Here is a 135660-nt window from a genome sequence, read left to right on the forward strand (position 1 = left end):
CCACCCGGCCCAGGGCCCCCGAAGATGCCCCCCTGCTCCGCCCCACCCCCGCGGGGCCGCACCCCCGTCCCGCGAGGGCAGAGCCGGTGCTGCCGCGCCGGGACGGCGGCCCCCGCTGCGCCTCACCCAGGGGGGCCTCGGACCCCCGTCCCTGGGTGAGGGAGGTGGCGTGGGCGAGCCGGAGGCACAGCCCCTCTCCGTGATGCGCAGGATCTTGGAGGACGGGGGGAAAAAAAAAAAAAGAGTAAAAAATAATAACTGGGGGAAAAGCTTCCCTGCAGCGGCCGGGAGGGCTCCGTCTCCCCCAGGCAGCCCTTCTCCCGGCCCCCTCCCGGCCCCCTCCCTCCGTGCCAGGCTGGCACCGGTTGCGGTGCCGCGCCGGCCGCCGGCACGCTAGAAGCTGGCGGGTCGTATTAGCATGCGGGTGCCCTTCAGGGAGTAGCTGGGCCCCTGGAAGTGGTGCCAGCGGATGCCGTTGAGCTTGCGGATGTTGTGCCGGGCCGGGTAGTAGACGCCGTTCAGGTTGGAGAGGCCGCAGGCGTCGAACCACCAGCCTGCGAGGAGGGAGCAGGGCGGGAGGGTGGCACCCCCCGTGCGCACCCATGGGCGCTGTGCGGGTGTCCCCACCCCGGGTCGCTCACCTCCCGACAGCATCTGGGCGCACTTGCAGAGGCAGTTGTCGTTGTCGGCGTCGCGGGTGCTGAAGCGGGTGCCCTGCAGCGCCATGCCGCTCTGCTGCCCGGCCGTGCCGCTGTAGTCCTGCAGCGAGAGCCTGCCGCCCGGCCCAGCACGGCGTGGCCGTGGCCACCATCAGTGCTGGCTGGCTGCTGCTGGGGGGTTCACAAAGCCCCTCAGCCCTGCCCGGGGCACGTCGAAGGCCGTGGGATACCGCAAGCTGACCAAAGGGCTGGCACGGAGGGACGCAGGCAGAGACCCTGCCGCTCCGGCTTGACCGGGGTGGACCAGCTTGGAGGGCCTGGGGGTCTCCAGGGGTGGAGGCTGTGCTACGCTGGGGCAGAGAGGACCCCCCCAAGGCTCCTCTGATCCTCTTTGCCGGGGCTCAGCTCAGTGCATGCACGGGATGCATGGCGCAGGGCATTTCCAGCGTCTGGTCCCCCCTCCAGCCCAGCACCAAAGCACCCAGCTGCCTGCCACCCCTCTTGCCCATGGCCAGGCTGATGTTCCTGGGAGCACGCACTGTCCTCGCGAGCCGGCGGCAGGAGCGCAGCATCCCTCCCTGGACACGGGCGGAGCGGCCCGGGGATGCCCAGCACCCCCAGGAATGCCTGGTGGCCACGGCCGTGTCACCCCACCTTGCCCACGCCGCGAGCCGCAGCGCGAGTGCCCCGGCTGCCGGCTGGGATGGGCACTCCATCCCATGGGATGCTGCCTTGATGCACTCTCATGCATTAAAAATCTACTTCTCGGGATCCCAGGGGGAGAAGAAGGAGCGGGTGGCACGGCGGTGTCCCCCGGCATCTGGGGAGGAGTTCTGCTGAGCTGTCACCCCACCAGGAAATCCCCGTGAAGCCTCCTGTGGTCCTGCACCCCCCTGGGGACCACAGCCAGCCCTTGCCCCTGGCCACCGCTGCCCGCAGGGCTCGGGGACAGCCGGAGACGGGGCGGGCTGGGCGGCCGCCCCCGTGGTGCCTCTCTCCTACCTGTAAAGCTGCCGCTCGCTCCCCAGCTGGAATTTCCCGTAGTGGGCATAGACCTGGCCGCCCTCCCAGTCACGCAGCTCGACGCGCAGGGCGTAGGGCGCCTGGCTCGTCAGGAGGTGCACGGCCTCGTTACCCAGCCAGTACTCGCCCGCCGCGTCCCCGAAGCCCTGGGGGAACCGCGAGGCGGGTGAGCGCAGGGCGCCCGGGGTTCCCCCAGGGTGTCCCCCTCCCCGGCGGGCGCAGACCTGCTTGTACTCCCTCCAGCTCCGCTGGAAGCTGAGGCTGCCGTTGGTGCGGAGCTGGATGACCGTCCAGCCCCCTCGGTCCGTCTCCATGTCGCAGTATGCCTGCAGCGGGGAGAGCCGGGACGGGCTGCCGCGCGGGCGACGAGGGCTGGCTCGGGGTGGGTGGCCGGGTGCCCCCGCTCCGGTCTGGGCAGCTCCGCGTGGGTGCTGCATGGGCGCTAGGGCTTGCTGAGGGGCTGGCGAGCACGTGCCGTGCCCACTGCTGGCTGGGGCGTCTCTCCTCCCTGCGTGGCCGCGGTCGGAGGCTGCGGCACGGCGCTGGGCTGTGGGGGTGCCTTTAAAATCAATTTTATCCCCCCATCTGAAAGCCTGTGCAAGCCCTGGCTTCACCTGGCAGCTGCTGCCTCTCCCCCCTCAGCCAGATGGGGTGGGGGGCACTGCCCCGGCAGGAAGGGTTGGGATGCACCCACCCACTGTGGTATGGGGCTGGGCGGCACTGGGTGGCACTGGGGTCGGCAGCACCCCAAGGTGCTGCGGTGAGAGCCCTCTCGGCGTCACGCTCACCTTTTTGGGCTCGCTGAGGTTGGCGATGTGGAGGGTGTAGACGCCGCTGGCGTGGATGCCCGCCCGGCGCACCTCAGCGCAGTCCTGGAAGAGCTGCTCCTGCCGGGGCAGCGGGGCTGCGGCAGAGGGCACGGTGAGACGGCAGAAACCCCACCGGTCCCTCAGCCCGGCCTTGGTTTTCTTGCTCTTCCCCTCTCATTTGGATGCTTTTGTGCCCACGGATTATTTTTCTTTCTTCCACACCACGTCCCTGGGGCTGGGTGAGGCGGCTGCGGTGCACCGGGGCCGCTGCCAGCCTAAGCCTGGGGATTTGCCGTGGCTGGGGACGGGGTTGGGACACAGACCCTCCCCGGGGGCTCGGAGCTGCCCCTCGGACGCAACGCAGGACTCGTTTTCCGGGCAAAGTCACCCGCGCCTGAGCTGAGCACAGGGGCAGGCACAGCACCCTGGCACCCTCTCGGGCGGGCAAGGAGCTCTCCCGCTGCCCGCGCCCTGCCCGCGCGCCCCGGCTCACCTCTGCCCTGGGACACCAGGCGCACCAGGCTCTGCACCGACTCCAGGAGCTGGAGCTGCTGGCGCTGGAGCAAGCTGGTGTTGGCACTGGCGGCCAGCAGCGACTTCTCCAGCTCCTCGATGGTGCCGCTCTGCCGGCTCACCAGGCGCTGCAGCTTCTCCTTCTCCGAGCGGGCCCCCGCCAGCTCCGCCCGGTGCTTCGTCTCCATCTCCAGCACCCGCACCTCCAGGATGCTGAAACGGGGAGGCAGCGGTGACGGGGGGCTGCGCCGAGCAGCCGGGGGGGAGCGGGCGGCAGGGCGGACCCAGCCCTGGCTGCGGTGCCCCAGCACGTCTGCGGGGACGCAGAGCTGTCCCCGTCCCCTGCCGCACCCACCGAATCGCACCCCCCCGGCACCTCTGGGACGCGCTTAGCGAGGAGGAACCAAAGCCCGAGGGGCTGTGCTGGGGCTGCGCAACCCCCCAGGGACCCCAGCCCGCCTCTGGAGGGGTTCAAGCACCCCCAGTGTGCACCCGAGTTCCTGGGGCGGGGGCGACCAGCGTCCCCCCTGGGGCGGGGGGCTGCGGGGGTCCCCGAGCCGCCCCAGGCCCTACTTGTTCCTGTTCTGCAGCTTGTGGATCTCGTTCGTCTGCAGCAGCAGCTGCTTCTCCAGCTTGGAGGTGGACAGGGAGTTCTCCTGCAGCTGCGTCTCGATGCGCGACGTCTGGTTCAGCACCTGCCCCGGGAGCGGAGGGGAGCGTGAGCGGCCGTGGCCACACCACACCCCCGGCGGCGCCGGGCTCTCGCTCCCCGGCACGCGACCCCGGTACCTCTGCACACCGGTGCGTTAAACCGTGCGTCACCTCGGGAAATCACGCCAGCGGTAGCAGCAGAGAAACCATGCCGCCCGCCGCGGTCCCACGTGGGGACACGTGCGCCCCGGCCACCCCGAACCTGGGCCTCCACGTCGGTGAGCTTGCGGCTCTGCTCGGCGCTCTGGTTGAGGAGGGTGCTGCCAATCTCCAGCATGGCGGCGGTCTGGTTCTGCACCGCCGTCCGCCGCAGCTGCGCCATCTCCGGCTTCATGCTCGTCTGGATGTAGCTCTCCAGCTGTGGAGGGGAGCGGGGACGCGGCGGGTCATTTGGGGAGCTCGCCGGGGTCTCCCTCGGTGCCCCGGCTGGGCCTGGCGCCGCTCGGCGTAGCCCCCAGGCACACCCCTGCGGCGCGACCCATCTCGGGGCCCTCGGAAGCTTATCGGGAGCTGCCCGGGGGCTGCGCTGCTGCGGGGGAGCCCCCTCGGGCGCCGGCTGCCGAGACTGGGGGCCGCAGTGCCAGCTGGGACCCGGCACGGGCTTGCGTGCGCCTGGGGGTGCCGTCAAGCTGCGGCCGCTGCCCGGCCGGGGCGGCCTGTGCCGAGCGGCGGGCAGGGAGCGGCGGGCACCGGCGTCAGCTGCCAGCCCCCAGCCGTCGGCGCCCCAGCGCTGGGGACACGGGGCCGGGAGCCACCGCCGGTGGGCGTCGGGTGCCCAGTGCCGCCCTGCCACGGGGCAGCGCTCGGGGCTGGGAAGAAGCGGCTGCGGACACAGCGGAGATGGGGCTTCCGCTTTCCCAGCCCGTGGGGGAGCTGCCTTTCCCAAAGGCTTTTCTATTTCTGGCAGCCCCGCCACGAGGTTCCCATTCGGCCCCTCCCCGGGGCGACGGCCTCAGCGGGGGCACGGTCCCTCGGCGGGGGCCATGGGGAGCGGAAGGGGCCGCGCTGCCGCCCACGCTGGGAAAGCGGCCCCGCGCCCGGCAGCCCCCAGAGCGGGAGGGGACGGGGGCTGCCCAGCTCCCTCCACCACGCAGACCCCCCTGGCCCGGATCCCGCTCCCCGCCTGCCCTCGCAGCCAGTGCAGGCAGAGCCCCACGGCCCTGCGCGTTTCGCAGGGTTGTGGTCCAGGCGGGACCGGGCAGGGTGGGATGCTGCTCTCTGGGCACCGTGGCGGGCAGGCAGCGGTGCCGGGACGCTGAGCACCGTGGCGGGCAGGCAGCGGTGCCAGGACGCTGAGCACCGTGGCGGGCAGGCAGCGGTGCCGGGACGCTGAGCACCGTGGCGGGCAGGCAGCGGTGCCGGGACGCTGAGCACCGTGGCGGGCAGGCAGCGGTGCTGGGACGCTGAGCACGGGCGCGGGGCCGGCAGCGGTGCAGGGATGCTGAGCACGGGCGCGGGGCCGGCAGCGGTGCGGGGATGCTGAGCACGGGCGCGGGGCCGGCAGCGGTGCAGGGATGCTGAGCACGGGCGCGGGGCCGGCAGCGGGCAGCGGGCCAGGGCACCGGGCTCCACGCTGCACTTGTTTGCGCATGATGAAATCCGGCTGGCGGCAACGGGGCCCCGTTCCCTCCGCCCCAGACCCGGGCAGCAGCGAAACCATCACTCCGCAGCGAGCACCCACGGAGGGCAGGAGGGTCCCAGGGCCGGGCACCCGGCCGGCGCTGCCTGCACCCCACTTCCCCAGGGAATTTCCCTTGCGGGAAACATGCTCGTGGGGAGGAAGCGGGGAAAGGTCGGAGAGCCACGTCTGGAAAACATTTCCCCGAGCTGAGCGATTGCTGGAGAGTTTCCCTTTAACCACATCGTTAATCTTGTTGCTTCACAGGGCTCAGGGAGGCCTTTTCTCCCTCTCAATCTTGCCTTTTTTTTTTTTTTTTAAATAAACATATCTCCGAGCCCGAGGGCAGTCCATACCCGTGGAAAAGGTCAGGCTGGCACGGGGAGGGCTGAGCGCAGCCGGGGACGGAGCCCCGGCTCCCAGCCCCAGCACGTCCCTGGGAGCAGCTGGGGCTGGAGCGGGGCACAGCGTCCCCACCACGGGTGGCACAGGGGACCCAAGTGGGACAGGCTCTGTGGGGAGGACGGGGAACCCGGGGATCGTCCTCCCTTCACCCCACGGGTGCTGAGGTGAGCTGGGCTTGCCTGGGCTCAGGTGGGTCCCACCAGCCTCATTCCTCCCCGAGAAGGGCAGAGCAGCTGTGGAGGGGAGGGGGCTGCAGGTCACCCCAAAACGCTGCCCTGGAGCAGGAGGGACCCCAGCCACCCCGCTGTCCCGGTGCCAGGGACCCACTGCCCACATCTGGTGGTCCTGCGCCGCCGCCTCGCAGCCACATCCCTCCCCTGTCCCCATCCCCATCCCGCCCCGGCATTTCTAACCATCGCGCAGGCAGCGGCCAGGGGGGCCCAGGGCCAGACTGGGGGGGAAGCCCCCCACCCACTGCCTGCACCTCTGCACCCATGCCAAGGTGAGCGGCACCGGCCTCTGTGCCGCGGGCGCCCCAGAGCCGCCAACCTACCGCTGCCCCACTGGGGACCCCATCCCACCCCGAGCCCCCCAGACCCGGCGGCACCATCGGATGTTTCTGTTTGGACTAAAAGGAGACGGGAGCAGCCGACGGAACGGCGAGCAGAGGCCACGTGTCCTCGTGCGCTGGGTCCTCGCCATGTCCCTGTCCCTCCCGGCCGTGGGGGGCTGCACACGGGCAGGGCGGACCAGCACCCCCGTGCCACGACGGGGTTCCTGGGGGCGGCCGGGGGTGCCCGAGGGGGCCCGGGGAGCCCTGCCGGGTGCCTGCCAGTGCTGGGAGGCCCCGCAGCACCCGGCAGCGCTCCCTGGGCCAGGGCAGAGCCGACGGGGATGCGACGTTGTTTACAATCCGTCCCCGAACCCGATGCCTCCTTCGAGCCCCGGTTTGTTTGTTCAGGCCTGGAGTCCGACCAAAACAAGCCTCCCTGGGCAGCTCCGGTTAAATTAGGAAAGCCAAGGAACACCAGAAAAAAATAGCTGCAAGCTGCCTCTAAACGGAGAGGGCCGAGCTGCGGGACGGGATGGGGCACCGGCTGCCCAGTGCCCCCCCGCCTCGTGCTCCTCGGGGCTGCGCTGGGGGGCACTGCCGCCCACAGCTGCCCAGATGTGCCGCCCCACTTAGCCTGGGGCTGCCTGCTCTGGGGCAGGGCCACATGCACCTGCGGTGGGACCCCGGCCCCCCGCCTTGCTCCGCCGTGCCCGAAGGCTGCCCTCGCCCCGAGGGAAGCTCAGAGCTGGCCTGGGCACCCGGGGCGCAGGGACCCCGGGGTGCCGGGACCCCAGGTCTGTGCATGCACAGCAGACCCAGCAGGACCCACAGTGATGGACACTCGTTGCCACCAGGCGGGTGGTGGCCGGCTCTGCTGGTCCCTCTGTGGCACCCCGGGCTGCCTTTCAGCAAAGCCGTGGCTCAGCGTTTTCCCAGCTTTTGAGGAATTTGTCATCTGGGATGGCTGAGGGGACAGCCTCTGCCGCCTGCCCTGTCCCCCACGGCCAGGAGAGGCGCCCCGATCCGCGTGGCTGGCGCAGGCCACCCCCGGGACCCCCGCTCGGTGCGTTTGGCCTCAGCCCCGAGGCTGCGGGGGCTCGGCACGCACCATCTCGCGGCGCTGCTGGCCGCGCTCAGCCCGGGGCATCATCCAGGAAATTGGGGTGCGGGGGCACACGGGTCCTGCTGCGCCCTGGCGGGACACCGCCAGGACGTGGATGCGGCTGCGCTGGCGATGCCGCTTGGCTGGAGCATCAGCGACGGCCGGGGACAAGCCACTCACCCTCTTTTCAGCACAGACAGCCGGGGTCTCGGTGCTGCTGCCTCGCCGGGGTGCGGGGTTTCAGCCCCCCCAGGAGGTGTCCCCCGGGACAAGCCGGCCGGGAGCTATTCCTGGGTCTGACGCAGGCGGCCGCGCTCGGCAGATGGGGCTCCGTCGGCGCTCGCCAGCCCTCGGGAAGGAAACACCGCTTCCTGCCGTGGGCGGCCGGCATGGGGTGAGCCGGGGTGGGGGGCACCCGCGTGGTCACGTGGCCCTTCTGGTGTGGCACCCTCTGCCCCCACCCCGCACCCTCCCACTCGCCCACACGCCGCGGGGCTGCCCGGGAGCGGTGGGTCCCACTCAAAGCCTCTCCAAACGTCAGGAGCTTTGGAAAAGCCCGTAAGCGGGAAAACGATGAAGCCGGAGAGGCTTCGGTGGCCCCTGCCCTTAGGTCCCTCGCGCCGGCCGAAACCCTCCCAAGAGCTTTGCAGCAGGGCCGCATCCTGACCCAGAACGGGGAGCGCTGAGCCCCCAGGTGTGCCGGGCACAGCCAGCCCAGCTGGGACCACGAGGAGCCTTGGCAGGGGGGTACAGCCGCAGCGGCGAGCACCGGTGAGCTGCAGCACCCACGAGCTGCAGCACCCGTAGCGCCCATCCCCTCCGAGGAGACGGTGCCTGGTGCAAACGGCCCAGGATCAGGCCCAGGTTGCAAACCTGCAGGGGAGACGCTGACCCGGCCGCAGCGCTGCTGGGGGGGGGCACGCAGCCCCCGTGCACCCCGCTCCGGCGCAGGCAGGGAGCGGGAGCAGGCAGCCGGTACGGGGATGCTGCACACTCGGGTGCCGGAGGCAGAGCCCTGCCTGCGCCGCCCTACCTGCGCCGCCCCGCTGCCCGTGCCCCCCGCTGCCCGTGCCCCCCGCTGCCTGTGCCCCCCGCCGCCCCGCACCCTACCTTCAGCAGCCACTGGGTGCTGTTCTCCAGGATCCTCTCGAGGTGCCGCAGGCGCTGGGTGGCCCCGTGGCCGGCATGCGCGGGGCCGGCCGGCGAGTCCCGCTGCAGCAGCGCGTTGGCGGGGCCGGGGACAGCGGGGGCGGGCGGGCAGGGCGGCGGGTCGGCCTCGGGCAGCACGAAGGTGTAGCTGCAGTGGCCGTGCTGCACCCGGTGGTAACGCTGGCGGCCGCCCCCCTCCAGCGCCCGGCGCTGGGCTCTGGCCGCGCACAGCGCCGTCGTGGCGCAGGTCAGGGCCACGAGGCCGAGACTGAGCGCCCGCATGGCGTGAGGGTCCCCACGGCGCCGGGGGGGCGGCGAGAGCGGGGTGCCGTGGCCAGGGATGCGCCGGCACTTCCCGGGCGCCCGCGACTCCGCTCTTTGCCGGGACGGGTTAGTGGGTGCTCACCGCCGAGTCAAAATGCTGCAATTTCGGCATTTCCTCCCTCTGAGCCAGCTCTGGCTGCCCCGGCCTTTTATCGCCAGGCGGCCGCGGCCCTTGCAGGGGGAGAAAAAAAAAAAAAAAGAAAAACAAAGGAAAAAATCTGTTTAAAAACAATACTTCTATCTTTTTTCTCTCCTCCTAGCCCGCTGCGGGGAGATCAAGTTTCACACGTGATCTATAAATGTCTCTCGCGCACACACACACTCGCACACACTCGCACACGCAGCCCCCGTCCCTCCCCCGGCCGCACGCACCCGCTGGCCCCCTTCGCCGTTCTCTGCGCAGCTCATTGCATCTCCCGGGGCAGGCAGCGCCGCCAGCCAGCGGGTCCGAGCTGCTCGCACTGGCACCGAGCCCTCCCGCCCTTCGTCCCCGGCATCAGCCAGCCCCCCGCCCTGGCCAGCAGCTGCTGGGACCCGCTGCCCCCCGGACACCCCCATCCCGGGGAGCAGAGCTCCCTCCCCACGTCCCGGCTATTTATAACGCTGGAGGGAGCCAGGCCTGGATTTGGCCGCTCTGGCCACGGGACGAGCCTGTGGGGACCAGGACGGGGGCTGTGTCCCAGGCGGAGCGTGGCGGGACCCGGCCAGCCCCTGCGCAGGGCTCGGGGTGCCCAGATCCCGGGGCGGGGGGGGTCCGCCGGGGGCTGGGACGGCTGGCACCCACCAGAGCCGGGGGCACCGCGGCTGCCAGCCTACGTGCTGGGTCAGTTCTAGGCTGGTTTCCCGGGAGGGGACAGTCACAGCGGTGGGGCCAGGCTGGCATGGGGATGGGGATGCTCGCGCGTCTCAGGGGAGGGTGGTTTTATCCCCGCTCGGGGGGTACGCGTCCCCCCACGCCGGGCTGCTCGCACAGCCGTGGGGCCGGGGAAGGGACCCCGCTGCCGTTGCGGTCACCGCGGGACGGCCGGGGATGCCGTGCGGGCCGGTGCTGGAGCAGCGGGAGCACCATTGGCGGCACGCAGCCGCGCTGCCCGGTGAGCGGGGAGCTCCATCGTCGCCGGGGGAAGTGCCGGAGCCGCCATGGGGCCACTGTGCTGCGGTTGTGCCTTCGCAGGAGCTGGGTTACCCGGCTGGGCCCGGCCGTTGCTGTGAGGGGGACCCGCGAGACTTGGTGCTCTCGCTGCAATTAGCAGCCGGCCGGACGAGCCCCTCGGTGCTTCCCAGCGGCAGAGCCGAGCCCGGTGTACCCGCCAGCAGCAGTCCCCGTGATGCTGCTTGCCGCTCGCTCCGGCCACCGGCTCGGGCACCGAGCCGTGCTGGTGATGCTTTAAATAAAATCTTTAAAATAAAATCTTTCCCCACACCCCCGGTGACTGGGGGCCAGGGCAGGGTGCCCCCCGCCCCCGGAGCCACGCTGTGGGGCGCAGGCGGCCGCAGGTTGTGGGATGGAGGGGTCCGATGCTGGTGGCTGCCTTTGCCCTCCGCTCCAGCGTCTGGGTCTGGCCGTGTGCCGGAGGGGCTCAGGGGGGCACAGCCGCTCCCGCAGCCCTGGCAGTGCCGCAGTCCGGCACAGAGCTGGGCTGCCAAGCCCGCTGCCCGCTCCTGCTGCAGCGGGGTGGGGGGACGCAGGCGTAACGCCGCAGCCCGCTGCCCCGTCTGCGCCTCGCGGAAATGAGGAAAACAGGGAGGCGAGAGGGATACCGGAGGCTTTAATACATTTATTTGACATTAAGCAAACGGAGGAGCTGCCGTGGCGGCTTCGTGCCGGCTCCCAGGGCTGGCTCGATGCTGACACCCAGCGCTCTCGCCCTGAAGGGACCGTGCCCCCGCGGCTCCCGCGGCCCCGACACCCCACTGCCAGACCCGGCCTCCCCCTGCCCGCGCTTGGAGCAGGGGCGGGGGGCTCCGACCCCGGCAAACCCCCAAATCCAGAGATGCCTGTGGCTGGGGCAGCAATTTGAGCAAAACACATTAAATATGCTGACACAGCCCTCGGTGCCCCATGGACGTACACCGTTTATCTCTGCAGGCGACGCCAGCGCGGCAGCCGGCTCGGCAGGCTGGACTGGCACGGCCGGGCTCAGCGCCCCCGGGTCGCGCCCCAGCTGACATTTGGGAGGGGGCCGCAGCGGCTGCTCCCAGCGCGTCCCGGCCGGGGGATGCAGCAGGCAGCGGTTGCAGGGTGTCCACCCCCTGTCCTGGACCAAATCCAGCTAAAGCCACCCCAAATTCCTGCACCCGCATCCAGCCGGGGAGGGAAGCTCCTCCAGCCCTTCTGTGAGCCTGAGGACGGCAGGATTTGGCCCACGGTTGTGCCCCTGGGGATGCTGAGCACCAGGCTGGGCTGCCGTGAGCGATGGCATGGTCCCCAGCAGGGTCCCAACCCTGGGGGTCCCGCCACCTTCCGTGCCGGTGGCCGAGGATGGGGGACCCCATCCGGCACCCGGAGCGGCTCGGTAGTGCGCTGTGCACCCCCGCACCCCATGTGTAAATGGGAGCCGGCGGGGACGGTCCCCGGGCAGGCATCATCTTCATCAGTGGGGTCCAACTCCAGGACCAACCCTGTCCCACCCGGCTGGAGCAAAGGAAGGGACCGAGCAGGCTGGGGGAGAAGGAAAAACAGAAAAATAGAGGAGCCACCCCCTCCCCGAGCCCCAGGGCATTGCTTTGGACACTGCAAATTAGATTTTCTGAAAAGGAAATGTTTTACAGGCCATAAATCGTCTCAAAAGAAAATGGGAGGAGGGGGGAGAAAATTGTGCAATTTTTTTGTGGATGGAAAAACAAGGGGCGACGCGGCTGGGGCAGCGCGGCGGGAGCCGGTCGGGAGCCCTCCGTGCCGCCAACCGGCGGCACGGAGGGCTCCCGACCGGCTCCCGCCGCGCTGCCCCAGCTCCCGTGCCGGTGCTGCTAGGTACCCGTGTGCGGTTCTGTCTTCGGCTTCTTCTGTCGCTTTTTGCCTTTATTTTTGGGTTCGGTTTTCTCTGGAACAGAAAAAAAAGAGGAGAAAAGGAAAGCTCGCTCGCTGCCCGAGCCCCATCCGTGGGATGCAGATCCTCCCTCGGGTGCTAGCACAGCACCCTCTTCCCAATTTGGGGGATCCCAGCGCAAAGGCTCCGTGTCCAGCCGCCGCAACCCACACGGCGGCAGAGCCCGGCCGCATCCCGGTAAAGCCGACCCGCTGAGAGCCTGCCAGGGACCCGGCGCTGTGCGGTCAGCCGGTTGGGACCCAAATCTCTGCGTACCCCGAGGGGCCGCCCCGAGCTCCGCTGGCCGAGGGCTCAGTGCCGAGACACCAAAGGGGGATGCAGGACAAGCCCCGCCGTGCCGCGGGCTCCGACGGGAACGGGAGCCCACGCTGGGGAGCGGGACGGCTGCCCAAAAACCTGGCGGCTTCACCTCGGCTTCTACTCCTGTGCCCACCACACGCTCCCCTGACCCCAAGCCGGGCGACACAGGAGGGTCTGGTGCCGCTCTCCCCGTGCAGCCCCGACGCGAGGGGCACGGGGATCGTGACCGGCCGGTGCTGCGTGTGCCAGCGCTGCTGTGGCCGATCCTCTCCGAGGGCTCCAGCTCTTTTCCTGCCCGGCTCTGTTTTTCGGCTCTGATCTCCCAGACAGCTGCCACCCACAAAGGAGAGGGCACAGCACGAACACCAAGTGTCTGGAGAGCGTGGCAGACGCAGAAGGCAGATTTACAGCGGCGCGAGGGGTTTTGTGCCCTGGCCAAGCGCAGATGCTTCTCCCTTCCAGCTGCCCGGGGATGGCTCAGAAGTGGTGGCACAAATCTCTCATCACACGGCCGCGTCCCACTGCCGCCCCCGGCCCGGGCTGGGGGTGTCTCAGCTGCATCAAGTGAACTCGCCGTCCTCCTCCAGCATCTGGATCCCATAACCCAGCACTTGGCTGGGCAGGAGGGAGCCTGGGAGCGAGGGCAGACGCACGCTCTGCCGCGGCGGGGACGCCGAGCAGCCTGCCCGGGAGCTGGCGGCCAGGCCGGGCTGCCAGACGCGGAGGGGCTGCCCTCTCCTGCCTGCCCGGATGGGCAGCAGGCAGCGGGGGCTGCCCGCGGGGCACTGGAGGGATTTCCCTCTGCCTTCTCGGGGCCAGACTTGGCTCCAGAGCTGATCCCAGCCAGCAGCCTCAAGCGAGGAGCCCCGCCATTCCCTGTGGGTCCATCACCGTGGCCTCAGGGCTCCCAGCTTGCAGGAGCGGGCCTCTGGGCAAAGCCGGGAGGCTGAGCGTTTCACCGGGGTGCCGCTGCCTTCCCAGTCACCCCACGAGGTGGGGCACCCCCAAAGCGCCAGTGTCACGGTGCCGGCTGCCAGGACCCGCTGTGTGCCAGGCAGGGCTGGGCGCGGGCACGGCACCGCAGGGTCCCGCCCGGCACCGTGCCGTGGGACACCGTGCTCCGGAGCAGCCTGTCCTGCCACGCCAAACTTGCCGCTTCAAACTGTCACCAGCTCTCCGGGTCCGGAGCCGGCGCAGCCCAGCAGGGAGGGGAATGTCCCCAAAATCGATGCCACCTGGCGCCCCGAAGCTGCGAGTCGGGGCCTGGGCGGGGATGGGAATCGGCTCCTCCGTGCTGTCAGCGGGAAAATATTATTTACGACTGACGGTGCTGAGATGAAGCCGCGCTCCTGGCTCCACGGCCACAGCCCCCGCGCTCACGCTTTCTGGTATTGCCCTCTTTCCTCCATCCCTTTTCTGTTCCCTCCCTCGCAGTCCTTTCCTCCGCCGCCCTCGGCCCCTGCCGCGCTGGCGGTGCCGGCCGGCGCGTCCTGCGGCACGCAGCGAGCCCGCAGCTCCGAACCGCAAACCTCTGCACTGCCGGGGTCGGCGGCTCAGATCTCCTTCCAGGCCCTACAGATCGGTATCACGCAATCTCCCTTTCTGCCAGTTATTAAGTGGAGATTTATTAGAACAGCTTCGGTCCAGTCGGCTGCATCCAAAAATGACATCAGCCGCCTCCTGGTTCCCGTCGCTAGCCTCACGCCCGCGCCGGTGCCGCCCGGCCGGCCCCCACGCCAGATCCGGGTGCTGCGAGAGCTGGTGGGGAGCCCTGTGCCCCGGAGCCCCAGCCCGGGGGACGCGGTGCTGCCGCGGTGAGAGGACGTGCGGGAGCAGGGGCAAAAGTCTGGCTGGGCGAGCCGCGGACAGGAACCCTGCCCTGGGGCGTGCCCCGAAGCTTTGGCCGTCAGAAATCCCCCGGTGATGCCCTCCAGCTCCACGAGCGCTCCGGCTATTTCGGGGGCTCGGAGGTTTTTGCGGGAGCCTCCCCCGCGGGTCTCCACGCGCCTTTCCCCCTGCGAGCCTGGCAGGACGGGAGCCAGCGCTCGGCAGCCTCGTCCCGCCGCGGCGGCTCACGTCGGCGCCCGTCCCAGCCCGGTGGTGGAAGGGGACACCGGCCGGTCCCAGGCGGTCTCAGGGGCCATCGGCGGGGGAGCAGCCAGCCCGGCGCGCTGCCGCAGGGGTCCCCGCCAGCCCCGCGGCCAGCGCCAGGGCCGGGGCTGCGCAGCACATGTGCCTGAGACGGCGGCTTTCTCCAGAACTGCACGGTTACAGCCACCGGCCTCAAAATGCTTGGGAGATGACAGCCCGGCTCGCCAGCCACCGCCGGACCGCCGCCACCGCCCCCCTCCCACGGCGCGCCTCGGGGCTCGCTTCGGAGGGGCGCGAAGCCGCGCCCGGGGCCGGGGGCGGCCGGCGGTGCGGTCTCACCTCCCGGGCAGTGCTTCCTCATGCGGCACTTTCTCGTCTCCAGCAGCGCGGGGCAGGCGGCCCCCTCCTCCCGGGCGGCCCCCGGCACCTCCCGGACCCGCGTCTCCAGGCCCCACTTGCAGCCGCAGGTCCGGCCCTCGTGGGTGCAGGCGCTCCACTCGCTCCACGGCCCCGGCTCGCACGTCTCTGCGGGGAAGAGGGGCGCCGGGTGGGGACGGTGACCACGCGGCGCCAGGCACGTCCCCAGGAGCCACGGGCACGGGGTGCGGGCGCCGCTTACCTTGGCACTCGCGGGTGCCGGGCTGCGCCGCGGTGCTGGGGGGGCACTGCCGAAAGCACTGGCCCTTGTGCAAGTAAAACTTGTCTTTGCACTTCATGCAGAAGTCTCTGCTGAAGCAGCTCTCGCAGCTGGGCGACCTGCACTCTGCCGGGAAGGAGGGCTGGTCAGCCGGGCGAGCCCGAGGGCCGGCACGCGGCCGACCCGGAGCCGGCAGACCGGGTACGCACCGGGGACCCGAAGCCCCATGCAACCCGGCGGGGTCCAGGGTCCGGGCTGCAGCTCTGGGCAGGGGAAGAGGGGAGGAAGCCCCGCGGCCCGGCTGCCCTCTGCCCTCGCCGCTGCCGCCGGCGATGCTGCGGGAAGCGCGGCCGTCGGCCCTCCCGCGGCACTGGGACGCGCGGTGCGGCGAGGGGACGCGGGGGCACAGGGAGGGGCGGGGGGGCCCCGGCTGGCGCCGGACGTACTTGTGCATCTGTTGACCTCCAGTCCCCGCACGCCGAAGTAGCCGGGCGGGCAGGTGTGGACGCACATCCCGTACTGGCGGATGCCATCCCGCCAGATCAGCAGGAAGAGCCGGTGGTGGCAGGTGATGCAGCCGTTGTCCTCCGAGCACAGGACGCAGCCCGTGCAGTTCTCCAGCAGGCCGGCGCTCGCTGCGGGGTCGAACGGAGGAGAGGGGCTGCGGCACGGCTGTGGCACACGTGCACGGCACAGCCGAGGTGTTGGGGAGGGTCCCAGCCCCATGGCAGCCCCTCCCCAACCCGCAGGGGTGACAGCAGCGTCCCGTCTCCCTGCAAAAGCTTCCCCAAACCTCCCCCCCCGCCACGCTGGCAGCGCAGGGACGCGCAGAGCCGTCGCTCCCCGCTGCGCTCAGCTCGGGCATCGCCGCCTCCGTCACCCCCAGACCCAGGGCCGGGGGTTTGCCCCGTGCCCGGCTCTGCCCAAGGGCGCCAGCCCGAGCCCCGTCCCGACGGCAGCCGTGCCCGTCCCGCGGGAGCCACCCGAGCGGGAGCTAAGCAGCAAGCCGGTCAGCGGTAGAAAGCTGCTCCGACCTGGATTAATTAGTTGATGCCTGTTAAGCGTCAGTGGACAAAGAGTATTTTGGAAACGCTCAAGAGGAGCCAAGATAAGGATCTGTCTGGTTGCTCAAGAGCCTCCGCCGCCTCCCTGGCTGCCTTTGCTGCGCTCCCGACCTGCGCGAGGGTGGCCGGCCCCGAGGTGGGCTCTGCTCCCCGGGACAAGGACGGGGTGCCAGCCCCCCCAGCCGGCAGCCCCGCGGGGCCCGCCGAGACCTTGCTGATGGCCGCTCCTCCCCGCACCGGCGCCGGGTGCCCGGAGGGATGCAGCCCGCAGAGATGCTCCCAGCACCGGCGCGCTTCGGGAGCCTGGTAGCTGAGCCCTGAGCGCTGGGGGCTGCCCACGCCTGGTGCCTTTTTGCACCCCCAGACTCGCTGGGCATCCCCGTGACGGGCCACCAAGCTCCTACGCGCCAGCGGCTGATGCCTCTGCTGTGCCCGGCCACGTCGGGAAGCGTTAGCCCGGCTCTGGCACCGCCAGCTCCCCTGAGCCAAGGCTCACGTTGCGCAGCGGCGACAGCGGCGCCGGCGCCGCGTGCTCGGGCCGCAGGCTCCATCTGCCAGCGGACCTTGGAGCACGAAGAGGGTTTCCTGCGCGTAGCGCGGGCCTAAGGTGGTGGCCGCCCCGGACCGAGCGGGGCCAGCGCGTGCGGCCGGGACCGGCCGGGGCTGGTGCAGAGCCCTGGTCGGAGCCCTGGCAGGTGCCGGGAGGGATCAGCCCCGGCGCAGCTCCGGCCCCTGCCGAGCCCGTGCCGGGAGGGATCAGCCCCGGCGCAGCTCCGGCCCCTGCCGAGCCGAGCGGGCTCCCTGGCTCTGATCCTCTCTGACCCCCGGGAACCGGCAGCAGAAGGGCCTCCCGGCTGTGGTGGCCGGGGTCGGTGCTGGAGAAGCCGGGGGAGACGCTGGCAGACGGTGCCTCGCAGCCTTGCGCGCTGGTCCTTGGCACGACTTCCCCCAGAGCAAGCCCGTCCCCGGCGCAGCGGTGCCGGGCAGCCGTCCCCAGGCTGGCTCATCCCGGTGCCCTCGCCAGGGCGCGGGGGCTCAGACGGCAGCGCGGCACGGCGCTGCCGGGAGGCTTCGTTAGGGCTGCGTCTGCTGGGAGCGCGCTAACGAAGCACCTTGGATCCATTAAGTTGTTATGGTCTCCGTTACATATTTACCAAACGCTGACAACATTTGTGTTCCTGGCTGCAGCTGGAGCGGCTTCCCTGGAGACCCAGGGATTTACGAGCCGCTTTCCCTCCCCTAATTCTTTTTGATGATTTTTTTTTGTGCCGCTCTCCCTCCAACCCCCATCTGGGGCAGGGAAAGTGGGGAGCCCCGCGCAGGCTCTGGGCCCTCGTTCCTGGCACCGGCTTTAAAAACAGCCCCGTGGTGTGGAGCTGGGTCCCGCTCCTCCGCCCCACAAGCCTCGGGGCTGCCGGCCCCGGCGGTGCTGCCAGCATGGCACGTGCCTCTGCCGTCGGGAGCGCCGCCGGGGAGCTGCCGCGGAGCCGGTGGAGGGCTGTGCCGCACCGCGGGACGTGGCTCGCACCAAAACAGTGGGACCGGGGAAACTAGGGATACCTGGTGGGTTCGCCTCCCCCCTGCCCGGGGCGCGGGGCCGAGCTGAGACGGGCGCCGAGCTGGGGGCACCGGGGGGGCCTGGACAGGCGCTCCCCGCCCGCGCTGTGCCGGACGTCGCTGCGGCATCCCCCGTCGCTGCCCGCCCCGAGCCCAGCTCTGCCGCCGTGGGCTCTGCAGGCAGCGGGAGGCTCCAGGGCGCTGGGCTGCCCAGACCACCCGCAGCAGCAGCAGCAGCAGCAGCAGCAGCAGCAGCAGCAGCAGCAGCAGCAGCAGCAGCAGCAGGGCACGGCCGGAGGCAGCGCCCAGCACCGCGGGGGTGGCTGTGGGGTGCTGCGGCACCCCTCTCGGCTCCTGGCCCTCGAAGAGCGTGCGGGCCCTTCTGCACTGCTTATACCAGAAGATAGAACGCGCGTTCGAGGCAGGGAGCTGTGGCCAGAGCCCCGGCGCTGCCCGGACCGAGGCCCCCGTGCATCCCGTAGCACTGGGCCGCGGCGCAAGGAACGCCGGCGGCCGGAGCGCTGGGCACGTGGCACCCGGAGCCCCTCTCGCTGCCAGGCTGTTTCCGATTGGGGTGTTTCAGCAGCCGGCCTGGCCGCCCGCACGATCACGTGCGCCCACCGCGTGTCTTCAACACGCAAGGAAAGCTGCCCAGGCTCCAGCCCCCGGCGCCCGAGAGCCCCGGCCCTGCCACACGCCGCTTCCAGAACCGCGCCGCTCCCGGCACGGAGCCGAGCATCAGCCCTGGCCCCGCTCCCTGCAGCCGCCCGGCACTGCGCGGCACTGCCTGGCGAGGGGACGCGAGCCGGCGCCCGGCGGAGGGGTGCACGTGCCCCGGCACAGCCCCGGCACACCCTGCCCTCGCCCTGGCACCGAGCTGCGGCTCGGCTGGTGCCGCTGGCGAAGGAGGAGGTGGGGGGCCAGGCAGTGCCTGCAGCGGCTCTGAGCATCCTTCCAGGAGGTTTTACTCCCCAGGCACTTAAAGCATTAAGCAGAGAAGGGAAATACCGGGAAATCGGCCTGTTCTGCGCTCTCCCCGCTCTGCCCGGCTCCCCTGGGGTTTGCACCGCGGGTCCCCGTGCCGGCCAGCGTCCCCCCGTCCCCTGCCAGCCCCGAGGGCAGGGCTGGCATGGGGCAGGCAACGCCACGGGGCTGCGCTCTGCCTTCCCCACGCGCCTCGGAGCCAGCCCCGCGCCGCGCGCCGAGAGGGGAGCACAGCCGGTCTCCGACGGGGCCGGCTCGGGAGGACGCTGGTTCCCGGCTCCTGCCAGCCCCGGGCGTAGATCTGCGCCGTTTCACACCTCCTGCCCGCTCTGCACGGGCAGCGCCGGCGGCTCCGGCGCCGGCAGGGGTGGTGGGCGCCGGCAGCCCCGCGCCCCCGAGCCGCCCCACGGTGCCCGAGCGGGACGAGCCGACCGCGCACTTCATACCTTGCTTCTTCCATCGGTTCTGCGTGAGCATTTCCATGGAGCTGATGAATAACAGCAACATGAATATTATCCACTGCATCTGGGCAGGAGTGATTTCGGGCAGGGAAGAAATCAAATCATCCAAGCGGCTGGCGGGCTCGCCTCCTGCCAGAGCCAGCCGAGGGGCGGTGGGAGGGCTGAGAGCGGCTCTGGGCTCACACCATCCCACCCCGGTGCTGCCGCAGGCACGCAGCCGCGCTTTAAGGTGGCATGAGCCGGCGAGCCCCGGGGAGGCAGGGGCTGTCAGGCCAGGGGAGCACTCATGGTGGTGGGGAAGTGCCGGCTGCTCCGGGGAGCTCTGCCTTTATAGCCGGTGCCAACCCCCCCTCCACACCCCCCCTTCAAAATAATAATAATAAAAAAAATTCCCCCAGCAGCAACAAAGCGACTCGCAAACGAATCAGCTGGGCCCCCCCCCGCCGGAGCGCTCCAGCCGCCACCTTGGCTGGGAACCGTCCCGCCGTCCCGCCGCGGTCCGACTGTCCCGCTGCCATCCCAGCGCCGGGGTCACGGCGAAGCCCCCTGCGATTTGGGGGGGGTGGAGCCAGGCGGGTGACGCTGCCTCCGCCAGCCCCCCCCCCCCGGCTCAGCCCCCCACTCCCGGCCCTGGCAGGGCTGGGGGGGGCTGGAGGCACCCCCCGGGCAGGGCCGAGCCCCGGGGCAGGCCGGCCGGCTGGGAGCCGCGGTGGGGCTCCGGCAGCTCCGGCGGCGGCTGTGGATCTGCCCTCGCTGTCCCCAGGATTGCATCTGACTCTGATTTTCCAAGCGCCTCGTAACTCACCTCCCTCCGAGCTGCGGGAGCTGCGCCGAGCCGAGCCGCGCTGAGCCCAGCTGAGCTGTGCCGAGCTGTGCCGAGCTGAGCTGAGCTGTGCCGAGCCGTGCCGAGCCGTGCCGAGCTGAGCCGTGTCGCGCTAAGCTGAACCGCACAGAGCCAAGCCCAGCTGAGCCGAACTGAGCTGTTCCTGGCTCCCACGCGGCCGCCCACACCCCTCGCCCCACGCATTGCTCCCCAGGAGGCACCCTGGGGACCCCCGGTGTGCCGGGAGGGACAGGAGGGGGTGCAAGACAGGAGGGGAAGGGGCTCGGCTGCGAAGCCTCGCTCACCAGGTACCCGCAGGTGAGCCGCAACTGCCAGCGCTGCGCGTCCTGTCCTGGGAGCTCCACGCGCTCGCCCCATCGTGCCGGCACGTGCCGGCGCCGTGCCAGGAGCCGTGCCCTGGCGTAGCCTGGTGACCTCCCCGACCCGGGCTCCAGGGCCACCGGCCGGCAGCGACAGCCCCGACAGTGACCCTCGGCAGCGCACCCGCCCCCGGCATCAGCGAGCGCAAAGCAGGACGTTACGCCCCTCTCCGCGCCCCGGAGGGGGCTCAGAGGGGGCTTCTTGGGCACACAGGGCGCCCCGGCCCCCTGAGCACCCCCGGGACAGACGCCGACCCGCCTGCCCCATCCCACAGCTCAGCCGGCTGCGGGGCACAGGGAAATAAAAGGGCTAAGAACTGGCTCCCACCTTTGGGGGGAAAACCCAGCGTTTCTTGAGCTGTGGTCGGGTGCCGCTGCCAGCATGCTGCGTCCCCGCTCGCGCCACGGAGAGGTTTAGGTTTGGACCTCGGTCCTGGTGGCTTCCAGTCGGCCAGGGGAGGGTTCCCGTCCGCCTCGCTCTTGCGGCGTGCACCCGCTCCCCCGGGCTTTGCTCCCTCAGGCGCGGCTGAGGGCGGCCGGAGCGGGCGCATCCCCCCGGGGTGCTCTGGGTCTGCTCTACCGCGGGGGGGCATGAGTGGGTTGGGGGGCTGCTGAGCACCAGCAGACTCGCTGCAGTGGATGCGTCCGTCAGTGTCCCGGGGCATCCGACTGTGCCCAGGGAAAGCACATCGGGGTTACTTTCCCCCCAACCCCATGAATTTCTCCCTCCTGCTCCTCCTCTCGCCCCCGGCCGCCCTGAACGCCTCTCCCCGCTCCCACCCAGCACCACCGCCTTTCGTTCCCCCAGGGTTAATGATTCAGACAACAAAGGAGCCATTTCCGACCCCTTTGGCCTCACCGTAAGAAATCGGGAGTAATAATGGTTGGGATCGCTTTAGGTTTTTTTTTCTGATGTGAAATAAATTGAAAAATTACCCATAAAACGCAGGTTTTCAGCATCCGGCTCAGCCTTACTTCCCGCAAACAACGCAGCCCACAGCGCTGTGTCCCCATGGCGGATCTGCGCGGGCTGGGGGGCCCGTGGGAGCACGGGCATGGTGGCACCATCCCCGCATGGGAGCTGGGAGAAATATGGATGTGGGAATGGTGGTGGAGATGCTTGAGTACCTCCAAATCATGGCTGCAGGCGGCTGCACCGGTGCTTGTGGGGCTGCCGGTGATGGACGGCCGTGGCTGGGGGACCTGCTGGCACCCCGGCAGGGCTCGTGGCAGCTCCTCGCCCCGTGGCAGGGCCAGCCCGGCTCCCGAGGTGCTGATTCTGAATTTTCATTGTCCGGAGCTGGAAGGAAAATGCTGTGCAAGGGCCAGGGAAGCGCCTCGTCCCCGGTCACGCTCTCCCGCTGCTGGCGCGAGCGAGTGGATGCCGGAGCAAGCCCTGCCAGGGTGAGTCCCCTCGCAGGAGGAGCGTGCTAATTAGGTGGCTCTCATTAGCACTGGGTCCTCGGGGACGGCAGGCGGCAATTTGCTCAGCTCATCGCCAGGCTGTGCAATAGTGTGGGGGCTTTGCCAAGGACAGCAGAGCTACCGGTCCCGGTGGGCGCCGGGTGACCCTGAGGGAGCAGAGAAATCCTCTTATTTGCCTTAATTTGGCTATTTATGACTACTCCTCTGAAAATTGCAGTGGGAAGGGATGATGTGTTGTCCGCTGATTAATCAGGCACCCGTTACCCCTCTGTTGTGCCAGGAGGTATTTTGGGGGGCTGCAGGGGACGGGGAGCCCGGCTGGCGGCGCAGGGGCGGCAACCGCGGTGACTCACGGGTGATGCCGGGGAGAAGCAAGGCTGAGCCCACGGGTGCCGCTGGCAGCTCCCGGCTGCCTCACGCAGCCCTGCTCCACGCCAGCGCAGAGGGAATGAAATGTTCCTCCTCTGTCTTCCAAAGCACCAGGGAGAAAGTGTCCAGGAAGATAATTTGGAAAGTTTGTTTGACACTTGAGCACGCTTTCATCTTTGGAAAAATCTTGGTGATCCTCCAAGGCAGCACCGCCTGCTTCCCAGTATGACCAGCGCCCGTGGTACCACCCCAGGGGCTGCTTTTGGCATGCCCGGGGCTCCAGAGGGGACAGCGTGGTCCCGCCGGGGCCACAGGTCGGCCAGGGATGCTGGCACAGGGACGCTGGCACAGGGACATTGGCACAGGAACGCTGGCACAGGGAAGCTGGCACAGGGATTCTGGCACAGGGATTCTGGCACAGGGATGCTCCTGGCCAAAGCAGCAAAGTGAAAACGAAACGGCTGGAGCTGGCAGCAGGGGGAAGGAGACAGCCGCGGGCAGCGGGACGGAGGGAGCCCCCGGACTCCCGGGGGGTCCCGGCAGCGTTTTCTCCCCAGGTGCAAGGAGCTTCCCGCAGCCGCGAGGGCTGGCGTGGCCGCCGGGAGGGACATCTTCTCCAGAGCAGGGGCCCTCGTGCATCCCAGGCAGTGAATGTGGGTTTGATCAGGGGAGGCTTTGAGCGGATGGTAGTGGATAAGGAAGAAAAATATTTGGCATTCCTCTCCCATCATAACAAGCCCAGATGCTTGGACGGTGGCAGCCCACTTCCCACAGGAATGGAAAGTCACAGCCGCTCCCCGCGCCAGCTCGGCAGAGGCCCTTTCCCCTGCGCTTACGAAATGCTGGCTCCACCTAACGCCGCGCCGCGGCCCTCGCCGGGCATCCCCCGGCACGGCCGCCTCCATCACCCGGGTCCCCGGCAGTGGCACTGCCCACGAGCCCTGCTCCAGATGAGGCAGAGCTCGGCGCTCGGCGAGGAAATCCACTGGGAAAGGCCAAACTGCCGCTCCTCCCCGCGCCGGCATATTTGGAGCACCTGGGCCGGCTCAGCCCTGTGAGGGAGGAGAGCTCCGGCGAGGCCGGTGCCGCCGGGAGCCGTAATGGGAAGCGGCTCCCGCTCGGCCGGAGCTGGTGGGAGCAGCTGGGCTCTGCGCGGCGGGAGGCAGCTCCAGCCCGTCCGGCAGCCCCTCTCACCACCTCCCGCGCCGGCACACAGAGCCGGTGAGGCCCCTCGGTGCCGGGATGCCGACAGCTCTCCCCGACAGGCAGGACGGCGTGAAGGTGGCTGCCTTCAGCGCTGGCCTCAGCCAAGCGCACCGGGCAGCCTGCGGCACGCTCACGGCACACTTGCTCTCCTCCTCCTCCTGCCACGTTCCTGGGTCTGTGCCACCCATCGGTCCCGCTGCTCTCGGGGGGATGCAGCACCCCGCGAGGTTTCAGGTTTTCCTTAAATCAATCCCTTCATCCCAGAGAGAGCACTGGAGCTGCCGCTCCTCTCCCACCAGCACGGCTCCTCCGCCTCGGCTCCTGCCCCGGCCGCCGGTGTGGCTGCGCAGCCTCCGAGCGCTCCGGCTGCCAAAACAGAAGCAAATCCCAAAGACAGGATTGGTGTCAAGCAGCGCCGAAGGCCGAGGGGCAGCAGGAGGAAGAGAGGGAGCCGGGAAGAGGAAAGGGAAGGCGAGCGGCGAGGTGGGAGGGAAGGTTTGGTGTCGAAACCGAATTCCTCGTCCGCGCCAGCGGAGCAGATTTCCAGCGTTTATTTTATCTCTTTAGTTGAGCCCCTTTGAGGCAGAATATATTAAAAGGCTTGACTTTATATAATGGAAATAATTGAAACAATACTCCTGCTTCCCAGCCGCAATTCGTCGTGATTTCAGCCAAGAGTGGCCAGCCTCCTCTAGGTGGTGGGGACAGCCGCCGCCGTCGGCGCTTGTTCGCTGGTTATTGTTGACACATGTCAGCATCGCCTTCCAATTTCCGTACAGCTGTCAGAGCGGGAAAAACACCACGGTGGCTCACGTGGGACGGGCTCGGCGCCGGCCGGCACCAACGGGCTTGCCGGTGGGCTGCGGGAAGGGCATTGCCCCGGCGCTGGGGTTCATCTGCCGTAATGGGGCCGGTGGCTACGGCTGAGCTGGGATTTCTTGGGAGAGGTGGTGTCTGGGCTGCGCTGGCAGGTAGGCGGGAGATGAGGATGGTGGAACGGGGCGAGCGCTGGGAGGAGGAAGGACGCGCTCGCTCGCTGCGTCAACCGTCGCGCTTGGACCTCAGTATCCACCGGAGAAGCGAAAGGAGGAGACGGACGGGAAGGTCGGGGTTGTTGAATTACTCAATTCCTCCCCTGCAGCGGGTGGGCGTCGGGGCAGGGTCTCTGCCGAAAACGCCCCGGCCCCAGCGTCCCAGTGGGCGAGGGCTCGCACCGAGCGCTGCCCTCGCAGCCAACATCGACCTCCGTCCCGCCGTGTGCCGCGGACGCTCTGCTCCGCCGGGCGGGCGAAATTAGAGCAGCCAGAAGCCCCCCACGTTGAACCCGGCGTAAGCCGGCTCCGCAGCACCAGAGTCCCCGGGGAGAGCTGGCAGGAGTGAGACTAAAAGCACAAGGCAGCGGAGGTCTTCGGGGAGCTGAGACACGGGGTGAAAATTGCTCAGAAAGCTCTTCCTGCCACTGCAGCAATTCCTGGGTTCCTCCCCGCTGTTTCTGCGAGAAAAGGCAGGGAGACGGGCTGCGCGGTGCGGGGCCGGGAGCTGGAGCCCGGCGCTCAGGGTCCCCCAGGCACCGTCCTCCCCGGCCAGCCGGCTCCCGCAGCAGCACCGGCCTTCTGGGCGGCTGGGAAACCTGAGATTGCAGCGTTCCTGCAGGTTATTTGGGCACCAGGGAGCCGGGATGCCCCAGGGGAGACGGGTGCTGCCGCCGTGCCCGCCGTGCCCTCAGCCCGGGCGCAGCCGGCACTGCCCTCCCGGCAAAGCCGAAGCAGCAGCGACCACAGAGCAGCGGGGCACGGCTATCAGCCGCCGCTGCCTTTCCTAGCGGTGAAAATCAGGGGTTTGTTACTGGACGGGCGCAAGCCGGTGGTATTTTAGTAGCTGGCCCTCTTCTATTCTCCTAAGAATCATCTACGCCAAATTCCAATTGAATTTGTTTTAATATTTGTGCTATTTAAGGAAGCTGTTGAGAAAGACAGATGGAAGCATCAGTCAGATGGATGTTCCTGGCTCCACGTGAGACGGCGCTCAGAAGTCCCATCCTTTTTCAAATAATTTTAATGTGACTACATGGTTCTCTCTTGCACAAAATTCCCCAGGAGGGTAAATCCTCTGGCTCCGGTGGATGACTCCCACCCGCTGGAATTCAGCAGCAGACAAAGGCTTCGGGCAGGCTCCTGGTCCTGGATGGAGAAATTCCCCCTGGCTGCTGCAGCGCCGGGGAAGGGCTGCGGAGGCAGCCGCTGCGCTCGCGGCTCCGGCGCCTGCGGCCGGTGCTTGCCCTGGCCGGGCCGGCCCTGCACGTGCCCTGCTGCGGCCGCGGCTCCCGGCGCACGTGCCGCCGGCGAAGGGGGGACGGTGCAGAGGCTGATGGTGCCCCGGGGGGCAAGCGGGGAGCCCCCCCGGTGCCCGCAGGGAAGGCAAATGGTGGGTGTGCGGCTGTGCCCGCAGCCCAGCACGTGCCAGGGCCGAGAGCCCGGTGTCGGTGTCAGCATCACCCGGCCGGGACCCGGCTGCCGCAGGCTGTGACGGCACGTCTCCATGCCGGAGCTTAGTTTTAAGCCAGTTTGCCTAAAATCCAACCTCCCTGTGTCAGCTCTGGTCACTGCCGTGCGTCCTGCTGGCTGCGGCGCCAACGGGACCCTCACCAGCAAACCTGAGCCCCGCGCACCTGCGGGCAGCAGGACGCCATTTGCACCGCGACGGAAGCCGCGGGGCTGCTCCGCTCCCGCCTGCCCCGGCCAAAGCCGCACAGATCTGCGCATGCTTCGGGCAGCGCGCCCGGAGGACACGGCGCGTCCTAAGAGCTGTCTGCGAGCTCGTCCCGTGATCGATGCCGCCGCCGTGGCGCAGGGGTGTGAGACCCCCGGGCGAGCGTCCCCGGGCACAGAGAGCCGCAGGGCGGCTGGCCAGGCTGCGGGACCGCGCGCTGCCGCTGCCCTCGGCCACGCGGGGGGTCCGGGTGAGGCTTGGTTTCACGCAGCCGAGTGAAGAAGCGACCAGCACCTGCTCCGCCATCCCGTAACTGCAGCCCCAGCCCTTGGCCCCGCCGGCGGCGGCAGAGCCACGCTGCACGTCCCCGGTCCCCGGCGCATCCTGCCCCGTCCCCGGGAGCCGGGGCTTTGCGTCTCCCAGGGGGACGTGGGTCCCTCCTCGCCCTCCCAGCCCCGGGCTCCATCCTCACCCCGCTGCCATCCCAGCTCCCGGCCCCGGTGCCCGTATCTGCCGCGCGCGGCGTCCCGTCCCCTCCCGCCGGCACAGCCCGGGGATGTGGCACAGTGGGGGACACGAGCCCGTCGCCGCTGAGGGGCTGGCGGCCGCGTGTCACGGTGTGTGACTTATAAAGGATTTTCTCAGAATTAATAACAGGAGGGACACAAACTTTAATATTTCTGAAGTGAAAATAGAGTGATAATTGTATTTAGCTGACATTCAGCAAAATCACTACCACCTGGCAGTCCCGCTTGAGCCTGACATCAAAAAGCACCATAAACCAACGTGAATTTTGGAGAACACCGTGAAAAGAAAAAGAAGGAAAGAGAAGATATTGCAAAGGGCAGACCTTTGTGTTAGGAAAACGCCAAGGGCCAGGAGCCGTCCCGGGACGCTGGCCAGAGCGGGTCCCTGGGGTCTGCTTGCCTTGAGGAGAGGAGTTTCGCTCACGCGCAGGAGCTCCGGGGGTGAGGTCCCCACGGGTCGCTTCCTCCATTGCAGGCAAAGCCATGGAGAGAAACGTTCCCCTCTCCTTTTTCTCTTTTTTTTCAGCCTTTTATATCCTGTTTATGACACTAACAAATTGAATTTTCAAGACCTGGAATAAAGACAAAGCCTGAGCTGTTTAAAACGCTTCTGGGTTGCGGGCAGCTCCCTCCTGGAGCACACAGAGGAGGTTCAGCTTCGCCATCATCCCGAAAAGCGCCGAACCGCAGGCGCGGGAGGAAAAGGGGGCCGGGGTGGGCGAGTGGTGCCGCAGCAGGGCCAGCGGGGCCGAGGCCGCCCCGACCCCCGCGCCGGCCCCCGAGCATCAGTGCCGCTGGAGGAGGGATGCGGGGGCACGGTCCCCGGCCTGTCCCCGGCGTCCGTGGCCGGGCACAGAGCCGCTGCAGCAGGCTCCAGCTCATGGAAAGAATTCTTCACTTGGGAATTTGAGCAAAAAAGATTAAATGAAGGAAAAATGTATGCCGCGCTCTGAAAGCAGAAAAAATACATTTCCAAATATCCTCAGCCTCCTCCCTGCCCCGCACGCACTCCGGGCGCTCTCGGCGTGCCATCTCTCCTCCCCACGGCCTTTCGGGTATTTACGGCTCCGCACCCGGGGGCACAGCTCTGTCCCGGCTCAGAGGGGACCGCGGCACGGAGGGACGCCGTGACCTGGTGCCCTCATCTCCATCGCTCCATCCGTCCCTGCTCTTCCCTGGCTGGCCGGGAGGCTCCGGCAGTGCAGACCCGGCCACCCGTGGCGGCGGTGAAGCTCCGGCACCTTCCGGCGGGCAGAGGGTCCCTCCTGCCGCGCCCCCAGCCCTCGCCCGGGGGTGCTCTGGGATGCAGAGGGTGAACCCGGTCCCAAGGGACCCGACGCTGCTCAGAGCAGGCACAGGCCTTCGGCGACAGGGACTAAACCCGTGTCACCTCTTTGCAGGAGGAGGGATGTTCTGTGCCGGGCTGTGCCTGGGACGCTGCTTTGGTTCTGCCTTCTCAGACCCCCCGAGAACGGGGGTCCCGCGAGGGCTGCGGCGCTGCTCCCTGCGGGAGGGGCTCTCCGGGGTCCCGGCGTGGCGGTGCTCTGCCGAGGCCAGCAGCAGGGCCGTGCCGCGGGAGCCCGGCTGGTTCCGATCGTCAGCGTCGGGGGAAAACACCGTAATAGAGTGATGTGTGGCACGGCCTCCCCCGGGTGCAAAATGCCTCCTCCCGTGGGGAAAGGGGATAATTAGAGGTTACTGATGTTTTCGGCTCTTTAACAACGCCGCTTTGGTCATTTGAGCCCCCCTGGAAGACCACACAGCAAACCCTGAGCTCCCCGCAGACGCCCACCGCACCTCCCACCTCTCCCCGAGCTTCTCCCAGCCCGGCTGGAGCGGGGCCAGCGACGGCTCCGTGAGCCGAATGCGCTCCGGCTCTGCCACTCCCGCTTTCAGCGGAGACATGGGGATGTCCGTCTGTCCCCGCGTGGGGCCGAGCCCCGGCTCACGCAGCCGATGGCAGGGCTGGACGCGCCCGGGTTTGCGGCAGGTTCGGGGTGGGCACGGTCCGTGGCCGTCCCAACAGCATCGCATTGAGCTCCAGAGTCGACCAAACAACTGGAGACCACAAACAAATAGGATTTGATTTGATTTTTTTTTTTTAAACATATTTTTTTCCTGAAAAAAAAAAAAGAAAAGAGGCGAACTCATATTTCCCGTTCATGCGAAAGGAATTTGCGAGCGTGCGGCGGGGAGAGCGACGCTGGGGGTCCTTGTCCCGGAGAAGCCACCACCCTGCGTCGCCGGTGGCAAAGAGGGGTGGCTCCGCGCCTGGGCACCTGCAGAGGTGCCCGGGACGGGGACGCTGAGCCGTGGCAAAGGCTCCAGCTCCCTAAACTGGGGTGCTGGGAAGGGGTAGGGTGGCATGGCCGGGCGGGGCTCGAGCCCCACGCTGTCAGGGTCTAAACGCCTCAGCAAAGAGGCAGCGGCTTCCAGCCAAGGCTTCGGGAGGAATTTCAGAAAGTTCTCGGTGTGGCCTCTCTTTTCCTAGAACAGATGAAGAGCTGGGCTCTGCTCTGCTCAGCAATCCTCTCCCTTCATTTTGCCAAGTTCCCCAGTGGGGCCAGAGGAGCCGAGCTGAGCGGAGCTGAGCTGAGCTGAGCGGAGCTGAGCTGAGCGGAGCTGAGCTGAGCTGAACTGAGCAGAGCTGACCTGAGCTGAGCTGAGTTGAGCTGAACTGAGCTGAGCTGAGCTGAGCTGAGCTGAGCTGAGCAGAGCTGAGCTGAGCTGAGCTGAGCTGAGCTGAGGAGGACTCAGCACCCTGAGGCTGCTGGGAGGGTCCACATGGGCAGAGGGATGTGGTGGTCAGTGGGACCATCAGGTTGGGACTTGCATCCCCGCATCCCCAGCCCCACAGCCCCCAGCCCCCCAGCCCCACAGCCCCGCAGCCCTGCATCCCCACAGCCCCACGTCCCCACAGCCCCGTGTCGTGTCCCCGCAGCCTGGAGGGCTGTGCTGTTCCCAGCTTATTCGAACACACTCTGTCATTCTTCCCAGCTGGACGGTGCCGCTGGTGGCATCGTACAGCACTGGACAACTTTGCCGTGCGCAGCCCTGGCATCTCCTTGCTTTTGATCAAAGTTGCGCATTCACTGAATTCTTCCTGTTCCCTGTTATTAAGGGAGAAACCCTCTCGCATAATTACTTTCCACACCAGCCGCCCGTTCGCTCCCACAGAGCTGGGAGGAGCGCAGCCGCCCCCTCCCCTCCGCCGCGCCGTGCCGCAGAGGCACGAACCAGCCGCTCCGGCCGACCCCGGCGCGGGGGGCTGAGGGGCCGCGTTGAGACCGAGGCCCTTTGCCCAGGGACAGGCGTCCTGGCGCTGGGGGGAACCGGAGAATACAGGAGGGGAGTCCGTGTCTCCAGTCCCTCGAGCCCGGGGATGCTGCCACTCCGTTTTTGGGTTTCCCGCTGCCTCCAGTCCCCGTCCCCAGTGCCATCGAGCCCCCGGAGCCCCTCGGAACCCTGGGGGGGTCCTGCAACAACACCAAGACCTCTGTTCCCCTGCCCCTGGCCAGCAGCGGCATCGGCACCGCGGGGCTCACCTAGACCGCCGCCGGATGCCGGCGCAGCGCCGGCACCCTCCTTGCCAACACCGCAGCCGGGCACCTTCCTCCTGCCCCCGGCCGAGCTGCGTGCCCCGCGCGCGGCTGCGGAGAGGAAGCCACGTCGGAGACAGGCGGGAGGCGGCGTGCCGTGGGTCCCGTGCTGGGCTGCGCACGGGCCCGGGTGCAAGACCCCCCGGGGAGCGGCGGCGGGGGGCCGGTGCCATGCGGGTCCCCATCCCCTTCCCCGGAGCGGGGCCCTGCTGCGCGCCCGGGGACGAGGGCGGCCGCCGGGCGGAGCGGGGCGGCAGCGTCAGTGCACGGCCAGTTCCCAATTTGCACCAGCCTGAAACAATGACGATGACAGTGGTAGAAATAAAGAGATGAAAAATGTGTCTGCAATTTTAATGAGCTGGAAACACCCAGCGCAGGGGACGGAGGGGCGGGAGGGCGGCTCCCGGCCGGCCACGGCTGCGACGCCGCGCGCCCCGGCGGCGAGAGGGGTCCCTAATGCTTCCGAGGCGCGGAGCCCTTCACGGGGGGCAGCTTGGCTCTCTGCCGCGCTCGCAGCTCGGGGGAGCAACCGGGGAGATTATCACATTGGGAACCGCGCGGCGGGGGCGGCTTCGGCCGTGGGCTTTCGCGTCTGCGCCAAACAATTGCGCCGGGTTGGAAGCGCAGGTGGGGGGTCAGCGGAACCCCGCGGCCTCGCGCGAGGGACCCCTGCCCCGAGCCGGCGCCGAGAGCAAAGGGAAGGGGAAGGGAAAGGCCGAGCCGTGCGTCTGATGGGAACAGCCGCGGCCGCCCCGTCCTCGGCAGACAGCAGGTCCCGCTCCGGCACCAGCTCGGGGCAGCCGCCGCGTCCCTCCCAGCCTCGGTCCCCGGCGCGCGGCAGGGCCGGGGCGGAGGGGGAGCGGCATGGCGGGTTCTGCGACAGACGGTCCCCGGTGCCTGCGATAACGGAGGTGGCGGCGGCTGGTCACCTTCTCGGGCTCTTCTCCTTTCCTCCCTGGGATTTCGTTCTACTTTTTTATTTAAAAATTTTCATAGTCTTTTAAACACTGTAAAAATTTAATACAAAGGAAATTAAAAAACCCAGAGGAACTATTCTCAAAATAATTTCACAATCCGCACATATCCCTCAGCAAATTTAATTTGTAGGAAATAAAGAACAAAATATGACAATAAAGGGCTTCTAAACAAATCCTAATGCTTTACATGTGTAAGTGCAAATGCCGCGCCTGTGTGCAGGCACCCGGCGGAGGTGGGTGGCGCGGGGGCCTGGCCGGCCGGCGCTGCCGGGGGTCCCCGCTCCCCCGGGGGCGGCTTGCAGGAGCCGGAGGGGTTCTGCTGCCCCAAGCATCAGGTCAAACCACGGTCCCCGGCTGAGCGTGTCTTCCTCACGTCCTGGCAGCTCCAGCGGCGATGCTGAGAGCGTGTCCCGCTTTGGCAGCCTGGATCCTGCCCGGTTTCGGGCAGATTCCTACCAGTTCACGGGGGAACCTTCGAAGGACGTGGATGTGCCCCGCCAGGGTGTCAGCCCCACTGGAGGGTGAGCTGGGGACCTCCTGCCTCACCGCGGTGCCCAGGGCATGGCTTCCCGGGGGCCACTCAGGGTCTCGGCGGCGCGGGGGCACGGGGGCTCACTGCAGCCCCTGTCCTTGCTGCTCCCCCACACGCACCCGGCATCGTCCGACCCTGCAAAGGCATCTCCTTCCCCGTATATTTTCTGTCTAGTTTGTGGCCCTGCCTCCCCTCTTTGTTTTATTCCCCTTCTTTTAATAAACCTGGCACCTGGAGGAGGTTTCTCCCTTTAAACCCCCAGCCTCGCATTTTAGTGACTTTTATTCTGTCTGTCTTAGCAAACTGGAAAAAATGTCAGTTGTCACCTACCACGGGCACACGTGGACTGCGGGCTGCAATGGCAGGAGGTGCTCCCACAGCTGCACCCGCAGTCCTCGTGCCCTTGGGGAGGGGGCACGCCGGTGGCACAGGCTGCAGCACCCCGCCGCCGTCAACCCAGATGATAAACCCACCCCGCGACAGGATTTTCCTGCCTCCGTCCCCTCCCCAGCAGTGCGCTGGGCTGCCAGGGCCACTGGCGTGTCGCTGCTCCCCGCATGCCCCGATGGCTCTTTCCTGGCTGCAGCCGCGACGCTGCGGCGTTGGCGGCCCCGTAGCGAGCGCGGGAGCGGGGCCGGAGCAGGGCGCAGACCTCTTTTGGGGTGTAGAAGGGGGCTGTGTGTGCCGGGGCCGGTCGACGCAGGCGCTGGGGCTCAGCCTGGCTCCCTGCACGCAGAGAGGATGTGGTCCTCCCCGCTCTGTCCCAGGATGGGACCGGCAGCGGCACCCCGACCCTTTGCTAGTGGGGAAATCGGGGATATTTGGGGATTTGTACCCAAATTGCTGTTGCTCTGCTGCACCCACACACAGGCACCCCTCCGGGGGATCTGGGTGCCCTCCCTTGCCCGGACGCCCTGTCCCGTGCAGCTAACCCCGCTGGCTCACCATGGCCCAGCCGGCCCACCATGACCAGACCCGCTGCTCCCCCCTCGCCATCCCCAGCTCCACCGAGCAGCATGTCAGGCCAGTTTCGTCGGGGAATATTCGCCACCAGCTCCTCAGAAGAAAGGCAAGCGCTTTCCCAACAGCGCTGCGCCGGGAAGCTGATACTCCCCGAGAACATTGCTTCATACCATCCGTGCGTGCCTGGGATGGGGAGAAACGCCGGGGAGCTGCAAACGACATCCAAAAATGAATGTACTGTCTGCAGCAGCGCCGGGGCAGCAGCCCGGGGGAAGCAACCGCCATGTGTCATGGAAGGAACGGCGGAGGAAAGGGTCTTGTGAGGATAGCGGGAGCTGCACCGCGGGAGCAGGCTGTGCTGTCCCTGAGGCTCGGCGGGCTTCGCGCAGCCTTGAAGGGCTCTGGGACGAGCTCAGGATGGGACCAGCTCTTCCTCCACATGTGGTGCCTCCTCCTCCTCAGCCCCATGGAGGGAAGGTGCTGCCGGCCCCGGGATGCTGCGGTGGGGTCCTGGCCCCGGGGCAGCGTCCTCTTGCCCACCTTTGATGCTCTCCGCAGCCGACGTGGCCTCGGGCATCCCCTGCCGTACCCCAAGGAGCAGTTTTGCATCCCAGCTTTGCCGCCTGGCCCCGGGCGGCGAGCGGAGGCAGCGCCCGCGCAGGCAGCGCAGACAGGCAGCTCGTGGGCAGGGCGCTGCCCGTCTGGGTGCTGGGACGGCCCGGCAGCCAGCTGGTCCCCACTTTGATGTGGAGTCCCTCCGGCTCCGCACAATGCAGCGCGGCTCAGCCTGCAGACTGGGGCGGGAGTGAAGCAAGGGTGATTGATTGTCTTGTTTTGTTCCTCCAAGGCTGTTCCGGGCCATTTGGCTTCATCTCTGAGGTCCCCCGAGAGCGGGGCGGGGGGGACAGCAGCGTCCACCCGGCTGCGGGGATGGGGCTGGGGTGCAAGCTCCGGCCAGGGGCAGCGGGTCAGGGGACCAGTGCTGCTGCTGCTGACCTCCGGGCTGCTGGCTGAGGTGGTTTGAGCACCCTGTGCCTCAGTTTCCCTGTCACCACTGCCCCTCAGGAAGGCGTTGGTGTCTCTGGATGACACAGGTCCCGTGAAACAGTCCCCGTTACTCTCAGGCGTGTTGGGCATCCCCTGAATTAAGGCAGGCAAAGGGAGCGCAGGAGCCCCGCTGAGGGTAAAGCTCATTAGGACTCGAGCGTGTTGACCTCTGAAAAATGGAGTTTAGCTCTATCCAGTTGGTGAGTCACGACTGTGTTTGTGCATCGCACTCCCTGCAAGCAAGGGTTCCACCGCAGAGCTAACAGGCTTTTCTGGGAAGCACTGGGGCTCTGGGCTTCCTAATTATTTTCAAACCCTACTGGCAGGCCCCCTCCGATGGGGATTAAGCCTGCTCGAAGCACAGCACTCGAGCATGTTCGGAGTCCTGAAAGTGCTAATTGACTTTGTGTTTGGCCTTGCTGCCGAGAGCCTGCTCTTTCGCAGCCCCGGTCCCTCCTCCTGCTACTGCAGCGAGCCCGCCCGCATGTGGTTTGAATTTCTTCCCTGGAGAAAAACCCCCTTTCTCCTGCCTTGGTGTCATCTTTCCCTGGAATTGAATTCAGGGGAAAAGAAGAGGAGGGCAAATTTTCATGGAGTGACTACCTCCCCTCCCAAGGCAATGACAGGAGCCCCATGAAAGCGAGGGGTGAAGCCTGTTCCAGGAGCCACCGGTGCCCTGTGCCACCCGATGTCCCTTGGCATGGCGATTTCGGTCACCTTCAGGTGGCTCCTTACATGCCGGAAAGCCCCAGGCGGCTGAGCAGAGCGGGGAGGAGGCTGCCCTGGCACCGCTAGCTCTCCCTGCTCTGCCGCGAGGGATCCCTTCCTTCCCTCCAGCCGCGCACGGGGAAGGCGCTGCCTGCACGGAGCAGTGCTGCCTGCACGGAGCAGTGCTGCCTGCACAGAGCAGCGTGGGCAGCCCGGCAGGAAAGACGGTGGCGGTGTCCCGCGGCGCCCAGCGCTGCTCGCCCCAGGTGAGGATGCGCACAGGCTTTCCCGACCACGGGAAAGGAGCGACAGCGAGCTGACCCCGAGGGAGGGCCAACGTTCTCAAACGACAGCAGCCAGCAACACCTGAACATCAGCCAGGGTTTATCCACGGCCCCTCTCTGCCTTCTCCCACCGGGCCTCAGGCTGTACCCGGTGTGCTGCGGCACGGCACGGCACGGGGGTTGAGCCGGTTGCCCTGGCCGTGCCGGCTGCCGCTCCCAGCACGGAGGGCTCGCGGGCTGCCAGCGGGGCAGGCGATTGGGAAATCTGTTTCCTCTTCTGCTCGTTACGACACCGCAGTGGGCGCATCCACCAGGAGCCGTGAGGCAGCGGGAAAGTATGAAGGTCAGGGGAGGCTGCGGTTTTGTGTGACCGAGGTGACCCCAGCTGATGCATCCCTCTACCTGCTCCGAGCACCGCCGCCCTGCCGGGGCGGCTCCAGCCACCCCCTCCCCGGGACAGCTCGCCTGTTCCCACCCCTGCGGGGAGCAGCTCTCCACAAGCCACACGGCCCCACGGATCCTGTTCCCAGGTGACAGCGGGAGGAAACGGGCCACATGCAGCTTCCTCCGCATTTCCATGAGCAGGAGGGTCAGTGCTGGCTGGTGCAAGAGCCGGGCACGAATCTTCACGAACACGTGCAGTCGATGGGGGCTTCGCTCGGCTCTCGCAGCGTCGCTCCCACTGCTGGCTGTGCTCCGGCAGCCCACAAAGGGGTTGCGGCTGCTCCGACGATGGCACCGGTGTGCCCGGCAGCCAACATGACGCACTTGCCTTGCAGCACTAATGAGCCGGCTCTGCAATCCTCGTCACCTCGTTAATGACTTGGCCGCTGCGTCCCAGCCGGGGCTGTGCTGTCCGCTACCTCCCACGTAGCTTGCAGGCCCCTAACTCACACTGGGGGAGCCGCTTTCATGTGGCCAGTGGTTTTCATCATCAACAAGCCGCAGAGCGAGTGAGACGCTGGAGCAGAGGAAGGAGCCGACGGGGAGCCGGGCAGCGCGGGCCAGCACGGCGAGGCACTGCGGGCTCTGAAAAGGCAGCTTTGATGTAGCGGCAGCCAGTCCCAGGGCCATGGGCTCAGGTATGGTGGGGCCCGGCTCCCGGGAGGGTCCCCGGGGGCTGTGGCAAAGGGACGTGTGGAGGCATCCCCTTCACCCCACGCTGTGCCCACGGAGGGGCTGCTCGGGCCAGGGGGGTCTTGGCACCAAAACTCACCCCTCGTGTGTGGTCCGGGGCAGCCGGCACAAGATGGGGAATGGAAAATAAATTAAGGATGGACACGGAGGTGAGACCACAGGAGCACAACCCGATGGCTGGATGGGAGCGTGTGGTGGTGGGTGAGAGGGTAGAGAGCAGACGGTGGGTGAACAGGGATGGCAGCAAGTTGGATGGAAAAACAAAAGCTTGGTAAGCACCCGGCATAGCCCCTGTGCGATTCTTGCCGCCTCCCACCCCACCAAGGCGCCGGCGGCTCCTGCCGGCGCCGATCCCAAACCCCCACGCACTCCTGCACCTGCAGCAGGTCTGCAGGCAGGCGGGGGAAGCCCCTTAGTGGCACTGGCATATAGGATTTAGGATCAGGTTTCTGGAGGGAGATCCGAGATTTCAAATTCTGCCTCAGGAGGGGGCATTTGAATGAAGCTACCGGTACCCGCCTCGCCCACCCAGGGACGGGCTGTGCCGGGAAAGTGAAATGTGGCTGCCGTCAAAGCCTGCAACCGCGGCTGCTGCCCGCCGGGAGCGAGCCGTGGGGCGGAAACGCTGCCTGCTGCTGTGAATCACAAGCCCAGCGCTGGAAAAGCTCTGGCTGAGGCATTTCCTGCTGTTCTCATCGCATCCCCATCCGATCCCTCCCTCGTGAAGCTCCCATACTGAAATCCCGGCCCCGTGGAAAATCAGTGGTAGCTTTCCTGCCGAGTCCGGCACGGCTGGCGTGGCTCACTTGGCTTTCAAGCCGCAGCCATTTTCCGTGGAGCCGGGGCCGGCGGGGGGAATCGCGGGAGGTGCGGCAGCTCCCCGGCCAGCGCGGCAATGACTCGTGCGAACGGGCAGCGCCGAGCCGTGGGGGCTGCCGGGCAGGCAGGCCTGCCGGTCTGCGGTCGATTGTTCAGCCTCAGTGACTTCTTGAGGGGGAAATGGAAAGAGCGGACAGTGTGAGTTAATTAATTGACGCATAATGAAGTCAAGATGAGCATCCCCAAGGAGCTGGAGCTCGGATTGGGAAAGCAGCAGATGATGGTGTTCCCTGTCATGGGGCTGCTTGATCCCGGGCCGCAGCCGCCCATCAGCCATGCTGAGGACACTGGCTCTGGCTCAGGGGCAGGGAAAAAATGCCTCTGAGTAGCTTTCAGTGGCAACTTTAACAGAATTTAGGTGTTAAAAACACCGTGGCCCAGAGAAAGGAGCTGTAGAAGGAATGAAATAACCCTGGCGATGGCCCTCGGGTGCTTCGGTCCCTCTGGTCCCAGGGAAAAGGCTTGTTATGGCAGCGCACGCAGACCCCGCCAGGCTCCAACGCATGCGCTGAGGAAGAGCCGGGGCAGGGGCAGGGGCAGGGGCAGGGAGGCTCGGGCAGACCCCGACCCGCAGGCTGCCGGACGGTGCCGGCGGGCGCAGCCCCCTCGGCAAGGCCGGTCCCGCCCGCTGTGGGAAGCCACTTTAATTAAACTCCCCGGGGGAACGCCCGCGGCGGCCGGAGCCCCCGGCCCGGCCCTCGGGGGAGGCGGGCCCGGCCCTCGCGCAGGGGACGGGGGCCCTCTAGTGCGGGGCTGCCCGGCCCCGCGCTCCGCTGCCCGCAGGGCCGCGGCCCGGCCCTTGGAGCCTTTCCGGCGCGGGCCCGGCCCGGCCGCGCCTGCTCGGTGCGGCGCGGCCATGGCGGGGCTGGAGCCGCTGTACGCCTCGGCGCGGGCCGCCGTCTCCCGCCCGCAGGACGCGCTGGTCTGCGGCGTCCACTGGGAGCTGGTCCGGCACGGCTACCGCTGCCTCGGCGCCGGCGACCAGGTACGGGCCGGGCCGGGCTCCTCCGCCGCGGAAGCCGCGGAGGCCGCGGCCAAGCCGCGGCCTTTCCTAGCGCCGCTCGCTGTCGCGGCTCGGCCGAGCCCGGCGTTGCCGGGGGTGTCGGTGGTCCCGGGCCGGTGCGGGGTCTGGGGAGCCTCAGCGCTGCTGGGGGGAGTGGAGCGGAGCGGGGCTGGGGGCTGCGGGGGTCCCGGTGCCGGGGGGGACAATGGGGGGCTGGGGAAAGCTCAGTGCTGAGGGGAGGCCCCGTAGCAAAACGGGGGTGTCCCGCGCAGTGCTGGGGAGGAAATGTGGTGCCAGGGGGGTCCCAGTGCTGGGGGGCGGGCAGTGCTGGGGGGACCCGGTGCAGTGGCAGGGAGGGGGCCAGTCTAGCACTGGACGGGGGTCGGGTGGGTTGGGAGCCTGGTGTGGTGCTGGGGGGCAGTGGTGGGGGTGCAGGGCTCTGTGTCGGCAGAGAACCCCCAATACCGGAAGAAAGGAGGGTGTGGGGCAGTGCCCCCCGGCAGCACCCCTGTGGGGCTGGGGCAAACAGGACAACAGCCTTTCCTCCCACCCCCCGGAGAGCTCTGTCCCGTGCTGGGGAGCCAAGAGGTGCCAGACGGGGAACAGCATCATTCCCCAGTCTGGGACTTTGTTGCCCTCCCCTACTGAGCGAAGGGTAGTTGTGTTCTTCCTGTTCCAGCGCAGGGACCCTGCGGGAGGCTGGCAAACAGGCAGGGCCAGCCCGTTGGAAATACAGCCCTGCTCCTGCAGTCAAAACCTGGAAGGCACTGAGAGATCCCGTCCTGGAGACCTAGATCCACTCCCAGAGATCTAGATCCCCTCCTGGATCTCTCAGTACAGCCAAGACAGGTCCCCCCGGCCCTCCAGTGTGCTGGGCTTGTGGGCAGGGTCCCAGCAGCACGTCTGTCCTGTTACAGCCAGGTCCTGACGAAAGGAAGTCAGAGCTGCTGCCCGCTGGGTGGGAAGCCAACAAGGAGGTGTATACGCTGCGGTACAAGTCCACGGATGATGCCCGTGAGCTGCTGCTGAAGGCCATCATGGTGGAAGACAGTATGATCCTCAACGTCATGGTGGGCACTCAGGCTGGTCCCTGCAGGTTTGGGGTCCTTCGGGTGCAGGGGCTGCTGCTGCCCAAAATGTGAAAGGAACATCAGGGCCCATTTCTTAAATTTTTGCTGTTACTTGTTCTGCCTTGCAGCAATGTTTGTCCCTCACGACGGGGCAGACCCAGGGGGGGTTAGGGGCTGCAGACCTGCCTGTGCAGCAGCAGATGTGGTCCAGTGTGAAGCCGGTCAAACATGAGCTGCGTTGCAGCAGCGATGCAGTTTGCCTTGCACACTCTGGCCCGGGAGTTGCCGCTTTTGTGTCCTCTTCGCAGCTCAGGATTTTTCTGCAGATGTTTCCTCCTGTCCCACACAAGCACCCGCCCGGGTGTTTTTGCTTTCACCCTTTGAAGCCCTGACTGGGGGAGTGAGCAGGGAGAGCCTTGCTGTACACTGGAGTTTGTTTGCTCCTGGGGATTTGGGCACAGCGCAGGGATGTGGCAGGAAGCAGGCAAGCCCATTCCTTGTGTCCAGGCCCCTGGCTGTGGTTGTACCTGCTCCTTCCCTTGTTCCCAGCTCTGCTGGGCTGCTGACTCAGTGTCTCACCTGTATTTTTTTCCAGGATCGCACTTCTCAGAAAGTGGCAGATGTGACCTTGGCAGTGGCCGACTACATCAACCCGGAGCACCTGGATGATTTCCACAAGTAATCTCAGTTCCACAGCATTTGCAGCAGGAGAAAATGTCCCACTGGCATGGGGAGGGGGGCAGAGACCAGGTTAGGAGGAGCCTGGAGGACTTTCTTCCCCAGAGCTCCCTCCTCTGCTTCCCTCTGCACTGCTGGCGGGCAAGAGAGGTTTACGGAGCGAGGGGACCATGGGTCGGAGCCCAGGGGAGAGCGACCCACCTGGGAATGGGCCAGGCCAGCCCAGCACTTTTATTTCCAGAGCACTGCCTGCCTGTCTGTGCCGGGTGGACACTGCCCAGGGGTGCTGCAGCTTCAGCCGTGTCCCAGACACCCCGTGGCCTTGCGGTGCCACATGCTGTGGTTTCCTCCAGTGCAAACTGGTCAGGTTGTGGCCACAGCACAAGGGAGTCCACTGGGCTGGGTGGCACCTCTGCTGTCTTAAATGGGGTGAGGGCTATGGTGCCACTGTGTGCTGTTACCCTTTCCCGTCCCCTCTGTGCTGCCAGCTGGGGACACGTTTTGTGCCGGGGAGGCTTTGGGGTTGTCCATCCCCTTAGCACCCCCCTCACAGCCTGTCCAGCACCTCACGCCCAGGTCCTGTGGCCTCCCCAGCCCATCGCCTCGCCTCTCCTCCCTGCAGGGTGTACAAGAACACTGAGGAGCTGAGGACAAGGATTGCTTCAGGCATCATCGCTCCCCTCGGGGCCCCTGCAGAGAAGGCCAAAAAGGAGCCTGAGGCTGAGAAGAAGGATGCTGATTTGCCCCAGGATTACGACCCCCTGAGGGTTCCTCCCCGGCAGCCGGCAGGCACGAGAGCACCGTCCTGGTGAGTAAAGAGGGGGTGGCTGCTGATGGTCCTCCGTTAGATGGGACGTGGTCCTGGCACAACTCTCCAAACTACACCTCTGGTCCCCATCTTGCATGTGAGGGATGGGGAGCAAAGAGGATCCAAGCCCTCCCCAGCCAGTTTCAGCCTCATAGGCTGAATGCTTGGGTTTGGTTTAGGTTGCCTGCAGAGGGGTGGCCTGTTCTGGCACTGTCTGTTGGTTTGACCCTCCTTTGGCATTGCCTGGGGGTGTAGCTGGAGACCTACGGACCCAGGAGGGAGAGGGCAGCGTGTAGGGCGGGGGGAAGGAGAGCGGTGGAAGGGAGGAGGCCCTGCTCTGTACTTTCTGAGGGACTGTTGGGGCTCCGGGGCTGGCAGAGCAGGGGAAGGGACAGTGCTGTCGTGGGGCCAGGCAGCCTCTGGGAGGGACACCAGAGCGCTGGGTGTCAGATCGAGCTGTGGGCTGCAGCAGAGCTGTGGGGTCTGTGCTCACAGCAGAGGGGAGAGAGCGTGAGGTGGGTGCAGAACCCTGCCTTCGCTTGGCACGGAGCTGGGGCTGCCTCTAAGCCTCCTGCCTGCTGTGGCCAGTAGAGCTGCCCTCCCAGGATGGTGCCAGGCCCAGGAGGTGCGGGCTTGGTAGAGGGGAGCAGAGATCTCCTCTCCTTGCTCTCCTGACCCCACTTCCCGTTGAAACCCTTTGCTGGCAAAGCTGTGAAGATGGGACACGTGGCACCCACTTCACTTTCCCTCCCTGGCCCCTTTGTGCCCAGCCATCCCTCATACGTGGCAGGCAGGCTCCCCCCTCTCTCCCTCCACAAGCTGTAATCCCCTTTGGCTGGAAGTCAGAGACACTGCGGTGGCTCTGCCGTCTCTTGGGGACTGGCCGTGGCTTCTGCCTTGCGTGTCACCTCTTCTTTAACCCCACTGCTTTCTGCTGGTGCTCAGGGCTGCTCAGGGTGCGAGATGCTCCTTGGGGAGGCCCGGGCAGACAAGCTGGAGCTGGGCATGGCTCTGAAACCATGTTTTTGGCACATATTGTTGGCAAGGAGATGTGACAGCTGGCTGCAGGCTCACCGCCCCACTGTCCTCGCACTCCTGGAAGCAGGACTGTCATTGTGTCTCCAGCTGGGACACACTGGAGAGCCTGGCCTAGCCTGGCACCGCTTGGGGAGCCCCTGGCATGGAAACTCCCAGCATCCACAGACGGCTCCAGCCCGGAGCAGAGGGAACAGCAGGGCCCCCTTCATCTCGGCAAGCTTCCCGCAAGCTTGCCACGCACACCGGTGTCCTCACCCAGCTGCACCCTGGAGAGGCAAATGCTGCGTCCTGGGCATGGGGTGGCTCCCAGCGCCAGCCCGCTCACGCAGGGTCCTGCAGGTCCCAGGGCCCTTTGAGTGCTGTAGTGCTTGCCATGGGAGAGCACCCGTGAGCACAGCACTGGCAACCACGCTGGCTGCGCTGCCCTGCCTGCTTGCTCGCTCCTGCTTGCTCCACACAGCCGGTCTCCCCATCGCTGAAGATCTTGCTGTCTTCTGTGTTTTCAGGCCTTCCCCCTTGAGCCCCTTTGCTGTTGGTGGGGAAGACCTGGACCCCTTTGGGTAAGTATAGCTGGGAGAGGTCGTGCATTGCGTGCCCGGGGAGCATCCCCTGCTCTGCCCTTGCGTTGTGCGGGAGCGGCTGGGGGCCTTCTCTGGAACAGCTGGAGTCCGCCTGGCTCAGGCGACCGGCAAAGTGTCTCTGGGTGCGGACAGCAATGGGACAGTTGCTCAGTGCAAATTGCAAAGGACCAAGTGACAGTTGCTAAACCTCAATATGGTTCTAATATCGTAATAAGATCCTGTGTCTTGCATAGACGATAGGTTACAATCTGCGTCTGTTTAATAATCAGCTTGTATTCATTTAACATGCAGTAATTCCTTCGGTAAATCAAAGCTGAATACATCATTAAGTGAATGTAAGCCTCTAATTTAAAATGTTACCAGCTGCTGCATCTACAGCCCAGCAGTCTGGAGAAGGGGAGGCTTAAAGCCGAGTCCACAGACTCTCGAGTCCTGGTTGTGAGCCTCCCAGCTGTCTGAGGCACTCAAGAGAAAGCCTGGGAAGAAGGAGAGCTGTCTAGGGACTGATCTTCACAGATACATCTCTTGGTCTTTGGTTTGGTTGGGCAAAGACAACCTGTCATCTTCCATTCCAGTTAAAAGCACATAGTCAAGACAAAAACCAGCTCTTGGAGTCGTTGCAGAGTGTCCTGTGGCCCAGGGGAGTCCTCTCTGGAACCAGTCTCCTGTGGGGATCGCATTTTTTCCCCTCTTGCAAGACTTGGTGCTCCGTGGGTTTGGCTAGAAAAGGAGCAGCTAAAAATGTCCTGCCTGGCTGGAAGGAGAGGCCTGGAGCCTGGGTGGCTGGAAGGAAACCTGATAGCATGAGGAGAGGGGGTTCAGTTGTGGGGGATACCCTGTTTCTCTTGCTGCTTCCAGCCTTTCTTCGGAAGTTCCTCTACAAATGACACAAAGATTATAAATGGAAGCAGATTTGTGCGCTGACACCTGCCAGCGCTGGGGCTGCAGCCCCAGACTCCCAGGCATATGCTCGTGGGGCCTGGCTGTCCCGGGGCGCTTTGGGCAGCCGGCCTGGCGTAATGGAACTCATTAGTGTGGTTGTTAATGACTAGTATGATGGCAGCGGTGTCCAGAGGCTCCAGCCGAGTTTGCACAAAGCCGACCATGAGGAATGGCACTCGCAGCGTGGGGCAGCTCCGAGGAGCCGCCGTGGTCAGCAAATGACTTCCAGGCAGCTCTTTGGAAAGGCTGGCGGGAGCCCCGGCGGGTCTGCGAGCTCTTGCAACACTGCGCGGGGCAGGGCACACCGCTTGCCTGGGCGAGCAGAGCAGGGGCTGAGTGCGAGCCGGCAGCGAGGGCCAGCGGGTCCGACGCTTCCCTGGGGGATGGTCAGCAGTCCACCGGCACTCACCAGCCATTGCTGATGCCCTAAATGGCTCCTTGCAGGAACCGGGGGAAGAGGGAAGCTGCCTCTCTGCTGCTCCGAGTGTTTTGGCATTGGCTCCGAGGAAGGCAGGCGGGCAAGGGCTGGTGCTTCCCTGTGCACGCCTGCAACCAGACCCGGGGGTTTGGTGGCACGGTGGTGCCCCGGCCCTGGGTGTTTGCTGGTGCCCTGGCTTGGGCACGCGCTCTGCAGCTGTAAGACTCCCACCTCGGCATGACAACGAGCTGCGCTTCGCATCCTGCCCTGACCTGGTCGTGTAGTGTGGGCACGTTTGCAGGGTTGTGATAGCCCCAGGTAGGAACAGGGCGCGAGGCATTCAGGTTCCCTCCTGGGGCAGGCAGCAGCCTCCATGGGACAAGGATCTGCTGTGCCCCAGCACTCATACACACGTGCACGTACGCACATCAGGTGCTCTTTGTCTTGCTGCTGTGGGCTCGCCTCGCTGGCTTGCCCTGGCTCGTGTTGCAGTGGGTTAGGGATGCTTTCCTTCCCACGTGCTGTGTGTCGGCTTAACCCCATGTGCCCATGCTCGGCACTCCTGCAGGACAGGGATGTGCTTTGCTCCTCTCTAACCGGTGCCAGTCTCATCTCCTTCTCTGCCTTTCCTCTCCCCAGAGGTCGGAGCGGGGGAATGATTGTGGATCCTCTCCGGTCTGGCTGCCCACAGCCCGGCATTGACCCATCGTCGGGCATTCCAGGCCGGCTTCCCCCGGGCGCAGTTCCACCAGGCGCCAGGTTCGACCCCTTTGGCCCATTAGGAGCTGGTAGATCTGGGTAGGTGTTCAGCTGTGCCTGGCGACCCCAGACTGCTCTCTGTGCCGCCCCTGGGTCTCCTGGCTGGACCCTGTTGCTGCGGGACTGAGCTCTCGCTCCTGGTTTGACTCTGCTCTGAATTTCTTTCCAGGCCAGATCCTGACCACCTTCCCCCTCCAGGCTATGACGACATGTTCATGTGAGGAGTCACCGCATGGCTTCTCATGGCTGCGGCCAGAGAAATCTCCTGGCAAGCAGGAGCACTTTCCCCTCTTCGCTCCCCGTTGGGTGGACTTCGATCTTTTCAGCAGTGTTTTTCTTCTCCTTGTTTGGGGCCACGTTCCTGTGCATCAGACCAGCTATAAAGGTTTCTCTGTGTGCAGAACAGAAGAGGAGGCAGTAGGTTCATTTCTTTCCGTGCCCCTCTGAGGGTGCCTGGCCGTTTGCACCCAGCTGAAGTGGTCCTGCCCCGCACGAGGTGGCAGCGTGGGGTGCGGTGCTGCGCTCTGAGAACGGCCTGGGTGCTGGGAGGCTTCCTCCTCTGCTTCTCCGGGGTGGCACTGCTCTTGCTGCTGGGGTTACGCAAGCGGTCGGTGCTGAGGAGGGAGCCGGCTTCTTGCCGCTCCCGGAGCCTCACTGAAGGCAACGGCCGGAGGCAGGCTCCCGGGGCAGAGATGGTTTCTCTCTTGCTCTTTATGCGAGCGAGGGGCTGATCAGCGTGAAGGGCTAGAAAGCCCAACCTGCGGGGTCTCTGTGGGCAGACCCCCAGCAGTGGCCGAGATCAGCTTCCACATGACCTCGCCCCCGCTCCCCCCTGCAGCCACATGGTTTTTCATTCCCGGGGTGCACACAGAGCCCCGCAGGCAGCGTGGCGAGGGCTGCCCACCAGGCACCACACGGTGCTGGGTTAGGAGGGAGGGTGCTCGGTACCCACGCGACCTGCTGGGCCCCGCGCTGCCTCTCCAGGCACGGCGGAGCGGAGCCCAGCACCGAGCAGGGGCCCTTCTGGGGGTGTGCACAGGGGGCTCGCTCGGCTCTGGGATTTGCTTTGGAGAAGAGGTTTATAGAACATGTTTCCCTTCCGTCGGTCCCTTTGCGTGTGGCTGGTGCGGCTCTGCCTGACTGAACTTTGCCAAACAGCGCAGGGAGGATGGGTGAGATCTGTGGGGCTCAGGCTCCTGAGCTATTGCTGGAAACCTCCTCTCTTCCCCGCAGCTCCCCCCCAGGTCAGTTAATTTTGGGGCTGCAGCTCATCAGTCCCGTCAGGGGTTCATACTATGTTTTTCTTATGGTTTGATTTCTTGGATGGATGTTCATGAGATTGAAATAAAAACCTGACCACAGTATTGTGTTGGTGCTTGATAGGGGTGGCCCCCCTGCTCCAGCCACGGCCCCCTTCTCCCCGCTACGAGAAGGGAAGAAGCCCCAAATCTCTGCCCAGGCTGCTCCTGCCCTCCCTGAGGAGGAGGATTCACGCTGGGAACCTGCTTTGTACCTTCCCCTGAGCAGCAGCGCTCTTCCGAGGTGATGTGACTGTATTAAGAAAATTAAGTGGAGAACAGCCCAGCCTTGGCTCTGGCTGCGTTCCTTGCGGTAATTGGCTCTCCAGGGTATTGAATGCCGTCGGTCCGCTGCACGCAGCCATGCTGGCATAAATAAAAAGGGGGAAGTGACCCCCCCGTCTATCTCTTTTTCTTCAAAGGCTTTTTCCTTTTAAATCCCCTTTGCCTACAAACACAGCTAATAAAGCGGAGTTTCCGGCGCGTGCGGCCCTGGGCTGCATGCAGGGAGGACGGGCCATGGAAACCCAGCACGGGGGGCAGCTGGAGCAGCCCCTGCGTCTCCCCAGGGCTCGTGCGTCGACCTCTGTGTTTGCAAGAGCCGGTTTCAAGCCCGGACCCGGGGGGTATGATGCATCCCCGCTGCATGTCCCTGGGGCTTTTGGTGGCTTGTCCCACCTGCAGACCCACGGATGGGCAGAGGGCAATGACCCGTGCCCGGAGCAGACGGCGGCTGTGCTCATAGCGTGGGTGGGATGGAGAGGGAGACCCAGGTCGGTGACACCCCTGCTCCTGCTTGTCCCCTCTGCCCCCTCCGGCTCCTGGGGCAGCCTGAGCCCATCCACAGCTTTGCCCCAGGAGAAAGGAGCCCCCGACGTTGCTGCATGGGGCTGGGAGCCGCCGGGTGCCGAGGGGAGAGAAAACGGCTTTGGCCTTATCGGAGGGGCTCCTGTCTGCAGGAGGCGGCCGCTTTCTGCGCCGGAATTAATCACGTTCTGCAACCTTTCAGGAGGGAGAGACGCAGCCGGCTTTGATGGGGCTAATTAAAGCAAACCAGCGCCGGGAGAGGCTGCGGCGGGTCCTGATAAACAATCTTTTGTCTGCAGCGCTCAGCCCCAGCGGGTTCGCCGTGCTGTGCAGCTGGGGGAGCAGGTGGGAGAGGAGAGGGGCTTCAAAGGGGGCGAGCGCCCGGCATTGAGCCGTGCTCGCTGTGGGCCCGTGCCGGAGCCCGGGGGCTCCCAGGGATGTGCTGTCCGCTCTCCGGAGAGGATTGGTAAAAGGAGGCGAGGACCCTCCTCTCCGGGTCAGAGGATGGTGGGGACAGGAGACCACCCCTGCGGCTGGCTCGGCTCACGCCAAAGGGTGGCTGCAGAGCTGCCCGGAGCGCAGCGGAGGTGGCTCCCGGTGACCAGTGATCCCAAGGTCATTCCTTGCTCTGTCCCTAGGGCTGGTGGCTGGGTGCAGGCTCCTTTCCCCGAGCACGGTTCGGGGGCAGCTGTCCCCGCTGTGGCTCGTACCGGGCCGAGCACGGTGGCTACAAGGGCCCGGGTCTCCCGCCAGCGGGAGGGACGGTCCAGGCCCCCGGCCACGTGTCCCCGGCACGGCTGCTGCTAACATAAGTGATGGAAAGCATTAACATGCACAGGAGCGCATCGAGCCACGCACCTCGAGTTAATTTTATGGGGAGGCCGTGAAGAGCGGCTGGGGCTGGCGTGTGCGCTCTTGGCACAGGCACAGCCCTCCCTCCTCCCGCAGCACCGGTGAGGCGCTTCCACGCTCTTCCATCTTTGAAGAAAGATGCTGGATTATTGGTAATGGCTTGAGATCCCCGGAGAGCCCTTCAGGCCATCTGCCAGCCCGCCCAGCCCAGTGGCACCTGCCCCGCACGCTCCCAAAGGCAGAGCCCCCGGTGCTGCTAATTACCCCGCAGACGATGCTCCGTGCCTGGGATGCCGGGTACAGCGCGAGCGAGGAGCTGGTGCGTGTTGCACAGACAAGAAAACAAAGCAGCCCCGTTACAGGACTGGGAAAGGCGTGCTGGGCTGGTCCCTCTTTGCACACCCCTGGCACAAGCAGAGACACCCCCAAAGCCCCAGAGCTGGGGGACTGGAGAGCTCTGTGCTGAGCGGGGGGACGAGGACGTGCTGCCTGCCGCCTGCCTGCCCTTGCACCACGCTCTGTGGCCCGGTGCATTGGCACTGCCGGGGGGAACCAGCCTCGTGCCCGGCCCGGCGCCTCTCGCTGTGTCCACGCTGCCCATCCCCGTGGCGTCAGGGCAACCTGCACGGGGCGCGGCCGTGCAAAGCACGAGGCAGCTGCCGTTGTCCCCAGCTTTGCAGGAAGGCAGCGGGGATTGGGTGGGTGTCTGCTGCCTGCTGCGCTGCCCTGGGTGCCACCTTCAGCAGGACCCTTCCCTTCGCTGCTGGGCGTGGTGCCCCCCGCTCCTCCCTGGTGCCCATCCGTGCCTCCCGCCTCCTCCAGCAAAACCAGCTTCTGCCATGGAAACTGGAGAGGATCCAGAACTGGCACGTCAGGGTGAAACGTTCTCCCTTCGGGCTGGTTTCACTGCACCTCCACGGGCTGGGGGGGACTTCTTCTGCAGTATCTCAAAGCTACCTCCAACCCACCCACCAGCACCTAATTCCCGTGGGTGGGCGAAGCCCCCAGGCTCCCTGTGCCGAGGGGTTGGTGACCCCCATCCCGCCCAGGTGCACTTGGTTCACCTGAAACATATATATCTCAGTGGAGAGGATTTCCCCCCAGTCCTGCAGGTCCTCGGGGGACAGCCCAGCAACCTGCTGCCAAAGCAACGACCGCCCCTTCCCGCAGAGTCTCTCGAGCAGCCGCCTCCTTTAATCCCCGGGAGCATTTCTCACGCTCACATAAAGCAGGTAACAGCAGCGGTAACCTCCGACCAGGCGCAGCCCTTCACCCTGGAAAGATCCCTTCCGTCTTACTTAGCGACAAAGCCTGATGAGGATGATTTCTCCCTCTAACGGGTTTATTTTCTAACCCAGGCTCGCAGGGCCAGCAGCGAGAGTTGCAGGAGGGGCTTCTGCCTTCCCTGGGGGTGCCTCCTTGCGAACACCCAGGGCTGCTCTGGCAGACCCCGCATGAGAACCTTCCTCCCCTTCCTCCCCTTCCTCCCCCAGTGTTGGCTCCCCCGCCCCTGGGATCAGCCCCTCTTGCCTGCTTGGGCCCTTCATTTGACCCCACGGGTTCTGCTCACGGCTGCTCGCCTCAGGGATGAGGGGAGAGGCGATGTCTGTTCGGGGCACAGCGGAGCACAGCCACCCATTTCACCCCCGGCACGGTTTAATCCCAGGGAAAGGTGCCAGGGTGCCAGAGCTGTGGGCGTGAGGCCATTCGAGGTTGTTTCCCAGGGCCCTGCAATAAATATGGAGCGCAGACGGGTGACGCAGTGACGGGGAGAGGGACGCGTGGCCCTTCGCAGCAAGAGGAGAAGTCGGCTGCAAAGCGTTAGAAATGAAAACACAGGGCAGAGGATGCCGTCCCCAGCGCCCGAGGGGGACACTGGAAGCCCCGAATTAAAACCTGACCCAGGCAATTGCACCGCATGTAAAAATGACTTTCCACTTGCGTTGGGCTGTCTGGAGAGATTTGTCTCTGCCTGGAAACATTTGAAGCGAGTAATTTACGGGATGGTTTAAAAACTGGTGGCAGTTCATGACAAACACCACCATTTGTGGGTCTGCATTTTCCTATGGGATAGTTATTTCCTTTTCTCACCATCCTGCTCATACCGATTTTTCTTTCCACAGAACATTGTGCTTTAATGATGCTTCATGTTTAATTCCCGAGACACAGTTTTGCCCTCACGCCGCCGACAATGGCCCTCACGATCTGCACAAGGGCTGGCGCGCGGGCACCGCGGCTGGCAGAACTGCCTGTCTAACACGGAACAGAACCACCACATCGTTTCGAGGTGCCGGGAATTGTCTTCTCTCCTCCAGACAGAGCACCATGATTTTTGAGGAGGCCATTCTGGAATTGCTGGTGGGAGTGGGCTGCTTGGCACGGTGCAGGCATGTGTCCCGGACTTCATCCTGCTCTCTGGAGTGGGGCTGGTGGGGTGCAACGGGTGGGAAGTGGCGGGGGGCTGGACCCCACAGCATGGGCAATGGTCGCACTTGCTGTCCCTTTCTCTTCTGCCCAGAGCAGTGCAAGCGCCAAGTCTACGCCACAGAGTTTTACAAGAAACTATTGCTAGAAAAGGTCACCAATGGCAGAAAATGAGAAGCTCCATCCTGAAGAGGAGCAGCTGGCCCCAGGCCCTGGGTGCAGGAAGGAGCCGGCTGCAGCGGTGGCGGGGAGCTCGGCCTCGCGTCCAGCCCAGCCTGCAACTGGCCACGGCATGGAAATCCCGCGGGTGTCTCGAAGGTGCTGTTGCCCCCGTGCTGGCAGGCAGGCCCCTGTCCCGGAAGGTGCCGCGGAGGCGAGCGGGTGTCTGAAGGCCGCGCTGCCCCGATGCCGGTGCCAGTGAACAGCGCAGGCAGGGGCCAGGCTCTCCAGTGGGGCATCCCAAAGCCACATCGCTCTGGTGCTGCCGGACGGGAGCCCCATCCGAGAAGGGTCCGGGAGGCGAGGAAGGTGGCCAAAGGCTGCCGGGCAGGAGCGGGTGAAGCCTCGCCTGACGGCATCGGTGTCGGGGTGCGGCGAGGGGAGCCCCGCTTCTGCCGGCGGCGCGGGGCACCACGGGGTCCCCGGGCGAGGGGGGGGCGCTAGGGGCCCGGCCCCTCGGGGGGCTGGGGCGGGGGGCTGAGCTGGCTCTCCAGCAGCGCCCGCGTCCCCTCGGCCGACACCCTCCGCATCCGCAGGCGCACCGAGCCGTAGGTGCCGCCGCTGCGGCGGGCGGCCCGGGCGCGGCGGCGGGCAGCGGCGGCGGCCAGCAGCAGGGCGGCGAGCAGCAGCCCGCCCAGGGCCAGTAACGCCAGCCCGGCCACGGTGCAGCGGTCGAGGCGGGCGCGCAGCCGCGCCGCCCGCGCCTCCAGCCGCTCCATCTGCCGCGCCGGCACCGCCGGGTCGGGCCGCGCCGCCCGGGGCGCGGCCCCCGCCAGCAGCAGCAGCACCGCACCGCCCAGCGCGCAGCCCAGCGCCAGCGCCAGCCCCGCGCCCGCGCCGCGCCCCGCCGCGCCGCCCCCGCCCGCCGCCGCCGACTCGCCCGGGCTCCGCAGCTCCGCCGCCCGCGGGGACGCCATGGAGTCGCCGCCGGCCTGCGCGGCCAGAGGTGAGCGGCGGAGACGGACCGGGATGCTCCCCCGCCCCGCAGCCGGGTCCACGCACCGGGCTGACCCCCTCTCCCCCCTCCCGCCCCGCAGCCGGGTTCCCGCACCGGGCTAAGCGCTTCCCGGGACCCGGCACCTGCCTCCCCGCACCGGGCTGACAGCCCCCCCACCCGGCGTCTCCCCCTCCCGGAACCGGCCTCCCACCACGCGACCCACCTCCCCGGACCGGGCTGACCCTCCCCGGACACGCGTGTCCCCCCTGTAACCTCTCCGGGCTGCCCCTCCTGGACCCGCTTCCCCCGCCGGGCTCTCCCCTCCGCTCCCCCGGAGCGCACCCAGTCTCCCCGCTCCCCTCCCGCTTCCCCCGCACCGGGCTGGGGCCCCGGTCCCCACGCCGGGCTCCGCTCCCGCTCCTCTGGTCCCGCCCCGGTCCGCCCGCCCCGCCGGTGCCCGCCCCGAGCTGCCCCTCCCGGTCCCCCGCGCCGGGCTGCCAACCCCCGCCGCGCCCCCGGGCCGGGGCCGGGGCCGGTGCAGCCGCGGCGGCGGGTGCCCCGGGCTGCCGGCCCCGCCGGTGCACGCACACACCCACGCGTACAACGGGCTGCCCCGGGAGGCACACACACGCACACACACGTACACGCGCCCGGTGGCACACCGGCACCGTCTGTGCACGCCCCGCCTGCAACAGGCACCCCCCCCGTGCGCCCCCCACAGCGCCGGGACCCTCTGTGGGCTCCCCGGGGGGGGCTGCGTGGGGAGGGGCACGGGTGGAGAGGGCAGAGCAGCACGGTGGGTGTCGCACGGGGGAGAGCGTGGGTCACGCCCGGGGGACATGCCCATGGGGTGTGGGGCAGAGGGACTGCGTCCGAGTCCCCGCAGCCCCCGGCCCCGAGCGCAGCGGGGAGGGCTGCAGCCCAGGGAGAGCTGGCGAGGGCCAAGCCTGCCCCAGAGCCCCCGGGAACCGTCAACGCTTGGCCTGGGTTTGGGCCGGGCACGAGGGGAGCCCGTGGCAGTGCTCGCTGCCCAGAGCCGTTCCCCCAGCCGGGCTGGCCCCGCGGCCACCGCAGTCCCGTGCCACAGAGCCCCCCTCGCCCGCGGCTCTCACCGCGTTGTTTATTCCATTTTTCACAGAGCGCTTGTGTTAGCACCCGCGCTCCGCTTCTGCCTGACCTGAAACTGGCCCCGGGCCTGAGCCCCAGCAGCGACCTGCTGGCAGCAGCGCGCTTTTAGCTCGCTTGTTAATAAGACGGGGGCTATTTCCGCCTTTGGAGCGGTGCCTGGAGATGGGGTTGTAGACATAAATCCTGAGCGATAGCGGGTGGGCTGCTGAAAGCTGCCGGGAAGGTTTGTCCATCACATTGCCGTTCCCTTCAGCACGTTCACATGCCTCCAGCACAGAATCACAGAATCACTAGGTTGGAAAGGACCTTCAAGATCATCAAGTCCAACCATTAATCCAGCACCACCATGTCCCCTAAACCATGTCCTGAAGTGCCACATCCACACGTTTTTTGAACACTTCCAGAGATGGCAACTCCACCACCTCCCCGGGCAGCCTGTTCCAATGCCTGACCACCCTCTCAGTGAAGAAATTTTTCCTAATATCCAATCTAAACCTCCCCTGGCGCAACTTGAGGCCATTTCCTCTTGTCCTATCGCTGGTTACTTGGCAGAAGAGACCAACCCCCACCTCACCACAACCCCCTTTCAGGCAGTTGTAGAGAGCGATGAGGGCTCCCCTCAGCCTCCTCTTCTCCAGACTAAACAACCCCAGTTCCCTCAGCCGCTCCTCATCAGACTGGTGCTCCAGACCCCTCACCAGCTCCGTTGCCCTTCTCTGGACACGCTCCAGCACCTCAACATCCTTCTTGCAGTGAGGGGCCCAACACTGAACACAGGATTCAAGGTGCGGCCTCACCAGTGCCGAGTACAGGGGCACGATCCCTGCCCTGCTCCTGCTGGCCGCACTATTCCTGATACAGGCCAGGATGCTGTTGGCCTTCTTGGCCACCTGGGCACACTGCCGGCTCATATTCAGCCGGCTGTCAACCAGCACCCCCAGGTCCCAGGTCCCTTTCCGCCAGGCAGCTCTCCAGCCACTCCTCCCCAAGCCTGTAGCGTTGCATGGGGTTGTTGTGGCTGAATTGCAGGACCCGGCACTTGGCCTTGTTAAACCTCATACAGTTGGCCTCTGCCCATCGATCCAGCCTGTCCAGATCCCTCTGCAGAGCCCTCCTACCCTCCAGCAGATCAACACTCCCACCCAACTTGGTGTCATCTGCAAACTTACTGAGGGAGCACTCGATTCCCTCATCCAGATCATCTATAAAGATATTGAACAAGACCGGCTCCAGAACCGAGCCCTGGGGAACACTGCTTGTGACCGGCCGCCAGCCGGATTTAACGCCATTCACCACAACTCTCTGGGCTCGGCCATCCAGCCAGTTCCTCACCCAGCAAAGAGTAAACCTGTCCAAGCCTCGAGCCGCCAGTTTCTCCAGGAGAATGCTGTGGGAGATGCTGTCAAAGGCTTTACTAAAGTCCAGGTAGACAATGTCCACAGCCTTTCCTTCATCCACTAGGTGGGTCACCTGGTCATAGAAGGAGATCAGGTTGGTCAAGCAGGACCTGCCTTTCATGAACCTGTGCTGGCTGGGTCTGATCCCTTGGTTGTCCTGCAGATGCCCTGTGAGCACTCTCAAGACCAACCGCTCCATAATCTTCCCCGGTACTGAGGTCAGGCTGACAGGCCTGTAGTTCCCAGGATCCTCCTTCCGGCCTTTCTTGTAGACGGGCGTCACATTGGCAAGCCTCCAGTCTTCTGGGACCTCCCCTGTTAACCACGACTGCTGATAAATGCCTTCACAAGCTCACCCGCTATCGCGCTAGATGATGCGCCGACGCTGCTGCCGGCGAGCTCACGGCGCCGGGACCACGGGGGACGCGTGGCCGGTGCCCTGAGCCCCCCATGCCCTGGCCCCTGGCACGGCAAGTCGGTCTGCAGCCGCGCTGGGCTCCACACCGCCCGCGGTGCTGAGGCATTTTCCTGCGTGGGGAGAGCAGATGGGAACCTCCTACCACCCGCGGCGGGACCCAGGCAGGGACTTCCTCTGAAGTCTCTGTCAAATACAGCCAAAACTGATCAAAGAGGCTCAGAGAGTTGGGGGGATGCACGCACAGAGAGGGGCATCTGGATTGTCGGGGGGAGCAGGCTGAGGGCTGGGCAGACTCAGCCCGCACCCAGCCAGGCGCTGGCGCTGGCACGGTCCCAGTGGGGCCAGCTCGGCTTGTGCCGCTGCTGCTCAGCAGATGGGCGACAACATCATCCTTCCCTGAACATCTCCCTCATTACACTCTAAAGTTTCTGTTAAAAATTAACCTCTGGATAATTTTTACCCATTTTCTTGTATTTTTTCCCCACTGTGGCGCGCTCGCATTGCGGCCGGTGCTGACCAGCACCCCCGTGGGTTGCATGGCAGTGCCCAACCCACGGTGCTTCCGGTCCCCGAGCCACAGGGCCCAAGGGCTGCGGGCTGGGCTGGGGTCTCCCACCACCTTTTGCTGTGTCAAGGGCAGGGATACGCATATTTTATTATTTTTTAAGTTTGCAGTGGAGGTTGTGCGTGCCGCGCTGCTGCGACCCACCCGCTCGCTGCTCCCAACTCCTCTCATTGCGCTGGGTGGAAACGCAGAGGCTTCCCAGCCCGGCGTCGCCAGGGACGCATCCAGAAATGGGCCGAGAAAGAAGCAGAATTAAAAATAAATGTAAGTGCATCCTGACATGTTAACCACATTTAGAGAGGCTTTAGTACCAATCCGCTCCACGGGAAGGCAGAAGATGCTCGGAGACAAGTAGGTCACGGGACGCAGATTGTCCCGAATCAGCAGGAAAAGATGGATCTGGAGCAGGCGGGCACATCCCTGCGAACGGGCGGGCGGGCAGGAGCAGGGCCGGGAGGAGAGCACGCCAGCGCCGGGCACTGCTGCCTCCAGCATCGCCCACTTCCCGGGGAAAAACGGAAATGCTGCCGTTTCTGAGCAGAGCTGTGGTCAAGCCCTTCGTTTCGGAGCACCCGAGCCCGGCAGCTGATGGTGCAGCCAAGGGTGCCCGCGGTGCTGATGCCGGGACCCCTGCGAGGCTGGGGGCTTGGGGGGCAGAGGCAGAGCCGCTCGTGCTGCGACTCCCGCCTGCCTTCGTACACGGACGGGGACGAGCCCGTGAGCGCGGAGGCAGCCAGTGCGGCAGCGGGTCCGTGCCGCGCTCTGCCGGGGGGTCAGGGTGCCGTGCTGCCGGGGGAGCTGCTTCTGCCCCCCAAACCCGCGGACATGCTCAAGAGGATGGTTGCAATGGATGAAGCGGAGGGACGCATCCTGCGCGCGTCGCTGCTTTTGCTGTGCTGCCCCTGGGTCCCACCGCCTTTGCTGGATGGGAGCTGGGAGGTGGCCTCGGGCCTTTGCAGGGCTGGGGGAGTGGGGTGGGGAGCCCAAAAACTTCCTCCGGCCTGGCCCTGAGCCATCTGCGCCCGGGGCCGGGGGCCGGCAAGGGCCGCTCCGTCCCCAGGGCGCGGGCACCGAGGGGTGGGGAGGAGAGGTGGAACCAGCCAAGATGCGTGCTGCCGGCGCGGGGGCAAGGCAGGAGGGAGGCAGCCAAGGTCAGACACAGCACTGCCAAAATTCACAATGAGCTGGAGGGGAGAGGCTGAGGGCTTGGAGAGAAGTGGAAGGAGGAGGGAGGGAGAAGGAGCAGGGCAAGGGAGCGGGGGGACGGCTGCCGGGGACGGGGACGTGCCGCTGCTCGGCCAAAGTGATTAAATGGGGCCGCGAGGGACAGCAAACAGGAGCCCCAAGCCAGCAGGGGAGACAACGGGAGCAGGAACAGGAGGGAGCTGGGGGGGCTGTGGATGCGCCTCTGTCCCTCCGGGCCCCTCCAGTGCACCCCTGTGCGGCACAGCCCGGTTTTGGGGTGTGCAGGGCTGCTGCAGCCACCCGGTGCCCGCTGGCAGTGCTGGCTCCGTGGAGGTGAAGTTTCATTCCTGCCTCCTTAGTATTCACAGCGTCCCACGGCAGAGCAAGTGCCTGCAGCCGGTGCGGCTCAAGGTGACTCAGAGGTCAGGGAAAAAGCAGCCAGGCAATTTGGGAGCCAGCCACTGGCTCCGCACCGGCGGGGAGATCCAGCGCTTGGTGAGGACCCGAGGTGGCTGGCACTTTGCGGCCTCCCGTCCCGGCACAGCCGGTCCCTGTGTGCCCCGGACGCGGCACGCCGGTGCTCCCTGTTCACGTGAGCATGCGCACACTGTGCCGGCTGCCCATGTTTCTCATCCTGCAAACTGCCGTTGCCACCAGCGAGGCAGGCAGGGCCGGCTCTGCACCCTGGGGATGGAAACCGGCCTCAGCACCGGGGAGCTGGCACAGCCGGGCCCCGGCACGGGCCGTTGCCCTCTCACAGGGTGCCGGCTGCCAGGGCAGCTTCGAGGCTCGCGGGGGGCTCCTCCAGGTCCCCACTGGGGCTGCATCGCTCCAGGGGTGTTTAATAGCACCTTTACTTCCCCAAACCGACATCCCAGCCCAGGGTACCAGCTCTGCCCAAAGGCAGCCGGAGGGACACCAGCCACTAAGAGCGGCTGCGGAGCCGCGCTGGAAAGAGGCTCCAATCTGCCCTGGTGTTAATTGCCATCCAATTATCTCCTGCGAACACCAGGCCGAACGCCGGGGAGCCGGGGAAACCACGGGTGCCTTGTGATATGGCAAGAGCCGACACGCTGGGCATCAGGAGCACCGGGAGCCTTGCTGCGCTCTGCCCGCAGAGAGCGACGCGCGAGGAGCGCGATGCAGCGGGCTGACAACTGATTTTTTTCTGGCCGATGACACGTAAGCGTGCAAACACGCCGCCTTTTCCTCACGGTGGCGGCTGTGGCTGACGCGGGCGCACACCCTTACCCTTATCCCTCTGCACAGAGATCAGATCCGAAGTGCTTTTTTTTTTTTTCCTACTGCAAATTTCCTTCAAACAAGCCCAGAGCTGGGGGGACCTGCTCACCTCCAGAGAAAGAGATGGGGTGCTGTGTCTCAAGCAGGCTTTTAAAAAATCAAGGGCAAATAGAGGTCAGGAGGAAAAGAGTACTGTGGAGGTGCTCTCCATTCACAGGAACCTAAAGCGGTGAGCAGCACTGTGCTCCTGGAGCTGCCTGCATGCTCCCCGTTACCCCCCGGGATACACATGGGGGTTCATCCGTACCAGCAGGTCCTGCCTGGGACCCCTCTGGGAATCAGCTGCCCTGGAGCGCACAGGGCTCTGCAGGCCGGTGCAGCTGCATGTGCACAGGAATCTGCAGGACAATGAAGCTGCAGGTACCAGGGCTCTGCAGGTCAATGCCAGTGCATGTACCAGGGCTCTGCAGGCCTGTGCAGCTGCACGCACCAGGGCTCTGCAGGCCAGTGCAAAAGCGAGCAAAGTTCCCGCAGAGGCCGTGGCCGGGAGCTGTCGCGCTGCCCCCGCCAAGACAGCGGGGGCCTCTCCAGAGGACCCCGCGGGGCAGCCGGCCGGGTCCGAGGACGGGGACCCCCTCCCAGAGAGGGGCAGCGCGGCCGCGCAGCCCGGGACCCCCGCGGGAGCGTTTGCAGGGCCCGGCCCGCCGCTCCGCGCGCGCTCCCGCCGCCGCGCGCCCCCGTCCTCCTCTGGCGGGAGCGCGCAGGCAGCCGCCGCCGCAGTGCCTGAGGGGCCGCCGCCGGCCCGGCGCTCCCGCCCGCCGCTGACCCTCGGGCCCCGCTAAATCCCGCCGGCCCCTCAGCGCCCGGCTGGGCGTCCCCGTCCCCTGAGGTCCCGCTAAATCCCCACGCCCCCTCGGCGCCCGCCAAATCCCCCGCCAATCCCCTCAGCGCCGGCCTGGGTCCCCTCATCTCCTCGGGGCCTCACTAAATCCCCCTCCATTTCCTCAGCGCCTGGCCAGGTCCCTCCATCCCGTCAGGATCCCGCTACCCGCCTTCCCCCCCCCAACCCGCGCCATTGCCTCAGCACCTGCCTGGGGCCCCCGTCCCCTCAGGTCTCACTAAATCCCCCTTGTCCCCTCAGTGCCCGGCTGTGTCACCCCATCGCCTCAGGTCCTGCTAAATCCTCTCATTCCCTCAGCGTCCGGCTGTGTCACCCCATCCCCTCAGGTCCTGATAAATCCCCCCTGTCCCCTCAGGGCCTGGCTGGATCCCCCATCTTCTCAGGCCCCATTAAATCCCCCCTGTCCCATCCCCTCAGGGTCCTGCCAAATCTGCCCCCCCATCCCCTTGGGGTCCCGACAAATCCCCCATCCCCTCAGGGTCCCACTAAATCTGTCGTCCCCCCCCCATCCCCTCAGTGCCCAGCTGGATCCCCTCATCCCCTCAGATCCCACTAAATCCCCTCATCCCCTCAGCGCCTGGCTGGGTCCCCTCATCCCCTCAGATCCCGCTAAATCCCCTCATCCCCTCAGGGCCCGGCTGGGTCCTGCCCGTCCCCTCAGGTCCCACCAAATCCCTCTTCCCGCTTTGTGCCCCAGGACCCCTTTCCCCTTGGAAGCAGAAGAGCCCAGGGAGGTGGCAGCAGGGCTGGCCTGTGAGCCTCAGCCCAGGCGCCATGTTCTACATGCATTTGCTCATCAACAAGCGTGGGCCGTTGGCCAAAATATGGCTTGCTGCCCACTGGGAGAAGAAGCTCACCAAAGCTCATGTATTTGAGTGCAATTTAGAGATTACCATTGAAAAGATCATCTCGCCAAAGGTATGCTATTAAATGAGAAGGTGTCTTCTGGTAAGTTCTGGGGTAGAGGTGTTCATCTTCGGTAGAGAACAGGGCTGTTGCCATCATGGAGACTCACTTAGTTGGACGAATCTGTGGCTATTTCAAAAACAGTGTGAGGTAAATTCCTAATCCGATTTTAATGCAGTTCTCACTCAGATAAAATCTCCATCCTGTTAAATGACAGTTACATAAATATTTTATTTGTTATTTTACTCCTGGAGATCTGTGGCATACATTTATGTACAGTGTAAGAAAATGTTACCAGAATATATTCAAGTGTATTTTCTGCACACTGATAGAGCTCCATGGAGCTGTGGGACCACGGTGCGTGGGTTTGAGCTGCTCATGAGGCGACAGGAGCCCATCCAGTGCAGTGTGGTAGCACTGGTCTTTCTTCAGAGGCTTTGAGTACCAGCTGCAGGTGTTATTCAACAGAATTTGGGAAATGCTGGTATTTGAGGAGATTGTCTCAAAAAGATTGAAAAGTCAGCTGCTTAACCAAAGTCAAGTGACTAAGAAAACTGCCGTGAAATTGTACACAGACCGTTTGAGGAGAATGCTTTTGCTGATCTTGCAATAAATAGCTTTGGACATCTCGTAACCATCCTTCCACTTTCAGTGGACTTCTTCCAGGTCCCCCATCAAAAGCAGATAAATACATAATTAAGCATACGTAGTGCTTATGAGAGACTCTGTATGAACAGTCCCGGAGGCTGAAGTCCTCTGGGTAGCACAGGTACGGTACAACTCAAGCAAGCGCAGATGCAGGCAGTCAAGTACCCGTGACTCAGTACTTGGCCTCGCCGTTGCAACTGCATCTGAGGGAACAGCGAGGAACGCTTTGCGCTGGCACTAATGGATGGCTCAGGAGATCCAAGGCTTTCAGCTGATGCAAGCAGATTTTTTTATTTTCTCCTTGAAAATACCTGCTTGATATTTGGTAGCCTGAATTTCATTGTCTGTCTTGCATGGGTTATGATTAACAATGTTAAAATGATCTTGATATTATTTGGAGGTGTTTTCCAAGAGGTGCTAATTAAGTACCCTTCCATGCTGTCCTCTCTGGCATCAGCATGACCACCTTGAGTGTGCTTAGTGCAGGAAGACTTTGCATAAATAAGGACGTAGTTCTGGCCTTTATTTGCATAAATAAGGGCATAGGTATGGTGTCTGCTCACTTTAATAACCAAAATGTCAAAGACTAGGATATGCGCAACTACTTTCTCTTTTAGGAGGTGTTAACACTGTTTGTTGGCCGTCAGCTGAGATGTAAGATAGATGAGATACAGTAAGAGCATCAGTTCAGGACTCGCGTTCCACCCTGGCAATGTTTAGGAACAGAAGCAACTAGAAGTTCCTGGCTGTGAAAATTCATTTCTGTTTATGATCCTCTGTATCAGCACAAAGCCCTGTTGAATTTCGTAGAGTTCTGTACTGGCGTATGTTACTGCAACTCTGTTACTACGGTGCAATAGTTCCATTTTAATGTTTTTACCAAAAATACTAACTCCTGAACAACTTTCTTTAATCACCAAAGTTTACAATAGCTCTGCGAACCTCTGGACACTTACTCCTAGGAGTGGTGCGGATTTACCACAGGAAAGCAAAGTACCTCTTGGCAGACTGTAGTGAAGCTTTGACAAAAATGAAGACGGCCTTTCGCCCAGGTATGTACAGAATTCTGCATTTTTCCATCTGTGTCTTTTACAGCTCTCATTTTAAAAGTTAATTTTGGATATTTCTGTTAAATACACATTATTGATCCCAAAGGAAACTGAACACACTGGTGCCTACTGCTGATGTTTAAGTCTGGCTTAATTTAATGCCATTTCTGGTCTTTGACTCCTTTAAAAGAAGTAGTATCTTAAGTGGTCTTATGAGGAGAAGCTTGAGCTCAGCCTCCGTTGCTAGATAATGAATTTTAATTTCCGATGACACCAACAACATGTCTAACACTGTGTTAGTGCCAGACCTGACAGTGTGTTTTGAGCTCTAGCCATGTAGCCAGCAAGAAGGGGGCAGAGATGACTGGATCCTTTTCCAATGGGACATACATTTGTCATACTTAGGTAACAAACGAGGAGGCACTGTTGTCTAAAAAAAGCCTAAGAACAGGACACTAGCATCTCTTGCCAGCCATGCCTGTTTGCAGAATAGTGAATACCTGCTCTACATTATTCTCAAGGATACAAACGTGATTAGTTAGTTAATATTTGTAAATATTTGTAAATCTCTAGAAGAAACACTTAAGTACACAGTGCTGTCTGTTTTGAATAGATACTCTAGTAGCTTACAGAGAACTGCACGGCACAAGAAGAAGAGGCAATGGTCACAACTGCAGCAACGGAGACTCCAGCTAGATATTAAAGCGGGGGAGAAATCTCAGTGGAAGTCGTAAAATGCAGAAACAGGCTGTCCAGGGATGCTGTGGAATCTCCATCAGCAGAAATAGTCAAAAGTGATCTGACTTAGAAATTCACCCTGTTTTGAGCAAAAGGTTGGATTAGATGACCTTCAGAAATCCGTTCTCACCCAAATTGTTCCAGGATTCCCTGATTACCAAGTATTTGCAGTCTCGCTTCATAATTATTTGATCCTAGAGAATAACATTATACAGACACTGGAGAAAAAAAGAAAAGATTTCATTCAAAAATTCATTTGAAGTGGCATGAAAGACTCAGCTAAATGTCAGCTGTGAGAATCTTTCAGGGACTTAAAGTAGCTGTTCATAAACCCAATGTATTTACAGTATTTCAGGTCCTGCAGCAGCAGACTCTTCGGTCTGTAAAAAATATGGCTTCTAAAGCATATGTAAACTAGGGATTTTAATTCCATTTTGGAGTCCTGTTGACAAAGTGCCTAAGCTTTACCTTTCTGTAATTTAGAATGGCATCAGACTTTCCCGACAAGTTTATGGTCTTATTATACACACCTGGGAGAACATTACTTTTATTTTATTGATACTTTTTTTTTTATGTTGTCTGTTTCTTTTAGGACTTGTTGACCTTCCAGAAGAGAACTTTGAGGCTGCTTATCAGTCCATTACATTGCCTGAAGAATTTAATGATTTTGAAACACCACTACCCGATTTAAAGTAAATGCTTACCCAGTTTTTGTTCATTATTTTAGTATTTTCAGAAGTAAAAGGTATTCTTGCTGTTATCTGATCAAGACTCAGATGGAATTGTTTTGATTTGATAACTGAATTCTCCAAAATTCTGAGTCAGCTTTACAAGGCTACAATCACAGGGATTGTGCTTTTGTAGAGTTCCTCAAAGTGCGTTTAATCAACAGACCTTTACAATGAAATAATGTGTTGAACATAGACTTCAGGATTTTAAATTGTTTGAGTGAAGCCTGCAAGCAACTTTCTGACCTCAAGAGAAGATATAAAAGTTAGTATTAATCCTGTTGTAAGACCAAGGAAGCTCTGGCTAGTAACCTTGCAATGTCGCACTGTTCATTGTGTAACTGCATTTAATTTCTGCTCCATTCCTGTTTGGGACTGCGGTATTTTATCAGCAGTAGTCAGCTTGGCTCCCAGTGAAAAACCTGCATATTTCTTTGACTCTTCTGACATGAGTCAGCATTAATGTAGAAAAACTGATAAAAAGCAGGAGGCCAAGACATGTTTCTGGTGGCTCTGATGCCCCCAAGGGTCCAGGATGACAGATTTCCACTGAGACTTCCTCTGTACCTCGTCATAAATACAGTTTGATGGGATCTGTAAGTGTTTAGTATTTTCTAAGTACAGCTGCGATGCCATACTATTTATTCAAGTACCTCAGTGTGCTAACCCTGTAAAGCATGCCTCTTCTGCCTACCCAAAGAGTCCACGTGGTTTGATTTACAGATGATGGTGTTGCGCTAATCAGATGCCTTCTATGTGACGAGCGTCTGGTAGAGAGCAGGGCTTGGGTGTGAACAAACTCACATAAGCCCAGTTTCACTGGCGAAAGAGAGTGGAGAAATATGAAATACGAAGAGGAGTATGGGTGCTTCTCTCATCCTTATAAATATGTCCGCTGTTTCTAGAGAAGGTTGCTTTCTAGGTATACATCTGGATCCTTTGCTCATGGAGTTCCAGGTGTGGAGAGTATTTCAAAGCTGAGTTAGTATTTCAAAGCTTTCCCCTCCTTCGTGAACCTCTCCCCAGCCACCTCCCGTCACGGCTATTGCAGATTCAGTCTTTGCCGTATGACGTGTGTTGGAGGTTGCATAGGAGCTTTGCCTAGCAAAGGTGGCAGCTGCCTACTTGCTTAGAGGTGTCAGTTTTAATGGACATACAGCACCTGTTTTCCATCTGCTTGTTTTTAGCTTTTAGAGGAAAATCAAAGAAGTGAATTTTATCAATAAAATCTTAAATGGCTTGAATGCAAATAGCTTTGGGAGACAGTTGCGCTCTCTCCACAGAAGTGAGGATCAGCCAGGGTACTTTCAACACCATAGAGAACGGAAGCTATCTTTTGGGGTTTTATGATAAAATGTCAGGATTGAAAACTGCTTAGAAACAAGTTTTCACATTCCAGCGAAATGGTCAGTGGGTTTTGGTTGACCCTATATTTTGTATAATTTTTTTTCATTAGTGCCATTGATGTTGCTGAACATTTTACCTTGAATCAGAGCAGAGCTGAAGACATCACACTTACAGAGGATTACGAAAGCAATATACTTCTCTGTGATAGAAACTTTGGTGAGAGAAGTTGAGAAATTAGAAATATTCCATAAGGAAAAGTGTATTTTATGCAACATTTTGTACAGTCTGAGTCCTTTCCACATGTGAAAAAGCTGTTATTAAAAGTGCATTTGCTTCATACTTGTGCTGATTGGCCTGTCATACCATCTTATGCTTAATATTTTTGTGTAAGTACTCTGCCTAAGTAATATGATATTGGAGACTGAGCATCGAACCCGACATTTTCTGCTTTTTACTGAATTAGCTAAAATTGTTTATTGTTTATTCCATTTGAGGCATGGGATATCTTACAATCTTTTAAAAACTAGTTGAAATGGATAAATAAGTGTTTCAAAAATTCACGCGGATGAAGCATCAGGAATTCTGTGTTTATTCAGATGAAGAACCAGATGCACTAAGAAAACAGAGCTTCTTTGACAGCAGCATCTTAACGAGCAGCAACAGTCTGGTGCCCGATCACAACTCTGCGAGCGTGAATGGAGACAAGTCTGTGCCACGTGACGATACTTACTGTTTTGAGCACGACTGCTTTGGAGATGAGGAGGATGCTGCAGATATGATTGGTAGGGTTTGCCACAGATAAACAGAATTAGTTTCTTTCCAAATATTTTTATTCTTACAGGAAAAAAACAAGACAGCATGAAAATGATTGTTTTCACACATAAATTCTCTCTTTTTGTTGTTCTTCTCATACTTCCTTTTTTTTCCCACTTGTCACTAAATCTATGATTACTTAGACATTGACAAGTAAAATTGTATCGAAGAAGATATTTCAGTTTTTTAGAAGTAAAGGCGTTCAATTTATACTTAATGTTTATTTATACTTAATGTTTAAAGATTTATATTTCCAAGGGTAAAATATTGCAGCATTTTTATCTTTCCTGGTGTAATAACAAAGGCAGCCAAGTGGCTTCTACGTCTTTATGATTTAGAGTATTTACTCTACTTCATACTTTTCAAAGAAAAGGTGGAAATCTCAAAATTAAGACTAATATTCTTCTTTTTGTACTGTTGAAGACAGCCATATCATTGACAGCCATCTGTGGAAGCTGAGCTTTTTTTGTTTGCAGAGGATGAACCTTAAATAAGTAAAATTAGGCTGTATCGGGTTATTTCATGACTACTAAGGCTTAGAGTGATTAAAACTATGCATTTTGTATTTAAGAAATCCTATTGAGGGATGAGCAAAATGGCCTAGATAAAGACATTTTTCATATGGAGGAAGAACGTCCTTTGTCACAAGATCTGCCAGAGCACAGCACAGCCAGTGAGTTTGCAGTCTGCGCTCCGTCTTACGTGAACCCTCTGTTCCTGTATTAATGCCTAAAGTTGCTCACATTCAGCTTTGTCTAGTATCCCGTGCATTTTTCTTTTCTTCATATCTCTTGCTTTTTCGTAATATGCTTCATCCACCATTTTAGGTATAATTTAGTTTGACCTAGGGATTCCAGATTTGTAACTTGACATTGCTTAGAAACACTTTTATAGATAGACTTTTGGATACGCTGTTGATCCACCCTGCTGCTTAGACAGGGTGGTATCACTTTTGTAACGGAAAGAAAACTGAATAAGGGTATGCTGTAACTTTGGACTTTACCTATGAGTATTTCTGGCTTCATATTTCAGCCACAAGTAACATGTTAGTCGTTCAAAAAGGTGTTGTTAGTCTTCGTTTGGTTTGATATTGATGAAATAAATTAATTTTTGAAAAGCGTTTCTGGATTTTTTTTTTAAATATATCTTAAATCCTTATACCTCCTTCACACTGTTACTTTAAAACTGAGAATTCTGGAACAGCTTTACAGGGAAGCAGTGGCACTTGCCCCTCCTTGCACTAGTCCTGGTACTGCCTTTTATGTTGACAGAAATGTCCACATTGCTGTGCAGTTGCTGGGAACTGGAAACAGATACGTGTTGAAACTAAACACTTTACCCCCTAACCACTTTTCTTCAGGTGGGTTTTCCTCCAGATCGGTTCTTCAGTCTGTTCCGCCAGCCAGTCATACAGTGAAGGAAGGCGTGCAGTGCAGGACACGAGCAGCAGCAGTGCCGGTTATTACTGCTCAAAGTGATTGTGAGATTATAGAATATAGACAAATCATCTAATTTTCTAATTCTGATCTCTTTTGTCTGGTATTGTTCTATGTCATGAGATTGAGAAATTATTCCAGCTTGTAAACTTTTTTTTCCTTAACTTGGGTTATTTGCTGGGTTTTCTTACAGCTGCGTCCAACTGCGCAGACACCACCATGAAGAAAGTCAGTCATCAAACAAATGAAACCATACTTTTGTTGAAAGAAGCAGAAGGATTTGTGCTTGAGCCAGTTGATGATACAGGTCAGAACTTGACCAGTTTCTTGCTGAATGTTTGCGTTATTGGGTTTGTTTTTCTTCTTGTTAGTGAAAATATTTGCAAAACAGATTATTCTCACTTTAGTTTTCATCTGCTCCTGCTGTCAGAGTTCTATTTTATGGTAACTGTTATACAAAACCAGTATTGGGTTATTCATCTGATCTGCCCAAATCTCTGCTTACAGCTTCTTTAATGTACCCAATCGAGTTTCGTTGCTCTGCAGCTCTGCTAGCAGTGCAAGCCCAGTCTGTTCCTGAGAGTTGCTGACATTTCAGCTGAAAAACTTTTATTGCTAGTGACATATCAGTGATTTTTATGTGTAAAATAACACTCTGAAAACTTTCAGGCCTTTGTAAAAGTTTGTTTTGTGAACTTCTAACTTTAATAAGATCCAAAAAGAAAAATGTTTCATTTCTTCTGTGAGTAAATCTAAACGTCACCTATCACGTTGGTGACTGTTAGCCAATAAACAAGTTCATGTTGACACTAATGTTTAGAATACTGGAATTTCCCAGCCTGCCAAAATAATATTCAGGAAGTTATGGCTATATAACCAATCTGCGTCTCTCTTTGCGTTTACTATGTACATCTTAATTAAACTATTAAAGGATTAAACTGACAAATGCAGATATTAATTATGAGGTAATGACACCTGTTGAGTACATCAGCAGTTCTTGGAACAATTAACTTGCTGATGGATTAAAGATAGCTTATTCAATCTTGTTGGTATATCATGCATTCTCATTAAGTCCTCATGTTCCTGGTTCTTCAGTACAATAGTCATATGTCTCCCGTAATTAAACATATGTGGATTTCCTGTACAAGAATACAAAGAACATACTTTATGAAAACTTTTGGAGAAATGGCCCATGCACTTCTGCTTTGATTTTCAACTCTGTGCGGTGTGTCAGGAGGTCAGCAGCCTGTCTGTTTGATTCACTGTACTTTTTTTGTGTGTGCTTAAGTGTTCTGTGAATAGTCCTTACCGGACTTTTTTTTTAATACTTGCTCTATTTAGCTGTCACCCAGAGGAAAAAAAATAAAAGAAAGAGGAAGTTGCTTGTGGATGTAAACAAGGAACTCAGCTGCAACACTATATACAACCAACTTAACAACTGCACGGACATCCTTGCTACATTAGACCTTGCACCCCCAACAAAAAAAACAATGATGTGGAAGAAATCGGGAGGTGTGGATAAACTCCTGTCCCATGCTACACAGCCTGTGGTTCACGCTGAGCTGCAAACGGTAAAGATCAATTCCTTGTAGGTTTTTGTGCCACTGTATAGGTTGTGGGACTGTTGCACATCTAGGATCTAACTGTGAGAGATTTTGTAGACTTGGTTTGATGTGAATTCCCAGCAAACCACGCGTGTGTAGCATCACTGAAAGTACTGTTTTGCCGTACAGTTCAGTTGGATACCTGATGATGATTTGCATACTCACCACTAGTTGCAGCATCAGAAAGTCCATCTGTAGAGCTCACGGCTTTAATCTCCAGCACTCCAACCAGGAAAAAATGACAAAAAAACTTGAGAGCTGACGTTTCATTTCACATACTGGCACACAACTGATTGTACACTAACAAACACACAACTTTTTAGACTTCTATTTCTTTTCTATGTTCCGCTCTGTTTTATTATTTTCTGTTTTGTTTCTGCTCTGTAATCAATACAAGGCCGTATCTTTCTTTTACATGTACTATAGAGGTACATCAGGCTTAAACATTATTATTATAATATTGTTAAAGGCTTTGGAAAGATGGCATACCAGTTTGTTTTGTACTTTCCCAACTGGAGATTAAGCTTCCAGCTGGACAGCAGTCGGGGACTGGCCTTTCAGAGGCCCAAGAGGTTCCCGATCGCTCTATCACTTTGGCTAGAAGGGTTGGCCAGACCACGCTTTCCTGGGGCTGTGGCCCTTAGTGCTCTTTTTGCACAAGAAAGACGTACTTGTTTTGTGGAAATATGATCTACCAAAGCCTCTCATGTCCCCACATAGTGTCTGACAGGTCATTCAAAGAAGCTGTAAGTTTGGTGATAAGATAAAGAAGAGATCGATGTGTATACAAGGTGATACGGAAAGATACGGCGTAAACTCTGTGCAGCAGCCTTATGTGAATGGTGCTGTTTGTTCCGCTGTGTAGCTTGGAGCAATCTGGGAGGCAGGGTCTCCAGGCAAACAGCTCTGCAGGTTCATTACAGCAGCACAGCTTCACCACTTAGAGTCGAGGTGCAGAATCACAACTTGCTCTTGATGAGGATGAAAAATACTCACACCCCAGTACGCGGGGAGAGAAATCCACACACAGATAACTGCAGATGTTTCTTTCTGTTGTCTTTCCTTACCGGCTGGCTTCAAGGAAAAACAACCCAAGCTGTTCCTAAGATGTTTCTTCATTGAGTTCACTGCCAAAGTTGGAGCTGCAGAAGGCTATTACTTAAAAAATAAAATTGCAGATTTTCAGAATGACCTAATTAAAATAATTAAATTCTGGGTTGCAGTAATAAATATACAGCTCATATTCCTACCTTTGTGTTGATGTTTGCAAATAATCTGACATGATATTCTGAAAGCAAACAAATAAAACCGATTGTTTTCAGTTGTTTGCAAAATGCTTCAAGAGTCACGGATTTAAGATGGGAAAAAATGGAATACAGATGCAGTCTGAAACAGAAGAAACAAGAAAAGAGCCAGATACCACAGGTAATATTTTAATTGCTGTTGCAGAATTAGCTGTTAGAAAATATTTTCTATTATACATAATGTTTGAGAGACACCTGCAAGGTGTTTGTGTGCAGTATTCTACAAATCAAAGGCCAAAAAAGTGAAATGTTAAGGAAATCGGCTCTTAATTATTTGAAAAAAAGTTTTTTTGCTTTCATGAGTACTTTGCTGTTCTTTTGTTTCTTAGATCAGAAATGAAATGCAAGTCTTTTTCTTCTTTGTGGTATAAGGAGGTATTTGTGGTTTCACCTCTGGTTTCTCTAATTGTCTACCAAACTGCAGATTGTATTTAAAACAAACAAAAAAAAGCTTCCCACTTATTTTGAGTTTAATCAAACCACTCTCCAGATTTCCAAATTCACATAAATAACTTCTATTTGTACCTTGAAGATTGTGTTTTGGTTAATATCAAGCAAGAAGAAATGTTCCATTTTAGATCTTCTGAGAAGGTGATGTATCTTCTTTCACTCCTTTGCTTTGCTAGAAATATAATCTTTATGTCTGCCTCAGAAGTTAATCAACAAAACCACTTCCTGCAAGGCCATAAAGGTCAACCTGTAAAAAAGGAAAAATTCTCTTGGAAGGTTCTTCTTCTTCCGTGGTCCTGTTGGGAATGATATTTATTCTGTATTTACTCATTCTGGCTCTTACTCTCAAAGATTGCTAACTAGGGTGTGATTTTTTTTTTCAAATTTTTTTTTTAAGGACAGCGATTCATAGTGATTTCCTCTTAAACCTTGTTTTTTTATTAATACAGAGATGCTGATAGTGGAAGAGCCAAGTTACCTGCAGGAGTCAGCTCATTCAGAGACTGAGAGAAAAATTAGAAATGTTTCGTTTATGTTGACATCACAGAATAACAGAAATGAAACTGATGATAACTGTGGTGAAACTATAGTGAGCAGTTTCCATAAATTATAGAGGCCTAAATGTATTTATTGGTTTCATTTGATGCTAGGGTTCCATTTAAAACACATTAAGAAATTACTAACGTATGTTTGAAAAGGATGCTAGAGACAGTTGATACAGCATGAAGTAGCCTGTGTCATGAAAGTTTATTTAAAAGCACTTTGGTAGACTCTCACAATGAATGAATATTAATTAAAATGTCTATTAATCAGTATAGATTACAGTCTAATCACAAAGTATAAATAAAACCTTAGTATGAAATATAGCCTCTTTGTACTGAAGAGATAAATATGATCATCATCCGGATAAAACTTACCTTTCGTGTCTCATTTTGAGGAAATACTTAAGCAATAGCAAATTATCTATTTCTGCCATCGTTATTTAGGCTAAGATGAAAGGGCATTCTTTAGAGAATATGAGGCTTGTTGAAGTTGAAAAAGAATGACAAAATTGCACCTAATGGCAGCAGAAAATGTAGGGTCTGTGCCTGAGCTCAGCCCGTAGGTGTAGATCCAGCTGTAGGATAAATACTACAGCAAGGTCCTTTCCTGCGTGAGAAAAGATATGGTAGAAATAGCAACTATTAAATAATTTTGGAAAATGTTTATTAGAATAAATTCTTTGAGCAGAGTTACATAATTGAGAATTACACTGTATGCATGAATTGCAACACCTATTGATCGTCCTTTCTGTTCTGATAGCAGGGTGGAGCAGCTTTCTCTGAGAGCTCCTCGCTGGCGAACAGTTCACTGGGCCACGAAGCTGAAATGCAGCAAGCTGAGTTAACCAAGGTATGTGTACTCGGAGCTGACAACGCCGGCTTATTTTGGAAGAGAACTGTGTTCTTTCTCAGAAATACTAAAAAAAAAGAAGTGATGGCATCATGAACTTACAGTGAATTTTGGTGTACTGTCAGCATCTTCAGTACATATTTTGCCAGTCAAAAACTTTACAGCTTGACAATCAGGGATACGTGTATTCCAACATACGAAGGTTACAGTCTGTGAGGGAAACAGCTCCTTATTTAGAGATTGTGCTTCCTGTAAGAAGGAAACACTTTCTGAAATTACCAGCTATGAGGATATCGGACACTCTGAAACAAGGGCAGCCTTCTCCTGTCGACTTCAGAGGTTAAGCCCAAATTTTTGAACATCTTTTTTGGCCCCTGGCCAGTAGGAATACTGCCAGAATCCCAGTCACACAGAAGAGTATCTTGCTGTGAAGCTGCCTCCCCAGGGCTCCCTGGGACCACTTCCATAGTACCGAACGTGTTGTTGCACCTGATCTGTCTCTTTGTAGCAGAAACAACATCGTTAGCATTCTTGTCTCTGTTTCACAACGCCCAGTGTGACCGCAGAGGTGTCAGAGGTCCCAGATATCCCAAGTATGGCCATCAAAATGCCCAGCTCCAGCTGGATTTTCAGTTAGGCTAGAACTCTTGTCCTTTTTATCATCATGGTGTGTGACTTTTTACAGATGCTGTCTAACCTTCTGTTCTTTTTCCTCTCAAGGAGCTAACAAGGAATGGGAAAGACAGTGAAGAAATAAGGTGGAGCAAAAGAAGTCTCCAGATATTAAAAACTTTACAGGTACCAGTGCTGGATTTTGTAATTAGATGCCAAAACTAGATGTTGGTTTCAGTTGGACCGTGTCAGAAAATTTCCTACTTTATACTGCTGATGATACTGCTGCCTCTCACGCAGCATATAGCTGCATTTTATTGGGTTTATGTGTAGGAAACCAGGATTCTGACTGCCTGACGTGGTGTCCTCTCCCACAGCTGCTGCAACCGCTAGAATTTGCTGAATGTTTGCTTCCACAGCAGTGTTTGTTGTAATGCTAAGCCCTTGCTCTCTTCCTTCTGTGAGTGTGCTCTGGAGTATCTCTGCAGAACCCAGTTCCTAGCTGCTTGCAGGTTTGCCAGATCTCAGCTGAGCACTGCAGGGTGCCATCATTTGGGTCTTCATCTGCTTGAGCTGTTTCTGAGAGGAAGGTTAGGGAAATGAGTGAGGGTTATGTTAAAAAGAAAGCTGGTAACACCTTCTTTAGGGGGTTTTAATGCCCCGGTGCTTTCAAAGTGCTTGAAATTTAGCAGGGAGGGTAGCCTTTGCATCAGGAAGGCTTATTCTGCCTTTCTTGCAGAAATCCCTGTAAAACTGGTGAAGCTGTAACCTATGATATCGCATGTCGTATCGACAGGACCATAAGGGAGCCAGCCCGGGCTGCCCTGATGCTGAACATCCAAACTCTCGGCCCAGCGCCTGAGTGCTGTTCTTTCCTTTTGGCCTGGACGAGCGTTTTGGTGCTTCAGCATTTGTCTGGTTGCAGGAAGGGCCAAAAACGCAGCAAAAAGTTATTTTCCTTCAGGTCAGTTCTCTAATCCAATGTGCCCCGCGGCTGAACGGAGAATGACGGAAGGCAATGGAGAAACCTGAGCGTGGGCAAGAGGGCGTGGGGAGTGGGTTTTGTCTGCAAAACACACCAAACTTTGGTCCAGGACTAGCTCTTCCCTAGGGATGGAGTTTGACTTCACAGTCTTCTTGTTTGGGGTTTTTAAAATTATTTTATGGGAACATATTTCAAGGGTTCTGTGCAACGCCCATAAATAAGTACTTACAGTTAAGTGCTGCCATTAAAAAACAAGAAATAACAACACTTGGTTAGCGGTGGCTGAAATAGCCTATGATACAACTGGTACTCTGCCTCTGAAGAACGGGGTACGCAATGATTTTTATTGTTTTGAATCATGAAAAGCGTTACAGATGCTCTTCATCGCACGCCTCGGTACGGATTCACCGAATTCAGCGGAACGCCGGGCATAGGTAGATTTCAGAAACATAGGAAGGTGCGAGCAATGTTATGTCAATGAAATGTTAAGAGCCGCTTTTGTAAATGCAGATGCAAAGATAAGATCCTATTTTAGGCGTTCAGGCAGGAAATACTCACTCCGAGCAGCAGTTTTCAGTCCAGACTTGCCGAGATCTGGTTTTACTGGCAGCGAAGCTGACCTGACTGATTTTCCCGTTTCCCTTATACAGCACCTGCAGAGATCAGGCGTGCGTTCTTTCAGCCTACGGGAGCTCTGTCGGAAAAATAACCGGAAAGAAGCTGCAGCCAAGTTTTACATCTTTCTCGTTCTAAAGAAACAGTCGGTTATTGAGCTCAGTCAGAGCGCTCCCTTTGCTGACATTGTGGCCACCATCGGCCCGATGTTCAACGCTCGCTGAAATCATGTAGTATTTGGATAAGCTAATAAAAATAAATCTTATTCTAAATTTTTTAGCAAATATATTTCCTGGAAAAAATGACTGAATGTCTGGTCAAGCCATGGTAACTGAGCAGAGCTCGCCTACCTTTATACCGCCTCCCAGAACTGCCGAGTACCTGGCTTGTGCAGGTGTGCCTGCCGTTCGCTAGCGCGTTTGTTTGTAACATATATGTTCATATGATGAGCAGTCACTTATTCTGTTAATAAAATATCGATAAAATACGTATTCTACATATGAGATCTACACTGCGAGGGATTTTATGAAAGTCCGTAAAAACCTTTCTTAGAGACCAGCTTTGAAGGTTAAATTATTTTTAATAATTGCCTAACTTTGTTAATTGCCCAGCACCATCAGCAAGAGAAGTCTGCTAAGCTCTCTTTATCAAAAACCGTAGTCTGTTTGAAATAACCCCTTTCAAAGAATGTCCAGTATTTGATGTTTTAACGTCTAGCAAGCTGCTGTCTCCAGCATCGTTTTTGTGTGTTCAGGCAGAAAGGAGTTACGCTATCCCTAGAAGAGTCACGTAAACTTTGGGAAGAAATCCTATTCCCTAGAAATCCTGCAATCTCAGATTTCATGGAGCATGTTTACTTAAAGGCTAACACTTTTGGTTTTGTGTAGACCTATTTAAAAATGGATGTTAAACTGAAATATTATTAGCTCTTTGGTTTTTTAGCTAACTTAAGATAAGTTTTAACGCTTTTACTGTCATTTTGTAAAGCTAGTGTTTTTCTGTTGCATCAAACCCGCGCTGCACGGGTCGGTTGGGAGCGCCCGGCGCTCCAGGTGTTACGGTGCTGTGGCTGTGCTGGTGCCTCTTAATATGAAATCAATAAAAATCACAAGACAATGTTTCCTTAGCTCGTTGGCATTTCTTCTGAAGGATCAAAACTGGCAGCCGCCTAAGCTGTCCTTTGGGTTTGCCTGCTCAGTGTTTGTGGTGATTTTTCTTCAAAATTCGAAAGGACGGAGCATCCTGCCATCCTGGCTTTCCCGGTGTTCACTCGCTGCTGTCACGCCTCTGCGTGTCTGGTCCTGCTAACGTGAGCTGTTCCTGGCGCGCCTGGGTTTATTTGTGTGCGCGGGGTTTAGGGAACGGGAGGAATTGCTTTCGAGGGGGCTGCTCAGAGGAGGAGGGGCCAGAAGGGAGGGCCCGCGCCCGGGCCTGGGCCTGGGCCTGGGCTTTGGGCTTGGGCTTAGGCCGGGGCTTGGGCCTGGGCTTTGGGCCAGCTGGTTGTGGGGCTTGGTTCAGTTGGCTTTCTTTTCTCCATGTAGGAGTATTTGATAAAATAAATAACAAGAAGCCTTTGCCTCTGTCTCTGAGGGGTTACTTTTCTGGGTGTAAGGGAGGGAAAAGTGACCCTGTTTGGTAAAAACCTTTCCATTTTCTGCAAAAGAAATGGTATTTTCCTCTTCCAACGCGCCCGGGAGCGCGTGCCCAAGCCAGGCCAAGACTGTAGCCGAGAGCAGCTCCTCTTCGGGGCCAGGCCTGGCAGTTTTGTCCAGGAGCCGTGTACCGCCGCGGGGTGAGGAAAGGGTTTGGTTCTCCAGACCCCACGCTCGGTGTCTTGGGAGCGAGACCGTGGGAGGAGGAGGAGAGAAAACCTCTCCCTCGTTCCCCCGCAGCAGAGCGAGCCCCCGCCGGCGTGGTGCGTCTCCCGGTGAGCACCCGGCTCTGCGGCTCAGGGCGCCATGCCATGCATCCAGGGAGACCGAGCCCTGCGGGCCAAGGAGGGAAGGAGAAACCATTTTTCTCCCCCAAAAGCCATCCGAACTGCGTCTGCATCTCACACCAGCGCTACTGCCTGTGCCACGCCAGCCACCGCCACATGGTAAAGCAGCTCCAGTGGCAGTAGACGCGGTAACTCATTAATTTTTCTTTCAAGGAGAGAGGCTGTGCATGGGATTCACCAGGAAAGAGGGAAACAAAAGGAGCAGGCGGCAGGCAGGAATAAAAGAGAGGCAGGAGATGTATCTACACACGCACATTGAAAACAGTCTGTGCAGCGGAACCGCTGCGGTACCAATCTCGCAGGAAACAGTCCTGGAAGGAAGTCTCACACCTATTTACAAAACAGGTTTGTCAGAACTCCGCAGCGACAGCGGGGGCGTTACAAAGGGAGCCGGCAAGGGCAGGGGCCGCGCGACACGGCGGTCAGCGGCGAGCTCTGCGTCCCGGGCGCGGGCTGAGACGTGGGCTTGGGTTTTAATCTCGACCAGCCATGCTTAGCGGTTGGACTCGGGTCCAGAGCCAAACTAGGAGTAGGTTCTGCTCCGACCTTGCCGACATGTGAACAGTTTCCCTCTGGAAGTCTGTATGTGCATGCACGCACGTTGGATATTACGTGTCTATATGTAACATAGGCACACATATACATGCATATATGTAATATAGGTACATGTATACGTGCAGCTCGTCGTTCTCCCATCTCTGGAGGGGTGTCTGCAGCCAACCTCACGCACTCTCGGCCGTGGTCACCGGAGCAGAGATGGAGCCAAAGCCCTGCCGCTTGCCACGTGGGCCACGGGATGTGGCTCAGGGGCTCCCAGTAAGCGCCGAGCAGCCTCGCCCTCGATGTTTCCTCGTGAAGTGATTGGGGAAGGTTAAGCACGATAGCTACAGAAGGAAAGGCGCAGGTAGTGCCACGAGTAACCCGACTGCGCCCGAGAGACGAGCCGGGCTGGGCCAGCCATCACCAGCATGGCTTCCCACCCTGGCCCACGCGCTCCGAAGGGCAGCGCGGTGCCGCAGTCCGGCTCTGCCAGTGCCGGCGGCCTGGCTGCCACCGCTGACCCGCAGGTATTCGAATGCGGCCAGGATGTTCACTGATTTATTTACTTCACTTTATGAAAGTGCGTCATTAATTAGGCGGACGGGTGACCTTGGGACCAGTTCGGTGAAGATTAGGACGCTGGGGGCAGTCCAAGGGCCGGCCGGCCGCAGCGCGGGGCTGCTCCGGCCCCCCATCATCATCCTCCTCCTCCCCCGGGGTTACGCGGGGACCCGGGCGCAGGGAGCGGGGAGCGACCTCAAAAACCGGATTTCGGGGGCGCGGGGGCTGCGCCCCGGCAGAGGGGGGTTGCCATAGAAACGGGGGAAAACCCGGCGGGGGGGGGGGTACGGGCGCCGCCGTCGCTTTAAGAGCGCAGAGGAGGGAGGCAAATTACGCAGCTGCAAGGCTCATCCCTGCCTGCCTGCCTGCCTGCCTGCCTGCCTGCATCCCGGGCCGCCCCGCCGCCCCCATGGAGGCCGGCGCAGGTGATGGGGGCGGGGGAGGGCGCGGGGCGGGGGGGGGCGCACGGCACCGCGCCCGGCACCGCACCGCGCCGGGCACCGCACCGCGCCCCGCGCAGCCGCCGCTCACCGCCCGCTCTCTCCCTTCCCCGGCAGGTCGCTGAGCCCCCCCCGCCGGCGCTGCCGCCCCGGAGATCGGCGGGGCCCCGCGCAGGTGAGCGGGGCGCGGGGCGGGCGGGGGGCGGCGGGGCCCCGGCGGCCGCCGTGACTCAGCCCTTTCTGCCTGCAGGCTCGGGGGGGGCCGCAGCGCGGGGCTCCGCATCGGGGGGCCGCGGGGGGTGTCCGTGGGGCGGGGGGGGCTTGGGGCAGGTCGTGCATCGGGCCCGCAGCACACCCGCATCGCGTGTACCGGACCCCCACGGCATGCACCAGCCCCACATTGCGGGCACCTGGACCCGCATTACACACACCGGACCTGCATCGCAAACATGAGACCCTCCCTGCATGCACGGGACCCTGCCTGCATGCACCGGACCCACATCCCACGCATCGGACCCACATCCCATGCACCAGCCCCTCCCTGCGTGCGCCAGCCCCACATCACACGCATCGGACCCACATCCCATGCACCAGCCCCTCCCTGCATGCGCCAGCCCCACATCTGCTCGTACAGCATCCACATGTCTCCCAGCACCGCGGGGCGTTGCAGGAGCCAGAGCTGCTGTGCAGTGGAGATTTTTATTATTTAATGGCTTAATGCTCCATCTCCGGAGGGATACAGAAAATACATGAGCTGATTGATGAGCCGGGTGCTCCTTTTCTCTCCTCCCCGCAAGGTCAGTGCTGCCTGGTTGTCGCACAGAAACCCGCTGCTGTGCATTTGTTGCGCTTAAAATACCAGCGTTCCCACCCTCCCTAGGCAATGGGTGCCTTGTGCCGGGACCCTCTGCAAGGAGATGCAAATCCTCCTTTCCAGGGCTGTGGAGGGCCCTGGCCGGGGGGTCAGGAGGGGGCAATGCCTGCGCTTGCACCTCAGCCGCGGCGCAGCAGGATGAGGCAGGAGATGTGGCATGTTGTTGTTAAAATAGGCCATTCCAGCAGTGCGGAAGCCCAGGGCTAATCCTGCATGACCACTGTCTTCCCCAGCCCCAGTTCAAGGTGACGGTGGTTAGAGGGGACCCGCTTCCGCCGCGCCGGGGCGCGGAGGGGAGGAGTAGCTGTCGTGCTGGAAGCTGGATTTCACTTCCATGTTTTTGCCTGCCGAAGGACCGGGCTCTCCCTTCTGCTTACTGGTCCTCAGCTCGGCTCCGCAGCAGAGCCCCCGCGCAGGATGGGCTGTGCGGCGCGATCCCAACCCGCCAGCCTTCCCGGCCGTGGGTCTGCAGCCCGGGGGTCCTGCTCCTACGCTCATGGCAGAGGCAGCTACTACAGCGTGTGCCACGGAGCTCTTTACCTCCGGAGGCCCCAGCAGGAGACCAGCCTCTCCCCTCTGGTCAGGCACCTTATTTTAGCTAACAAGGGCCGGGAATTGTCACCTCCGCGTTTGGCACCGCGGCCGGGTCAGCTGGAAAAGTGATGAGCTGCAATAACCCGATCTTTTCGAATGGTCTCTATTTTCCTGTAATCTCTGGGTGTCAACTCAGCATTTTATAACAAACAAGAGAATAAAAGGCGACGCTCCTGGGTTTCATTACATGGTACAACAACTCTTAGCAAAATTGATTTTTCTGGTGCTGTTGCATAAACATCCTGTGTGTTTTGTCCCCGCTCTTCCCCGAGCGCTCTGCTCTGGCCTGAGCTGGAGCATCTCCCTCTGTCCGGGACCCAGGTGGGATTTCCCAGCCCCTGGAGTTACTGCCGCTCCCTTGGAAACTCGGGAGCAGGAGCAAAGCGGCCCCTGGTCCCGAGCGGTGCCTGGGGAGCACGAAATGAAGTGGGCATCAGGTTGGCCTCAGGTCTTACCATTAGCTTGGCAAATTTCCTCCGGAGTCGGCCTCCCAGGAAGTCCCCCGTGGCAGAGGGAAGGGCGCAGACGCGGTCACCGCTGTGACAGGCAGCCGGTGTTTGCCGCTGGCGGCTCGGATGGTGCCCGTGGTACCCAGCGGTGCTGACCCCCTCCTTGGCCGGCCTCGGTGGTGGCCCCGCGTGCCGGATCCTGCTCCTTCCCACCACCGCCCAGCTGCACCCTGGTCCCTTTTCAAACACAAACCGATCCTGGCGTTGCCGCTGTTTCGGGGATGCAGCGCTCTGCCCCAAATCGGCTTGCTGGTTGTTTGCCGTGTTCAGCGCTTTATTTTTAGTGTGAAGGAAAACCAGAACCTGGTAGGAAAGGCAAGGAGGTCTCCTCGGGAGCCCTTTTTGTTCCCTGGAAAAATGAAGCTGTGATTTCCCTCCCCCTGTTGCTCCCTGCTTTTAATCTCGTTAGTGCTGGAAGGCTGAAAATCTCCCGGCCGCCCGCGCCCGGCGGGGAGGGACCTGCAGGGAAGGCACGGTTCTTCTCCCAAGGTTTCTGCGGAGTCGGTAAAGCTGCTCTTAGACGCTTGGGCTTGGTGCCACCGTTGCAAAACGCCGCTAACGCGGGATGCGTCAAGGAAAACAAGGGCATCCGGCAGCGGGCAGAGTGGTGGGAGCCCCAACAAAGGAAGCAGTGAGCGAGAAATCCAGGGAAATGCAGCGGCTGCTGGGGCGGGCGGCTGCGTGCCGAGGGCTGGGGCTGCCAGACGGGCCCGCCTGCTCTCGCATCTTCCCTGCGCGTTCCCCGCCGGCGCGGGATGAGCTGGTGGGGCGGCTCCGGCCAGCGCGGCAGCCGGTTCCTTCTGAGCCCTGCAGAAGTCGAGCAAAGAGAGATGCCTCGGAAGCGAGAGCCTGCGCAGGCAAAACCTCTGGAGGAGCGGGCTGAGGGACCATCAGAGGCTGCACCCAGCCGATGGCGAGGGTCTCTCCGGGGGTCCCGTGGCCCCGTTTCCCACGCAGGAAGCTTCTAGCAGGAGCGCTGCCTGCCCAGCCCCGTCTGCCCATCGCTGGCACAGCCGGGGGATCCAGCGTGGCGTGGGGAAGCGGCGGCATTCAAGCCAGAGAGGCATCTGTGTGGGCTGGCAGTCCCAAAATGATGGGCTGAGCCGCAGCTCTTGGGGAAACCCTCCCCTGGGTGCTGGGGTGAGCCTCGGGGTGCTCTGCTGGCACTGCCATCGCTCCACCACCCGGCTGGCTTCGCGCTGCCGTCGTGGTGTGGCTGTGGGGTGGCAGTGGCCCAGATCCCCTGTGCGGCCGACGGGAGCCGGGCACCCACCGGGGGATGCCGCTCGGGAGCACCCGCAGCCCCGCGGTATCACCCACCCCGGGCGGTGGCAGCGTGGGGGGCTCTCGGCCACAGGGGATGTGTCGAGGCTGAGCAGCCTGTGCTGGGACGGGGCACGTGCCGCGCCTGGGGCTGCCGGTGCCGGACACCGTTACTGGTGCAGGCGTGGGGAGCAGCGGCGGCCCGAGCCCTGCCCGGGGCTGGGCGCTGCTGACCGCAGCAGGCACAGAAAGAGCTTGGAGAGCAGTTACGGCACGGCGTGCCGGTGAGGGGGGTCTCCAGTCCTGGGGGCGAGAGGCTCTTGTGCCCGGCTGTGCTCCATCCCACCCTGCGTGGGGCATCAGCTTTTCGTGCAGTGACTCTGGCTGTTTCACAGAATCGTCAAGGTTGGAAAAGACCTTTAAGATCATCAAGTCCAACCACCACCCCACCACCCCCGCGCCCACTCAACCATGTCCCGAAGTGCCACGTCCACACGTTTTTTGAACACCTCCGGTGATAGTGACTCCACCACCTCCCTGGGTTTCCTTATCAAGGACCGTTGCTTTTATTCAGCATGAATTCCTCAGGCTAGTTCTGTTGCACAGAATAAGCACTATTTTGTGCTGTTACTTTTGAAAGAGCTGCCTTTCTGGTCCCCTGTGGGCTGGGGGATTCACAGGGAGCTTTGCTGTTGGTGGCTCCAGGAGAGAGCGTTAGACCTTGCAGCATTCATCCTGCCCGTCCCCCGAGCTGCATTTTGGGGTGGTTTGCAAGATGCTGAAACACATTTAGGTGGTTTGCAGCATGATCTCTGGCTCTGGTGTACGCTGGACCGTCAGACCCTGGCCCGTACTAGGGGTTGTGCAGGGTCCTGCTGGTCCCCCCAAACGGGGGGACGAGGCAGCGCTCCCCGAATCGCCCTAACCTCACTCCCAGTGCCTGGGCACTCGTGCTGGCTCTTAAAAATCTCCGTATAATTACAAGCCCAGGCTGTGCCAGGGAGCCGGGACGGCGCATCTCGGTGGGGTAGCGGTGCGGAGATGAACTCTTTGGCTGCGGGGATCAGCATTTGCAGTTTGTGTCGCTGGGCTCGGCGCCGGCTTCTGATGCCGGGTTAGAGCCGCTCGGGGTCTCTGCGGAGCCTGCGGCCTCTCTTCTGGGGCACAGGCTGGTTTTGTCAGCTCTGTAAGGATCAACCCACGAGCAAGGGACTCTAGCGCGTTTATTTTGTCCTGCAAGGTGCTCCCCGTGTTCCTCGTTCTGCAAAGATGGAGATAAGGTGGAGGAAATCCGTTGCCTACGCTGGCTCTCAGCTGGCACGTGAGACCTGGCTTTTTCTTGTCCACCCTTTGCATGACTTGGGGTTTGCAGACCGGGAGTCGCTGGCACGTCATCCTCCGGGTCTGTGGGTTTCCTCTCCCGCTGCTGAGGCTCCCGATGTTCGTTTTTGGGGGTTTGTCCCCGTGCTGAGCGGGAGCTGCCTTCCCTACACGGGGCGGGCTGTGGGCAGCTGTGCTGGCCCCGTCCCCAATGCTTCAGACGCGGAGCGATGAGCCCGCCCGCCTTCCGCCCCGGATTGGGTTGCTTCCCACCCCCGTGTTTTTGTGGGATTTCTTCTTTCCTGCTTGGCCCTGCGGCTTTGCTCTGACTCCTGCCCCAAGCCCCATCGATTAGATGTTTTTTAGATTTTAGTGACCTGCTCTCGGTGACTCCCCCCATGTTTCTTGGCCCTTGCGGCTGCCGTCATCTTCCTCGCTGGAGAGCGGGCAGCACGCTCGGGGATGCAGTTATTCATCTTTGAACGCTTTTCGTTCCCTCTCCCTGTGTGGAGATATCCCATCGACGAGGAGCCGCGGCAGCGAGCCGGCACCACCAGCTGCGCCGGGCGTTGCCGGGAGGTGGGCGCCGGGCTGGCGGGGGTCCCACGGGAGGGCAGGGGCAGCCCCTCTGTGGGAGCAAACCCCTCTGCGGATCGCCGGGAAGGCAGAGGTCTTTGCTGCTTCTCCCTTTCTTGCACTTCAAACGTGATAAGATAATCTTGGGTTTTCCATGCTTTCCGGGCGAGGCTCCCTTTGCGCTGCAGCTGCTCCTCCTGGCTCCGGCGGCAGCGGTAATTCTGAGCGCAATTTAGTAATTCCCTCTGCCTTTAGAGGCAGAGGAGCCCCGTTCCGTGTCGGAAGGTGTGTTTTCAGCTTTGGTGCTAAGTCTGCCCAGCCTGCTGCTCCTTGGCAGCCCGTGGGCACAGCGAGGCTTGTGGGGGGACTGGCATGGCCCATTGATTCCCTGGGAATAAAGACAGTGATGGTTTATCACCAGCGGTTCAGTTCAAGCCGCCCTGGGGCTGCTTGGCGAGGCAGAGCCGGTAGCCGGCTGGGAGGGGAAGGGCAGCCCGCCATGCTGTGAGTCGGGGACCCGGGCAGGGCGCAGGACGGTGCTCCCCCCTCCCGGGATTTGGGTGCCCGCTGGCAGACCTCGGCCAGGCTCCCTGCGGCAGCAGCACGGGGCTGCTCTGCGTTTCTCGCCCCGCAAACCTGCCAGGCATCGGGGCTCCGCGTGGGGCCGGGCGAGTCTGCAGCAGCGGGAGGAGGAGGAGGAGGAGGAACTGAGCTCACCGGGCGCGAGGCCGAATCCAGGCTTCCCCGCAGAGCCGTTCCCAGCTGCGGGTGCTGGGGCAGGCGCCTGGGGTGCAGCGTGGGGTGCTCGCAGGAGCCCCCGTCGCGGTACCAGCCCGTGCGCTGGACGCGCGCGTGCCGTCTGCCGTGCCGGCGCTCGCCGGGTGCTGCGTGTTACTGGGGCGCAGAGGGGTCCCCGAGCAGAGCCGTTCGGCGTGCGGGCAGCGGCTGCGAATGGGGAAGAGCGGGAGGCAGCGGCGATGCCGGGTGCCGCCGGGGCACGGGGCCTGGGGCTGCGGGAGGGCAAGGGGTGAACCCCCATAGCCACAAATCTCCCTGGAGCCCAGCCCGGGGAGCGCCCTGCGGCACAGAGCGCGAGGGACGGGCTGGCCCCGCTGCCCGGCTCTGCGGGGCCCCGCAGCCGGAGCCCGGGCTGTGCCGCAGCCCCGCGCGGCGCTGCCGGAGGAGCCTCCCGCCGGCACCGGGGCCGCGCTCGGCTCTCGCGCTGGATGCTGATTCACGCTGCTGCATTGGCAAAGCTCCGCTGCCGGCCCGGGAGCAGTTTCCCAGCATGGAGCAGAACGCTGCCTGTCCCTGCCCAGCTCCTCCCCCGGCAAATCCGTCCCAGAGGGGAGCAGCGGGACCCCCAAATCCTGCTCGCTGTGTCCCAGGGGTGCTGGCACCCCCTCGGCATGGGGCACCGCGCCTGCCGGGGCTGGGGCGTCGCCGCGGCTGCACGTCGCCGGCTTCTCTGCTCCAGCTCTCCGAGCTCTTCGGGGCTCTGGTTTGGGGATCGGGGAGCGGCGCATCCCGGGCGGAGGAGAGGCCTGTGCTGGCCGTTGTGGGCTTTGAGCATTAGGCAGGAGGTAGCCCGGAAAAAACAGGCCTGGGGTGGCAAACGCGAAAGGCTGCATCGGGCTGAGCTGGCCGTGCTCCCTCCTCCTCTCCTGCCTCCCGCTTTTGGGACAAACACCAGCATTGTGAATGGGCTCGGGGATGGGGAGGCAGCCTGCGCGGTGCCCCCGGCCCGGCCGTCGCCGGCAGCCCGTGAGCGCAGGGGGGCGGCGCGGCGGCGCCGAGGGGTGCTCAGCGGGATGGATGCGCTGAGCGGGTGCGTTCGGTAGCTCCCTCCGCCGCAGCCGTTCGGACCCCTGCGTGCGCCCGCGTGCCGCCGCCAGCAGCTCCCGCCGGTTGCCACGAGCCTCTGGATCTGGCCTATTTATTTACAGGAAAAAGGGCTCTGTGCTTCCTGAGGGATTAGCTGCTGCCGCCGCATCGTGCAGGGATCTGCCCTTCCTCGCCTGATTGCACTGGTGAACGGGTGGTTCTGACTCGATTAAGGAGAAGCAGGCGCCCAGCCCGCCGCGGGGACGGCCGCGCGCCCGGGCAGAAACCCGGCGAGGTCCAGGGTTGGGTGTCAGAGCCCTCGTCCCACCCCTGCCCCGAGTAATGCCACTGCGCGTCCCTGCAGTCCCCTCCCTTGCCCGGTGGGGACGGGGACCTGGGGTCCGGGGACACCCAGAGGCTGGTGGGAAAGGGGCTTCAGACCATGGCAGGCGCCTGCTACGCTTCTGTTTTGCCCTATAAATTAAGAAAGGCCTCGCCCCGTGCCCGCGGCGCGGCGTCCCGGGGTTCCCGGGCCGTGGGAGGCAGGCAGGGAGCACAGCCCAGATGTGCAGGGGATGCAGGCCACATCTGTCCCCGTACGGGCGGCCCCAGGGTCTAACCTGATGCCTGGAGGCTCCCACCTCCCCGGGGCCGTTTCGCTGCCTTCACCTCCTCTCTCTCTTGCGTTTAACCCGCAGTTCCCCCACGCCCAGGACCCGCGGCGCCGCGGCAATGTCTCTGCCGGGGAGCAGACGCTCGTCCACCGGATCGCGAAGGTGAATATGCTTCGGCCTCGGGCCCCTGGGACCGGGCGCCGGCGCCCGCCCGGCGCTTCCGGCCGGCAGCGGGGAGGGGACGATCCCCACCTGCACCACGAGCTGCCACTTTGCAGCACCAACCCCCAGCCCGGCTTTCGGGGGGTTGCGCGTCGCTGCCCGCCGCACAGCACTTCCCCGTCCGTGCATGCAGCCCCCCGAGCGCTGCACCCCCGTCCCTCTCTGTCCATCCCCGCCGCGGCCGGGACCAACCCCTCTGTCTGGCCGGGCAAAGGCAGGCGGCGGCCAAGGGCCCCGGCGGCAGCGCCAGGGCACTGGCGTCGGGGCGGTGAAGCTGGGAGGTGTGTTGGCCCTTGAAAAGCCTCTCCTTGAGCTGCAGCGATAAAAAGGGGGGGAAAGAGAGAAAAAAAGCATTTATTCCCCTCTGAATGTCTCCGTGACCTGGGCCGCCGTTCTTTGGGAGCTGGCTGCCCCCAGCAGCGTGGGCAGAGGGAAGAGGCAGATCTGCCCACGTGTAGCAGCTGAGCTGGCAGCGGGGTGGCTGGAGCCCCGCAGGGCCACGCTCCCAGGGGGTCCCAAGGGGATGCAGGGATGCCGTGCCGGCATCCGGGGGATGCCACTCTGGGGTGGAGCGGGCGGGCAGCCCCCCCCGCCCTGCCTTTGCGCCCGTCGCCGTGTCCGTGCCATTTTGATCCCTGCTGTTTGTTTTGTCCTTTTGTCTTGTGTGTTCTCGGTGTGGTGGTTGGCAGTCGCGGGGTTTATGGACGGAGTGGCTTTGCCTCCTTCTTTAAGTCTTCAGCGCCCTCAGCCACTCGGCCTGAGACACAGCCTCTTCTCCCTGCCTCCAGGCGCCCCTCGCCCCCCGGGAGGGACACCTACGGCACCTCCTCGCTGAGCAGCAGCAGCAATTCTGGCTCCTGCAAGGGCAGCGACAGCAGCCCCACCCCAAGGTAACCCATCACCCGTGGCCCCAGGGCGGCTGCCGGGTGCCCCCAGGCCGGGGGGAGCAGCATCCGTGCTGCCGGTGCCCAGTGGGGACAGGAGCGCAGGGGCCGCTGGAGCGAGGCTGCGCGCTTGGCGGAGCTCGTCTCGCAGAGCCCCCCGCCATCCTCCTCCAAGCCTCTCCGTCACTGCTGTCGTGTCTTCTTCCTCCCCGTCCCCCCGCCTGCCAGCCCAGCGCCCCGTCCCCCTCCCTCCGGCCTGCCGTGGCTGTGGCTTGCACGCTGCACGCGTCCTTCCCTCCGCTCCTGCGCCCCGAGGGGCACCCCGGGTCCTTCGGGACCAAGGGCGCGGCGGGCAAGAGCTTCGTTTCCATCCGCTTGTGCTGCCCAGCGGAGGTCTGGCGAGAGCGGGTGGCAGCCGGGCGTCTCCGCAGGGAGCTCGGGTGCGCTCGGGTCACAAGCTGCCGGGCACCGAGCTGCGGGGTGGGCGCTGGCCCCAGCCCTGCAGGCACAGCAGCCTGCGCCGGCGTCTCGGGCCGTCCCTGGGCCGAGCTCCTCCTGCCTGTCCCCCGCCGGCTTCCGGCGACCAGAGGTGGCTTCAAATCTGGGAGGATCTGGCAGGCCCAAGGGTGACCTGGAAACAAAGCGGGCGCGCGCCGCGGCGGGGCGCGGTGGCCGTCCCGCTGCCGCCGCGCGTTGCAAGGCCGCGGTCCTGCCTGGCTGCTCCTAACGTCATCCGTATGTCCCCGGCCGGAGGCTGCCGGTGTTGCTGGGCGGCCTGCCGCCGTGCGCGCGGGGTTTGGGCTCCCCTGCTGCCACGCACAGGGCGTACCCCCCGCCCCGCTGCCGTGCGCGGGGGTTTTGGTCCGCCCCGCTGCGCTGCGGGAGCGTCTCGCGCTGCGCCGAGCTGCGCGCAGCGCTCTGCATGCCTCCCCGCCCAGACGTGCGGCCCTGGCCCTGGCCGGCCCCTGCTCTCCACGCTGCCCTGGGCTTTGGGCCAGAGACGTCGCCTCATCCGTGCGGCATGAGGAGCCTCTGGACATGCCGCTGTCCCAGCCGGAGCGGGGGCCAGGTGCCCCAGCCGGCTCTCCGCAGGCAGGACAGCCCCAGCTCCAGCCCCGCTCCGTCCCGAGCGCTCCCATTACCCGTCTTCCAACTCCGTCTCTGACGGGGCTGATGCCCCTCTGGGGTCTCCGTCGCATCTGTCATTCCCCGGAAAGCTCGCTCTGGGCACGCAGAGGCCTCGGCGCCCGCCTGCTCCCGGCTCTGCTCGTGCACCCGCTGCCCCGGCGAAGCCTGCGGCTCCGCAGAGGGCTCAGCAGCTGCAGGCAGCACCAGCGGGTTCGGGAGCTGCACCCACCCTCCTGCCGGTGGCACAGCACCCCGAGGCACCCACGCTGCCCCTCCCGCCTGCGGGGCTCCTTTGGGGCGTGCTGCGGGGCTGCGCGCCCCGTGCCCTGAGAGGAGGCGTCTCCCTTGGGGCCCCGTCCTCCGAGCCCGTGCCGGCACCGGCGGGTGGGTGACGGCCGTGTCCCCGCAGGCGCTCGGCCAAGTACAACCTCTGCAGCGACAACCATGGGATAAAGCCGCCGACGCCGGAGCAGTACCTGACGCCCCTGCAGCAGAAGGAGGTCTGCATCAGGCACCTGAAAGCTCGCCTGAAGGACACGCAGGAGCGGCTGCAGGACAGGTGAGCACAGGAGCCGCGGGCGCAGACCCCCTGGCACGGGAGCCGCCGGGAGTGATCCCGGCACCAGCCATCGCCACCCGCAGCGGCAGCTCCTGTACGGGACTGGTCCTTTGGGGGCTTTCGGTTCCCAGCACCGCGTCTTGTCCTCGGGCTCATGCCCAGGCACCGGGTTCTCAGCTTTGCAGCGGCATTGCGGGCATGTGGGCATCTGGCATCGCTGCCCGCCCAGCCAGGGAGCCGCGGATTCGGGGCCATGGAGCCGGTACGTCCCACCTGTGGTGGCTGTGCTCTCCCCTACGCCCCCCGGCTCAGTCTGCCACGCTTTTTCTGAATTTGAGCGTCAGAGGGTGGCTAATCCCCATCTGCTCCCCTCGGGCTTAGGCACGTCCTCACTGACGTGCCAGCTGCCACGCGCCCGCCCGGGGCTCCTGCCCGTCCCCACGCAGCCCTGGGCTCGGCAGCCCCTCAGCAAGGGGCGAAGCATCACTCCTGGAGGTCCCCAGGCATCACTCCTGGGGGTCCCCAAGCCCCTGGATCCATCTCTGGGTCCCGGTTGTGGGTTTTACTGGGTGATCTGGCTCCAACTCGGTGCTGGGCACACGAGGACGGGGCCGGCCCCGCAGCCCCTCAGCAGCGCGGCGGTGCCCTCCCCGTCTCTCGCAGGGATGCTGAGATCGAGGACCTGAAGACGCAGCTGTCGCGGATGCAGGAGGACTGGATCGAGGAGGAGTGCCACCGCGTGGAGGCCCAGCTGGCGCTGAAGGAGGCCCGCAAGGAGATCAAGCAGCTGAAGCAGGTCATCGACACGGTGAAGAACAACCTGCTGGAGAAGGACAAGGGGCTCCAGAAGTATTTTGTGGACATCAACATCCAGAACAAGAAGCTGGAGACGCTGCTGCACAGTATGGAGGTGGCACAGAACGGGGCGCTGAAGGAGGAGGGGGCCGGCGAGTCGGCCGGGGGGTCCCCAGCCCGATCCCTCACCCGCAGCTCCACCTACACCAAGCTGAGCGACCAGGGGGCCGGGGACCGCAACGTGGGGGGCTCGCAGACCATCTCGCTGGACGAGGGGGCCGACAGCGGCTTCGCAGGGGCAGAGGAGGCTCCCGGCCACACGGACCCGCTGGAGGAGGGAGGCGAGCCTGGCACCCGCCTGCCCCCCAGCTCCACCTACGAGAAGCTGCTGGGGCTGCGGGGCGGCGTGGAGGCCGGGGTGCAGGCCAGCTGCATGCAGGAGCGGGCCATCCAGACGGACTTTGTGCCCTGCCAGCCCGACCTGGACACCATCCTGGAGAAGGTGATGAAGTCCCAGGCTTGCAGCCTAGGCAGCCCCACCTCAGCCTGGGTCTCCGAAATGGAAGACATGATGCCCGGCCCCGAGCTCTCCAACCCCACCGGGGCCACGGACCTGCTGGTGGCCGAGCCCGACGCCGCGACGGCGGGCGCCGGGGCTGACGGGGGCGTCCCCTGCAACCCGGCGGTGCGGCAGCCCCCCGGCGCCAGCCCCTCCGTGGCCATCGCCTGCGTGGCGGAGGAGGAGACGACGGAGGCGACCGGCTGCGACGCCGCCCCCTCCAAGAGCTACTGGAGCCGCCACTTCATCGTGGATCTGCTGGCGGTGGTGGTGCCGGCGGTGCCCACGGTGGCCTGGCTGTGCCGCTCGCAGCGCCGGCAGGGCCAGCCCATCTACAACATCAGCTCGCTGCTGCGGGGCTGCTGCACCGTGGCCCTCCACTCCATCCGCAGGATGGGCTGTCGCCCCGTCGCCAGCCCCGGGGGCAGCGCCCAGCCCTGACCCCCCCCAGGCCCCCCGCCCGCCCCCGCGGACCCGACCGCCGATTGTAAAGCCCCGGCATGTCCCTGCTCTCCCGGGGTCCTTCGTCGGCTCCGGCTCGTTATGCAGCCCCGGGGGGTGGGAAGGGGCCGGGGGGGGGCTCTGTGGGTGTGTGGGGCCGTGCTGTCCCCCCCAGCCCCTTTGTCCTGGCGGAGGGAAAGGACCGTTGCTGGAAGAGAGGGGCCGAGCGGCGATGCGGGACGTGGCACCGAGCATCGCGCTGCGCCCGCCCGGCCCGACGGCCGCCCCTGCCCGGACGCTGCCGCGGTGCCTCTGGCTGCAGGGGGGCTGCGGGGCTGCACCCCCGCCGGGGGGGCTCTCTCCCTTCATTGCACTTGCTTTTTGGTTAGCCTCGCGCTGCCCCAGGGCCAGCCCTGCCGCGGCTGGGCGAGGGCGAGGGGCCGCCCGAGGAGAGCTGGGGGCTGCAGCGGGACCCCCGGGTGCATTTCTGGCTCCGGGTGCAGGTCGCACTGCGAGCGTAAAGTCTGGCTGTGGGCAGAGGACGTGGGGAACCCTCCTGGACACAGGGACCAGCTCCGGACCGGTTTGGGGGACGGTAGGAGCCCACAGGGCACCGTCGCCCGGCCCACTTTGTGTCCGTCCTCCCCCCCCGGCGGGACGCTGCCCTGGCCGGGCCCTGCTCGGCCCCTCTTCAAACCGCCCGCCCTTGGGAGATGCCTCCCCGCGCCGGGGTGGGACCGGGCTGCGGCTCCCGCGCCCCTGCGCGAGGCCGAGCGGCTCCGGGGGCAGCCTCGCTCGCTCCCGCCCTCCCTTTGCTTTGCACTATATTCACTTTTATTTTTTTGGTACAGACCGAAGCCCCGTGGGTGGAGGGTGCCGAGGCGGCAGCGAGCGGGGGGATGAACCCCCCAGCCCTGGCTCTGGCCGCTGCCGGGCAGGACCGGGCTCTCGCGGTTTTGGCAGCGGTGATGCTGGTGACGCCGGTGATCCCATCCTGTGCTGGAGCTTAGGGATGCCTTTGCCGGGAGGCAGCGAGGGGGTGCGGGCAGGGCCGTGCGTGCGGGCAGGGCGCAGGCAGAGCCAAGTGCCTTTGCCTGCCCTGGCCCAGCCCGATCCCCACTTTGCTGGTGGCCTCTGGCAAAAAAATGCCTTTTTTTGTTGAAAAGCAAAGACAGCAACGATTGCTCAGCGGGGGCTGGCGAGACGCGAGACTTGGGGCTCCCCCGGGCGCGCAGCGCTCCCACCCCACGAATGTCTGTGGCTTCTTCGTGACTTGAACCGACGGCGTTTCCCCGCGCACCCCGCTCCGCCGCCCACGGGTGCTGCTGGCCGGGTGCCCTGGGAGCTGGCGACGCTCCGCATGCCAGCACCCACCGCTCCCCGTGCAGGCGCACCCCGCGGCCCCCGGCCGGCGCGCGGGGCAGCGGCTGTGCCCGCGCTGGGGGGCGGCGGCAGCCGCTGGCACAGCACCGGGGGCCGGGTGAAGTATTTGGGGAGAAACGGCCGGCGTAAGCGGAGCTAGGATGTACGCCTCTCGTGCAATGTATTCGTGGATCTGTGTACACGTCTGTTAGACCATCCAAAGCTTTGCCAAGAAATAAATGTAACGATTATATTTGAAAGACAAATCTATATATTTTTAAATACAGAACTGAAAAAGCTGTAACCCCCCTTTTCTTGTTTCCCCTGTCCTGTACTCGCTGTCTGTGGTGGATGTAATAAACGTCGCTGGGTCTGTGTCTGCTTTGGCTGGAGCCAGCCTTTGGCGTCTGCCCCGAGGGGCTGACCCGAGCGGGGACACGGGGGGCCGTGGGGACCCCGGGGGATGTGCCCCATCCCTGCTGATGAGAGGGAGGCGAGGGCCGGGGGGACACGGGGGACACAACGGGCTGGCGGTCCCCCCGTGCCTCCCTGCGGCCACCAGCCGCTGTGGGGATCAGGGGTTTTGTGCTAGAACAGCTTCTTTTGGGGATGCTGCGGGGGTACCTCCAGCGGCCCCTCCACGCTTCCAGGAGCACGCGCAGGCTTGGCCGCGGGGGCTGCCCACGCCAGCGTCGGTCCCCGGGCACGGCAGCGATGGCGTCACAGGTCGGGGATGGAGTGGTCCATGGCCGACTTCACCAGCCCCGCTGAGAGCCTGGGCACAGGGACGGGCGCTCAGCGGGGGGAGATCGGCCCTTTGGGGGGGCCCGTGGGGCCACAGTGGGGTGGGAGTGGGCGCCGCAGACCCGTGGTCTCACCGTTTGACCATGTGCTCGTAGATCACGGCGGGGATGATAGTCAGCGTGATCACGTTCCCGGCCCCCGCCAGCACCTCCGTGAGCTGCTTATCCTGCGGGAGAGAGCGGGTGGGTCCGGGGGTGCGCGGCTCTGCCCACCATCCCACAGCAGCTCCGTACGGCTGCCCTGGCTGGATCCCGGGCGCACTCGGCACCGCCGGTTGCGCACAGCCCCTACCTTCATGCCGATGACGTTCTGGCCGTTCACCTCGCAGATGTAGTGGTGGGTGAGGAGGCCGTTGCGGGCGGCAGAGCTGTCCTTGGCCAGCGACACGATTTTCCCCTTCTTGACGACCATGCCGACGTGGCCGGTGCCGTCCTTGTGCATGGTGACGGTGCGCTGGAAAGGCCTGTGGGGAGAGCGCGGTTGGTGCCGGCACCGCTGCCGCCACCGCCTGCCCGCCTGCCCGCTCACCTGTCCCGCACCACCATGACGATTTTCTCCGGGGACGCCTTCTTCAGTGCCCGCTGCGCCTTGTCGCTGCTCCAGCCCGTGCAGTTTTTGCCGTCGATCTGTAGGATCTGGTCGCCGAAGCGCAGCCCCACCAGCGCCGCTGGCGAGTTGGCCTTCACCAGCTGCACGAAGATGCCCTGGGGACACGGGGGGAGTGACGGCACGGGGACTGGGCAGCCGTGCCGTGCCACGGACCGTGCTATACCGCGCCACGCTGTGCCACGCTGCACCCTGCTGTGCTGCACCGTGGCGCGCTGTGCCATTTAATGCCACCCATTGCCGCGCCATGATGCACCGTGCCATGTCACCGTGTGCTTGTGTCATGCTCTGCCACGGAACGTCATGGCATGCTGCACTGTGCCCCGCCACGGTGCACCACGCCGTGCTGTGCCGTGCCACGCCACGCCGCGCCACACCACAACGTGCCACGCCACGCCGCGCCACACCACACCGCGCCGTGCCATGCACGGCCCCCTCACCTGGTCGACGTTTTTCAGCTGCAGCCCCGTCTTGCCCCGCTCGTCCTTGCAGAGGTGGATCTCCCGCACGCCCGGCTTGATCTCTGCCCGGCGCAGCCCCGCGTTGTTCCCGCTCAGGGGGGCGACCAGCTGGCCCGGCGCGGGCCCGGCGGGGGTCAGCGCCTGCGATGGAGCCGGGGGTCAGCGCGGCCGGCGGGGGCACGGAGCCCCGTGCACATCGGCCCTCGGGGCCCCCCTCAGCAGCGACGCTGTGGCGTGGGGGGAGCCCAGGCGGGGCAGGCGGGAGCTGCCAGCCCAGACACCTACGGCGCTGCCTCCCGGGAGCAGGTTCTTCCGGAGCTCTTCGCTGCCGAGAGCGAGCCCCATGTAGTTCTCCAGCTCGGCCAGGTTGGGGTACAGCACGGGTGGCTCTGCGGGACACACCGAGGGCGGCCTCAGCGTGGGGGGTCCCCAACCCACAGCCACCGCTCCCCCCCCAGGAGCCCCCCGGGACCGTGGGCCGACCCCTGGCACAAGGGACATGGCATGGGATGGGCCAGGGGAAAGAAACCCCCAAATCCCATCCCCTACCCATGCACCGAGCTGTGGGGGGGTCTCAGCCGAGCCCCCCCGCATGGTGAGCGTCACTGCCCACCACGCCCAGACAGCCCCTCGGCAGGGAGGGCTGACCGCAACCTGCGTTACCGGTGCCCGAGACGAGTTTTGGCTTCTCCGTGACCACCGTCGTGGCAGGGGTCCTCACCCCGGCAGCTGCCTGCGCCTGCCGAGACACGGGGTTTGCTCAAACCTGTGCCCCTCAGCCCTGGCGACCCTCCGAGGGCGCGAACCCACAGGGACCCATCGGGGTCTGCTCATCCCCCCATAACGCTGCTGCGCTGACGCTGACCTGCAAGATCTGGTGGCCCTTCATGTCCTCCAGGGAGGGGTAGAGCGTCGCCATCGCTGCTGCCGCGGCCGCGCCTGGGGACGGGGCAGTTCGGGGACCAGGCGGTTCAGGGATGGGGCGCCCCTCCCCGAGCACCCCTCCCGGCCCACGTGCCTGGCTCCGTGTGCCGGAGACGGGCTGTCACCCTGGGCCTCCGGCGTGACTCAGGGCCGCGTCACCGGGGCCACCGCCTCCGCCATTTCCCGGGAGCCAAGACGGGGGCAGCCGGGCACGGGCACCCCGGGCATCGCTCGGCTGGTGGCGGGTCCCGCTGCCCGCATCCACCTGCCCAGTGGTGCCATTTCGGCATCACCCAGACACCGGAGTGGGATGTCCCATGGGAACAGCCCCTCCGACTGCTCCTCGCAGTCCCCTGTGCCCCCCATCGGTCCCCTCTGCCCCCCAACGCGCCTCACACTGTGCCCACGGCAAAGCTGTGCCACCCAGCCCTGCCCCACGGCACCGCGTGCCCTGAAACGCATTGTCCAAAACTCGGGGCGTAGGGGCCATATCCAGACCCAGCTCCCAGCCCCGTGGGCAGGATCCCGCACGCAGCCCGGGGGCCGCAGCAGCATCCTCAGAGCCCCAGAGCCCAACCCTGGCACCCCCGGACTCACCTGCCAACAGCTCCCGGCTCCCTGTGCCACGCTCTGCCTGGCCCCGGGCTTTTATAGCCGTGCCCAGCCCAGGGAGGGGCCAGGCAGCCTCAGCTGACCGCCACCCCCGCCGGGCAGGGCACAGGTGAGGAAGAGGAAGGTGAAGCCAAAGCTGCGCAGCGCCCTGGCACCGCAGGGATGGGGATGGGGACAGAGAGTGGGTCGGCCTTCTGTGGGTTCGGGCATCCTGGGGGAGCAGGGACGGGGCTGTGCCTGCCCTCCCGGTGCATCACCACTCCCGCCGGCGCCGGCACACAGCTTGGCCCCGCGGCAGCTCGGTGCGCCAGCCCAGGGACCGAGGGTGCTGCTGGGGGGGTGAAGTGGGGTGCCCCACTGCGAGCAGCCCTGCGTGGGCGGCTGACTCCCGCTGACACCTTGCTGCCCTGGCGCGTGGGGCTGACGCAGCCGTGACCGAGATGCCATGTCCCACACCATTCCAGCCATCACGGGCGGCCCCAGGGCACGCGCCAGGCGTGACAGCCCCGTGGGAGTTCCGACACCGCGGGTGGAAAAACTCAGCTCGCATGGAGCTCGCCGAGTCAGGGCACGGGGCAGGCACGGGCACCCCGCTGCCGCGGGACATCGCCGCGTCTCCCTGGGATCCAGCCTGCCAGCACCCACGTGTGACATCCCGCTGCCGACGCCGGGGATGCCACAGGCCACTGTGGCCCCAGGAGCCGGGCAGCAGCGTCCTGCGGGCAGCCGGCCGGGCCTGGAGCCGGTGGCACCAGCCCAGGGCCGTGCTGGCACAGGGCCAGCCTCGCCACGGAGCGGCAGCCGGGCACGGCCCGGCTCCCTGTGCCTCCGCTCCCGCGTGCCAGGCCAGGAGGAAGCGTTTTATTTACTGGTGTTATTTTTAGCCCGATGGTGCCCGGCCGCGTCAACCAGCCTGGGATGAGAGCGGCTCGACTGCTGATAAACACAGCCAGGGGCAGGGAGACATCCTTAGGCAGCCGGAGGAGGATGGTTCCCGAGGGGTCTGTGCCTGCCCTCAAGCCCACCAAACCGGAGCTGGAAGGACCCACACCCCATCCGCACTTGTGGGTGCTGCGGAAGCCGCCGCAGGGGGCTGTGTGCTGGGGGGGGGGGGGGCGCGCAGCTGTGGGCACCGGGCTCCCCCCAGCCCTGCCTTATCTCCAGCCAGAAGCCACAGCACTGCCTGGCACCGGTTAATAATTAAAGCAAAAGGCTTTGCAGGAAGAGAAACCCAAGCTCAGCTGGAGTTTCCAGCTCGGAGCGGTTGCAGTGACAGGCAGAGCACGATGCTGGCACCCCAGCAGCTCCCCGTTCAGTAGCAGTTTTGGGTAGCGCCGGTATCTGCACAGCGTGGCCCCGAGCCCACGAGCCCGCGCGAGCGCTGGTGCTCCCAAATGCAGCCCCGGCAGCGGAGCTGCTCCTGCCCCATGGTCCTCGTTAAACACAAACTTTGCTCACAACAAACCCGCTCGAGCGCTGGGATGCGCTGAGTTATCGACCGCAACCGCATTATCGACCACGGCAAATGGAGCAAAGGCCATTTGCAGAGGAGCCGGGCGCTGGTGTGCAGCGGTGCCCGAGCGGTGCCTACGCCACGAGCCACGCAACATTCACCCGCCGCCGGTGGCGAATGTCTGAGCTGCGGCAGCGAAGAGCCGAAGCAGGAGGCTCAGGGACCCCCGCCGACCGGGTGCGGTGAGGGATCACTAAGAAAGGCACTGAAAAAAACCCAAGAGGCTCTTCAGGTCCGTGGTGATCCAGCCTGCAAATACCGGCTGCTGGATGTGCCATGGCACACGTTGCAATGTCCCTCCTCCAAAGAGGACCGAAATAAATGCACAGAGACGTATCGATACGCTTCTCCGGAGCTGGAGGGACCCTGGGAACACACAACCGTCTGCCCTTCACACTCCCAGTCCAGGCTAAGTCACAGCCGCAACAGCGAGAGGCTGAGGGCAATGCTTAACAGGTTATGGTAAGGCAATTAATTATGCAAATTCCAGCACGCCACCGTCACCTCCCCGCAGAGCCAGCAAGCCCCAGGCATCCCTCTGTGCTCCCAGGGCCAAGCACCCGAGCCTCACGCCAAAGCCAGCCAGCACAGCCAGAGGCTGGCCCTTCCTGCTGCCACAGCACCTCGTGAGCCCAGCACGGCACCCACAGCACCCGCGAGTCCAGCACGGCACCCTGGCACAGCACCCACAGCACCCCACGAGGCCGGCACGGCACCCGCTGTGCTGAGCAACAGACAGGCGAGGGAAAAACCTCCAAGACACAGGGTTGAGAAAAGCCAGCATAAAGCGTTTTTATTGCAATAATAAAACTTGATACCTTTATGCGGTGGAGAAGGAAGTGAACGGTGGCAATTTCTCTTACCAAATCACTAGGCAGGGTGGAGGGAGGGGGCAGATAGGACAGCAGCAGGGAAGCTATGCATCGTATGAGACCAGACAAGCGGCGATGACCAGCATCAGGTGTCAGGAGAGAACGGTCAGGTGTGCTCAGACCAAGGACAACTGGGGTCTGATGTTTCCTTTCCAGGGGGGAGAGAGGGGACAGAGGCATTTTCTTTGGGCTGACTCCCCACCAGCCCTGCCACCTCCCCTGTTGACAGCACCTTCCGTTTGTCTGCTGTTTTCCTTTTTCTTTAAAGCAAGCTCAATGTAAGCTACTGAATTTTCAGGGTGTGGTGGAGCTCTGATGGAAACCCATTGCCATAAATCTGAAAGCGGGCTGGGGGGGAAGGTCCACCGTGAGATGGCAGAGTGAAGCAGGGGCACAGCAGCCCCCCTTCCCAGGGGCAAACCCACGGTGCCCGCAGCGTCGCTGCGCTCTCCCCAGGGAGCAAAGACACGCTGCTCCCTCGCTGCCCTGGTTCCAGGCAGGGTACCTACACACATTCCTAGCGCTACTTTGCTCTCCACATCCATTCAGCCTCGACAGCCTCACTCTGCTATGGCTTTTGCAGCAGCAGCAATTTCTGGTTTGAAAACACCATAGAGATCTGCACCAAAACGAGTAACTAACGGGTTTCCTTTTGTTCAAGTGACTCCTATCTAAGGTCAGCCCGTCTGCGTGCTACTGGTAAAACGTAGTCTACATCTGGAACAAAAATAAGATTAAGAACTTGACCCAAAAAGAGTTGAGGTTTACGGCGTATAGTTTAAAAAGACATAAAAACACGATACAAGGAGGAAGAGTCAGACGCAAAGCTTAGTGACCAAAGGCATTCAATCAAGGTGTAAGGTTATACAATGAGTGTAGTGGACTATCAGGAAAAGCTCCGTACAAAGTCATGTGCACTCTTCTTGAAGCTGAGATTCTGGATTCCTCCATGTGCCAAACCTGCCGGGAGAGAGGAGAGGCAGCGTGACGAAGCTGCCCGCCCGCTGCCTGCGGAGGAAACCCGGCAGAGGGGGAGCGTGCTCAAAACCGGCGGTCTCATCGCAAACCGCACCATCCGCTCAAAGCGGAAGTCAACCCCGATTACGGAGGGGGAGCACCCCCCATCCTGCCCGCGCCGCGGGACCCACACCCCCCAGAGCACAGCTCCATCCTGCCCGCGCCGCGGGACCCACACCCCCCAGAGCACAGCTCCATCCTGCCCACGCCGCGGGACCCACACCCCCCAGAGCACAGCTCCGTCCTGCCCGCGCCGCGGGACCCACACCCCCCAGAGCACAGCTCCGTCCTGCCCGCGCCGCGGGACCCACACCCCCCAGAGCACAGCTCCATCCTGCCCGCACCGTGGGACCTACACCTCCCAGAGCACAGCTCCGTCCTGCCCGCGCCGTGGGACCTACACCTCCCAGAGCACAGCTCCGTCCCGCCCGCGCCACGGGACCCACACCTCCCAGAGCACAGCCCCATCCTGCCCGCGCCGCGGGACCCACACCTCCCAGAGCACAGCTCCATCCTGCCCGTGCCGTGGGACCTACACCCCCCAGAGCACAGCCCCATCCTGCCCGCGCCACGGGACCCACACACCGGCAGCAAGAGAGGCAGGAGGGGAAGCGGGCAGCCGAGCCGCACAGTGCAGCAACACAACATAGGCAACCCGAGGCATGGGCAGCTGGCACCGCAATGCCTCCAAGGCATGAACCCGCTCTGCCGGGCTGGGAACTCTGTTCGTACCACCATAGCAAGCCCCAGGTCACCAACCTCCTGAGAGCAACTTCTACCCACAGCCAGAAACCTGCCCCCTCCTTCTCATACCCCCCACTGGCACCTCCACCCACCTCCCCACACTAGCCTGAGACAAAAGATGAGCCCCGAGCTCATCTTAGCCTTAAGCCCCAGCACGTGCCGCTGGCAGCAGCCCCTCCTTACCCAAGGACAGGGTGCTGGGGTAGGTCATTCCAATTTCATGAGCTCCACGTCAAAAATTAGAGTGGCGTTTGGTGGGATGATTCCTGGGTGGCCAGTAGAGCCGTAGGCATAATCTGGGGAGATGGTCATCTTTGCCCGCTGACCAACGCTCATCTGGGGGCAGGGAAAGAAACACAGGGATGTCAGGAAATGGGCACAATCACTGGGTGAGTGACAGCAAGAGAGATACAGGCTTGTCCCCAAGAGGGACACAGACCCGTCCCCACTCCTTTCCCTACACTGGGCCAGCATAAGGACCCAGGCTGGACAAGCCAGAGGGGACAGAAAAGGAATGGGAAGAACAACAGGAGGGAAATGCAGAGAGCAGGGGCTGGAAAAGGAGAAGAGCTTGAGATACCCTTCACGCAAGTGTTTTCTAGGACAGGCAGGGAGTGCCAGGCCATTCCCTACAGGCACTGGCACCCTCGTGCTGCATCCCCAGCAGCACACGGAGCTGGCCGCAATCACGCACGCGGGAGCCGAGGCCGCGCCATGCCCACCAGCCCTCCCTCCGCGTGGGCTTCGCAGCCCAGAGCCGTCTCTGCTCAGAGCGGGAGGCCCAAGCGCTCCCCGCCGCGTTCATTCAGAGCTGACTCAGTAGAGAAATGTCACCGCTGAGTCACCGACGTGCCGTAGGTGTTCCTGGGACCCGGCTCTGCTCCATTCCTGCCATCTGGCAGGTGGCAACGCAGAAGGTGATATTCACACCCACACCTCCCAGCGCTGAGGGGGCGGAGGGGCGGAAAACACAGGGGAATAAAAAAATAAAATAAAATGGAGAACAAGCTGCACACGGTGATTTCTGCCCACGCTGCAGCTCCCTGGGCGCATGGCTCTGCACAGCTCTGCAAGGGAGACCGCGAGGCGGAGAAGCACCGGGCACCTGAGCAACTCCTTCCTCCCAGCCGCGGATCACCTCCTGCTTCCCCATCACGAACTTGAACGGCTTGTTCCTGTCGCGGGAGGAATCAAACTTCTTCCCATCCTCCAGCATACCTGGGGAGAGAGGGAGGAAGACGATGGTGACACAGGGACAGAGCCACGCACGCCTGCGTGAAACAGGCTGTGACCTGGCAGCCTGAGCAGGTGACAGTCACCCCTGGGTGTGCTCACATGGCACTGAGTCAAAGATGTTTCTCAGCTCAGCCTCCTTTCCCCTGGGGAAACACCTGCACTGGGGGCAGGGGGGAAACCCCACCAGTACCCCACCGGGGCAGCATCCAGCCTGGCAGGAGCACCTCTGGGGCAGGGCACGATTGCTCCTGGCTGCTTTGACCCAGAGAGAAGTGCTCCTCTAGGCTCGGACTGAGGACAGACAAGGGGAGCAGACAGAGGGGTGGGAAAAAAACCTACCCCACTTCCCAGCACCGTTGCCAGCCATTTTGCAAGCAGCAGGATCAGGCCTGGCGCTTCCCATCCCAGCAGCAAACACACCTCCCGCTCCTTGCCACAGTCAGGTTTCCATCCTCAGGCACCCAAAACACAAGTCAGGGCTCCAGTACCCCATCTCAGCTGCTGCCGGCCTCCAGCCCTCCCCGTGCCCAGCCACAGCCCGCTGATCTTCAGGCAAATCGCTCCCGTACCCAGGAACGACAACGGGGAGAGGCAGCACCAAGCGCAGGATGCACATGCCCAGGACAGCCCTTGTTGCCCCGGCACACACTGCGTGGTGAGGGCTGAGCAAGGCTGATATCCCCAGGGCTAAATATAACTCCCCAACATGAGCAAAGGAGGAATTTCCTCCCCTCCCTTGCTCCCTGCCTGACCTTCTTGGGGAATCTTGGAGCTGGAACTGCCTTATAGGAGCAGCAACTCCGTCTCCACATTAACACAGCCAGGGCCCTCTACAGTAAGAGCAATATTAAACTCTCCTCCAAATGCCCCTCACTTCTCTACTTCCCAAAACAGCTCCCAAACCTGTTTTCCTGGCTGTAAATGGCTCTATAGTCTTGACAAACCAAACTCATCCAGCAACGCATGGGGCAGAGTGATTTCCCTTCACCAGGGCACTGCCCATGAGCAAGAGAAAACGCATCTGTGCAAAAGATGGGTTGGGGCATCTCAGCCCTGGTTTGAGCTGCGACGGTGGCCAGAGCAAACCTCACAGATGCGGGCAGTTGTGGTGAAGGGAGGCACTGAACAGAAAGAAGGGAATGGGAAAAATACATCACCTTTGCAGGGGCAATGAGCACCAAAACCTCTGGACTGCAGGAAGATGCCGGGGGTGGGGGCCAGCAGCCCCATGTTTCTCTCACGGAGAGAAATTAAGCTTTTAATTTCACAGAAAGGAAAAATCACCCCTCTAGGGCTCCAAGCATCAGCACCAGCTCAACCAGTCGGGCTGCAGCCCTGGACTTTGGAATAGTAAATCTGGAGTTTTCTCATTTCCTCCTTCTAGGATAAACCTCTTGACGCTGAAGCTGCTTCCAGCCCCGTCTGGCACTGCTCCCCGCTCCCGTCCGCTGGCCTTCCTCCCGCCCGGCGGGGACGCTGGCAGCAGGGACACAGGGCAGGCCATGCCGGCTGGCACAGGCAGCGACACGAGCTGACCCTGCGCTCAGCTCTGAGCCCTCAGGCATCACAACAAGCTGGGGCGGCTGCAGAAGGACAGAGGGGACATCTCATGTCTGCCACCCTTCTCCCCAGGCACCTGCACAGGAAAAACTCTGGGGACCATGCAGCACAACCCCGCTCCTTGTCCTGGCAAACAGGGACCCGCGGGCTGCCTGCGGGGCACCCGCTGCCTGCAGAAGCGCATCTTGTTTAATGCCCCGGCCAGGGGAACGTAAAGGCACCGTCAGCGGCACAGGAGAAGCTGCAGACCTCATGCAGGAGCGGACGGCACTGCCTGCCCCCTCCGCCGAGCTCACCTGTCTGAATCCAGCCTTGGGAAGCGATTTGGAGCTGGCAGCACCCAGGCTGCAGGAGAGAGAGATTAATGGACTAAGCTGGTTGCAGGAGCTCAGGAGATCAATCACTCAGGCTGCCCCCGGCCCAGGAAGGTGCAGGTCGCACACAGGAGCTCATCCCTGCTCCCCAGCACGGGGCTGCCACGCTCCCCGCACTGTGCCAGTGGGGAAAACAAAGAGGCTCCAATGCTTCAGAGACAGTGTCCTCGTCTCTGGCACCTCCTCTGCCCATGAGGCTCCCAGGAGATTTCTCCAGCCCTGGACAAGTATGAGCAACCATCTCCTCATCCCTGCCACCCCCGAGCAAGGTGATAACGAGATCTTAAAGCTATTACAGAGGCAAAACATCCTCTGGCAAAAGCAGTTGCCTCAGGAGCAGCAGTCAGCCCCTGGCACATCTCAGCTCACCGCAGCCCCCAGCAGAGCTCCTTGCCCGTGGCCAACACTGGCCCCACGAGGACAGCAGAGCCCATGGAGACGGGTTACAGACACCCACCTGCCCCGGCTCCCACCCCAAGTGAAAGATTTGACCCTGCTGGAGGTCTCAGCTGGGCGATATGGACACCGGGGGGGGTCTTGGAGGAACTGGAGCGAGAAAGAGCACTGAGCCCTGCAGCCAGGGCTGCAGCAGCCACGGGATGGAGCGGGTGGCTCCAGCTCTGGATGGGCAGGCAGAGTGGCCCTGCCAGGTCTCTGCCACACTTGGCAGGCAACAGCCAGGAGACGCCGGCTGCAACGTGCCACTTGGCTCCGGTCCCCCCTGGGCAGGCAGAGGCGGGAGGGAGAGGCGCTGGAGCAGGCAGGCAGAGGCAGCCCCCGAGATAAACCCGCAGGTTCGGGTTTTGCCAGCGGGACGTGGAGCCCCACCCGTGCCCCCTCCATCCCCGCTGGCCCGGGCAGCCGATCCTCAACACGGCCATTGCCCAGGGGCTCCTGCACAGAGCCGGCTTCTCGAGGAGAGGCAGGGAGAAACCAGAGCAGTGGGGTGGGCACCTCTGCTCCAGCCAGAGGAAGGGACAAGATGGGAAACCCTTCCTGAAAGCCCTGGGATACCCAGATAGTGGGCAGGGCATGCTCCGACCCCTGCACCAGGACGGGGCTGCCCAGCTGAGGTTAAATCCTGCCTCCAGCAGCAACCTCTGCCAGATGCTTTATATCCCAGGGCCAGAGCTGCCTGCACCAGCACTTCCCATCACACATCCTACACCCTGGCCCGGCAGGAGAGAGGACCCCCGGCGCAGCTGGGGATGGGGCTCTTTGGAAGAAGGCGCTGAGCTCCCACAACTCACCGACTGCCAGTCGCACGCCTCGGTAGCAAACGTCTCGCAACCGCAGAGCGCTTGCTGGTGCTGCGCGAGCGTGGCAGCACCTAGATGCAGCGGGGGGGAAATCACCGCTCCAGGTGCCGCGCAGAGAAGAGGAAGAGCCGGCAGCCGAGGCTGTGTCCAGCCTGCGCAGCAACGCACAGGTGCTGGGGGAGGACGGTGGTCCCCTCTGCCCTACCCTGCCAAAGCAAGTCAGTTCTATCCAGTGTCCCTCCCAGCATTTCCACCCCCCTGCTCCAAGCCCACCTCCCTCTGAGACACAAGTGGGGTGCGTTTTGCTAATCGGGCAAGGCCATTTGGCCAAGACAAGTCAGACTTGCTCCTGGCCCCCATTTCCCCTCCAGAAGCACGGTGGGGTGGCTGCGGTCTCCCCACGTTCCCCGCAGCCCCCACACGCTCACTCAGCAGATCCCTCCGAGCAGGCAGCAGCTCACCCTTGCACCAGCTCTCTCTACCCCCCAGCGGGCACGATTCCCAGCCCCAGCAGGGCTCTGGGGCACGACAGGAGCCCCAGCTGGGCCAGCACAGCATCCCACTTTGCCCTGGCTACCACCCCAGTAGGCAGACGCAGGGGGGCTCAGGTCTGCTGGCCCCCAACCCCGTTGACTTGCTCCTACACAGCCCTCCTGTGCCCTGCCAGCTGCTGCGAGCAGTCCTGAACACATCGGGGAACGTTATCCTTGATTTAGTTTCTTTAAGAGCCCTTTGTAGCAGATTTCACATCAAAGGCTGTTTCGGTCCCCCTGCTCCCCACAGGCTGCAGGCACGACCTCCTGCAAAGAGTGGGGAGCCGAGGGAGGGAGAAAGGGTCCAATTCCCCCAGCTCACCCCCCACGCCTCCACCTCCACAATCACAGCATGAGCAACTGGCATTGCCCAAGCAGGCGTCCGAGAGGATGCTCCGCTCTCCACCTCCTTCCCCAGCACTGCCCTCCGGCACCGGGGCCGTCTGTCTGTCCGTCCCTCGCCCCTGGGATGAAATGGCTGCTCTCGGTGGGGCCAGGCCCCACGGAGCAGGGGCTTGGGCCCTGGCAGAAGCAGCAGTAGATGTTGGATGGCAAACTGAGCCAGCTCCCCTCACCCTTGGTTCACTGGATTTTTTTCCAAAATGGTTTTTAACCGAATGACTGTGCATCCAGAACCCAGCGCGGGGAGAGCTGATTTGCCGCGCGCCGGTTGTGGCACACCACGGGCTGGATCTCCCCAGCGCCGGCGGGTTTCTGTGTGGGAGCAAAATGCAGCCGGGGACGGAGCTGACACGGAGCTCTGGAAGGAGCCTCGAAGCACAGCCCTTCCCGCACCGTGCTCTGCCACCATCCCCAGTGCTGCTCCGGGCTCGGCAAGCACTCTAGCGGGGCTGGGGAATCAAAGGTTTCTAAGGTTTCCCGAGAGCCAAGCCCCGCTCTGGCCTCTCGCAGGGCAGGCTGCGGGGAGCTGCGCTGACGCGGGCAGCGTTCAGCAACAAAAATGGTATCAGGGCCCAGAGGTGTTTGATTTCTGCTGCCTGCCTAGGCGGGGGGGCAGAAGCTGCCTGCTAAGGGAAGTGGGGGGGATAAAGGCCAAAAGGAGACAATAACAACAACAACAACAAAAAAAGGAAATTAGAGAACCGCTCCCATGCGCAGCGGATCACTGCTGCTGGGGAGGGTCCGTCAGGAGCAAGTCACCACACAGTGCTTTCCCCAAAGAGCCAGGACGTAGGGACGGGAAGCTGGTGACCCACAAGCAGCTCTGCCAGGGTGGAGGCCGGAGCCAGGAAGAGCGGCGAAGCTCCGGCAGCGCTGCGGGAGGGGAGAGTCGGCGCCGGGAGGGCTGGCAGGCGGCAGGGCTGGCCCACCGGGAGCCACTTGACTGCCTGCCAGCCTCCCTTTGTTCTTCCACCGGCGGAGGAAACGGGGCGGCCAGGGCAGACCGAGCAGCTTCCTCTGCCTCCTGACAAGGGAACGGGAAGGACATGGAGGAGCAGTAGATGGGCTGGATACTCACCGAGCCCTCCCGGCAGGCTGGGCTGCCCAGGCCCCACTCTGCAGAGACAGGCACCCTCAGCCCCCCGCCATGGGCGAGGGAATGGCGGAAAGTGCTGGGGCAGGAAAGGGACTTGGTGATTAACAGAAACAGCCACAAATGGGTCGACTTGTTTTTATCCCAGAGCACAGGAGCCACCATGCTCAGCTGGAGCTGTTTGAAGGGCAGCTGAGGGGGAGAAGAGATGCCCGGGGTGTCCCCTAAAGCATGTTTTGGGGTCCCAAGGTTGGTTTCTTTCCCACCGAGCTCGCAGAAGGCTGCTGGAGGACAGCGTGCAGAGTACGACCCTCCCCGACTGTCAGGGCAGCCCCTCATTGAAATAACTACGCCCGAACCCCAAACGGCACCCCAAGTTACCCACACCGGGGTCCCCCTGCACGACCGGTGCCCCACACTGCCCAGCCCTAAAAGCGTCCTGGGGTGGGCTGTCGGTCTGGGTCTGTCCCACGGCCACCCCTGGTGTCACCTGTCCCTAAGGGAGAAGGGGCCGAGACAGCAGGGACGGCGCCGGGGAGGGGGCTGCAGCAGGGATCTCTGGCAGGGGGGACCCTGCTCCGACGCAGCAGACCCCGAAGCTCCCGGGGGGTGACTGGCCGCCAGCCAGGGACACGCCAGCGGCCCGCGGGAGCACCCAGCGTGGGGGCCTTCGGCTGGGCCGCTCCAAGGCCCACGGGCCTCTGCTGCCCTGGGACCCCCACAGGGACCACCGGGGCCTCCCCCGTCCCCACGGGGCACAGCCAGGACCCCCTGCCCCACCCCAGCACAGCCGAACACTTCCTCTCCCCCCCCCCCGCGAAAGCCCTCCTGCCCCCCGGGGCGGGCCGAGCCCCTCTGGCTCCCCCGGGGAGCGCCGCGGCCCGGGCGGGCCGCCCACACGGGCCGGGTCCGGGGTCCCCGCCGGCCACCGGGGCAGCCCCACCCGGCGGGCCCTGCGGCGGGCAGCACTCACCCGTGTAGTGCACCACGCAGGTCTGGCCGCGCTTGGGGAACGTCCGCCCTGCGGGGAGACACGCACCGTCAACCCACCGGCACCGGGACCGGGACCAGGACCGGTCTGGCGGGAAAGGGAAGGGAGGAAGAGGAGAGGGCACGGCGCGGCTCACCGTCGCCGGGGGCGATGGTCTCCACATGCACGCCCATGCCGGTGCCGGTGCCGGTGCCGCTCGCGCACCCGCTGCGCCCGCAGCCCGAGAGAGGAGGGGCCACGTGTGCGCAGCCTCGGCCGCCGCGCCGCCATAGAGCCCGCCCGCCCGCCGCCTAGACGGGCCCCGCCCCCGGCCGCCGCCATCTTCCGCGCTCACCACCCCTCCCGCTCCAGCCTCCTTCCTGCCCGGCCCCGGCCGCCATCTTGGCACCGCGCGGTTGCCGGGGAAACGCGCGGCCCCCCCCCCTCGGCCCCCCCCCGCTCGCCGCCGTAACCGGTCCCTCGGTATCGCCCGGGCAACCCCCAGGGCTCGGGTCCTTGCAGGCTTTACCCGTTTCTCCGCCGTTTATAGGCCCAAGAAGCGCAGGGCCTGGCAGCAGCGAGCCCGCCCAGCCTCGGGTGCGTCGCCCAGCACAGGCCACTGAGGAGGCCCGAGGCAGCCAAAGCTGGGCTCCCCCGGAGCCCTGAGGTGCCAGCGCACCCCAGCCCCAGCCGAGACTTATTTTAGTTACTTCCACAGTTCCCAAGGCTCGGCTGAACCTAAATTGAGAGCGTCGGGCGCATGCGCTGTTCGATAGATCTGTATTAACGCCGCTCCTCATGGTGCTGGTGGAGGTCACCACCGGCCCCGTGTTACTGGGGCAGGTTCAACAAAAGACACACAGGTGTCTCTTGAAGAAAGGACTTTCATCAGGGAACAGCAGCAACTACCTTCTTTTTTGGTACCAAAAAAAAGAAAGAAAAAAAAAAAAAGATAATCACTCCAGGCACAGGATTTTTGCCTCAAAGCGTCCTATTTCCTTACTTCAAGGAGATGAACTTGAGTGTCCACAAGGGAACAAGTTCCAAGGACAGCCAAGAGACTAATAAAAAGCCACTATTCTCAGCAAGTGCATTAAAATAGGACACAAGAGGAGGAGACTCTTAAAATAACAGATAACGGGATGAAGCAAGTTTTAATTGCCTCTATTCCTTGCTTGCATCTTTTAAATACTGAAATACCAAGGGGCTTTTTTTTCTCGCTTGATGCCATAGCATTATTTTTTATGGTAAAGCTGCAACACACAGATGGTGCCTGCGGTCCCTGACTTTCCACAAACACACCCAGCAGCAGGGCAGGTGCGCAAGGCCCAGAGTCAAGATGGAAAATAACGGGGGAGAAAACAGGACACGCTCTCATCCCTCCCGATTACCACTATCTCAGTGAAGGGCTGGGCCTGCTCTCCCCACAAGGGCCAGCAATATGCAAGGATCCGAAAGGGGAAAATACTGCTCGCTGTATGCCCACGCTAGAGCCCTTGCCGTGCTGGCGCAGGCAGGCTTGCACATGCCAGGCACTGCAGCCTCCTCACGGCTCTCGCGCTGGGTGCGGTGTTTTGGTTTTTACTCCCTGGCGTAACCCGCTCACCTTACCAGCAAGCAAGGCCACTGCAACAACCAGTACTTCACCAGCGGCTAGGAGCTCGGCCAAGTTTGACCACCCCTCAACTGCTCAGGGTCCAGCTGGTCAAAAGCCAGGAGAGGCTCAGGCCAGCTTATGGTATCTAAACTCTGGAGAAAGCACAAAGGCTTGAAAACAAGTGAATTCTGCCTAAACCGGTCCCTGCCCTCTGGCTCACCTACTGGCAGAACTCACAAAATAAGAAATGCCAAGAGGGAAAAGCGTGACCATTCAGATTTAATAGTGTAAAAAATAAATGGGACATTATTTGCTACACAGAAGCACCACCCCCGGCAGCAGCGGGGCTGGCAGGCAGCATGCACACCAGCAGCAGCTCCCTGCTCTGCAACGGCCCGTGGCCTGTTCATGGCCCATGCTTCAGGTTGGGAGCTCCAGATCAAGCCCACTCCTCTGTCCCAAGGAGCGTGTGCCTTTGAAGATAATTCATGCCTTTGGCAGAACTTTAAACTCTCCACCATCAGAGCGTTTCCTCGATGCTCAAAGGCATTTGCTTGTTCATAAATCCAGAGGCAGCAAGGCTGAAAGCAACGTGGTGGCAGAGGGCAGTGCATCCCAACAGATGACCGTGGGCTTAGTCAAGCGATCCCAAGGAACATCCTTCACACTCCAGAAAACAAAACAACAACAAAAAAAAAAAAAAAAAAAAAAAAGAAGAAGAGAAAACAAAAGGAAGCCCTTTGCGCATCTGAGAAACTGTTCTGGATCTGGGCTGCAGCAACGATCCTGCAGATGTCCTGATGCAGCTCTAAAACACCATCACCCCCATTGATCGCAAAGTTGCACCACAAGACTTAAGGCGTCAAATTAATTCAGCGCACAACCGGGGAGTAATTTGCTCAGATCCTGCCTGTGTGCACCAGACTGGAGAGCTGCAAGGTCAACCAACGGTCAGGTACAGCTCTAGCCCTAAAAATAACCAGCCTCATTCTCTGCCTCTGCACAAGGCTGAGCACAGCCCAGCACTACCAGCCACGAGATGGCTGATTTCTCCTCTCTTCCCCCTGCTGCCCTCTCGCTGTTGCCAGGAGAGATGTGGGGGTGCCAAGCAGCTCTGACAAGATGCTGCTGTGGGAGATCTAGCTATGGGCTACAATTTGAAAGCAACTCAGCTCTTCTTGACATTCATTTGACACTTCTGCCATTACCTCCCGACATGGCAAAAACCAGGACAAGCTGCCAGAAACCCCAGCAAGGTGCCTGAGCGGAGGCAGCGCAGCCCACTCCTGCAGCCTCTTGTGCCGAGAAGCTCCTGGTTCCCCAGAAGTGACTCAGGTAACAAGGCCCAGGCTGGCTTCCACCACCCTGCTGCCAACTGACATTGTTTCTGCACATGCTTTAAAACACCTCTGGGCTTGAACTTCACCCTTATTCAAAGAAATACTAACCTTTCCCTGTGAAAGGGCAGTCTAAGCACAAAGACATGCACTATCTCGGCAGTATTTTTCCTAAAAACTGGTCAAAAATGGCTTCCTCTCAAAAACGATCCCTGTGTTCTTTGTGCACACACTCCCACCAGGCAAAGCGACACCTCCGCACCCCAGTGTGTGCAAGAGCACTGCTCTGAGGCTGGCGGAGGCCCTTCCTCCCTGGCACCGCATTCTCTCCCAGAAGGAGAACGCGGATCTGCCTTGCCCAGATCTGTCAGGACCGGTGAAAAGACCAGCGAGGCCAAGCCCTGGAGAAAGCAGCTCTGGTGAGGTGGCAGGGCTGGGGCTGCAGCATGACCCCCTCCCCATCCAGTGCCTGCCAGCAGGGAGAGGGAGGGGGTCAGGATGCAAAACAGGTCATTGGGACAGGGAACAGGAAACAACAGGAAGCGATGACTTTCCCTGACAGCAGCACATCCTGACAGCGCAGCAAATCCATGTCCTTCCCGATGAACTCACCCACTTCAGCCCTGGGTTCATCCTCCGCTGCCACGCTGTACCTGATGCCTGCTAAAAGGAACACGAGCACTCATGAAATCTGGTGTCAAGTCATCAGCCCCCAAAATATCCCCAAGCCCCTTGGGAAATGCACCCCTAGAGAGGATCGCAGCCCAAGCACAGGGAGCTGGACTGGACAGAAGGAGTCCCTTCCCTGTACAACATTTCTGTGTCGGGCTAGGACCAACACAGACACCCAGACTAGCGGTAGGTGATCCAGCTCCTTCAGGGAGCTCCCATTTACCCCATTGCCTCCATCTCCATTCTCATCTGCTTCCTCCTCTCCTCATCGATGGGATAGAGACAGAAGATGATTATGGCAATGAGCAGCAGGCTTATTGGGACTGGGGCCATGAGAAGCTGCAGGGTGAGGATGACTGAGGGGTTGTACATGCAGTCTCCAGCACGGTAACCTGCAAAACTAAAGAGAATGGTTTTCCTTCCCCCAGCCCCATCAGGTCACTGCAGAAAGGTAAGCAGGCACTTCTGTCACTCTCCTCTAGAGCCTGGTACCAGAGGCCCAGTTTTGGGGAATTACCACTCCTGTCTGCTCCTCTTGCTCCCAGTAGATGTTGGAAAGACAAATTTGGATACTCCTGGGACTCATTCCAGCATCACCTACCAGGCACTCCACACTAGCAGAAAGTGTCTGTGCTGGGCTGACAAAATAGGGGAGGTAGTGTTTGGGGCTTACTGTAAACTCAGTGTCGATATCCCCACGGCAAGGCCACCTGCAAACTTGTTGAAGAAGACATAAAAGGAGTAGAAGAGTGCCTCCAGGTTGAGGCAGCTGGGGTTCCTCAGCATGAAGTCGTCCACTGTATCTGGCAGCATGGACCTGGGGACAGACAGTCCCACAGACATGTTGGTGACACCCATGCCAGCAACACCCACTCCAGTGCCGGCTGAACTCAGCTGCAGCCCCTCCAAGGCCTCTCCAAGCAGCAGAGAGAGACAGAAACCCCTTGCAGAACCCCGCTCTGGAGACCGTTTTGTGCCTGTCTTCTGCCTTAGGCAAACAGGGCACAGACAGTCCTACAGAGAGGGTGCGGCAGCTGCTTCAGAAAATTAGAAGAAAAACAGCGCCTTGCGCAATGACTGGTGTTCTGCTGCCGAACCCCAATGCAGGCTGGATGTGGATGGATCACATCCACATCCCTTCCCTGTCCCACCTCCACCGGTCCTTCTGCAGCCCAAAAGCTGCTGTGTTGAGCAAACAGGCAGTCTTGGCACACCTTCCTGATAACCTTCCCCTCCTCTCTTCCTGACAAGTGGCTCAGAGGTGCCTCTGCTCACCATGGTAAGAGGTAGAGCACAGCCATGCTGCAGCCTGCCATGATCACCAAGAAGACGAAGGCCAGGAAGTTGTGCGTCACCTGGGTGACGGCTACCAGGGCTGGGATGATCAGCTGCGCAGCAAGAGGAAAAGACAAAACAAAAGTACGTGGGCCCCTTCTGCTGCTCACAGGCAGCTTGCACTGGTCTGCTTAACCAAAGGCTGCGCTCCTCCTTTCCCCACACATTTCATAAACAGAACTGCTCCCATCCCCTGTGCAGTGCAGCACAGAGGGACAGGCTGACACTGGCAGCAAAACCTTCCTCATGGGTAAAGAAGGAATGGTTACTGGAGGGCAATGGAGCTGAGTGGTTAAACTGGAAAGCTGGATCTGCTACGGCTGCACCCAATGTCTGTGAGGAAGGCATCTGGAGATAGATCCTCAATGCGATTTGAGGACCTGACTCTGCAAAAAAGCCAAATGGGATTTCCTTGCTGACCTGAGGAGCCAGGCAGCAGCTGGGACATGTGTCTGATGAGCAGGCTGTTTCCCAGCTACTGCCTGGTGTGGCGCACAGCCCTTCCTTCCCTCCCTGTGCCTCTCATGCAGCTGGCTGGCAGAACTTGGATCACTTGCATCAAGCATGCAAGATCCTGGAGCAGGACAGAGGCCACAGGACGATGTTTGTGTGTGCACATGAGACTGGTGCATTAGTATAGCATCTGATAACACGCTGCTCACCAGGTCTGCAGCCATGGAGTCTCAGAGCCTGAGCTCTGAGGTTGGCTGATGCAACAAAAACTCCTTTCCCCACTGTCCCAGGGACAGTCTCGTGGCCTCCCTGCACCTTACTGCAAAGCTCTGCAAAGCCATGGCCACCGGTACCAGCAGCAGCCAGACACACGGAAGTGCAGAGCTGCCATCAACTACTGGCTTAACGCCTGGTCACCTGCAGTGCAGAGGACACTGTGCTCAGGGCCACCCTTAGCCACCAGCCAGCTCTTCTCTTCAGGCACCATGAGCCACTGGGGGTAAGGCTGTCCCCTCACAGGGCTTCTTTCTCCACAGCTACAACCACAGGCAAACGCACCGCCAGGCCCAGTGATGCTGCTGTTTTCTTTCCAAATCTCCCCAGAAACCACTGCCAAAAGGGAATAGAGAGGGAAGCTGTGACCTGAGGAGAGAACCAAAGGGGAGTCTTAGCAATGCCCCCCCAGACTGGCAGTCTCTGCCTGGCTGACATCCTTGCTGATGGGCAGAAGCAGCAGCATATGACTCCACGTGGCTGAGCTGCCCATGCTTGAGGGCTGGGGTGACCTCTCCACCAGGAAAGTCTCTTTGGGGCTCACTTACCAACATGATAAGCACCAAATGCTGGAACTTCCCAGCCAGCCCCGCAGCATGAGTACAGAAGAAGGCAAAGATCCCCTGTGTGATCTGGGAAAGCAAGGTGCAGACTTTCATAGCTGGGCACCCAAGTTCATTGTCTGGATAACTTGCCCAGACATCTTATCCCCCAAGTTCTCCTCCTGCTGTGGCAGGTCTCACACCTGGAAGGCCAGGGATGCAAAGAGGAAGGCACACAGCAGCTGGGTGTAGGGCTTGTGTCCCACGATCATCCTCAGGCAGCTGGTAAAGGGCAGCTCGATCTTCCCCAGGGGGCTGAGGGGCCCTGAGAGAAGAGACAGCAGGGCTGGCACTGGAGCCACCAGAATGAAAAATGATGGTGTGGAAGGCACAGGGGGATCGTGCCACTGTGTGCAGCTCAGCTGGGTGAGGAGCTATCGGAGTCTGACGTCTCAGTGCAGAGACAACAGCCGTGCTGTTGGCTACAGGCAGGATCTTGCCACTTTACACTGCGCGCTCGGGCTGGTCTGCAGAGCCCTGCAGGCTCTGTGTTGGTTGGTGAGACCTGCTCAGCGTGAAGCAGTGAGCTGCAGCCCCTGTCCCAGGCCCACGGCTCCCCGCAGGAGCTCTCAGGCAGCCTGAGCCTTCCTTCCTCCAGAGCCATCTCCACTCCCCGCTGTGGGAGCAAGCTGCTGCTGGCACAAACCAAGGAGGGTCTCAGCATCCAAGTGTGTGTTTCTGAGCCCCACACCCAGAGAGCCATCCCACACGTTGTTGTCCAGCTCCCTCTGCCTCACACCTTCCTCTGCAACCCCCTCCATCACCATCCACTGCCACTGGGCACCCTCCAAACTGCATCTAAATGGACCTTACCAGGCTGCTCCCTGACACCAAAGGTGAGAATCAGACAGGACAGGCAATAGATTGAGCCCAGGACCAGGGATGCAAATACATAGGCGCTACGCTGGAAAACGAGACAGTGCATGATGACAATGGGGGTACCATGCACAGAGCTGGCAGCACAGCCAGCAGTGCCTGCCCCAGAGCTTACAGGAGGAACAGAGGGCAGACAGGCCAGCCCTTACCATGTTCTCCAGAGAGCCCGTGAGGCTGTAGGTGCTGGTGTTGGGTAGGGTCTCGTTCGACACATAACAGCCGTTCTTCATGTGGGCATGGTACCTGCCCACAATCTGTCCCTGGATTCCTGACCCAAGGAGCGTGCTGAACACTTCCATCCCCATTCCTGCCAGGACAACCACGAGAGAAACCTCAGTCCCACTCCCTGGCAGATGTGACACATCCCTCAGGGTAAGAGGCCAACTTTGGGAATGGAATTGGAGGCACCAACATGCAGAGCTGCCCCAGAAGAAGAGACCTGCTATTTCTACTTGCTCTCATTTTTTCCCTTGGCTCCAGCAGTAAATGCTCTAATGGTTGGAACCAATAAATCTGGGTCCTGAGTCCCCTAGGGATGATACTGACCTAAGAAATGTTTCTGCAGGTACATTTTTTGCAGAAGATGGCTGGTTTCATCCCTGTTTTGCCCCATCCACTCTGCAGCCTATTCAAAGCCAGAGGAACTTATTCATCTCTCCTCTGGGGAGGGTCTCCCAGGAACACAGGCAGCCGGGGGCTGTAGAGGCACAGACACTTACTGTAGGCAGTGGCTGAGTCACGGTCTCTCTGGGTTCCTCCCAGGAACATTGTCAGGGAAGAGTATGGCACGTGGTGGCACTAGGGAGAGGACAGTTCAGCTCCGGCTGCTGCTTCCCTGGTTTATTGGTTATGACCCCCCTCGTCCCTACACATAGCAGATAACACTGCCTTCTGTGTCACCCCTGCACACAGGTGGCTTTTCACCCTCCTCTTCCGTGATTCTTCTGTGATTTGCTCTGCTCCCACAAATCGGTGATGAAGAAATTCACATCACCATGTACAGGCAGCCCAGCCAAATCCCCAGCATTAAAATGCACCGCTCCATCTCACCATCCCTGTGGGGATGGTCTGCGCCATCCTGCATCCCTCACTGCTCCCCAGCGAGAGCTCTCCCAGACTCTGCTCCAGGTCCCTTGCTGGAGAGGCTGGGGCTGGGACTCCCCAGCTGACCGTGTCCCCATCCCTTGCAGGACAGGATGACGTGTAAGAGAGTCAGCCCCAGGCACCATGTTCCTTACAGTCATGCAAGTCTGGAAGAGGCTGTACATGAACAGGTACCACAGGAATTTCAAGGAGGCGGGGGTGGCATCCGAGAGGGTGGACCACATCATGCAGTAGCAGAGGACCCCGAACGGCATGGAGCATGCGATCCTGGGGAAGAAGCAGAGCTGGTCAGATGTGACCCATAGATAAGGTGGTCACACTTCTCATTGCACAAGCAGACCTACGTAGCACAGCCTCTTCCCCAGCTTCCAAACCACAGTCCGGCTACTGCAAGATCAAGATCTGCAAGAGGAAGCAGCTTTGCTCAAGTGAGTGTCCATCAGTCAGACTGGGGGGGGGAGCTGAACACAAATGTTGACAGAAAAAGTAGTGCCTAAGTTGTACAACGTTTCTTATTCTCTTGTTTAACTACTTCAAGTCCTTGCCCTGCAGCAGAATCCTGGGGGCAGCAGTAACCCTCGACATGCAAGATCTGCCCATGGTTAGAGCCTGGTGGGGAGCTGCTGGCAAAGCTGACTACCAAACTCTGTACATGCCACCACACGGGACTCTCAGAGCACTGACCACCATGGCCTCAAAAATGTGAGGCCCCAGGGAAAGAGCAAGTGTAAAGTTTGCAGTATGTTCCTCCTCTTCCATTGCAATGACACACAGACCCCATTGCAAGCTATGTTATCTTTAGCGTCCTTGTGATGTTACGGTTTTGTAATTCTCTGTAAGCCACGATCACATTAAACTCCCAGTGAGGCACCACAGCTACTGCCTTGCACTAGCACTGAAGCAATTTGAGTCCAGCAAAGACCCTCCCGAGGCTCCAGCCCAGACACTCACCATGGGACCAGCTTGCCATATTTTCTCCTCGGGCTCTTGCTGACCAGGAAGCCAATAGCAGGGTCAGTAACCGCATCCCAGGCTCTTCCAAGGAAGATGATCAAAGAGGCATGGAATGGCTCCAGCTGTGGGGGAAATGGAAACCACAGCTCGAAAGGGAAAGAAGTCCTGGCAAAAAGCTGCGAGCAGTCAGCACAATACAGCTCGCTCCAGCCAACGTCTCATCTGCATCCCGTGGAGACCACACCAAGCGTTGAAATTGCCCAGAAACACCTCCTGTGTGCCCACCAACAATATTTACATCACACAATTTTGATCCAGTTTGCCTACTTCTGATGAGCATTTCCAAGGGCTTTGGCCACCCACCAAACTCTACCCTTGTCCCAGTCTGCTGAGCTTATGCTTAGCCCCTTTGAAGATAACCCCATCTCACGTGGCCACTCACCTGCACAACATCCAACAGGAAGATTTGGAGGAAAAACCCAAGGGCGTTGCCTGTCATCTGGTAGGGAATGCCCCCAACAGCATAGCAAACCTTTCTGCAGAGCGGCAGTCCTGGCTTCTCCTGCAGCCAAGACACCAGGGAACAAGCCCATCTGAGAAATGATATGCACCTCTGGCTGACAGCTAACCTCCAGCTCATCCCATCCACCGGGTTCTCTGAGGCTTATTTAAACCCTGAGTCATGTCATAACCCCCCACGCACCCATCCACGACACACATACCTGTCCTTCAGCTGGACATCGCTCCACCTGATACCCACAAGCAAGGTGGACGTGGCAGTTGGGGTGCTGTAGGGTGCTTCCCCATCTGCTGGTAAACTTGGTGGGCCAGGGCGCAGTGCTTCCTACACACAACCTGCCCTCAAGCAGCAGCTTGGCTCCTGAGGTCCCGCTCAGCAGAGTTCCATGTTCTTCATAAGCCTTCGGGGTCTCTTGCACAGCTGCCACAAGGCTGGGCATGCCAACAGCCTCTCTTCTCGCTCCAGCCCACCAGCACACAACCACTCCTCGACCAGCCAAAGCCCCAAGGCAAGAGCTGATCAGTGGGCATTTGTCTCATTTGCTTGTCTTGGGCTTGTCTTGCCACCAGGGCCACATCCCTGGTGCTTCACCTTAATTCTCCTTGGAGGTATGTTTGCATGAGGTCACAGGCCGCTGACGTAAATGAGATACATATCTAATGCCAGACACAGAGCTATCTGCTAAGCTGGTCTAACGTTGTCCTTTCCTATTCTATTGAACCACAATCCAGTGGTTCAAGTTCTTTAATATTAAAAAGTACAAACTGCATCAGGCTTAAAGGGACTGTAACAGAGGCAGTCCGAGGAGAGACAGACTGCAAAGGCCAGAGCCCATGGGATTTCTATAGATCAACAGGGAAAAGCACAAGGAACGTTTCAGCGTGCAGGAAAAGGGTTGATGGCAAAGCCTCTATTTTATTTGGATGTGGTTAACTTTAGTAAATACCATACCAAGCCTCAAGTATCTGGCAAGTTCCCAGAGGCAACCTACAGCACTGACTTCCTCCCAGCCCCGAAATGAACTTGCTGTCTAGCATGATACACCTCTGCATCACAAAAGACCGCAGAATACAGGGCGAGATCACATCGAAAGCGGACAGTCTGTCCGGGCTCGGCTTTCCACCTGGCTGAAGCAGCGCATGGCCTTCGCCGCAGCTCTGCTCTGCTACAAGCAGACCATTGCTAGAGGCCATTTTTGTTGGGATAGGGTGAGCAGTGGTGGGGTCACAGTGCAGACGCCTGGAGACCAAGGCTGACCTCGCATCTTAGCACAGGCTGCCTTGGGTGAAGCTTGGGGCTAACATGCTTGTCAGCATCTTGGGTTCCTGCTCTACCCCATGTTTCGGCTCTCCCGGTCACCGAGCAGCTCCAGCGCAGCTCAGAGCACAGCAGGTGGGTTGCTGTCCTGCACCCAAAAACTATACGGCCCTTTCTGGAAAGATGCAGAAGGGTCCCCTGCTCACGTGGGGCAGACGGCCATCCCAGGCAACAGGCTTGCCTAGGCATGGCTATAAAAGGCCACGAGCTGCTCCAGCGAGAGCTCTGCAGAAGAGCAGAGCGAGGAGGGATGAACGCTTGGCATGGGGCAGCTGCGCAAGAGGCTGGGCAGAGGGACAGGCTGCAGGGTCACATCGAGAGCTGGGGAACAGGGAAATCCAGTCAGGGATTGCTTCCATTTCCCACTTGCCCTTATCTCTCGTGGGGTGGGGGGGCAACCTGCTGGTTCCCCTGCCTGTTTGGGCTGCAGACAGCTTGCTGTGCTGCTAACGTCAGTCGAGCTGACAGCCACCCTTGAGGGATGACAGACCTCCATTGTAACGATACTAGGGAGCCGCTTCCAAAAACACAGGCACAATCCCCAAAAGCAGCATTCCAGAAGGCACCGAGTGTTTCCTTCCCACAGCGATTAGCAATAACTCCTCCACAGCCCATGCCATGAAAAAGCACCGACGCTGCTGTGCCCACCAGGCTGGAGGGCCCAGCTTCTCCCTGCGCACCCAGGGGAGCAGAGCGCCTGCTTTCCCGGTGCCAGGTAACCTCAGGAGCCTGCTTGTGCCTCACAGCTTCTCATCTCAGTTTACTTTTTGCCTTTTACAGTACACAGCGAGAGTCAGGTCCCTGGTATTACAAATTGCAGACCAACCTTGTCCCACAGAGACGGCTGAACCATTAGGCTTGTACCACCACTGAGGAGCACTTACTCATACAACAGCTTGTTTCTCCAGCAGTTCTGTTTCTAAAATTACAAAGGCATTTCTCTTGGCTGTAAGGTTTTGTGGCAGCTTTTCTTCCCTTTATGCTCTCAGCAGGTAGGACAGTGCTCTGCACGTCTCTGCCCATTTCATTTGAAAGTCAGCAACAACAACAAAACGCAGAGCCTTGCTTTAACAATGTGTTCTCGAGCTTGAGTCATAAACACTTCAAAACACCCCCACAGCCTGTGGCTGCTCGATCCGGGTAGGCTCTGTGTGGGTGTGCGCGCTCGCGAGGGTTAGCGTGCGCCTGTGAAACGCATTTCTGTGTGTGAGAAAGCACCCTGGGACACTGATCTTACCTCTCTGCAGACCGCTCTCGTCTGTGGGAGAGCTCCGTCTTGGGTTGACCTGTGCAGCTCTGCACCTTCGTGACCACCTGGAAGCATGACCGCAGACACGACCGTGTCCTTCAGCAGCACGTGGTGGGGAAGCAGAAGTGAAGATACAACATCTGCAGGGCCCCAGCGGGAGCTGATGGAGGGGAAATGACTGGCCCTGAGGGAGGAGCGTGACCAGACCCTGCCCATGAAAGCAGGAAACCTGGCAGGGCTCACAGTGCAGCATGTACTCAGGGCAGCAGCTCCTGGGCGTTCTGCAGTCAAGTGGAGAAATCTGGTGCTCTTCAAAGGTCAAGCTGGGTCCAGCACTTCGTCCCCATCACAGAGCTGCGGCCACACTGAGACCTTGGGGGTGCAGAGAAGTCGTCCTTTGCCTGAGCTCCAGACCACTGCAGGGACACCTTCAAGCCACCTCAGGTCTCCTGCCTCAGCCCCAGCAACCACCAGCTGCAAAGAACCAGCGTGCAAAACCCAGAGTGGACAACCAAAGTGGCTGGAGCCGCCAAGGAGAGGGCAGCAGGAGCAGGCGGGCTCCTCCCCGACTAAGCCCCTCTCTCCCAAGGCAGTCCTGGAGACCATGAGCCCAGCTCTGGCTCCTTATCTGGGGCTGTGGAAACCCCCTGCCCCTTTGCTTTGCCCTCTCCTTAATGGGTGCAAGATGTTGGCACTGCCCTAGCTCAGGACAATGTCACTTAGAGTAGGAGGCATGGGATACACTTTCCTTACTCTGTTAAGCAAGATCAGTAATTATCAACCTCTTTCAGTCTGTGAGCTTCTGAGAGATCTCCCATGGCAATGCAGACCCCAGAAATGTGCTTTTCTTAGTCCCCTTTCACAGACCTTCACAGCCCATAGAGCCAAGCAGTCTTAGTATCACAAACCGAAAATTACTCCTACATTAAGAGCAGTAGGAGCCCAGTTACTCAGAGCTGACTGGGTGGGAGCAGCCGAGTTCCCAAGGCAGCGGTGCTCACAGCACGCAGCCAGTCACCGTTACAAGCACTTGGCAAAGCAGAGGCAGAGGGAGAAGTTGCCCGCAGAGGACAGAAGGCACGCAGCAAAAGGCTGGCAGTAAAGGGATCGCACTGTCACCCTGCCTGCTAATAGTCTGTTTGGCATGTCTAGTCTCATCAGGCAGCTCTTTAAAATCAGGCTTCTCCAGCTAGATCAAACTCAGTCTGCAAGACTGAACTTAGATGCAGCAGCCCGGGCAGAGCAACACAGGCAAACCTCTCTCCCTGCTCTCCTCCCAGATTACCAAGAGCCACTGGGAGTGTTAAATCTGTGTTGGTGTCTCTGCACCACCACCCATACCCAAGGGGAACGCAAGCACCCGTTCTACAAGGTTCCTCACAACACTGTTGGAAAAATGCATCATCTTCAGCTCAGCCTTACCTTGTCCAGTGGGGGTTAAACTAAAAAACCTGAATTTTGCAGGCTGAGTCAGAACTTGGTTAATAAGCCACAGTACAACTGAGTCAGCGACATCTCTCTTCACTGCTATTTTCCTGACATCCCAGATAACAAATATCACTCACACTGGACCAGCCAGCCAGTGCAGTGGGAGCCAAATCCCAGTCTTCCACCAGCACATCTAAGCATATATTTCTATAAGAAAGCAAAATACATCTCTCCCCACCCAAGAGGAAAGGGGAAACTCAAAAGGAAATATAAAAAACTGATTTTTTTTTTTTCCTCCCTAGGTCATTTTGTACACACTCACCACATACAATTACATTTGGACAGACACAAGGTACCTTTGGGAATTGTACTCAGCACTTAATCGTCTGGCTCTTTGGCACTCATTTACTCACCAGGTGCAAATAGCTGCATTTTCTGCGCAGGTACTAGAAAGCCAACAGATGACCAACAGTTACCTCCCAGAGCAGCTGGGTAGCTCTCGCTCCCTGGCTAAGTTCAGTTCAGAATTATCTTCAACACAGGAAAGTGTTATTGCTGCTCTGCTCAGATCCTCCCAAAGCCTTTTGTCATGTTGTTCAGCGCCTTGCAGAAGACAGCATCACCCGTTGGGTCTAGACAGGATGTCATGATTGCTAGTGCAGCACAGGGAGCTCTCAGCCCGCCTCCACACGAGAGCGGGCTTCAGCTTTGTGCTGGAAAGGCAAATTTCAGTGAAAAGCAGCAGCCTCACTGTTAATCGCTGCTATACACTGGGCTACTTGCTGCAAGGCAAGGAGCTTTCTAATAAAAGCTGTGTGCCAAGGCCTGAGATCCAACCAAACCAGCTCACCGTACCACTGCGCACACCAAAGGTCTGGGGCAAAAGGACGATGCCTCCTCCATGACTACACTGATCTTTTGTTATCAGCTGATTAGAAATTGGTTTTGAAAGAATAGGGAAAGAACTCAGCAATGCTGCAGCTACACCCATTTTTCTGTTGCACAAATACTCAGGACAGGCCTCAGAGAAGCCAAACCTCTGCAGTTTAAAAAAACAAGGTCATGCTGGCGTTTACTCACTGCAAAGGAAAGGTCCCTTCCCCAGAACCCCCTTCTCCACTGCAAAATCATGAGATTTTATCTCTCAAGGCAGCCCAGGACCAGGAATGTGAGATACAAACAACTCCAATCCAAGCCATGCTAGCTGAACGGCTTTTCTCCGGGTACTATGACATAGAGACAGGCTGCTTGAGCAAGGGAGCCCCATTGAAGAAAAGAAAAAAAAAAAGTCCAAAGCCAGCAAATGGGAATTTTTTGGCACAGAAGCAACTGGCAGCATTTGGATACGTTCCACTAGCAAGTCCTCCGAAGGTTTACCCCTCCTTGACCGCCCTAAGCACAGCCAGCAGCTCTCGTGTTCCCCTTAGCGCAGCCGCCTTCTCTGGGTGGAACGGGAGGTGTAACTTCAACAGCCACCGAGATGGATGAGAAAGGAGAGGAAGGGATGTTGCTACTGTTGGCCCCATAAGCCAATAAAGAGTTAATTTAATGAAGAGTCATGAAATGTACCTGAGTAAATATGAACATCTGGAATCTATTCAGGAACTCCCAGTGCTGGGACGGACAAGCTCAGTGCAGACAAGACAGAACAGCAAATAAGATAAGCATTTAGGAATGTAGTAAATAAGTCAGAAAAAGATAAATTAGTAAATCAAGAGGTGCTTGACACAGGAGCTGTTCAACTGCCAAAGGTGTGGGCCTGTTGCATAATTAGTGTTTTACTACTCTCTGTGTGTAATTGGGAAACATGGGACTCATTTGGAAAAACTTTTGCTAACAGGTAACTAGAAAGGATTTCTCCTCCCATATCTATTGAACTCTGCAGGATCCCTCCTGACAGCCAGCCCGGCCACCTGGCCAGCAGCCACAGTAAGCTGCTACCTTGGTTTACATAGTGCGCGTTTGCCTACTCATTCCATCAGTATTGCCATAGGAGCCCAGTTAGCACTTTGGCAGCAGCCAACGTATGAAAATCCCCAAGCAGTCTGCAGTGACACACACTCCACCAGCTCCCAGAGCCACTCGCCGCTGTCGTGCCTGCTGTGTACGTTTATGCCATGTGGTAGAGCATGTGCATTATTTACCAGAGCAAGAAAGAGATTTGCAGCTGAACTCTCAGCAGACATCAACTACCTTTAGGCTTTTTTCCCCTCCTAAAGTAAAGTGAAACTGCCTAAAAGACACCACAAAAGCTGGCAGGGTGATCATACCTCGTTAACAAGGACTGCAGGAGGGGAGACCCAGCTCTGCACGATTCAGCGTGTGTACACAACGGCTGATTCCCTCCACACCAGGCAGAGCACTGAAGCATATGTTCATTGCCACTGTGCCTGAAGGACACGTACAGAGCATGCAGCTTGGAGAAGTCTGGTCTGAGTCTCGAAGCACGAGAGGAGATAGAGGCTTTATTTCATGGGGGATGCAGCTGGGTCACCAGGAAAGCACACCTGGAAGCCACCACGGCTGAGAACCGCAGGCTCTGGCTTCCCAGCTCTGCCTCGAGTGACTGTCAGGCACCCTTCCCTGGATGATGCCAGGTGTTTACCATACAAGCACCAGTGGATACCCACAACCTGGTAAGAAAATCAACTTTGTTGCTTAATTAAATCTGTCATTTAAAATTACCAGTCTCCATCTATAAACATTCTGGTTCACCACCAGAAACAAGACCATTTAGAAGCGGTAAAGAGGTAGCACCATTTTGCTTTCACAGTCTAACAGTTCTTCACACAGGCTTACCTAGAACAGCAAACTCCTGAACAGACACCAGCTCCTGCCCAAGGATTAATGCAGATATCACAGGTTCTCCCCTCATGGTGGGGGACTTTGAAGACACCCATAAGCATCTTGTTTTACGTGACTATGACACCAATCCCCCAAGCCACTTTTCTGCTGTAACTACAGAGTCAGAAGAAATGTTGACTCAAAGTCCTTTCTCTTGGTAACAAAGGATCTGTAAAGCAGTGCTGCTTTCAAAAGAAAACCCTCCTGACTGAACTTCCCAAGAATATCCCAGGAGCAGACTGACATCCTTCTAATCACTCCTCTAAATAAAGACACTAGGGAGCTGAAGACCCACCCAAGAAGAAGCCATAGCATGAAGGTCACTTTCTCCTTCTGGAAAGATTTAGCGCTGTCCAGCAACGAGGAGCAAAGACTAAATTAAATATAACTGATTATAACCAAAGGCAACAAGAAAAAAAAAGTTAGGCCAAAATTTACAGTCATCTGCTTGTAGCTGCATGTGTGCCTCCTGAGATTTGCTCCCTATCTCTTGTCGTTGCCTCCATTTACCTGCTAGCTGAGCTACCTGAGTTTCATGCCAAAACAAGCCAACCAACTAGCTGCTTTGTGCTGTTAACATTGTTTTACCCCAACAGGCACAGGCAGCTGAAGGTACAGCTACACCTAGAAATGGATGTTCCTACACCAGGATCACTGAAAAACTACTTGACTAAAGGCACTGCGATAGCAGAACTTCCTGAGGTAGGCAGATGTCTTACCGTGCAAGAAACATGGACCAGGAAACATCCCATGGCAAAAGCAGCATTGCAGAGGAGAGGTAAAGTTCCCAGGAAATGGTGCAAAATGCTATCAGAAAACACAGGAACTAAGTCTTAGCAACAAGGACATGTGAAAAGGAAGAAGAGGAAAGAAACTCTCGTTGCAGAGAAAGAGGAACTGCGTACAAAGGAAAAAAATCCAAGGAAGTCCTACAATTGCCAGTCTGAGGAAGGGAAAACCGTTAAAATACAGCACTTGGAGAAAAACACTCAGATACAGTGAAAGACTTCAGGCCCAGATAACACAGTCATAAAACTGGGCTGTATCTTATCATACAGAAATTGAAAAGAAGCAAGTTTTCACATGAGATGTGGAGCATTGCCTTAACACCAGTGTGTGAAAGACCAGGAAGACAGGCAAGACTCCATTGTGGAGGGAATAACCAGAGAAAAAAGAAAACTTTCAAAGTGAAACACTCTCCAGGCAAAGGAGAAAAAGACATTTTTTCGTGAGCATAAATGTCAGTTTTAGAAAAGCCCAATCTCAGCCTATGACTGTTAGAACAAAGAGAAGGAAATTATAATGGAAGGAGATTTTACTAGAGAAAAAGTCAAACAAACTCACTGACACCACTATAGAGGTGTCAGAAATGAGGATTTACCTTCTCCAGGGGCACGTCGAACACCAAAGAGTCGCATCAGTGACAAGGAAGGTGATTCTCTTTACAAAATCAAGCCATCTCTTTGCACCGCCCCGCGTCCTGTTCTGGTGTATTATCCTTTCCCCGTTAATTAGCCTGGCTGTCATTTTTGCTCTATAGCTTATTTCATAGTGAAACGTTCCGCCAGCTCACAGGAGGAGACAGTAATACAGCAGAGTGCAAGTATGTTGCTTCCAGTTTGTTCTACAGGCTCTACTGTCAACTTTGGAAGAAGATAGGCCTATCTTGGTTACCGATACCGCCTTGCCGCTCCTCTCGGGCACACTTCAGATAGCCTGGCGGCAGGGCAGAGCTGATCCCGCTCGCCAGGAGATAAGAACTGCTCATTACTTACAAAAACAAAAACCAAGGAAGGAATCAGAAGAAGAAGGAGTCGGCAGCGGCGTCCCAGTGGGGCTCACAAGACACACAGGAGCACGGGGTGCAGGTCCCCGCAGACAGCAGGGAGCTGGCAGAGTTCCTCAGCAGGAGCCTTCAAGGCGGAGAGCAGCTTCTCTGCACCACTGCCACCCTCCGGCTCAGGGGGAAAATTCGCTTTTCCTGGCAGAGGAGCGCCTCCGAGCCCAGAACCCCATCTTTCCGTCCCACTGGCAAGGAGAGAGCTGTGAGGAAACCTGGATGTGAAAATTCCCATCCGTGAGCAGAATCTCTGCGACAAAACCCTCGAGGTTGGCAGATAGATGACTTGCTGTCCAGCTGCCAACCCTCACTTAATTTGGGGGAACCAATGTGGCCAGCTCATCCAGCCAAAGACCACGGACGCCAGCTAGTCACCACCTCAGTCCTCTGATGCCACCAGCTAACCAAGGCAGAAGCAGGAGACAAATAATTTTTACTCCTGTTAGACAAACTTTCTTTGTGGCTCTAGGGGCCCATCCTGGCCAGCACTCTGGAAGTTGTTGTCCCAGGACCCCACAATGGCACGTGTGGAGAAGATCAGGATACAAGAGCTCCTCTGACGAACAGTTAAAATGAGTGCCTTCCTGCAAGGCAGTTTGACTGCATTTAGCTCTGAGGGAAATTCCCTTTCTGAATTCTCCCTGTACTGGTTCACACAGATGACTAAGTGGTCATAATACGCAACATCAAGTGATACAGGCAGGCAAACCTCAAGTTCACCTGTCAGAAAAGATCTTTAAAAATGATGCTGAGATTTTTTAATCTCATTTAGCTGAAGACAGCTCAGCACTGGGAGGCCTGCTTGTAGAGCAACCCAGAGCAGTAAGAGTAGACATCCACACACACATCGTCCAAAATATGAGAACAGATGGTAGCCATTATTAGAAACGGTCAAACGCTATTTCCTATTTTGTGGGCTTTTAATGGTAATTTTCACAATAATTTACAAATTTGCTGTTACGTACATTATATATCCATTTAGTAATGAAAAATGCAAGTTAATTCAGCTCTCAGTTGAGAAACTGTTGTAAAAATGCCCTTGCTAAGGTCTGCTATCTACTCCAGCAGTTTTGTACTAATGCAGCCAGCCAAGCGAGTTTCTCATGCTGAACCTGTCCAACCTGCTGGCCCACCCCAGCTTGCGCGTCCCTAGAGCTTGTTCTCTGCTGGCACCAAGGTGAGGACCTGGAAGCTTCAGAGTGCTGAGCCGGGTGGACTTACAGCGCAGCAGCCACAGGGCTCCGGCGTGACTAAGGCAGGAAGTGGACGACATGCTCCAACCCTTCACACGGCAGTGATCCAGCCTCTCTCAAAGGGATACCGCTGGGTGCGGTGCAGCTCCCGAGTTAGCCAGTGTCTGGAGGCCCACGGCTCAGCACAGCTCAAGTTCTGCTCTGAAGCCTAGGGCTAGGACAGCAAGCATGCCGTGGGTCAGGGCAAAGTGCCGTGGCACAAGGCTAGATGGCAACTCGTATGCATGACGCTACAGCAGCGCTACCAGTCCCCCATGTCTAGGCACCATGAATTCACCTGCAGGACTCTGTTCAAAGGAAAGATAGATACGGAGACCTGAGCCCAAAACACAAACAGCGGAACAGACCAAAGCTGAACACCTGGAATTCTCCAGCTATGTTAGTCCTCAGCAGGGGGGAGGAAATAAATCAAAAGGTACTACCGCCTTGAGTTTTTCCACCTGAGCTGCTTCCATCATCTCAGTGATTTGTCTCTTAAAATAAAACTTGCTTTCCAGTCATATAGACTCTGTTTGCCTTTTACTTTCAGTCATTTCAAGCTGATTCAGCTTTGTGCCTTCTTGGAAAGAAAAAGTCAGCAGCAGGGTTTCTCGGAGAAATGCAATACAGCAAATTAAAACTGCAGTCAGTCTGGACTGCTGGAGAAAGTGCAGTCTGAGCAGGTGGGTACTGCAGTGAACACCCCTAAGAGTTCTGCTGAGGGAAGGAAAGTCAGGACTTTCTCTCCGGAAAAGCCCAAGAAGAGTGTTAAATCTTGCACCTGCACATACGTTGGAGTTTTCCCCACAGTGAGCAACAGCTGTTTCACAAAGACTTCCCCCCACAATGCTTTTACAGTAGTGTAACCATTATCCTGACACGCAGATCACCCATTCTCGTCTAGTATGGGAGGAGATATGTGGGAAAATAAAGGGAGTACTTTGCAGCAGTCCCTGGAGGAGAGGGAAGAGTAAAGAGACTGTGAGGAGCAGTCAATTGGCATGGAGAAAAACCGCTCCCTGGGAGCTCCCTTCCCCCTTACCTTCCTCCCCTCTAAAGAGTGCAGTAACACAATCCACAAAGGTAACTGAACTCTAGTGGGAGAATTTGTGGCACAATAGGCTGCAGCTCCTTTCAAAACGGATTTGTTTCGTTTATTTATTTTAAAGTCCACTGATCATCACAAAAAAAAAAAACCAACAAAAAACATGGGAAATGCAACTAAAGAGAAAAAAAGTCCAACCAAGACCTAAGAACCCAGAGCTACGAGTAGATGTGAGACTGTACTGCACGGCGCAGGTGCACGCACAGGACGAGATGACACATGCGCACTGCAGGCAGGCATGTGGCAAGAGGTGGGTTCCTTTATGTTAACCGCTGAACAATGACAGCATTGAGCAGGTTGGCTTCCTTCAGGGTTTGGTTCTCATCAGTCAGCTCTTTATTTGGGAAGGTGGTCATGAGGACGAAACTGGTGGCAGCCATTGCTGGCCGGGCATCTACTATGAAGAGCCGGATGTCACGGATCCTGTCCAAAGGGATCAAACACACAAGAGTGATCCTGTTACTGAACCTGTAAAAGCACATGGCAACAGCCTAAATTCACCCTTTCCAGAGCATGCATCCCTGCAGTCGCTGCACTTTCTTTTCAGCTAATGGTAGAGGCCACAGCCAGACAATTCTGATCTTTCTCCTCCGTAGGCTCCTGTTTAGTGAAATAACACAAGCTGCTTTATAGGTTAACTTTCAGCTAAATGTTCTTTTACATTGCCCAGCTGGAACATGGCTGTTGTCAGGTGGGCATTTGAAATTGAAGGCTTCTGAACCCTTCAAGACGAAGAGATTAACAAATTGCTTGACACTAGCAGCTATAAATGAACTCATCACACACAGATTAATCTAGATGATCTCAACCCCCAAGAGCAGCCACAACAGCGACACTGGATCTATTTCCTGCATCCAATCGTGGAAGAAGGTTTTCGTAGAAGAAGGTTTTTGTAACTTTTTGCATCATGCTTGGTTCTCTTAATAGAAGCTGGAAGAACAAGTATAAACAAATGGCCACGCTCTCCAAGAGCAAGTAGGTGAGAAGGGCTTCAGGAGGGAAGTCTATGGAAGCAGCAGGGTATATAAACCAGCTTTGCTTGCCCAAGGGAACTAAACTGCTGTAAGAGCACCCCTTGGTGCTCCATTCAGCACATGGAACAGCCCAGCAGAAAAGTCTGAACTGAGAGTCAGAACAACCAAACCAAGTTCCTGATATCTGACAATTTCTAAAGCCCTTAGAAGAGATTCAGTTTTTTATAGCTGGCATTAAGGAATGTTCCACGGATAATACTGAAGCTCCCAGGTGCAGTATCACTGGCTACAACCCATGACCATTTGGAAAGCAAAACCTATCCTTCCAACAGTTAATGACTGCCTTAAAAACCCACAGTAATTTTATTCCTCTTCACCTATACAGAAGGATCCCGAGAGCTCCCTTTAGCAGCCTAGCCAGTATTTTAACATCTGCTCCATCTGTGCATGGTTTGCAATGTCATTCAGGCCTTCCCAGTTAGTAACTTGTGTTTGCTGTTGCATTTGTACCTGTGATTGTGGTTAAACTTCTGGACCAGTCGCCCACCGTCAGCAAGCCGGATTTGGATGTTGGTGATGGGCTCTGACTCATCAATAGCGATGGCAGAACTGGCTTTGGCTTCATTCTCTGCCTGCTGGGCTGGCGAGCTGGTGCCCATCACCTGAGGCACAGTGCTGAGAAAAGGGAGATACAAGGAGAGCTGTTAAAAACCAAACGACTCAACTGCCTGCAGGGTGCCAGGAGTCAGGCAGCAAGCTTATCGCCTGCTGGGCCCAACTACCAGGGTTCCTCGTGAAGAGACACCAATGCAAGTTGGAAGTGAGACTTTAGGAGTCAGCTAGTCAGCAGGAACTTGTCTGTAACTTCACCTCTACCATCTCCCTTTGTAGCACCACATCATGGGCCTTCACACCCCCACAGGAACAGGGGCAGTGTAACTCAGAAACGTGGCTTCTACGTGACATACTGTGGTGGTTCCAACTAGGGATTCACCTCCTGATGCAGAAAGGCTGAGCCATCGAACAGTACATGCCAGCAAGCGTCATTTCCTCTCTTAGAGGAACACCTCATACACTGCAGGCACTGAGTGCCTTTTCTTCAGAAAGATTAATAAAAATCTTAAAGATTTAACCCAGCAAAACTCTCGAGTGACTGTCTCACACATATAGCAAACCAGCGCTGCCATCCTCTCACCTGCCCAGCTTCTGTCCTTCTCCAGTAAAAGCTTTGAAGACACTTTTAGGTTTCACATACTCCTCATCACGGTGATCCTCCATATCCAGGTTCACTTGTCCGCCCCGTGCTAACCTGCGCAGCTCTGCCGGGACTTCCCTGCAAAGAGAGTGTCCTAAGGCAGCTGCCTGAAGAAGCGAGTCAGGAAAGTGCAGAGAAAAAGTGCCAACCACAGACCTCTGGAATTTCAGGAATTGCAGTGAGGTCCTGCTTAATTAACAGGGCAGATGCACACCTCCCCACTAACAGAGACAAATTAAAGGTTACTTTTCCCTGGCCCTCACCTGGAGTGGCATGATGCATTAGAAATTCTCAGCCCAAATATAAATGTCTGTCTGTTCATTTCGAACTCTCAAGGCCCCATATGAACCAAGGCCACTTCCCGTTTATCTGAAGTAAATGTTCAAGTCTGCCCACCCACAATTTCTGTATTAAGAATCTAGCTCTTATAAGAAATCTCAGGCGAAATGTGCCATTGATTCAGCATCCTGAATCCCACAAACACTTGTGTGTCAGAAAACAGCTATTCTTTCTCTCCCCTCTCGCTACATACCCTCTGCGGATATCATCAAGAAACTGGGCATTGGACGGATCCTGGTAGCTCCTCAGTTCTCCACTGTCCAGACTGAATCCACTCTTCCAGAGCTTCAGTACAACGTGCACCTGCAGCAGCCCCCAAACAGCTATCAGCCTCACTGAAGCACCTTAGTAAAAACAATAACTGGACACAAAGTGAAAAGTTCCTGACTGGCAGAGGAATTTCAAAGTGCAGAAAACATTCCTGCCAGGTTCCTCTGGGCTGAGGGAAAAACCCAAAAGCACTGGCTATGTAACAGTCATGCATCAGTTCTAAGAAGGTAGCATCACAGACCCCTTTGATAAATATGGTTGAAGAGCCAAGAGTGTGCAACCAAGCTCCCACAAAGGCCTAGATGGGTATTTGCTCACAAACCAAGCACAATCTTGCATTGATGCTGTTAGCTCTACATCTCTTCAATGGATAAAGAAAAGTTAATCACCCAGTGCTCTCTGCACACTATTTTTCACAATCCGCACTTCTAAGGAACACTCAGATTCTTAGTTAAAAGTTCATCAGAAAACTGCTTACCCAAGACCCAAGAATCTATGATTTTCTAACCAGAAATCCCATGAGAAGCAAGATTTACCATACTTCGGTCCTCTTGAATGTCTATCAAGCTTTATAACTCTCTGGGCTCGCAAGCTGTGCAGCTATAGCAGAGAAATCCCTCGGGTGACAGCTACAAAACGCAACAGAAAGATACTCACATCCTGAGCAGAGTTCTGCCTCCTCTCTCCTGCCACATAAGCAGACTCCTCCTCTGGCGTAGCCCCAAGGCGATACCCTCCCCCTGCAAAAGGCTGCAAGAGAGAGGGGCAGGCAAAGAGGTTACAGAATGAGACAAACCTAATACAGCTTGTTTCCCTTTCCCCAACACTGTTATGGATGCACAGGGAGGCTTCGTGGCATTAGCAACATCTGTTGTCCTGCAGGCACAGTGACCAGCTTAAACAAGTTAATAAATATGGCACAAGAAAGTGTTTTTTCTTGCCACTGTCACACACGAATGAGGCGCACTAAAAGGAGTCCAGACTTAGCTGTCCTTTTAAGATAATTCCAGGACTCCACAGTACCAAACAGCTGTCACGGTGGCAGCCAAACACAGATGACAACTGAAACAGGGAACAGAAGGAAGAAAAACTCATCACTCCTCACTTTTGGCTTGCTAGTCTCGCCACCGCTCTTGGTCGTCCGATCAACTGCCACTGCACCATGCTCCTTTGCTCCTTTGAACAGATCCTCCACCAGCTCATTGGGACTCTTCTTCCTCGGAGGACCAACGATCTGCTGTCCACTTCTCTCTGAGCCACCGGCATAAAACCTAACGGAAAGCACACAGCTTCTGGGTAAGACTGGACCACTGCCTCTCCGGGAAACACATGTGATGGGAGCCAGCAGTTTTATATCAGGATTCACTTGTTCATATTTCTGCAGCTTAATGAAACAGCTTGGATCTACAAATATTAGCTACTACCTGTGTATCTCCTACTGTAGCCAAGTTCCTGTATTGCAGAGACTTTCTTTTTAGGTCAGTTACTGTACAATTAACCATTGATCAATAGCAATAAAGTGATAATAACTCTCTGAGACCTAGCAAGAGAAGCAGTCCAGACTGACAAGGCTCAGTTTCAAATGCTAGTATCAGCTATATTACCAAGCTGGACAAGACTTCCAGCCAGTCTGTGACCTGCCAGATGCAAGAAGATGGGCAACATCTAACTGGTATTTTGAGGGAAGGCACACATTCACGCCACCCTGAAAGATCACCACACACAGGACGGATCTGAACTGGAAGCAATGAATGCACAGTCAGTGAAGTGCAATTAAGCACTTCTGGAAGACTGGGTTTATTAGCTTCCAGATGGCTTGTAACGCATACAGAGCAAGCTTACATCAAGTTGCAGAAGACGACCACGCAGTCTACCTAGGTTGAGCCACCTTATGATACATCAGTTCCATTCAATTTACCTCAGCTCTTAACTCTAAGGGTATTTAACTACTTACAGCTGACACTGTAGATGACTTTCTCTATTTCCCATTGGAAAAGGGACCTACATTTTTCTTTCCACCGCCACACTCCATTACATTACCCTTAAGCAGCACTTCAGGGAGAAAAAAAAAAACAAACCACAAACCCTAACCAAAAAACTCACACCCAAAACCCCAAGTGAAAAAAACACCCGATTATCTGGGGTTTTTTTTTTCTATTCTTAGCCAAGGGCTTCCACATCCTACCTTCAGGCTTTCTCTCAACAGCACAATTCAGCAATGAAAATTAGTATTTATACATCCATGCTGAGCATGTGCTTGCGCACAGCCCTTCCACTGACCAACCTTTCCATGTCAAACCTGAGACTTCACTACAGGAATTTCGTATCAACTTAAATCTGCTTTTTTAAAAAAAAATTGTACACAAGTGGTAAGCCATCACAAAAGGGCAGGGATAAACACACAGGTTTTAAGTGTTTAACTGAAAACTCACCGCTGCCCCTCCTCCTCTTCATCATCGTCTTCCTGCGCGTGAACAAGGTCTCTAAACGATGTTACTCTATGGTCACTGCAGAAGTCAGAGAAGTACGTCAGCCGCATGACACATTTCAACCACATAAACAAAAGCTCCTGAACACAGCAGTTAGATTGACTCTGCTCTACTTTTAGGGTCTGATTCATTACTCTACGAAATGACAGGTCAGCACTGGTGTAACTGAGTGGTGAAACAAGCTCTTGGACCTCTCTGCCAACTACAGCGACAGAAAACAGGAGTGGGTGCATTGGGGGAGGCTCAGGCAGTGGCTGCCGAAACAGCAAAAGCAGAGACCCTTTAGTCACCTTCCTTGCTTGCGTACTGGATTTTGTTGCCTCTTTCAAAGAGCCACTTCCGAACCTCCACAAGCACAGGTTTCTCTTCCAGGCCCCAGGACAGTCCAGCCCCCCCATTCTTCTGCAATATGGACTTTATTCACCAAAGTCTGAACTGAGAGCACTTCTCCTCCAAGATATAGTCAATAACTCCTTCTCTTTAAAACTGGATAGTATTTCCCTACTGCACAGGGATTTGGTAACGAGAAATTAACTTATTTTTGTAGAATGCTCAACTTGATCAGATTAGGTGTCACACAAAATTACAAAATATGTTTCCTGGGGAGATACAATCTGCTCAAATGAAAGCATTGTCAAACAGTTGTCTTCTAACTTCAAAAGACAAATCAAGTTTTTCCCGAGCAATGAGGCAAGTTGTCCTAACTGATCTTTGGATTAGTTGTGCAATAACATCTGCATTTGCGATGTATAAATGCTGATGTTTTCACAATTTCTGGAGCACCATATGAGGTGAAACAGATCAAAACGCAGAGCTGTTTCTCCTGAAAACTAACATACATCAATGCTTTAGACAGAGCTTATGGTTTTACATAGTTTTCACTGTCAGGTTTAGAAGCTGCTAATGAACAGATTGGTTCGAGCTGAAGCTCCCTTCTCACCTGGCTGCAGTGGCTCTGGATATAGAGCTGGGCGCTGGCTGGGGAAGAGTCAGAATGTCCTCATCACCTCCGTCCTCGTAGAAACTGGCAAGCGCAATCTGGAAAGGAACGCCACAAGAGCTTTTCAGGATGTGAGCAAACAGTCCAGAACAATGGAGGAAACACACACAAATAACACAGACGACGCTTCAGTCATGTCAGGCCTTTTAAGGCACATCAACACTGAAGATACTTCATGTAATTTTCCCCTTTGGAGGTCTTAGCAAAGACAAGGCTTTGCCAGCTTTTAAGGTTTGGCTTTGTTATGGTAGGGCACTCACCACTACAGATGTATCAGAACAACTTCCCCAACCAGAGGCCCTTCTTCTGCAATATTTCTACAGGGGTTATGCTAAAATTACTCTTCTCAAACAGCTGCTTTTGTGCCATGCATGAGTAGACCTGGACCTTAACACAGCCAGATCGTTTGAGGGGGGTGGGAGATGGGAGTGGTGGCCGATCTCCCCCTTAATTTGGGGGTGCTGGGACTACTGCTGGCAGTATAGACAGCAGAGCACTAATCACCTCACAAGCATTCAAGGAAAACCTTCGCAAACCCGGCAACATCCAGAACCCCCCGGTTCTGCGCCCCGCACTAGAAATTAGCTAGTTCAAGTTAACGAGAGAACCTGCACGGGCTTCAGTACCAACCAGCCCCCGGACCCGGGGCGCCGGCTGAACCCGACCGTCACAGCCCGTCGACTCGGGAGCGGCCGCCGGGCGAGGCCTGAGCCCGCAGGAGACCGAGTTCCCGGCCCAGAGCTTCCCATCACCGCGACGGCCTCCAGGGCCGCAGCCCCCGCCCGGCGCTGGCCTCGGCCGCGCCCCCGCCGCCGAGCCCCCCTCAATGAGGGCGAAAAGGAGCGGGGCAGCGGCGGGGCTACCTGGAGGTCCCAGCCGGCGGACTCCAGAAAGAAGCGCGCTCGCTCCTCCTCGACGCCGGTCACGGCCACGAACTCCCTCAGCGCCTCCTCCCTGTCCGCCATCTTGCCGCGGTGCAGCACCCAAACTCCTCCGGGCCCCGCGCCAGCCCCGCCCCTCCTCGACCCGTGTGCCCCGCCAAACGCTCCCGGGCGGAAACACCACCGAGTGACGCGCACCATCCTGCCCCTGGACAGCGGCCCCTGGCGGCACGGCGGTGCGATGCGCCGCACCGAGCCCCGGCCGTGCGGTGCCGAGCCGCGGGCGTGCGGCGCCGAGCCGCGGACGTGCAGCGCCGAGCCCCGGGTGTACAGCGCCGAGCACCGGGCCACCCCCGAGCCCGCCGGCACACCCCGCCGCGTGATCCGTCTTGCTGCCGCCGCTGGCGGGGCCGTGTGTGCCCGGAGCCGCGCCTACACCGGCGCAGCGGGAGCGCGTCCGGTTGTGCGTGGGGACGGGGCCTGCAGCGGGGGTCAGGGCCCCGCGCCCCGGGCGAGGGTGAGTGCGCGGGCTGTGGGCAGGGCCGGATGCCTGGGACCGGCGGCGCGGAACAGCCCAGGACAGCCTGTCCCGGTCCCTTTATTTCCCGCTACACACGACAAAGCTGGTGGCGGTTCAGCCTGGGGACCCATTCCCGGCACCGCGACCTGAGGAACCGGGGGGCAAGACTGAGCGGGCAGTGGCCCCAGAGTTTCCTTCCTCATGCCCTCCTGCGCTTGAAGAGGAAGATGAGGAGGGCACCAAGGAGCCCCTTCTCCAGCAGGATGCCAAGCCACAAGCCGGGGCTGGACAGGAGGTTCACACCTGCAGTGGGGACAGGGGACATGAGCGGCCAGGCCTTGAGGACAGGCATCCCACAGCGCCCTGCTGCCATGGGGACCCAGCAGCTCTCACGCACCGTTATCTGCCTGGGACGAGTCGCTCAGTCCCCCGCCGGCCGGGGCAGCGACCCGCAGGGTGGCCATCCCGCTGACGGGGTCCTGGGCATCGTGCACCACTTGGCAGGCGAACACGGACCCGTTCTTCTCCTCCGTTGCTTGAACCTCCACCAGACTCCTCAGCTTGAACAAGCCCTGGGGGGTCTCCACCGGCCGGGAGTTGTTCTCCACCTTTATCTCCATCCTATTCTCCAGCCAGGTGACGGCCACGTCTCTCGGGTAAAAGCCCTCCACGTGGCAGGTGAAGTTCATGGTCTTGTTCACCTCGATGGGGCTTGGCACACCAGCGACCACACGGACACGGGGGGAAACTGGGAAGAGAAGCAGCTCCTGGTGCCTGGCGTCCCCCGGCTCGGCTGCCCACAGGGTGCCCTGTCCCCGCCCTGGGACCCCCAGCCCCACAGGAGCTGGTCGCCCCGAACGCCAGTCCGCCCCCAGTCCTCACCTCGCAGGGCTTTGCTGAGCCGGTACGTCCCCCTCAGCGGGGCCGTCAGCGTGGGGTGCTGCACCTCGCAGGCGAGCTGCGAGCGGACGTCCGCCTCCTGCAGCGTCATCATCACGGTGCTGGACATGTTGTAGGAGGATTTCATCCGCCCAGGGGTGATCTGCGGCTGCTGAGCTGAGATCGGGGCTTTGTCCTTGAGCCATTTCACGCTGATGCCTTTGGGGAAGAACCCTCCAGCCGTGCAGGTGAAAGGCACCGATTGCCCTGGCCCCGCTCTGTGGTCGGGCCCGGACACAACCGGGTGGGTGGGTCTGGCTGTGGGGAGAAGCGTGGGGCTGTCAGACCGGGCTCCGCCACCCCTGCCCGGCCCCGAGGCTGCAGGGAGTGGGGTCTCCCGCGGGGGCATGGAGGCGCTCGGGCATGGCCCATGGGACCCTCTCCTGGGGCCAGCACCCAAGCCCCTTCCCCATCCCTGCTCGCCCTGAGCAGAGCCCACCGGGCTGGGCTGTGCCAGCGGCTGCGCCCGGCAGGGCTGGTTCCCACCGGGCGCTGCTCCGGAAGCCCCACTCACCATGTACGGACACCTCCGTGCCATTTCCACGCCGAAACACCTCATCAGCACCGCTCAGCGATTTGCGGAACTTCACGCAGTAATAGGTGCCGGCATCCTCGGGTTGGACATCCCTGATGTGGATGCTGAAGTCCGCGTTGGACTCGGCCACGGCCCGCGTCACGCGGGGGAAGGAGCCCGTCAGGTCATAAATGGTCTCGCTCCCACTGCCCCAGCCCTTCAGCCACTTCACGGCACCAGGGGGTCCGTCTCCAGACGTGGTGCAGGTCAGGGTGAGCGTCTCCCCCGCCGCCACCGACACCTTGTCCTGGGGCTGCTGCAGCTCGAAGGTCCGGCCCGCCTGGGCACCCGCACCTGGACACAGCGACAGGAGGGTTTGGGGCTGACGAGGGGCTCCAGAGCCAGGATGTAGCACAGGGCATCACCAGACCCCCAGCCCCAAGCTCAAAGCAGGGGACAGAGAGACATCCTCGTCCCTTGTCCCCTGGGGCAGCCGGCACTGCTGGGGACTGCAGGATGGGGAAGGCACAAGGCTCCCGGGACGTGCTGTAATGAAATAAACTTTTCTGGGGATAAAAGCAAGCTGGAAGGGGGACAGTGAGAGAAGAGCCCCAGGTACCTGCGGGCACAGGGGAGGATCACCCTGCCAGCGGCCCCCACTCACCCAGAGCTCTCCAGAGCAGGAGTGGCACCAGGCAGGTGAGAGGCAGCACCCATGTTGCCGGAGCCATGGTGATTCCCACGTTGTGCTCCCCAACGGCTCGGCTCAGCTCGGCTCAGCCCGGCGGGGCGCTGGGCTCTCTCTTGGGAAAGGGGAAGGAAGGGGTTCACCGCCGGTCTCCGCAGCGTTCACACTATTTTGCATCACGAGGTTTGGTCCTCGCCCGCGATGCCCGTCCCACTCTCCCTGCCGATGTGTGCCACGGTCACGGCCACCGGGCAGCCAGAGAGAGGGGTCGTGATCCGGCACGCTCTCCCACACGCGGCCAGCCCCCGGGGCTTGGCACCCCGGCAGGATCGGGGCACGGGCCGGCGTCCGCGCTGGGCCCGTGGGGCCGAGCCCCCCAGGGGCGCCTGGCCCTCGAGTGAAGCCCTGCGGGGGGAGGCCCGGCGGCGGTCCCGGCCGGCCCTGCCGCTGCCCGCCCCGGGGCAGGCACCGGAGGCGTTAACAGCCCGGGCCGCCGCTTCCATTTCCTGCGCAGCTTCTCCTTCTCCCGCTCCCGGGGCCCGGGCGGTGCCGATGGCCCGGCGCGCCGCGGCGGCGCAGCTCCTGCTCGGGCCGCTCAGCCTCCTCCCGCTGCGGCTGCCGGGTGAGTACGGGGCGGCGGCAGCCGCCCGTCACCCCCCCGCCACCCTGCCCCGCTGCCCGCTGCTGCCCGGGGTGCACGGGGGGGCGGCGGGGGAGAGGCGCGGGGGGGACTTTCCTCCTCCGACCACTGTTTTGGGCTGCGCGGGGCCGCCGGGGGCAAGGCGGGAGGGCCGTGCAGCGCCGAGCCCCGGGACGCCCCCGAGCCCCGGGGGTGTGCAGCGCCGAGCCCCGGGACCTCCCCCCGCGACCCCCGCGGCGGGCTGGCGGCGCGGCCGCTCCCGGGGCGGCGCCCAGGGGCTGCCTGCTTGCCCCCGGCTTCCCCCCGCCGCGGGGCTGGGGGCTGCAGCGGGGGCTTCCCCTGCTTGGCTGCCCTGGGGGAGCCGGTGCCGAAGGGAGCAGGGGGCTGTGGGCAGGAGGGGTTTGGGTGCCGCTCTCGGCTCCGGGGCTCAGAGCCAGCTCCCGCCGGCTGCGCGCAGCCCCGGGCTGTGGACCCCGCTTCCTCACGGAGCCCCAGTA

The 135660-nt window shown here is 60.2% G+C and overlaps 12 protein-coding genes across 15 annotated transcripts in view; 4 read left to right on the top strand and 8 right to left on the bottom strand.

Moving 5' to 3' along the window:
• The window catches only part of ANGPT4 (angiopoietin 4), a 9970-nt gene extending 96 nt beyond the window's left edge, over positions 1–9874 (bottom strand). Inside the window, exons 1-7 of the mRNA XM_082007136.1 lie at positions 8504–9874; positions 3918–4073; positions 3578–3699; positions 2985–3217; positions 2345–2586; positions 1662–2008; positions 1–772 (exon numbers count right to left, since the gene is read on the bottom strand). The exon at positions 1–772 is cut by the window's left edge and continues 96 nt beyond it. Of these exons, the coding sequence (XP_081863262.1) occupies positions 394–772; positions 1662–2008; positions 2345–2586; positions 2985–3217; positions 3578–3699; positions 3918–4073; positions 8504–8824 (1800 nt within the window). The 5' untranslated portion in view covers positions 8825–9874 and the 3' untranslated portion in view covers positions 1–393. The remainder of the gene's footprint in view (positions 773–1661; positions 2009–2344; positions 2587–2984; positions 3218–3577; positions 3700–3917; positions 4074–8503) is intronic.
• A 1962-nt stretch (positions 9875–11836) lies between these two features.
• RSPO4 (R-spondin 4) lies at positions 11837–19208 on the bottom strand (the record flags this gene model as incomplete). Its single annotated transcript, XM_082007315.1, has 5 exons — positions 18996–19208; positions 15391–15579; positions 14927–15070; positions 14647–14832; positions 11837–11910 (listed from the first exon to the last, which is right to left on the bottom strand). Exons 1-5 carry the CDS (start codon positions 19072–19074, stop codon positions 11837–11839), a joined length of 672 nt encoding a protein of 223 aa, XP_081863441.1. The 5' UTR covers positions 19075–19208.
• An 18152-nt stretch (positions 19209–37360) lies between these two features.
• On the top strand, positions 37361–44093 carry PSMF1 (proteasome inhibitor subunit 1; the record flags this gene model as incomplete). Its single annotated transcript, XM_082007309.1, has 7 exons — positions 37361–37560; positions 38496–38648; positions 39244–39326; positions 39949–40134; positions 41679–41732; positions 43753–43911; positions 44042–44093. The coding sequence occupies exons 1-7, from the start codon at positions 37432–37434 to the stop codon at positions 44091–44093; spliced, it is 816 nt and encodes a 271-aa protein (XP_081863435.1). The 5' UTR covers positions 37361–37431.
• A 5819-nt stretch (positions 44094–49912) lies between these two features.
• On the bottom strand, positions 49913–54412 carry TMEM74B (transmembrane protein 74B; the record flags this gene model as incomplete). The annotated part of the gene is given in 4 exon segments (XM_082007137.1): positions 49913–50404; positions 50912–51001; positions 51004–51017; positions 54229–54412. Coding segments are annotated over 4 exon segments (780 nt in total).
• A 3607-nt stretch (positions 54413–58019) lies between these two features.
• RAD21L1 (RAD21 cohesin complex component like 1) lies at positions 58020–72096 on the top strand (the record flags this gene model as incomplete). The annotated part of the gene is made up of 13 exons (XM_082007138.1): positions 58020–58163; positions 59722–59851; positions 61179–61278; positions 62771–62877; positions 63258–63443; positions 64046–64147; positions 65104–65217; positions 66252–66481; positions 67837–67939; positions 68718–68857; positions 69574–69660; positions 70381–70458; positions 71908–72096. 13 exons carry the CDS (start codon positions 58020–58022, stop codon positions 72094–72096), a joined length of 1710 nt encoding a protein of 569 aa, XP_081863264.1.
• A 10887-nt stretch (positions 72097–82983) lies between these two features.
• SNPH (syntaphilin) lies at positions 82984–88522 on the top strand. Its single transcript, XM_082007448.1, has 4 exons — positions 82984–83148; positions 83997–84098; positions 85630–85779; positions 86443–88522. Exons 1-4 carry the CDS (start codon positions 83105–83107, stop codon positions 87572–87574), a joined length of 1428 nt encoding a protein of 475 aa, XP_081863574.1. The 5' UTR covers positions 82984–83104; the 3' UTR covers positions 87575–88522.
• An 850-nt stretch (positions 88523–89372) lies between these two features.
• Positions 89373–91731, bottom strand: SDCBP2 (syndecan binding protein 2; the record flags this gene model as incomplete). 4 transcript variants are annotated; one of them, XM_082007323.1, is made up of 8 exons in its annotated part: positions 89373–89711; positions 89815–89906; positions 90032–90203; positions 90269–90444; positions 90787–90948; positions 91093–91196; positions 91471–91546; positions 91673–91726. In XM_082007323.1, 8 exons carry the CDS (start codon positions 91724–91726, stop codon positions 89657–89659), a joined length of 891 nt encoding a protein of 296 aa, XP_081863449.1. In that variant the 3' UTR covers positions 89373–89656. The 4 variants fall into 4 exon arrangements, with proteins under 4 accessions (XP_081863449.1, XP_081863448.1, XP_081863447.1 ...); XM_082007322.1 differs by having other exon boundaries at positions 91462–91546; XM_082007321.1 differs by having other exon boundaries at positions 91414–91546.
• A 3927-nt stretch (positions 91732–95658) lies between these two features.
• Positions 95659–104110, bottom strand: FKBP1A (FKBP prolyl isomerase 1A; the record flags this gene model as incomplete). The annotated part of the gene is made up of 5 exons (XM_082007206.1): positions 95659–95688; positions 96673–96825; positions 97595–97707; positions 103920–103967; positions 104074–104110. 4 exons carry the CDS (start codon positions 104108–104110, stop codon positions 96697–96699), a joined length of 327 nt encoding a protein of 108 aa, XP_081863332.1. The 3' UTR covers positions 95659–95688; positions 96673–96696.
• Positions 104111–105643: 1533 nt separating this feature from the next.
• On the bottom strand, positions 105644–116280 carry LOC309410944 (sodium-dependent lysophosphatidylcholine symporter 1-A-like; the record flags this gene model as incomplete). The annotated part of the gene is made up of 14 exons (XM_082007449.1): positions 105644–106180; positions 107746–107940; positions 108196–108339; positions 108798–108910; positions 109869–109952; positions 110132–110215; positions 110329–110450; positions 110999–111089; positions 111211–111368; positions 111781–111859; positions 112300–112432; positions 113117–113241; positions 113562–113681; positions 116194–116280. The coding sequence occupies 14 exons, from the start codon at positions 116278–116280 to the stop codon at positions 106072–106074; spliced, it is 1644 nt and encodes a 547-aa protein (XP_081863575.1). The 3' UTR covers positions 105644–106071.
• An 8050-nt stretch (positions 116281–124330) lies between these two features.
• Positions 124331–131946, bottom strand: NSFL1C (NSFL1 cofactor; the record flags this gene model as incomplete). Its single annotated transcript, XM_082007018.1, has 9 exons — positions 124331–125077; positions 126139–126303; positions 126824–126961; positions 127416–127525; positions 128150–128242; positions 128598–128763; positions 129925–129999; positions 130922–131019; positions 131845–131946. The coding sequence occupies 9 exons, from the start codon at positions 131944–131946 to the stop codon at positions 124915–124917; spliced, it is 1110 nt and encodes a 369-aa protein (XP_081863144.1). The 3' UTR covers positions 124331–124914.
• A 607-nt stretch (positions 131947–132553) lies between these two features.
• On the bottom strand, positions 132554–134566 carry LOC309410694 (tyrosine-protein phosphatase non-receptor type substrate 1-like; the record flags this gene model as incomplete). The annotated part of the gene is made up of 5 exons (XM_082007139.1): positions 132554–132685; positions 132780–133130; positions 133265–133579; positions 133836–134228; positions 134500–134566. 5 exons carry the CDS (start codon positions 134564–134566, stop codon positions 132582–132584), a joined length of 1230 nt encoding a protein of 409 aa, XP_081863265.1. The 3' UTR covers positions 132554–132581.
• Positions 134567–134724: 158 nt separating this feature from the next.
• Positions 134725–135660, top strand: part of LOC309410695 (tyrosine-protein phosphatase non-receptor type substrate 1-like) — a gene marked incomplete at both ends in the record, with an annotated part of 17710 nt that continues 16774 nt past the window's right edge. The window contains one exon of the mRNA XM_082007140.1: positions 134725–135145. Coding sequence (XP_081863266.1) covers positions 134725–135145 — 421 coding nt within the window. The remainder of the gene's footprint in view (positions 135146–135660) is intronic.

This window comes from Phaethon aethereus (genome assembly GCF_964289735.1).
Source record: "Phaethon aethereus genome assembly, chromosome: 16".
Lineage (NCBI taxonomy): Eukaryota > Metazoa > Chordata > Aves > Phaethontiformes > Phaethontidae > Phaethon > Phaethon aethereus.

What these genes read in the sequence shown, in the direction of transcription:
- SNPH (XM_082007448.1), top strand. Translation starts at nt 83,105, where the DNA reads ATGTCTCTGCCGGGGAGCAGACGCTCGTCCACCGGATCGCGAAG. An exon ending in TCGTCCACCGGATCGCGAAG is followed by an intron (nt 83,149 to 83,996) that starts GTGAATATGCTT and finishes CCCTGCCTCCAG; the next exon opens with GCGCCCCTCGCCCCCCGGGA. An exon ending in GACAGCAGCCCCACCCCAAG is followed by an intron (nt 84,099 to 85,629) that starts GTAACCCATCAC and finishes GTGTCCCCGCAG; the next exon opens with GCGCTCGGCCAAGTACAACC.